General features: G+C 41.6%; 3 protein-coding genes across 31 annotated transcripts; 2 read left to right on the top strand and 1 right to left on the bottom strand.

Annotated features, from left to right (window-relative positions):
* The first annotated feature begins 77,092 nt into the window (after positions 1 to 77,092).
* Positions 77,093 to 115,289, top strand: NFE2L3 (nuclear factor, erythroid 2 like 3). Its single transcript, XM_032642412.1, has 5 exons — positions 77,093 to 77,219; positions 78,652 to 79,325; positions 101,911 to 102,078; positions 106,661 to 106,744; positions 107,429 to 115,289. Exons 2-5 carry the CDS (start codon positions 78,750 to 78,752, stop codon positions 108,677 to 108,679), a joined length of 2,079 nt encoding a protein of 692 aa, XP_032498303.1. The 5' UTR covers positions 77,093 to 77,219; positions 78,652 to 78,749; the 3' UTR covers positions 108,680 to 115,289.
* Positions 113,183 to 123,576, bottom strand: HNRNPA2B1 (heterogeneous nuclear ribonucleoprotein A2/B1). 27 transcript variants are annotated; one of them, XR_004351352.1, is made up of 13 exons: positions 123,355 to 123,567; positions 120,554 to 120,589; positions 120,346 to 120,456; positions 120,032 to 120,178; positions 119,504 to 119,714; positions 119,248 to 119,349; positions 119,093 to 119,173; positions 118,328 to 118,390; positions 116,923 to 117,042; positions 116,551 to 116,673; positions 115,796 to 115,878; positions 114,344 to 114,416; positions 113,185 to 113,725 (listed from the first exon to the last, which is right to left on the bottom strand). XR_004351352.1 is itself a non-coding variant. In XM_032642416.1 (12 exons), exons 1-11 carry the CDS (start codon positions 123,358 to 123,360, stop codon positions 115,817 to 115,819), a joined length of 1,062 nt encoding a protein of 353 aa, XP_032498307.1. In that variant the 5' UTR covers positions 123,361 to 123,574; the 3' UTR covers positions 113,339 to 113,725; positions 115,796 to 115,816. The 27 variants fall into 27 exon arrangements, 9 of the variants coding, with proteins under 9 accessions (XP_032498308.1, XP_032498305.1, XP_032498311.1 ...); XR_004351351.1 differs by having other exon boundaries at positions 113,339 to 113,725; positions 114,281 to 114,416; positions 123,355 to 123,571; XR_004351350.1 differs by having other exon boundaries at positions 113,383 to 113,725; positions 114,281 to 115,638; positions 123,355 to 123,574.
* A 695-nt stretch (positions 123,577 to 124,271) lies between these two features.
* Positions 124,272 to 135,056, top strand: CBX3 (chromobox 3). 3 transcript variants are annotated; one of them, XM_032643526.1, is made up of 6 exons: positions 124,272 to 124,350; positions 125,775 to 125,826; positions 128,737 to 128,879; positions 130,323 to 130,485; positions 133,168 to 133,262; positions 133,732 to 135,056. In XM_032643526.1, the coding sequence occupies exons 2-6, from the start codon at positions 125,803 to 125,805 to the stop codon at positions 133,856 to 133,858; spliced, it is 552 nt and encodes a 183-aa protein (XP_032499417.1). In that variant the 5' UTR covers positions 124,272 to 124,350; positions 125,775 to 125,802; the 3' UTR covers positions 133,859 to 135,056. The 3 variants fall into 3 exon arrangements, with proteins under 3 accessions (XP_032499417.1, XP_032499415.1, XP_032499416.1); XM_032643524.1 differs by lacking the exon at positions 124,272 to 124,350 and adding an exon at positions 124,470 to 124,599; XM_032643525.1 differs by lacking the exon at positions 124,272 to 124,350 and adding an exon at positions 124,504 to 124,603.
* The last annotated feature ends 9,123 nt before the right edge of the window (positions 135,057 to 144,179 follow it).

The following is a 144,179-nucleotide window of genomic DNA, read 5'->3' as shown; positions in this document are numbered from 1 at the left end:
GTTTGTTACTCTGGATCGAGTGCCGACTAAATTGTCACAGAATTTTTGCTTTCCGTGGTTGAGATTGTTTTGCTTTCTTTTGATTTAGTTTTAATTCTTCTCAAGGAAATGGTAACATACATAAGAGTAAAGAAAGCATTATTAAATATCCCTACCTACCCATCATGGAGTTTCAATAATTACTGACTCAGGGCTACTTTTGTTTCATCTGTAATCAGACATCATATCATTTCACCCACAAATTTTAACTAAATACTTATGTGCATGTCTCTAAAATACTTAAGTACACATTTCTAAAAATAAACTTTAAAACACCCACAAATCCAAAACCATTATCAGCACTGAAACATTAACAATAATTATTTAATTTCATCAAATATCCACTCAGTGTTCATTTTTCCCAGTTGTCTCCTAAATGCTTTTTACAGTTTGTTCGAACTGTCCAAATAAGATCCATATGTTGCAGTTGGTTGCCATGGCTCTTGTGTCTTCTTTAGTCTATAGGTCCCTGTCTCCCCACTTTAATTTTCCTGGCCATTCACTTATTGAAGACACAAAGTCATTTGTCCTAGAGTTTCCCACATTCTGAGTTTTGCGCTCTGTGCCCTATTATTTTCTGAGAAGTGGTGGTTAGATCGAGCCTGATTAGATTCAGATTTGATTTTTTGACAAGACCACTTTATTAGACGTGTCATGTACTTCCATCAGAATCGTCATGGTATCTGGTTGTCTTTTTCTGTGATGTTAGTGGTCACTGATGATCGATGGTCTCTTTTAAAAATAGGGTGTTTAGAGAAAAGCACTGAACCAAAACATTCAGAAGGTTTTGTTTAAAAAAACAAACCAATAAAAATAATTTTACTCTGTGCCAGGCACTGAGTTTTGCAGCACACAGTGCCTCATTTAATCACTGGGACACCCCTATGAGGTGATGCTGGGGGAGGATTTGAACCCAGTCAGTCTTCCTCCAAAGCCCATTCTCTTAGCTGCCACAGAAACAGATCACCTTGCGGGTCCCATGGGCTACAAAAGGAGAAGCCCTTGCACCTTAGGTAGTATAAATAATTAAAAGAAGTGGGGGTAAACTACAACCAAAAAATGGTTGAATCTTTAAAAATACAGTATACATTTGTTCTTTTAAAGATAGATCATAGCACCAAGTAACTTTATTAACTGGCAAACACAATCATTGAAGGGGCATATCATCTGATAGTAGATGAGAGTTCAGCTAGAGTCACAGTGTCATCGTGGTACAGACACAAAGGAGGCAGAGGGGTTTTGGACAGCCTTCCTTGAATAGGGCTGAAATAGCAGTTTGTCACCAAAATGACTAGATGCTATGATGTGCTGTTCAAAGTCAGCTCCACCCTTTACACAAATCAACTTAGAGTTATGTTACCCACTCTCAGTGTGCAAGTGTTGCCAAAATTAGAGTCATTTCATTAATCTCCCATGTCAGGGAGAGGTGGCTATATATCACTCCAGGTTACATTGACAGGAAGACAATAACATTACATTTCCACCGTGCATCAAATAGCATTTCTCTCAATTCATTTGCTACCAGAGTCTCTATAAAAATGCCTTATAACTAAGGTATGTCTATCTTTTAGTCTTCAATAAGACTGGCTTCCAGATAAACATTTTATTTTTTAACATAAAGGAAGAAAAGTATGGAAGCTTCGCTTCAGATGACATCTGTAAACAAATAAAAAGATTAATATTTTTTTTTAAGTGCTTGTCTCATTCCCACCAGGGAGAAGAGAAGGAAAGAGTGGGGGAAAGGAAGGAAGGAAGAGAGGAAGGTGAGGGAGGGAGGAAGTCTTAAACTTAACAGTATTTAGGATGCTGGCTTTTTTTTTTTACAGTATTTAGGAAATGTAGATAGGTGTCAAAAACAAAGCTAGGTAACAAGATAAAAAGTGAAGCTTTATCATTTTAATTTATTTTTGAAAATAAAATGACCAAGCAAATTCAAAATTCCTTCTTCCTACGTCTTCGTTTGTCACAGCTCACTTTAAATCAGCAGTGCACTTGTTTAGGATTCTAATTCGAGACCCTGGGTAACTTACAAGCTCTAACGGAGTGCCCCCAAGTTCCCGAATAGCGGTTATTAACAAGCAACTGTCATGGTAGAGATTTCTGTAAACTATTCTCTGAAACAGTATTCCTTCCCAGTTATTCTTAAAAGCAATTTAAAATCAATTATGTTTGATAGAAGAAGGATTGTTTTCTAATAGAGTAAGGCATTATTAAAAATAGGAACGGGATCTCAAAGAATGCATTGTAAAATAAAAATGGGATGCAAGAGATCAGCCTCATGGGCTTGTGCTATCACCATTTTACTGTTGTTTCTACAGCCCATAAGTCTTTACATTACCCAGATCCACCTATTTGGTTCTTTCATCTCACATAACTCATTATGCTACCAGGTGTTTCTGTAACAATTTATTAAATGTTACTCCTTGCCAGCAGTTCTGCTGCTCTGTGAGCCAGCTTTTGTGTCTTAACCCCAAGAACCATTTCATGTCACAAGATTGTGAACATACACTTCGATAACATTAAATGTCTCTTAACTGTGCGCTGAAGATACCATTCAGAGAGTAAAGGGCTCGCGAACAACACAACGGCCAAGAAAACAAAGCCGGGCTGGTTCAGACCGCGGGGCGCAGACCAGTCGCTGCAGACAAAGGAGGGCCGACGCTCCCCCTGGCGCATGCGTTGTGCCAGCAGGATCAGGTGGCGCCCGGCAATGAAGTTGAAACAGCACCGCCAGGCTGCAGTCCGCCAGACCTGGGTACAAATGCTGCTCTGCTACTCACTAGCTGTGTGGTTTGGGGCAAGTGACGTAATCGCTCTTAGCCTCAGGTGCCACCTGGTAAAGTTATTGTGAGGACTAAAGAGAAATACGTGTATAGCTTCTTGTTATGTGGTAGATGCCCAATAAATGGTATTCGTTATTACCGCACACCTTCATAGCTCTAATCATCATCCCAGATATGTAAGGGACATCACCATGCAACATTGCTGTCTGTAGACTGATCGTGTAGAAAACTATATTGAAAGATAAATTTAAATAATACCCATCCCTCTTTCAGAAATTCTTTTAGAATTTGGAACGTCTGAAAATGGAGTCGTGTAAGTGGGTTGTCCGCCCTTGTGTTTTATCTTGCCTGTGTATTCACTGCTCTCTTCCTCTATTCAAACAAGAACAGAAATTCAAATCTGTGGGTGTACTAAAAGAGCACAGGTCTTTAAAAAGCAGCATGGGTGAGTGGAGCAAACTGTTCAGCTGCAAAAAAATTCTCTATATAGAGCTCTGAACTCGGAGCCGCCCAAAATTTCATTCTAACCTTAACATTCTGAATTCATCCATCCTAAATCAACACTTCAGAGGCTGACACAGAAGCCAAATATAGTACTTCCCACATGCCATCCGCTTTGGAATGTTGTTCAAATATTGATGAGTTTCGAACTCAGTGTGTCAGTATAAAGATATTATAGGCTACATCCGAAAGCCAGACTTGATGGGTGTGGAGGGAGGAAGGGTCAAAGACAGATATTTTCTATACACATTTCCTTTCTGAAGCTATATGGAAATGTCAAGTAATATCACAGATCAACTATTCATTTTACTTTTTTTCCTCCCCAGGAAAGGATATTTCTGGGACTGTAAAAGTCTGTCTGCACACTGACCTACCCTGAAGACAGCAAAAAATATCTAAGAAAATTAAAATATAACAGTGCATTCCAGGTCCAAAAATACACACAGACATTTAGCTAGCCACAAAAAAGAAAGAAAAAAAAAAAAAAAAAACAGCCTATTGCAAAGAAAGGTATTTTCCTGGGAAAATTCTGCCTCTGTGAGGATAATGGTCAGGCATTTTTTCCCTATCTTGCTATTCCTTAAACATGGGCCTGCCAAATACTGTCCTTCCCCTGCTGCAGTTACTAACACACACACACACACACACACACACACACACACACACACACACACACACACACACAAAGCGCCCTGGACAGGTCTAGTCTTAGCTGGACCCATAACAAAAGGAGTCATGTATCCTACCGCCTTCCCAGGAAGGCTAATGACAAGAACCTGTATTTATGCTTGGTGAGGTTGGCATCCAGGCATGGATGGTCTGGTAGGCTCAGAAACATATTTGTAATTAACACAAGATTAAGTGTCAGTAGTTTATATTTGGAGAGGAGGTGGGTAGGAGGGAGAAAACAACCACAAGATGTAGGAAAGTTCAGGAAATGTAAAACAACCCAGGAAGCACGTGCCCCTTTCAGAAGACGGGCATTGTCCTCCTCTGCTGTGTCCAGGGTTTCAGACAGCCTCCACCGCATACAGTACTTGAGAACCACCAGATGGAACTAAAAGAACAGTGGAGCTGTTGCAGCATTTTCCTGTGGGCTGCATGGATGCCGAGGTAAGTGCCTGGAGTGGTTGTTACCTCTGGAAAATCTGCCTGAGTGGGCCCAGGAAGTCACCACCTCCTACCTCTAGCCCTCAGCTCATCAGTCCTTAATTGTTAGTTCTGTACCAAGTTGTCCTCTTCAGTCTGTCTGGTAAAGAGCCCCTGAGGTTTCTCACAGCACCCCTCCAGTAGCTCATCACTTACCCACATCCAAGCTTAGTCCAGGGACCTTAAGGAAGCCCTAGGTTCTCTGGTCAGGACCAGCCTCACCTATGGGTCTGTCCAGGTATGATTTTAAGGTAATATGAGTAGTTTCCTCCCCGACTTTCAGTGCACCTCACTCATCTGCCCCAGATAAATGCTTCATAAAGTTGTATCTTTGAATCACCCTGTCCAGAAGCTGCCTTTAAGATGAAAATACATTAAGTCCAATTTTTAAAAAGCATTTTAGCTATGTCAGTTCTCTGAGTAAATGGGAGGCTGGGGGAGAGGGAGGAAGGAAAACTGCCTACGGAGGCGTGAGCTAAGTGGGGCACCCAAGAGAGGCTCTGGGCAACCCAGGAGAGCGGGGAGCTCGAAGCTGAAAGAATGGGTTCGGGTGACAGGTGATGAAAAGGAACTGCAAGTGTGAGAATTAGGGCAGACGGGGGAGGCCACATTTCTCCCGCCTCTTCATTTGAGGCCCTAGCTAAAGTCCAGAAGGCTCTGGAATAGGTTGAGCAAGCCTCTTATAGAGATTCTCCCACAACTGGTCTGTTTTCAATGATCTAAAACAGGGGTTGGTAAACTATGGCCCACAGGCCAAATCTGGTTCAACACCTGTTTTGCCCCTGTGAGCTAAGAATGTTTTTTTTTTTCATTTTTGAATGATGGGGGATAAAATCAAAAGAAGAATAATGCTTCATGACACATAAAAATTATATGAATTTCAGACTTCACTACGCATAAAGTTTTATTGGAATACAGACACTCTCATTTGTTTACATATTTTCCATTCTCAAAACCTAATATATTTACTATCTAGCCCTTTACAGAAAAGGGTTTTGGATCCCTGATCTAGATCATGGTTAAGGGCATGAGCTCTGTGGCCAGTGGTCCAGGTGGATTCACTGACACTGAGTAAATTCTCAGGCAAGTCATTTACTTTCCTTTTCTGAAAACTGGGGACCAATTCTTGGAGAGTGAGGGTAAGAACCAAACTAAGTGCTTAGCCCAGAGTCTGGTGTATGGTAAGCATTCAATAAATGTTAGCTACTTTTGTTTTAATGTGATTAGACACTGGCACGTAATAGTATTCCTCCACGCCTCCCTGTCCTCCATTCCAGGTTTAGAATACATCTTGTTCTTGAACAGGGTTCTGGAAAGTCATTCAATTCGGTATAGCCGCCACTACCAAAAGATTTCAGGAAAAGCAATTGCATAACAGTAGTTGACAGTCATTTTGCACCAACAACTAACCCCTAGAAATTCAACCTTCTACTTATTTCCCATTACTTAAGTAAAAGCAAATAAATCATCTTATAATCACTTTAACAGAAAAAGTTAGTTAATTAAGGCAGAAAAGTGATATGACGCACAAATAATTCTAACAAAGTTACACCGACTCGGGCAACGTGAGCTGAAATGAATCACTGCTTAAAGAGCTCTCTCATCTTGGCAGAAGCAACCAGCTGGAAGTTAGGCACCTTGGGGTAGAAGCTCATTGCTTCAATTCAAGAATTTCCAGTTTTTTAAGATGCTCATTGGTGTCTCCTGAGGCATATGTGAAGGATTAAAAAACAAACGTTGGAAGGAAAAAAGCTGAGAGTACTTGAGGGTAAAAAGGGAAACAGGAGACTTATTGAGGGGGCGAAATGAAGAGAGGGTCAGCCCCTGATGCAGGCGGATGGGTTACACTGCCCTCTGCCAGATGCTGACCTCGTAAGAACCACCAAACACTGCAGTGGAGGTGGAATGGCCTTAACTTTCCAGACTTCTAGGCTTTGGGTTAAAATAGGAGAGCGTGGAACAGAATTCTAAAGACCTGGGTCAGTTAACCATTTCGTGAATTCTAACAAGAAATGTGCCAGGCCGTCTGCTGAGTATTTTGTATGCATTACCATATTTACATGCAATCCATTTAGGTAGGCTGCCTTGGCTACATTTTACAGATGAAGAAAATGAGGATTAGGAAAATCAAACAACTTTCTAAGAGTCACACCCCTAAGCAGCAAAACCGGAAATTTTTTAATTTAAATTTTTTGACTTAGCAGTACATGCGTGTGTAACTATAAGGTATATAGTGAAAAATAAGCAAATAAATCTTTCTTCCCTCCCCCAATGGAGGAAACTGCTACTACTTAGTTTCTTTTGGATTCATCCAAAGAAATTTCATACATTAACAAACGTGTGCGCACATGATCTTTCACTCATACAGGGTAGAAGAGTAAACACACTGCCCTATAGCTGTTTCTCCCCCTCAACCCTGAATAATATTTTTTAGAGAACTTTCTGTGTCCGTGTATGTAGAGCTGAAACTTGAACCACACTACCCAGCGCCCAAATATGTGCTGATGACCATTTGCCAGATTGCCTCTGGGCACCAGTGAGGAGGTAAGCTGAAGGCGTGGGTGCCAACCTCAGTGTCTGGGCTTGTAGGGGGAAATTCTCATTGAGCATTTGCTGTTTCGAGGGTGCGGCAGTAAATCCAAAAAAAAAAAAAAAAAAAAGCAAGACCTAGTCTTTTTGTCCATTCATTTGAAGTTAAGAAGCATGTATCTGCTATCAGTCATGCAATCTGGGAGTTACCCAGCACAGACGGCACGGGAAAAATCTGGGAAGGTGAGAACCATTCAGAAAGAAAGGGAGGAAATGCAGGAGGGAAAGGGAATGGCATGAGGAAAGGCAAGGCTGGTGGCTGGGAGGCGGGTTTGAAGGCCCACGGGGAAGGTAGAGCCAGGGCAGGTGGAACCAGCTTTTTGGCCGTGGTGTGACCACACACTGTTGCTTGTGGGATGTACTGGTAGTGCTTTGTTATTAATAGCGGAAGGAGTCTCAGCTTTGTCTCCCCTTAAAATACTAAGCCGGCTTCCAACTGCAGTGATTTTATAAGGAGGTTTATACCCCGCTCCCAGTTCAGGGAGAAATCATTTGAGAAGCTTTTCCACTACTCTTCCTAAGGCTGAGAGCCCCACCTTGCCCCAGATATTCTGAAGGTGTATTGGGGGAGCAGCATACTGATATTCCACATCTAGCTCGGAGAGGCCTACCCCAGTGCTGCCCTGCTTCACTAGAAGTGTGGTGAGAGCTTTCTTGAGTGCAAGCGAGAAACTGCATCGTCTGTGATCCATAGACGGTTTGGGGAGATTGTGGACCCCGAAATCATTTGCAAATAATGAAGGTTAGAGCTACAGCTTCCATCAGATTTTTGACAGAGACTCTAGATCTGCCTGGATTTTGCACCTAAAGACTCTTTTTGATGAAATAGAATAGAAAATATCAAAGGGCAGAGATATGATGGATGTATTTGTTTGTTCACTGGGCATATTTATACAGGTGTGAGTTTCCACAAAAAATGGGTTTCTCATACTGAGTCATGGTCTAAAAAGTTTGAAATCCAGAATCTGCTCTAGAATATGCTACTTTCCAGAATACAGCAACCTATTCCTGAAAAATCCAAGCAACCGGACCATGCCCAGGTATGCAGACCTCACATTCAAAGGAAGTTAAACCTCTTTAGGAGAGCCACACATCATGAAGGCCAAGAATAGAAGGAAAAGCCACGATTGGTGACTTAAGAGCCCTGAGGGAGTGCGTGGGGACGCCATGCTTCCGGACTGGGTGACAGAGAGTTGGCATCTAACAAGGCAGCATTGGTAGTTCAGGCCATCCAACAAGACAGAAATAAATGGGGCCCCTATCCACATCTAGCTTATGTGCAGCTCTAGTTGATTTGAAGTTGACACAGGTGGGCCGGCCTCCCTGGGCCTCCAGCTCTAACGTGCAGAGGAACCACCTGCATTATTGTCAAGCGTGGATTCCCGAGCCCTATCCGGAAATTCTGACTCAGGGAGGGGAGAGAGGGAGATGATAATAGTTCACATCCCACCCACACCTGGAAACCACTGGAAAAACAAAACATTCCATTTCCATGACGACAGGGCAACTTCCATCTGTCGCTACGTGTGCATTAAGCAACAGTAAGGAACTAGGAGGGCGCTGGGCACGGATAGTTTTTTAAAAATATATCTTAGAGCCTTGGGTTAAGGAGCATGTAAATGAACTCGTGTGTGTGTGTTTGTGTGTGAGGGCCACTGTCTGCCTAACTAATATGTGTCTGAAACCATAGTTGGTTCTTCTGACAGATGAAGTGCGTGTGTGTACATGTGTGTAATTTAATTAGGAAAGGCAGGGAAATGGGGGAATTGGAAGAGGGAGATGCCAGATGGATAAAGGCACACACGTCCCTTCCTCTCCGAAAGGCAGGGAAATGGGGGAATTGGGAGAGGGAGATGCCAGATGGATAAAGGCACACACGTCCCTTCCTCTCCGAAAGGCAGGGAAATGGGGGAATTGGGAGAGGGAGATGCCAGATGGATAAAGGCACACACGTCCCTTCCTCTCCGAAAGACAGGGAAATGGGGGAATTGGGAGAGGGAGATGCCAGATGGATAAAGGCACACACGTCCCTTCCTCTCCGAAAGGCAGGGAAATGGGGGAATTGGAAGAGGGAGATGCCAGATGGATAAAGGCACACACGTCCCTTCCTCTCCGAAAGGCAGGGAAATGGGGGAATTGGGAGAGGGAGATGCCAGATGGATAAAGGCACACACGTCCCTTCCTCTCCGAAAGGCAGGGAAATGGGGGAATTGGAAGAGGGAGATGCCAGATGGATAAAGGCACACACGTCCCTTCCTCTCCGAAAGGCAGGGAAATGGGGGAATTGGGAGAGGGAGATGCCAGATGGATAAAGGCACACACGTCCCTTCCTCTCCGAAAGGCAGGGAAATGGGGGAATTGGGAGAGGGAGATGCCAGATGGATAAAGGCACACACGTCCCTTCCTCTCCGAAAGGCAGGGAAATGGGGGAATTGGGAGAGGGAGATGCCAGATGGATAAAGGCACACACGTCCCTTCCTCTCCGAAAGGCAGGGAAATGGGGGAATTGGAAGAGGGAGATGCCAGATGGATAAAGGCACACACGTCCCTTCCTCTCCGAAAGGCAGGGAAATGGGGGAATTGGGAGAGGGAGATGACAGATGGATAAAGGCACACACGTCCCTTCCTCTCCGAAAGGCAGGGAAATGGGGGAATTGGAAGACGGAGATGCCAGATGGATAAAGGCACACACGTCCCTTCCTCTCCGAAAGGCAGGGAAATGGGGGAATTGGAAGAGGGAGATGCCAGATGGATAAAGGCACACACGTCCCTTCCTCTCCGAAAGGCAGGGAAATGGGGGAATTGGAAGAGGGAGATGCCAGATGGATAAAGGCACACACGTCCCTTCCTCTCCGAAAGGCAGGGAAATGGGGGAATTGGAAGAGGGAGATGCCAGATGGATAAAGGCACACACGTCCCTTCCTCTCCGAAAGGCAGGGAAATGGGGGAATTGGAAGAGGGAGATGCCAGATGGATAAAGGCACACACGTCCCTTCCTCTCCGAAAGGCAGGGAAATGGGGGAATTGGAAGAGGGAGATGCCAGATGGATAAAGGCACACACGTCCCTTCCTCTCCAAAAGGCAGGGAAATGGGGGAATTGGGAGAGGGAGATGCCAGATGGATAAAGGCACACACGTCCCTTCCTCTCCGAAAGGCAGGGAAATGGGGGAATTGGGAGAGGGAGATGCCAGATGGATAAAGGCACACACGTCCCTTCCTCTCCTATGACATTTCTGGAGCAAGATTAGATTTCCTCTATTCTTCTACAATTAAAAAAGGACAGTGGCAGCTTCCCTGGGGGCACAGTGGTTGAGAGTCCGCCTGCCGATGCAGGGGACACAGGTCCGTGCCCCGGTCCGGGAAGATCCCACATGCCGCGGAATGGCTGGGCCCGTGAGCCATGGCCACTGAGCCTGCACGTCCGGATCCTCTGCTCCACAATGGGAGAGGCCACAGCAGTGAGAGGCCCGTGTACCACACGCACAAAAAAAGGATAGTGATGTGAATGAGGTCAGGGAGTTCCTCAGAGGCCCTTTCTTAAATAGTAGCAGGTGGAGTAACAGTCACAGAGCAAGATAGTGGAGTGTCAGATCAGGACAAGGAGATCACATATCCAGGGCTGACATGAACAAGAGCAGAGAGCCGGCCACTATCTGCCTGAAAATATGTGACTTAAACTATAGTTGGTTCTTTTGACGTATCACAAAATAGAGAAACAAACTTTAGGGTTCATTGTACAGTAGAGGAACTAAAGTTCAGCTATGGTAAATTATTTGTTCAAAGCCATATGTGTGGAGCCAAGACTTGAACTCAAATCCTCTTTGATGAAGATATTTGACCTACACTGTTAATTACAAGTGTGAATGGCAGGCTGGCCACATATGTAAAAATAAACAAAGCTAAGACCAGCACTTACAGTACAGTGCATACCTGGAGCATGGTAGGCACTCAATTATTTGTCAAATAAATTACTGTCTTCTTTAAAAGATACACAGTGTTGGGTCAGATGGCTGTGAAGGGCCCAAGTGTAGCACCTGATGGCTTCTTAGTGAAACATGGCTGGTAATCAAACAAGCTGTATTGATCCCTTATTTATGTGCTCAGAACAATAATAATAAAGCTAACACTTATTGAACACTTTCAAGGTGCTGGACACTTGCTTTACATATATTAACTTAATCATTATAACAAGTCGATGAGGCAGGAACTGTCCTTATCACCATTTTACAGAGGAGGAAACTGAGACCCAGAGAGGTGAAATAACACAGGCCCTTTCTTCACAGAACTTGTAATAAAATTTTGAGAACAAGTAAATTCTAACTTATGGCTCTTGGGTGGGATTTCTTAGTGCAATAGGAATTAAGGATTATTAGGATAATAGGAGTTAGCCCTTCAGAAAAATCATTATAAGCTGCAGAACTAGAGAAAAGCTCATGGTGGGAGTGAGATTATTTGCATCCTAAAATACAGGCAAGACTAAGAGGTAGGAGAGGGAAGCATAAGGGATAAGGGAAACAGCATAAAGGAAGGCACAGGGGCCAGGATGCAGAGGGGATGGTCAGGGAGCCTTCCTGCCTGGGATGGAGTCTGTACATCAGGGTTTAGTGAGGAGTTAGTTTGGATAATAGTTGGTGGAGTCAGGTTATAGAGGACTTACACCAGGCAAGAGAGTTTGGCTGATTATTTAAGAAGCATGTCTGTCTTCTTGAGTAGGAAATAGCCCAGCAAGGGCTATAGAGGACATTAGTTTGGCAACATCCTATAAGAAGAATGAAAGAGGGACTTCTCAGGTGGTGCAGTGGTTAAGAATCTACCTGCCAATGCAGGGGACACGGATTCGAGCCCTGGTCTGGGAAGATCCCACGTGCCACGGAGCAACTAAGCCCATGCGCCACAACTACTGAGCCTGAGCTCTAGAGCCCACGAGCCACAACTACTGAAGCCCGCGTGCCTAGAGCCCATGCTCCACAACGAGAGAAGCCACCACAATAAGACTGCGCACTGCAACGAAGAGTAGCTCCCGCTCGCTGCAACTAGAGAAAGCCCGCGTGCATCAACGAAGACCCAATACCGCCAAAAATAAAAACAATAAATAAATGTATTTAAAAAAAAAGAAGAATGGAAGAGGGCAGCAGCTTGAATGCCAGCAGATCAATATGGCAGCAGCAGCATTAAGCCAGGCCTGGAGGCAGTAGAAATGGAGAAAAGACACATATGTGAGACTGTGTATTAAAAAGTGAGTAACCACGCTGAGTTTACCTGTCAACCAGGCCCTGTGCTAAGAACCTGAGAGCGCATCTTGTGGCATCAGCACAGCAACCCTGACAGCAGGGGTATTATTGTCCCCATTTTGAAGAAGAGAAAACCAAGGTCCTGACTCCGGAGCTTGTGCTCATAGTGACGTGAACAGGCTCTGGCAACGAATAGATGCCTCAGCTTCTTAGCAGGAATGACTGCTTTGAATGGCTTCAAATCCAGCTGAGGGCAGGCAGGCAGTTGGAGGTGATGGATCCCGTTTGGGGTTAGTTGGGTGTGAGCTTACAGTGCATTTGTGCAGAGAGTTTAAAATACTAGATGAAGAACAGAGCTCATCTCTGAACATTGAGTCCAGCTTAAAGATGGTGACTGTGCCTAGGACGGCCCTGGGAGCCTTACTTGACCATGCTTAACCTTTGCATCCAAAAATCTCATTTGATCTATATGACAGTCCTAGAAGTGAGTATTGCTTAGTCCCTGTGAACGGTAACACACTGCAACTTAAGAAGCTAGCCGGTAGAGAAGCTGGGTTAGACCCCAGTCAAACACTTCCTATTCCAGAAGCTGCACACATCAGGACATACGCTGGCTGGACTGGAAATGGGCGATCCTTTCTCTGCTCCCTCAGGGACTTTTCACTGCAGGCTGCGGATTAAAAGGAGTCAGAAAACAGAGTAGACAAAAACACACCTTTTCTGGAAGAATTCTGGCTTTCTGATCCGGGTGTAGTCAAGAGAAAGCCTTACTAAAGCAGCATAGCGCAGAAAACCGTATGTGTAAATTTTCTTCCCTTTTATTGAACATTCTCATTCCATGATTAAACAACAGCTCTTTTAAAATGTAGACAGCATAAACTGTGACAGATTTGTCCCTGTCTTGTAAGTATTACCCCTTCAGGAGCCTTTGGGTCAGTCATCTGGAAAAGTAAGTTTGCCAATCCACCAGCAGATGTCTCTGTTTTTCCTAAATGAATAGCGCTCGCCCCGTTCTCAGCCACTACATTTCAGATCCAATTAAAGAAAACCCTTTCTCAACTTGTCCCCAGAGATCCCAACATGCTTTTGTCTAAAAGCAAAGAATTTCCTTCCTCCTTAATTTTTAAATGAGAAATACAATGAGTTAGTGTCTATATCTCCAAAAAAATCAGCATTCAAGTCTCATTTGCCCATATCTAGTAAATCTTATAAAACCAAGCTTATACTAAAGAATATGCTATCCTCAACTTTAGTCCTTACTATAAATCCTACTCATTGGCAATTTTTGCTACAATTGGCAGAAGTAGCTTAAGGAACGTAGATTCATCCCAAGGATAAAAGTGAAATTCTGGGCTCTCAAAAGTTTCTGAATGGACCAACTTTTGTTAATAATTTAAAAAGCCCAGCTTGAGAAGAGATGGAACACCCTCTTTAGAAAGTCCCTATAGTAGAAGAGCTGCCAAAAAAGAATTTAACCTTATGATGGAAGTAATTTTTCATTTAAAATATTCCCAAAGTGCAATTCAGAGGTTCTGTTACTTCCTTCCTGCTATGCCTTTTCCCCTCAAGAATTCTGAATTTTAAAATTAAATGAAAATAATAATATTTGCTGAGGCTTTTCTCCCTAAACAAATTGGGGTCGCATCTTTAATATATCCACATGGGCTTTGAGAAATGGCTTCCCCTTGTCAAAGCAGGCCAGTCCTGCTGGAACTCTTTTCGGTAAGCATGACCCTCACGAGACAAGGAAACCTTCTCAACCAGAACCTCTGAATGTCAAGTGCCAAATACTCAAAACCTGCCCCAGGCAAACTGTTCCTGGCAAGATTCAGGTTTCTATGGTGACACATTCTTACATCCTGACCACTAAGGCAAACTCATCAATTCCTATTTCATCACTTAAAAACACACGTCCACATAAAAAGGGGCTCATTAGGAAGAGACTGATCCTAATGGAAATAAAGCCTCAAGAACTTCCGATAATTATTCATATCTCACAGTTCCACTTAAAATTCTAATTCAGTTCAATGAGTCAACTTATGTTGAAAAACATATTTTCAAATGAAAGGCACATCAGCCCAAACACAGCTCTGTCTTTTTCCAGCAGAATCCTGGCCTGAGCCTCTCATTACTTACCTCTCCGGGATGTAAAAGAGAGTCATCCTTGGATGCAGCATTGATCCAATTATCCTATGCTAAGCATATCTAAATTTCACTTTTTCACAATGTATCATTCTCCTTTGTATTCAAAGGAGACATAGAATACCCTCATTCTGGCTCAAACTGTACTAAATGAGTGACCAGAATTCACTGCCATGTTGGATGACAGGGCCAGCTGTGCATTAGATATTTCCTTTCACTGGAAATAACAATGAGAATGTGTCAATCAGCTGGTATTATGCCACCAATGGCATCTCACTATCACCTCCCCTTTTTTATTTTTAGCTGTTATGTGACAGGTGAATACCATCCGTCTATTTCAAATGCTGCTCCCCTTATTGAAGCTTTTAGGGGAATTTAGAGCTGGTAAAAGGTGCTAGCAATAGAGAGGGTCACAGCTCACATGGCAGAGCTGGTCACAAAGTCAGGACAGGCCTAAGAAGACTTGGGGGGAATGGAATGGAAGGCCTTCTAGCTCTGTAGCTGTTATATAAAAGGAACACATTTCTCCATAGCAATCTCCACTCATGGCCAAAGGGCGAAGGGGCTGGAGACCTAGCAGGGAGGAGCCCAGGGGAAGGATATGAAGTTGTGTTCCCGGTAGCCAGGCAGGCCCCCTTAGAACCTGACTCTATTAATACTTGTAGCAGCGTGGCCTTCAGCAAGGCACTTAAACGCTTGGACCTCAGTTTATTCATTTGTTAAATGGGAATAACAAAATCCATCTTGCAGGTATAACTGATACTTTTCTGCAAACAGTAAATGGATACATTTTTCAGTAAACGTTTTAATGAAGTATAACATATATTGCTACATAGAAAAGTTGCACAGATCATAAACTCAGTGGATTTTTTTTTAACACACCCAGGTTAAAGAAAAAACATAGCCTGCACCTCCCTCCTTCCCAAGAATAACCATTTTTTAAATTTAATTTTTAAATTTTTTATACAATTTTAAAGATTACTTTCCCAATACAGTTATTACAAAATATTGGCTCTATTCCCCATGTTGTACAATACATCCCTGAGCCTATCTGACACCCGATAGCTTGTACCTTCCACTCCCCCACCCCTATATTGCCCCTCCCCCCCCACCACACTGGTAACTACTAGTTTGTTCTCTATATTTGTGAGACTGCTTTTTTATTTTATTCACCAATTTGTTGTATTTTTTAGATTCCACATATAAGTGATAGCATACAGTATTTTTTCTCTCTGACTTATTTCACTTAACATAATGCCCTCAAAGTCCATCCATGTTGCTGCAAATGGCAAAAATTTCATTCTTTTTCATGGCTGAGTGGTATTCCATTGCATATACATACTACATCTTCTTCATCTGTTCATCTGTTGATGGACACTTCGGTTACTTCCATGTTTTGGCTATTATAAAGAATGGTGTTATGAACCCTGGGGCACGTGTATCTTTTTGAATTATGTTTTTGATTTTTTCAGATGTATTCCCAGGAGTGGGATTGCTGGGTCGTATGGTAGCTCTATTTTTAGTTTTTTGAGGAACCTCCACACTGTTTTCCACAGTGGCTGCACCAACTTACACTCCCATCAACAGTGCACAAGGGGAATAACCACTATCTTGAAAAATAACACCATACACTAGTTTTGCCCGATTTGAACTTTATGTAAATGGAATCATACATGATGTATCCCTTGTATCTGGCTTTTTGCACTCAGCATGACATTACCTGAGAAACAGCCATGTTGCTGTGACAAGCATAGGCTGTTCCTCCTCACTGTTGCATACTGTTCCATTGTATGAATAGACCACAGCTGTTCAAATCATATTCCCTTGCAGTCTGCTTCCTCCAAGGCCAAGCCAGGTGGTGTGTTTGTTTTTTTTTTAATAACAGCTTTATGAAGGTATAATTTACATACCGTATAGTTCATCTGTCTAAAGTGGCTTTGAATATGTTCACAGTTGTTCAACAATCATCACAATTTTAGAACATTTTCATCACCTCAAAAAGAAACCTAACCCTAACGCTAGCAGTCTCTGACCACCTTACCCCCCCCCCGCTACCCATCCCAGCCCTCAGCAATCACTAACCTACTTTCTGTCTCCATAGATTTGCCTTTTCTGGATATTTCACCATGGCTTTATACTGCGGCAAACATGGCAGGGACTGCCTAGAACACAGAGGCAAGGGAGCACCTTGGAATTTTAAATCTTGTCTTATTTTCATGTTCATGAAATAAGACAATGTTCATGAAAGCCAGATATAGTTGAGAGATGAAAATTTCTAAACTCCTTTAGCTCCTGTTTAATATACCAAGAAGGATTAAAGGGGTGACAGAGGAGGGAAGAGAGGCAATCCATTCTATGTCCCAACCTTCCCCCCTCTCTGGGCTCAAGTTCCAAAGGGCGGAGGGGTCTCTGTGAAAGGGGACATTGAAGGGGAGGGGGGCGTCGCATGGCATCCTCCCCCTCCCTGCTAATGGACCACCAGGCCACCTTCCTAACGCGTGTGCACATCAAAGTAAGTTCATGCTGCAGCAGGGTTAGCCCGACCTTTGCTTCCGCAGCTGCCCTGTTACCCTGGAGTTCAGACAGTATCCAGAGGTTCTCAAATGTCCTTGCAGTGCGTGTGGAGGATGCAGGAGGGAGCCGAGGGACTGGCTTAGGACCTTGGCATTTGTGGCCCCCGTGGTAGGAGTGAGGGGATGCTATACCTGTGGGTCAGAGGGTAGATTCTAGAGCTGTTCCAAATGGGAGTCACAGCCCAAATTTCAGTGGGATCCATACTACTCCCTAAAAGAGACAGGGTCTGCTCTGCAGAGACAGTCACCATGCCGTGAAGGAGGTACAGTTCAAGCAGTGGGTACCAGCAGGTTAAGCAGTGGGTACCAGCAGAATGGGGAATGGGACTGGACCAACCAAACATCACTGGACACCCAAGCGTCAACACCAGGCCACAGCCCCTTGCCCCCTCTCACGCCATGAGGTTTCGTAAGCCATCTGTCCCCAACAGAGATGGCATCTTGGAGAGTTGTTGAGGTGATATAGAACTCTGACCATTTTATCTAATAGATAATGGTATTTATTAAAAAAAAATATATATATTCACTTATTGAATTGGACTCAGGTTAGACTTAAATATAGGAGTTTTCATATACTTGGTAGAATGGGGATAATAATATATTAGTTATAAAGAAAGATACTACGTTTTCTTGCATATATGAGTGTAATAGTGTGAAGTCTGCAACCTTGATGTAAAAGATGTTTTTGGAATTAAAGTGTTGAAAATGCCGAACACGTAAGTACTCAGTAAAAAGTAGATATCACTATTAGTATAATTTCACCGTCCTCATCATTACCACAATAACTCACATAACCCAAAGCAATTCGATTCTCTTGGGCATATTAGAATACCATCTCCCAACATGTTTTTTTAAGAGTTTGTGTTTGTTCCCCTTCAAGGAGCAATTAATGATGGCTGTGTTAACCCTACAACCTTACCAGGCTCCACCTTTACCCACAGCCCTTCTTCCTTTGCCTTCCACACCTCTAACTCCTCAGTCCAAAGCATCTTGGCTTTCTTCTGGGGAATGTGGTAGTCTACAGCTAGGGCACTTCACTCAGTTAAAGAAAGAAACCAGAGGGCTCCAAGAAAGGGGAGCTAGAGAGAGATGTTCCTTTAAGGTATGTGTGTGTCTGTGTGTGTCTTTACCAAGGCTTCCAAAACGTCAGCAAGTGCAGAAAAAATGATGTTAAATTACTTTTAAGCATTAATGATAGCTGAAACCCAGAAAATCTTTAATCATCTGCAACTACATTGAGCTTAATGTATATATTTGCTTAAATAAATCATTGCACACATTACCTGGATTATCATGCCCTCCTTTCCACTCCGTCATTGAGCATCATAAATTTGTAATCCTTCTCTTTTTTTAATTGCAATATAGTTGATTTACAATGTTGTGTCAGTTTCTGGTGTACAGCAAAGTGATTCAGTTATACAAATATATACATATTCTTTTTTATATTATTTTCCATTATGGTTTATTATAGGATATTGAATATAGTTCCTGAGCTATTCAGTAGGACCTTGTTGTTTATCTAGTTTACCTATAGTAGTTTGTATCTGCTGATCCCAAACTCCTAATTTATCCCTCCCCCACCCCCTTACCTCTTTGGTAACCATAAATTTGTTTTCCATGTCTGTGCAAACTCTTTCTCTTTTGCCTGATCTTTGAAGGTTACCAAATTTCTATTCCCCTTCCCCCCTTACCACCACATTTGCTGGGATGCAATATAATTCACTTTGGCAGATCCAAAATCATCTATTCCCTATATCCCTCTTAAAGACACTTCCACTTCCTGTGCCTAGGGTTGCCATATGCTCAGGATTTTCCAGTACAATCCCAGTGTGGAATCTCTCTTCCATCAGTCTCGTGAATTCACTCATATTTTCCATACTACCCCAATTTGGGGTTCTGAAAACATGGTCCATACTCATTCCAAAAGAGGCCAGAGCAATTTTCCCATACAAAGAAAAGGGATGGATCTACAGAACCTCATCACAGTTCCCTGCCATTCCCTAGGGTGGATGTTGAAAAGCCCACTTTGTGAACCCAGCTAGTCAGAAAATCAAACCAAGAAACCAGAGTATTTAATTTACTGAGGTGTGAACTGGAGCATAATGAGTTACTTGGTGCTTTTCGGTTACCCACAGACAGAGCCGGACTCAGCAGACAAGGCATCATCCCTCGCTAGTAGCTCCTCTGTGAGCAATGGAATATTGCACCAGCTGACTTTTCTTTTCCATCAAATGGGGCCAACACGGCTGTTATAAGACATAATTGCTATTTACAGAGAACCTCAGCATCTTCGATGAAAGGTGTCAGAGCTGGGTAAAGCTTGTCCAAGACGAGCTACCGCTTTGATTAGTGGAGCCCAAGGAGGAAAACTGTACCCCATGTCATCTGAGAATTATCCTGCCTGCTGGGAGAAGCAAGGTTTCACTTTACAGAGGACTTGCAGGGATTTTTTTGTTCTCATTTGAATAGTGTTTACAATCCTTGAATTTCACTCCAGGCCTGAGGTTAGAGGAAATCCTCCAACACAAAGGGAAATCCAACTCATTAGAACCATAAGGCATTCAAATCATTCTTTCCATGTAGCCAAGCACAGAGTAAGTGCTCAGTAAATATTTACTACATGGCCCAATAAATTACTTTCTTTACTCAAATCTGTCCTAACATCCATGAAACAGGTCCCGAGAACCAGCTTGGCCTGACAGTTTCAAATCACAAAAAGATGAAGAATCCTACGAAATTACATGATTATTTTGAGTTATAGAAAATGTTCATGCTCCATTAAGAATAACTTAGAGAGCCACACATGTATTCCTTCAGGCTGAAGACGGTGTGCAAACAACAACAAGCTGATACGTGGTTCAGATTATATTATTTGTGTCTAGAGACGCTAAGTCATGGGACGGATGTTTAAACAAATCCATCCAAACTTACACATCCTCATGAATGCAAACCTGAGGAGTCTACCCTCTTCTTCCAACAACACCATTGCTCAAAGCATTTAAAAGTTCCTCTTTAGAAACTTTATATGGAGCCTGAGGCCTAGTCTTTTTAATATCTGTTACTGTGACAAATCTTCATATTTGGAGGGTAAATTTGATTCTTTTAGACAGGTAAAAGGCATTAGGAACGGATGGGTGATTGAGTATTCTAGGTTTAAAGCCAAAAGGAGGATGTGATTACCATGTAATGAGACAATTTTCTTATGTAGCTGATAAACTGGCCCTAAAAGCAAATCACAAGGAGCAGGTCCAGAAGTGGTTTCTGAGGGTTGATTTAGTCAGTCTGCTGACTTCCAGAGAGGGGACAAAACCATAGCAAAGAACACATCATAAGTGTCATTACACCGAATACCCATGTGTTAGGATTTATCATTTACCATGAGCTTCAGCATAACAGACCCTCCTTCACCCTTCTTAACTCCCCCTGTCCCAGGTCTCAGTACAGGTCCGTGATGTGTACAGCCTCGAAAAGCATCTAGGAAGTATAATATTGATACCATTTTTTGTAACATTCTACAATTAGTAAAGTATATTTTTAAATACTTAACAATGAAAATGTATCAATAGTCCTCAATTTTGGTAAATCCCTCTAGCAGTTAAGCAAGTCCCCCCAAATCCACAAGAGCCTCAAGGTAAAGTATGTAATTTAGAGGTAAAGGTGGCAACTCAGTAGCAGGAACAGGGATGTGATCTTTCAACTAGGTTATGTAGGCGTGAGTGAAACCTCCTTATCCCACACAAATGCTAAGCCAACAGAAGAAAAGGGGAAAACAGGAAGTTAAAATACCACAAGAAATGTAAAACCCTAATTCCAAATTATCTTTGTTACTATCATTAGAGTCATCATTTCTTTTTTTTTTTTTTTTTTAATATTTATTTATTTGGCTGCAGCAGGTCTTACCTGCTGCACGGGGGATCTTTCAGTTGCGGCATGCGGGATCTAGTTCCCTGACCATGGATGGAACCCAGGCCCCCTGCATTGGGAGCTTGAAGTCTTAACCACTGGACCACCAGGGAAGTCCCGAGTCATCATTTCTTAACAGTTCTTACCTCCCATCCTTTTCACCCAGACATAACTGTGGCATCAAATATCTACAACCTACAAGATACCTGTGAGCAACCAGAAGAACTTCTAGGCCACCAACACTCCCCGAGGACAATTTTGGAAACTATTGGAGGTGAGAATTTAAGTAGTGTTTTCTGGTGGCACCAGGTAGAGTGGTGCACATGGGAAAGTCTATGGCACTGGGTTAGTATTACCTTGAAGAGACAAGTCATTCCCCAGTGGTTGTCAAAATACATACCAAAGATCAAAATAATAGCTCTCTTCGTGCATATAGCCGTTTGCACGTGGAATTTAAATGGCACCCATTCCTTTTCCATGAGTGATAGGACATAAGTGTCTCCTACTGTGACTAACTGTCCCTGTTTGCCTGAAACTGTTCTGGTTTTAGCACTGGAAGTCTCACATCCCAAGAAATCCCTCAATTCCAGGCAAATTAGAGCAAATCATTGATCACAGGAAATAGGTGCCCATCTGAGACCATAAGATATATTACAGCTGCCCATGAGGAATTGAAGGCAGTTCTCCTGACATCATCTGTCAGGTCATCTTGTCTATTTGTCTGGTGCTCACCTCCAAAAACTAATCTTCCCAAGCTTGTGACCTAGCAGGTTAAGAGAAGAAAATGAAGGCAAGTTCTAGGCCCCAACTTCACCGTGATGCCTGGGCCATACCGCACTTGCCACCCTGGGCCTCAGGGCCATCAAGTATAAGTAAGGAACTTACACATCATAGTTTTCAAACACCAGACAATAATTTGATTTTCATGGGTCATGAAATCGATTTATTGGATTACGAACAGCATTTTTTTTTCTTTTCTGGAACTATTATTTTTTTAACTTTATCGAAGTATAGTTGATTTACAAGTTGTGTTAATTTCTTCTGTACAGCAAAGTGACTCAGTTATACATATATGTATTCTTTTTCATATTCTTTTCCATTATGGCTTGTCACAGGATATTGAATATAGTTCCCTGTGCTATACCGTAGGACCTTGTTGTTTATCTATCCTGTATGTAATAGTTTGCCTCTAGTAATCCCAAACTCCCATTGCTTCCCTCCCTCACCCCCCTCCCCCTTGGCAACCGCAAGTCTGTCCTCTATGTCTGTGAGTCTGTTTTTGTTTCATAGATATGTTGATTTGTATCATATTTTAGATTCCACATATAAGTGATATCATATGGTATTTATCTTTCTCTTTCTGACTTATTCACTTAGTATGATAATCTCTGGGTCCATCCATGTTGCTGCAAATGGCATTATTTCATTCTTTTTGATAGCTGTGTAATATTCCATTGTATATATGTACTACATCTTCTTTACCCATTCATCTGTCAATGGACAGATTGTTTCCATGTCTTGGCTATTATAAATACTGCTGCTATAAACCTAGGGGTGCATGTATCTTTCTGAATTATACTTTTGTCTGGGTATATGCCCAGGAGTGGGATTGCTGGATCATATGGCAACTTTATTTTTAGTTTTTTTGAGGAACCTCCATACTGTTGTCCATAGTGGCTGCACTAATTTACATTCCCACCAGCAGTGTAAGAGGGTTCCCTTTTCTCCACACCTTCTCCAGCATTTACTTGTAGACTTTTTAATGATGGCCAGTCTGACCAGTGTGAGGTGGTACCTCACTGTAGTTTTGATTTGCATTTCTCTAATAATTAACGATGTTGAACGTCTTTTGAACATCTTTTCATGTGCCTCATGGCCATCTGTATGTCTTCTTTGGAGAAACGTCTATTTAGGTCTTCTGCCCATTTTTCGATTGAGTTGTTTGTTTTTTTATTGTTGAGTTGTATGAACTGTTTGTATATTTTGTAAATTAAGCCCTTGTCCATCACATCATTTGCAAATATTTTCTCCCATTCTGTAGATTGTCTTTTCATTTTATGGTTTATGGCTTCCTTTGCTGTGCAAAAGCTTGTAAGTTTGATTAGGTCCCATTTGTTTATTTTTTGTTTTTATTTCTGTTGCCTTGGGAGACTGACCTAAGAAAACATCAGTACGATTTATGTCAGAGAATGTTTTACCTGTGATCTCTTCTAGGAGTTTTATGGTATGAACAGCACTTTTAATTTTTTTTAATAAAACGGAACAAAACAAGTATTGGGTTGGCCAAAAAGTTCATTCGGGTTTTTCCGTAAGATGTTACAGAAAAACACGAACAAACTTTTTGGGCAACCCAATAGAAACTACTAGAGGACATTGCACATGGCAAGGAAGTGTTGTTTGTAAAGCATGTTTCAATTATATATGTCCATGTCTACCAGGTCTCAATGTCGAATTTGTTGCTTGATGTGGGTTGCAGGCAAACATTTAAAGCCAACAGATTAGATCATCTCTAACTTTCCTGCTGGCTCTAGAATTTTGCAGTCCTACAGAAGTCATTTTTTTTAATGTGTGTACATATTTTCTTGGATCTCATTTTCTTTTTTTTTTCACAATTCATTTTTTTAATCTTATTTTACAACCTACTTTTAAAATTTTACTTATTTTTATTTTTGGCTGCATTGGGTCTTCGTTGCTGCTCGTGGGCTTTCTCTAGTTGTGGCGAGCGGGGGCTACTCTTCGTTGTGGTGCATGGGCTTCTCATTGCGGCAGCTCCTCTTGTTGCAGAGCGTGGGCTCTAGGTGCGCAGGCTTCAGTAGTTGTGGCTCGCGGGCTTAGTTGCTCTGCGGCATGTGGAATCTTCCCAGACCAGGGCTTGAACCCATGTCCCCTGAATTGGCAGGCGGATCCTTAACCACTGCGCCACCAGGGAAGCCCCAGAAGTCAGTTTTGTAAGTGGTTTTTCTCTTTTATTATTGTAAAAGATCCTAGAATAAATGCTATTGTTGCCCTATTCATAGCACCCAGCACGGGGCCTTACAGTTAGTTCACTCCCAATAAATGTTTCTTATATTCCAGCACACTCAACAAGAACACACTCCAACATGAACTTTGGCTCTAGCTTTCATCTCCAACAGAAGCGGAAGTCCCAGAGCTGGGTGATTGTACCAACCAGCAGGAAAATAGCCTCTTGAATATCATTGCCTTTCAGCTTGAGAGAATTCAGAGAGCTCCATAAATGCCAAACCATGCTGGCAGCAGCCTCTGCAGATGCAGACTTTGACACTGAGATACAGTCCTGGTTTCGGGAACAATCTGGTTTTGGGAACAATCTGGTTCAATTTCTGGAGGGATGAGCACTCTAGCAAGGGAAGTGGGGGGGAAATAGGGAACAGATACATTCTAGAATCAAAAACAGGTACGCACTAACTATACATCAGCAATCACTTCTAGGAGCATGAAACATGACAGGTACCTGCAAACTGCTAAGGAAAAGAACAAGTACTTAATTTTATGGATTGTCACTTTGCAATAGCACGATATAGAAAGCATGAAAGTTAGCAATTTTTACATCAGAAATCACAATTAGGGAACCATTTTGTTTTCTAGTCTCCCCTACAAAAAAAAATTTAAAAAAAAAAGCTGTGCCAGAATTTTTACATAATATGGGCTTCAAGTAAAATTTTCGGCCTCCTGAAAGAAAAATGTCATTTCCTTTTATTTATTTATTTTTTTGCGGTACACGGGCCTCTCACTGTTGTGGCCTCCCCTGTTGTGGAGCACAGGCTCCGGACGCGCAGGCTCAGCGGCCATGGCTCACGGGCCCAGCTGCTCCATGGCATGTGGGATCTTCCCGGACCGGGGCACGAACCCGTGTCCCCTGCATTGACAGGTGGACTCTCAACCACTGTGCTGCCAGGGAAGCCCTGTCATTTCCTTTTAAATCACATTTCTTTCCTCAGTTAATTCTGATGTTAGATGAAAAGATGGAAATAGAGAAGTTCCAGTCTTTAAAAAATTAGGAAGTGATATTTCTTTTCTAAAAAGCAAGAATGGATCAGAAATTAAAACTTAACATTTTACTCTGAAGTCTAAACATAGGCTACATCAGGAGCACGGCTGGTCATGGGATAGGCTCCTCAAATCAGGCACCTGAGACCCTGGGGCCATGCCCCACATGGGTGAGGGCAGTCCATCTGAGTAAGAGCAATAAAGTAATACGGAGTGTGCCGACCGAGGTTGGGGGGTCGTCCGTGCAGGTAGGGAGGGACCCGCAGTATAGACACAGGTGAGATGCACTGCCTCAGGGTGGCAGGCAGGTGGGCTGAGCTAGTCAGGACTTGTGGTCCTGTCCACAACAAGGCATGTGGACAGGACACACATGCCCAGGGTCCCAGGAAAGGCAGCCAGATCTCAGGATATTTGGAATTGCCACAGCTGAGAACTAGCCACTCTTCTTTCTACTCTCTGTCCTTTTGATTATATTCCTCAAATCTAGGCATAAATTAATCAACTTCAAAATTAATCCAACAAATCTACAAAACTGGCACCGAAGTTCCTCATGGTCTGTGATGACACTAGACTCCAAATTCCCAAGAACCAGCTCATCTCTCTCAGCAGCACACACCTCCAGCCCAAGCAGAATGGTGTCCTTGAGTCACTTATCCAATGGGCCGTGGCTGAAGAGGGAACGGAACCCGTGGGACTGGCATGGCTCCTTGGCCAGCGGGGCTCAGGACAGGCAAGTTCCCCAAACCTGAGAGACCCCTGCTGCTTCAGGAAATTCGGTCCCAGAGGAACAGAGACAAATAGCAGCACAGATTCTGGCCCAGGGGAACAATACAGGTAGCCAGTGAATAAAACCAGGGCACAAGAGGGAGGCTTAATTACAGGAAAAAGACAGCAGTAGCGCAGTGTGGGGTGTACAGTGAGGGGAGGACTGGGGACAGGGTTGAACAATCGCCTCTTGCAGAGACACGGCCCCAGAGCCCTGCGCGGGGTAGCCAATCAATAAAGATTGGCTGGCTGTTTAATTAACTCAGGAGCTTATTTAGCTAAACCAGGTCTGCCTGTGCCTTCAAGGAAATGGCCCTCCCGCATTAGAATCACGTGGGAGCCTGTTTAAAATGCAGATACCAGGCTTCAGAAGAGCCAGAAGGAATCCTGAGCTCTAAGGTTGAGCCCAGGAATCACCCTTTGGGCTGCACTGCTGTGGATGTGGGCCATCTTGATCTACTTCAGAAACTGTTGCACCCTGGATCCTGTTTTGCAGGGAACGTCCGGTTAAAATGAATTCTTCTCCAGTTGAACAAAATAGAGGCACTGACAGTCTTCATATACAGGTATCTGGTGTGGTTTGTCCGCTGTTCAACTGAGAGGTGGTCTATGGGTGGAGATTCTCTCGCTCCCTGCCTGTACCCTGGACGGGTTTTCCCAGACTCTGTCTTACACACGGGCCCCAGTTGCAGGGCTAGCACTCCCAGTTTCGGCCGTAATCCCATCGGCAGGATCTCAGCCCCACCTTCTACCTGTGGTGACTGTTAATTAGGTCATCCTTTCCAGACCTGACATCCTGGGCCCAACCAGCCCAGCTCCTACTTGTTCCCTGAAGATGCCCCGAGCCAGAGTGCCAGAAGTGAGCCCTGTGGGTCCACCAATCTCTTAAGTCCCAGCATCTTACCCACCTTGCCATATCGACCCAGACCACGGAAATGGCTACTGTCTTCATTTCCCTTACTAGTTTCTTTTCCTCAATCAGACCAATATTTATCGAGTACTTGCTGTATACCAGGCACTGAGTAACCGAAGTGAGAAAGTCCTTGGACTCCCAAGACTTCAGTTCTCCAAATGAGTCTTGGTTGTGGTGGTTTTTTTCAATTTTCTGTTTTCATTTTGATCATCTTTTTTTTAATTGATATTCTGCCATATAGAGTTTATATTCATAAATTATTCTCATCAAGTGAACGCCAAATGATACCATGTTATGATGAACAATGAAGGATCCAAAGTAACTTGAATAATCTAAGTGGTCAGAATGCCAAGTGTTTTGGTGTAAACTGAAAGAGAGCCTGTAGTAGTGAGAGCCACATTCTCATTCTGTCCATAGAGTCTGTTTTGCACCTACGAGCTTGTAAAAGTTCATTTATTGTGAATGTAGCAGTAAATGAACAATGAAGAACTTTTCTGGTCCTCACTGTGGCAATAATGCAATTAGACATTCACTTAATGCAGATCTCCAGGATGTGGCAGTGCTAACCTTACCTATGAATGAATGAGATGATTCCGCAGAGTCATGAAGTGGCATTTCATTAAAATTGGCATTTCAGGAATGCTCAAAGGGTAGACTTTTAATTAACTATGAGGTCTGATTATTCTGCACTAGCAAATAAGGCCTGGTTAACTGGCATTCTCTGCTTTAGCCTTGAACCCAAAGGCCAAAATAAATACAGAACTGGACCTCAGACCACATGTTCCTACTGTTAAACCCAGCACATCCAGTTAGTTTCAGAACAATAGCAGCATCTTTTATGTTAAACGACCATGGCTTACTTGGATAATATTGGTTTTGCAGATGTGCTTGTGCTTCACTCATACACGGGCTCCTCTTTTGTGATAATATAATAGCTAGTACTATGGAGAGCTTACTGCAGGCCAGGCACTGTGCTGAGCACTTTACATGGATTAGCTCGTTTAAGCCTCACAACAACTCTGAGATGGGTCCTATTACCACATTTTACCCATAAGTCAACTGAGGCACAGAGAGATTGACTTGCCTAAGGTTACCGCCAAGGAAATGGTGGCTCTTGGATTTGAATCGAAGTGGGTCTGGCTCCAGAGCCTGTGTTCTTAACCACAGCAGTGTACTGTTTTACAGTTTTATCATAGAGGGACTAGCATGGCATGGAACATACAGTTGACCCTTGAACAAGGTTGGGGTTAGGGGCGCCAACCCCCTGCAGAGTCGAAAATCCACTTATAACTTTATAGTCAGCCCTCTGTAGATTCAACCAACCTCTGATTGTACTGAATAATAATACTGAAGTGGGTATTTATTGAAAAATATCTGCATAGTGGGCCAGCACAGTTCAAACCCGTGTTGTTCAAGGATCACCCATATATATTACATACATAAATAGAAATATGGAATTATGTAAACACTATGTGCAAAAGTTTACATAGCTTCATATTTTTACATACTTAGTAGTTGCAATAAAAACCATTTAATCCAATACTCAACTTCTAAGAGTTTCTTTTTTTATTGAGGAATAATTGACATTTAACATTATATCACTTTCAGGTGTACAACATAATGATTTGTTATTTTTATATATTGCAAAATGATCACCACAGTAAGTCTAGTTAACATAGAATTTCCTCTTGATTGGCAAAAAAACAAACAAAAAAAAAGGTCTGTAGTCTATCCAAGTGAAAGAAATCCTGGTCTAGTGGTTTCTGCTCAGGGTAACTGGCACCCAGCCTAAATCTCAGTGGTGACTTTGCATGAGGAAGGGGCTCTGATACCCAGCTTAGCTCTGCAAGTCCCCCTGTTCCCCACATGTCCCTCTCCTCACACTCCGGCCCCCAGTCCTCCCCAGGGAGGTCCTGCTGTGCACAGACCCCTGAACTCATCTACTTCACCAAGGTCCCTAACATTCCCAGTGCCTCGACTCCTGTGAAGGATTCTGCTCTTAGGTCAGATCTCCTGGTGTAGATGGAAGCCGGAGTCACAGCTGACTTGGCAGTCTTTGAACCCAGTGTGTTGCTCAGCCCAGCCCTGCCCCAACCACTTCTGCAGTGCCGGTGAGTCCCCCCACTGTCCCCCACAGCTGACCCCTGACTGTGGGTTGTCTAGCAGGATCAGCTTCCTCACCCTCCTTCTCTCCTTCCTGCCACATTCACAATGCTGCAGTCCAGGTGCTTCTCCTCTGGCTCAGTCAAAGCCTCAACCGCATCTGCTGTTGCACCCCCGAAGTCTCCAGTTCACCAGGCCACTCTTACAAAAGTGAATTACGCTATTAGAACTGACTTTTAAGGGAGTCAGGAAGAGGCAAGCGATAAAAGCTTCTGTTCTGCCGAAGGGCCCATGAATTACCATCCTCCCTCTTTGCAATACAGAAGATATGAAGCATAATTACAAGTTAATGAAACTGACTTTTGCATGTGACCTGGGAATTATGAAATTACAGAGATGAAAGTGTCCTCAAAGTTAGATCATTCGGTTACAAGTTACATACTTGTTTACAAATGCAAGCACTTTTACTAGCAGCCATCATTTCAAACTTAAACCTTGGTGATCTTCATGCACTTGGGTAGAGTCCTATTCACTGTCCAGTCCCCAACTTCCTGAGTGACGAGAGGTGGGCACAGTAACAGCCAAGTGCCATCCTGGTCCCTGGGGCACAGCTGTGGGACTGAGCTCTTGAAGTCAGCAGTCCTTGTGATGGTCCAGTGGTCCGCCTTCCTGATGGTGACACAAAAGGCAGGCCTGTTTGGAAGTGTGTTCCAGAGCCATTCCTGCAGCCTGGAGCCTGCTGCTCTAGGCTTTCATTGATTTTTATGTTCCTAATTCCATGCATCAAATTCCTTTTCTGCGTCAAATATGCAGAGTGGTTCTTGTTTCCTGACAAGAGCTCTGCCTGATACACTTGCATTGATTCATGTAACAACGCATTGAGGAAAGTACTATTATCCCCTGCTTACCACCTGAGGAAACTGAGGCATAAGGAGGTTCATTAGCTTAGAAAGTGGCAGAGCTGGGTTTCTCACTCAACCTAGCTCCACAAACCATACTCTGAAGGCTACACTGCTTCCTCCATATAGTAGTGGGAATTAATGGTGCATCACTGGACTTGAATTGATTTCCTGACCTGATGCCGTTTTCACTCATGATCCAAACTCCCAGAAGAGTCTGATTGGCCCACTTGGGTCTCAGATCCTGCCTCCCTACCACCCTTGATTGACATTGGGCAGTGGAGGAGGGTAGATCCCCCCAAAAGCGAGTCTGGTGGTGAGACAGATCACCTGCAAGTGATAAATGAGCAGCAGGACCAGTCATGCTGGTATAAACTATAACCATGGTGGCAGCCTTGGAAGCTCCAAAGGGGAATCCCTCCTTAATGGGATTTCATGCTCAGAGTTGTGCCCAGCCTTGCTGTGCCAGAAACTCAATTCGTTTGCTCGGAAATGCCAATAAGAAGTCCTCCCTGACTTGCTGTCTTAAATGTCTTAGCTATGTGTGACCTTGAGCCTGGGCACTTCCCTTCTCTGTATTGGGCATTAAAAGGAAACAAGAAAATATATTTCCTCTTTTCATATCAGGATTTCAAGAACAATTTATTTTGCCACCTTTTTTTAATTTTTAAATAAAATATACTGATGTAATATGAATGTTAAAAAGATGTTTGAGGAAAACCCATCACTTTACCAAATTGCTCTACCAAAGCTACTTTATCAAATTATTCCTCCTTTTATTTTTGCAAAGTAAAAATCATATTGTATATGTGATCTGTTTGTCTGCTCTCTTCACTTATCATTATGGCAGGCATTTTCCCGTTTCAAGTTTCATAATCATAATTTTTGCAAAAGCGTATGTCATCATATTGTTGGCCCTAACTTAGTAATTCATTTTCCTTTTGTTAATTCAGGTTGCAAGAGCCCCTGTTAGCACAAAACCAAAGAAGCTTCCATTTCCTATTAAGAATGGAATTGGGAATTCTATTTGGAGGACATTTACTATAAAAGCTCTACGTGACTCCCCGAGAGTGAGGCCAACTCAGCTGGAATAAGTACCCACTGCAGAGGGCTTAGGGGCTTGTGGAAAATTCCAGAAGCTGGAGCTCCATCCTAGAACTGGGACTAAGGTAAGAGGAGAGAGGTGCCCACCTCACGTGCAAAAACAAAACAAAACAACAACCAAAAAGCACAAAAACAAAAACCTCTACATGACACATTTGACCCATAATGAGTTATGATTAATATTGCTTATCCTTCGCCTTTTAGTTATTAGCATTTAAACCTTTTACATGAACAAAAATTTTTTTCTTTTTTTTTTTTTTTGGCCACACTGCATGGCTTGCAGGATCTTAGTTCCCCAACCAGGGATTGAACCCCGGCCTGTGTCAGTGAAAGCAGCAAGTCCTAACCACTGGACTACCAGGGAACTCCCTTTTTTCTTTTAAAATAACTTTAATCATTACTTTTTTGTTATTGTTTTTTTTCATTGAAAAAGGAATAATGCTTGTTTTTTTTTAAAAAAATTGAAACACAGCATATTATCTCAGATCCCCAAACACATATCCTTCATCAAAAGCAGACATTTCTAATAGTTCCTTCCAAGTCCTTCCAGAATTTTCCTTTGTATATACATGCATATTGATACGTGCATGTCCCTTTTTCTTGTTTACACGAATGAGGACACACACTATATTGTGCTTGCCGCTTTTACTTGATTTCAGACGGCAGATTGATCCATCTTGGCATATATAATCTACTTCATTATTTTTTTAAGAGGTAAATCATTTTCCACTATGTGAAAGTGGTATAATATATTTAACCATTTCCCCACTGAGAGACATTTTCACAGTTTCTAGATTTTTGTTTTTGTGCTGTATGACAAGTAATGTTGTCACCGTAACATTTTTTTGACAGATTCAGGGCAATCAGAAGTCTTAGATTTCCTGGGCAATCTTATTTTAATATAAAAAAATTATTTTTAATAAATAATTTATATAGATTCCTGAAAGGCATTTGATAAAACTTAACATTTTATGTCCAATTTTTAAAATTCTCAGTAAAGAAAATAAAGTTTCAGAATTTTCTTATTTACTAAGGAAATAATAGAAGTTTTCCCATTAGAGTCAGGAAAAAGACAAAGACACCCACTCTCCCCATTATGGTTTAGTATTGCTCTAGAATTAGTAGTCATTGAAAAAGAAAGAAATAGAGGTACTAAAACTGGAAATAGGGCTACCCTGGTGATGCAGTGGTTGGGAGTCCACCTGCCGATGCAGGGGACACGGGTTCGTGCCCCGGTCTGGGAAGATCCCACATGCTGCGAAGCGGCTAGGCCCATGAGCCATGGCCGCTGAGCCTGCGCGTCCGGAGTCTGTGCTCCGCAACGGGAGAGGCCACAACAGTGAGAGGCCCGCGTACCAAAAAAAAAAAAAAAAAAAAAAAAAACTGTAAATAAGGAGGTAAAATTATCCTTATCTGGAATGATGAACTATATAACTGGAAAAACACAGAAACAGAAAATCAACAGAAAAACTATTACAGACAAAAGAGCATTCAGTAAGGTGACTCTCATATGCTCTCGGTGACTGGTAAACTGGCACAACCCCCGGAGGCGAGGGGGCGGCAGTTTGGACCATTTCTAGTAGATACATTTATTTTCATGAAATCCTTGATCTATAAATAGATGGATGAGCTTTGTTCTGTAAAGAAAAGCCTATTGATTGACAGGAGGGGGAAAGAAACAATACTGTAGTTTTTTTTAGTGTTTTTGTTGTCACTGTTGTGCTTGCTCTTGTTGTGTTTGTTTTTTTTAAGTGTATAATTCAGGAGTTTTTATTCACAAGGTTGTTCAGACATCACCACTATCTAATTCCAGCATATTTCTTTTTTTTTTTTTATACAGCAGGTTCTTATTAGTCATCGATTTTATACACATAAGTGTATACATGTCAATCTAATCTCCCAATTCATCACACCACCACCACCACCACCCCCGCTGCTTCCCCCGCTTGGTGTCCATACGTTTGTTCTCTACATCTGTGTCTCAATTTCTGCCCTGCAAACTGGTTCGTCTGTACCATTTTTCTAGGATCCACCTATATGCGTTAATATACGATATTTGTTTTTCTCTTTCTGACTTACTTCGCTATGTATGACAGTCTCTAGATCCATCCGTGTCTCTACAAATGACCCAATTTCATTCCTTTTTATGGCTGAGTAATACTCCATTGTATGTAGGTACCACATCTTCTTTATCCATTTGTCTGTCAATGGGCATTTAGGTTGCTTCCATGTGCTGGCTATTGTAAATAGAGCTGCAGTGAACATTGGGGTGCATGTGTCTTTTTGAATTATGGTTTTCTCTGGGTATATGCCCAGTAATGGGATTGCTGGGTCATATGGTAATTCTATTTTCATTTTTAAGGAACATCCATACTGTTTTCCATAGTGGCTATATCAATTTACATTCCCACCAACAGTGCAAGAGGGTTCCCTTTTATCCATACCCTCTCCAGCATTTATTGTTTGTAGATTTTCTGATGATGCCCATTCTAACTGGTGAGAGGTAATACCTCATTGTAGTTTTGATTTGCATTTCTCTAATAATTAGTGATGTTGAGCAGCTTTTCATGTGCTTCTTGCCCATCTGTTTATCTTCTTTGGAGAAAAGTCTATTTAGGTCTTCTGCCCATTTCTGGATTGGGTTGTTTGTTTTTTTAATATTGAGCTGCATGAGCTGTTTATATATTTTGCAGATGAATCCTTTGTCCGTTGATTCGTTTGCAAATATTTTCTCCCATTCTGAGGGCTTTCTTTTCATCTTGTTAATGGTTTCCTTTGCTGTGCAAAAGCTTTGAAGTTTCATTAGGTCCCATTTGTTTATTTTTGGTTTTATTTCCATTACTCCAGGAGGTGGGTTAAAAAAGATCTTGCTGTGATTTATGTCAAAGAGTGTTCCTCCTACGTTTTCCTCTAAGAGTTTTATGGTGTCCGGTCTTACATTTAGGTCTCTAATCCATTTTGAGTTTCTTTTTTTGTATGGTGTTAGGGAGTGTTCTAATTTCATTCTTCTACATGTAGCTGTCCAGTTTTCCCAGCACCATTTATTGAAGAGACTGTCTTTTCTCCATTGTATATCATTGCCTCCTTTGTCATAGATTAGTTGACCATAGGTTCGTGGGTTTATCTCTGGGCTTTCTATCTTGTTCCATTGATCTATATTTCTGTTTTTGTGCCAGTACCATATTGTCTTGATTACTGTAGCTTTGTACTATAGTCTAAAGTCAGGGAATCTGATTCCTCCAGCTCTGTTTTTTTCCCTCAAAACTGCTTTGGATATTTGGGGTCTTTTGTGTCTCCATACAATTTTAAGATTTTTTGTGGGCTTCCCTGTTGAAGTGGCTGAGAGTCCACCTGCTGATGCAGGGGACACAGGTTCATGCCCTGGTCTGGGAAGATCCCACATACCACGGAGCAGCTAGGCCCGTGAGCCATGGCCGATGAGCCTGCGCGTCCGGAGCCTGTGCTCCACAATGCGAGAGGCCACGACAGTGAGAGGCCCGCGTACCGCAAAAAAAAAAAAAATTTTTTTTGTTCTACTTCTGTAAAAAATGCCATTGGTAATTTGATAGGGATTGCATTGAATCTGTAGATTGCTTTGTGTAGTATAGTCATTTTCACAATATTGATTCTTCCAATCCAAGAACGTGGTATATCTCTCCATCTGTTGGTATCATCTTTAATTTCTTTCATCAGTGTCTTATAGTTTTCTGCATACAGGTCTTTTGTCTCCCTAGGAAGGTTTATTCCTAGGCATTTTATTCTTTTTGTTGCAATAGTAAATGGGAGTGTTTCCTTAATTTCTCTTGCAGATTTTTCATCGTTAATATATACGAATGCAAGAGATTTCTGTGCATTAATTTTGTGTCCTACAACTTTACCAAATTCATTGATTAGCTCTAGTAGTTTTCTGGTGGCACCTTTAGGATTCTCGATATATAGTATCATGTCATCTGCAAGCAGTGACAGTTTTACTTCTTCTTTTCCAATTTGTATTCCTTTTATTTCTTTTTCTTCTCTGAGTGCCATGGCTGGGACTTCCAAAACTCTGTTGTATAATAGCGGTGTGAGTGGACATCCTTGTCTTGTTCCTGATCTTGGAGGAAATGCTTTCAGTTTTTCACCATTGATAATGATGTTTGCTGTGGGTTTGTCATATATGGACTTTATTATGTTGAGGTAGGTTCCCTCCATGCCCACCTTATGGAGAGTTTTTATCATAAATGGGCGTTGAATTTTGTCAAAAGCTTTTTCTGCATCTGTTGAGATGATCATATGGTTTTTATTCTTCAGTTTGTTAATATGGTGTATCACATTGATTAATTTGCATATATTGAAGAATCCTTGCATCCCTGGGATAAATCCCACTTGATCATGGTGTATGATCCTTGTAATGTGTTGTTGGATTCTGTTTGCTAGTATTTTGTTGAGGACTTTTGCATCTATATTCATCAGTGATATTGGTCTGTAATTTTCTTTTTTTGTAGTATCTTTGTCTGGTTTTGGTATCAGGGTGATGGTGGCCTCATAAGATGAGTTTGGATGTGTTCCTTCCTCTGCAATTTTTTGGAGGAGTTTGAGAAGGATGGGTGTTAGCTCTTCTCTAAATGTTTGATAGAATTCACCTGTGAAGCCATCTGGTCCTGGACTTTTGTTTCTTGAAAGATTTTTAATCACAGTTTCAATTTCATTACTTGTGATTGGTCTGTTCATATTTTCTATTTCTTCCTGGTTCAGTCTTGGAAGGTTATACCTTTCTATGAATTCTTCCATTTCTTCCAGGTTGTCCATTTTATTGGCATAGAGCTGCTTGTAGTAGTCTCTTAGGATGCTTTGTATTTCTGCAGTGTCTGTTGTAACGTCTCCTTTTTCATTTCTAATTTTATTGATTTGAGTCCTCTCCCTCTTTTTATTGATGAGTCTGGCTAATGCTTTATCAATTTTGTTTATCTTCTCAAAGAAACAGCTTTTAGTTTTATTGATCTTTGCTATCATTTTCTTTGTTTCTATTTCATTTATTTCTGCTCTGATCTTTATGATTTCTTTCCTTCTGCTAACTTTGGGGTTTTGTTTGTTCTTCTTTCTCTAGTTCCTTCAGGTGCAAGGGTAGATTGTTTATTTGAGAATTTTCTTGTTTCCTGAGGTAGGCTTGTATAGCTATAAACTTCCCTCGTAGAATTGCTTTTGCTGCATCCCATAGGTTTTGGATCGTCATGTTTTCATTGTCATTTGTATCTAGGTATTTTGTTATTTCCTCTTTGATTTCTTCAGTGATCTCTTCGTTAATTAGTAACGTATTGTTTAGCCTCCATGTGTTCATGTTTTTTACGTTTCTTTCCCTGTAATTGATTTCTAATCTCATAGCGTTGTGGTCAGAAAAGATACTTGATATGATTTCAACTTTCTTAAATTTACTGAGGCTTGATTTGTGACCCAAGATGTGATCTATCCTGGAGAATGTTCCATGCGCATGTGAGAAGAAAGTGTAATCTGCTGTTTTTGGATAGAATGTCCTATAAATATCAATTAAATCTATCTATCTATCTATCTTAAATCTATCTATTGTCTCCTTTAAACCTTGTGTATCGTTATTAATTTTCTGTTTGGATGATCTGTCCATTGGTGTAAGTGAGGTGTTAAAGTCCCCCACTATTATTATGTTACTGTCGATTTCCTCTTTTATAGCTGTTAGCAGTTGCCTTATGTATTGAGGTGCTCCTATGTTGGGTGCATATATATTTATAATTGTTATATCTTCTTCTTGGATTAATCCCTTGCTCATTATGTAGTGTCCTTCCTTGTCTCTTGTAACATTCTTTATTTTAAAGTCTATTTTATCTGATATGAGTATTGCTACTCCAGCTTTCTTTTGATTTCCATTTGCATGGAATATCTTTTTCCATCCACTCACTTTCCGTCTGTATGTGTCCCTAGTTCTGAAGTGGGTCTCTTGTAGACAGCATTTATATGGGTCTTGTTTTTGTATCCATTCAGCAAGCCTGTGTCTTTTGGTTGGAGCACTTAATCCATTCACGTTTAAGGTTATTATCGATATGTATGTTCCTATGACAATTTTCTTAATGTTTTGGGTTTGTTTTTGTAGGTCCTTTTCTTCTCTTGTGTTTCCCACTTAGAGAAGTTCCTTTAGCATTTGTTGTAGAGCTGGTTTGGTGGTGCTGGATTCTCTTAGCTTTTGCTTGTCTGTAAAGCTTTTGATTTCTCCATCAAATCTGAATGAGATCCTTGCTGGGTAGAATAATCTTTGTTGTTGGTTCTTCCCTTTCATCACTTTAAGTATATCATGCCACTCCCTTCTGGCTTGTAGAGTTTCTGCTGAGAAATCAGCTGTTAACCTTATGGGAGTTCCCTTGTATGTTATTTGTCATTTTTCCCTTGCTGCTTTCAATAATTTTTCTTTGTCTTTAATTTTTGCCAATTTGATTACTATGTGTCTTGGCGTGTTTCTCCTTGGGTTTATCCTATATGGGACTCTCTGCACTTCCTGGACTTGGGTGGCTATTTCCTTTCCCATGTTAGGGAAGTTTTCGACTATAATCTCTTCAAATGTTTTCTTGGGTCCTTTCTCTCTCTCTTCTCCTTCTGGGACCCCTATAATTTGAATGTTGTTTTGTTTAATGTTGTCCCAGGGGTCTCTTAGGCTGTCTTCATTTCTTTGCATTCTTTTTTCTTTATTCTTTTCTGCAGCAGTGAATTCTACCATTCTGTCTTCCAAGTCACTTATCTGTTCTTCTGCCTCAGTTATTCTGCTATTGATTCCTTCTAGTTCATTTTTCATTTCAGTTATTGTATTGTTCATCTCTGTTTGTTCTTTAATTCTTGTAGGTCTTTGTTAAACATTTCTTGCATCTTCTCGATCTTTGCCTCCATTCTTTTTCTGAGGTCCTGGATCATCTTCACTATCATTATTCTGAATTCTTTTTCTGGAAGCTTGCCTATCTCCACTTCGTTTAGTTGTTTTTCTGGGGTTTTATCTTGTTCTTTCATCTGGTACATAGCCCTCTGCCTTTTCATCTTGTCTATCTTTCTGTGAATGTGGTTTTTGTTCCACAGGCTGCAGGATCGTAGCTCTTCTTGCTTCTGCTGTCTGCCCTCTGGTGGATGAGTGTCTCCAAGAGGCTTGTGCAGGTTTCCTGATGGAAGAGACTGGTTGTGGGTAGAGCTGGCCTTTGCTCTGGTGGGCAGAGCTCAGTAAAACTTTAATCCACTTGTCTGCTGATGGGTGGGGCTGGGTTCCCTCCCTGTTGGTTGTTTGGCCTGAGGCAGCCCAACACTGGAGCCTGCCCAGGGCTCTTTGGTGTGGCTAATGGCGGACTCTGGGAGGGCTCACACCAAGGAGTATTTCCCAGAACTTCTGCTGCCAGTGTCCTTGTCCTCTGGGTGAGACAGAGCCACCCCCTGCCTCTGCAGAAGACCCTCCAACACCAGCAGGTAGTTCTGGTTCAGTCTCCTGCGGGGTCACTGCTCCTTTCCCTGGGTCCCGCTGCACACACTACTTTGTGTGTGCCCTCCAAGAGTGGAGTCTCTGTTTCCCCCAGTCCTGTTGAAGTCCTGCAATCAAATCCCACTAGCCTTCAAGTTCTGACTCTGTAGGAATTCCTCCTCCCGTTGCTGGACACCCAGGTTTGGAAGCCTGACGTGGGGCTCAGAACCTTCACTCCAGTGGGTGGACTTCTGTGGTATAAGTGTTCTCCAGATTGTGAGTCACCCACCCAGCAGTTATGGGATTTGATTTTACTGTGATTGCACCCCTCTTACCATCTCATCGTGGCTTCTCCTTTGTCTTTGGATATGGGGTATCTTTTTTGGTGAGTTCCTGTGTCGCCCTGTCGATGATTGTTCAGCAGTTAGTTGTGATTCTGGTGTTCTTGCAAGAGGGAGTGAGAGCACATCCTTCTACTCCGCCATCTTGAACCAATCTCTTCTTGTCATGTTTTAATGTTTGTTTTTTTTTTTTTGGCTGTGTTGGGTGTTCATTGCTGCGCATGGGCTTTCTCTAGTTGTGGCGAGCAGGGGCTACTCTTCGTTGCAGTGTGCGGGCTTCCCACTGTGGTGGCTTCTCTTGTTGTGGAGCACGAGCTCTAGGTGTGCAGGCTTCAGTAGTTGTGGCACATGGGCTCAGTAGTTGTGGCTCCCAGACTCTAGAGCGCAGGCTCAGTAGTTGTGGCTCACGGGTTTAGTTGCTCCACAGCATGTGGGATCTTACCGGACGAGGGGTCGAACCTGTGTCCCCTGCATTGGCAGGTGGATTCTTAACCACTGCACCACCAGGGAAGCCCCTTTTTTTTTAATTGAGATATAATTGAGTGTTTTAGTCTTGAGAGCTTTGAAATGGTCTGACTGTGTCTCTACTCATCGAGTGACTTTACAGGTCAGTATTCTTCAAGTCCTGTGTCCAGGTACCAATTCACATCACTGAACATGGTGAATTCCCCTGGCACATAACCTGGGACCCACCTAGCTTTCCTGAGGATCTTTAGGGATCCAGTCTAATGGAGCAACACTGACCCAAAGAGCTTAATCCAGCAGGAGGGAGAGAGAGAGCCCATGAGGTGGCTGTTCCACTTGTTTGGGCTGCCTCCTCACCCACACTGACTACTGCCAGTGACAACACGGTTCCACTCTGAACCTCATTCACCTCCTTTATCCTCCTCCTCTGAAGTTCACTTCTAATATACTGAGGGGTGCTTGAGTAATTCCAGTGAACAGGAAAATGCAAAGAAATAAGGACATGTGTGCTACCAGCAGAAAATTCTACATTTAAAGTCAGTAACATTTTAACCTTAAAATTACTCAAGACTAAACTGTATTGATCAATTCCCAAACCCTAGTCCATCAAGAGGGGCTCAGCTACTGCCCCTGAATCACTGGGGAGCATCTTTAAATGGAAGAATGTCCCAGCCACACCCCCAGAAATTCTGATTCACTGGCTCTGGGGTGAGACCTGGGAATCTCTATTTTTAAGATATTCCCCAAGGGACTTCCATGGTGGCGCAGTGGTTAAGAATCCGCCTGCCAATGCAGGGGACACGGGTTCGATCCCTGGTCCAGGAAGATCCCACATGCCGCAGAGCAACTAAGCCCGTGCACCACAACTACTGAGCCTGCGCTCTAGAGCCTGTGAGCCACAACTACTGAGCCTGCGAGCCACAACTACCGAAGCCTGCACACCTAGAGCCCATGCTCTGCAACAAGAGAAGCCACCGCAGTGAGAAGCCTGCACACCACAATGAAGAGTAGCCTCCGCTCACCGCAACTAGAGAAAACCCGCACGCAGCAACAAAGACCCAACGCAGCCAAAAATCAAAAGAATAGTTATAAGATACTCCCCAAGAGGGACTTCCCTGGTAGTCCAGTGACTAAGACTCCACACTCCCAATGCAGGGGGCCCAGGTTCCATCCCTGGTCAGGGAACTAGATCCCATATGCTGCAACTAAGAATTCGCCTGCCACAAGTAAAGATCCTGCATGCAGCAATGAAGATCCCATGTGCCGCAACTAAGACCTGGCACAGCCAAATAAATACATAAAAATGAATATTAAAGAAAAAAATATATTCCTCAAGATAATTCTGATGGGCAGCCAGGCTTGGCAAACACAGGCATAAATTATTCAGTTATACCCAGATTATTGTGAACCATGTAACAGTCTAATAAATTTGGATGTGACCCTTTGGGCGAAAAAAAAGTCCCGGGAAAAATTGCCATCATAAAAGAATTAAATTAATCCTCAAGAGTGAGTAAATTAATCCCAGTAAACACATTACAGTCACTGACTGCATTAAGTAAAAATTTTGTCTGCCTAATCAATAATGAAATAAGCAGAGAGAGGACATTTTAAAGCCTGCAGGAGACATTATAATTCAAACAGTAGCCTAGATCTGATAAATATTTTATAGACAGTCAATTTTATTTCATTCTACTTGAGAAATGCATAAGGGCCTACGTTCCTATTTGGCAACATCAGGTTTTTTTAATTGAATTGGAAGCATACAAGGTTGGTTAAACTGATGTGAATTTCTCCCTCAAGGTGAGTGTTAGCAACCTCTTAACTAAAAACACCAGGGCACGTTTTCTCCCCGGGGTAGGCCACTTCATGTGGTCTTCCGGCTCTGGCTCCCATGCGCAGTTCTGCGAATCTCTTTTGCTGAGTCTTGGTCCTGTGAAACGTCCGGCTCTCCAGAGAAGGCCACGTCTGTAGATCTCGGGTGCAGGCAGGAGAGAGTTCAGGTCCTTCTCAGTTTCCTCCTGCAGAAAACCTTGCAAAACCTCAGGTTCTTCTCTTTCATCAACTCATCAAGACCACCACAAAAACTATCTGCAGACAGTAGGTGAGTTTATGAAAATGCATCCGTGCAGTGTGGATGATTCTCATGGTTTTTTTTTTCTCCTATCCTAAATTGAGTAAGATTTTTTGTAAAGGATAAAATCAAGTCAGCCTAGAAAACCTGGATTTGACAAGCTTATGGAGAGATTCATACAAACAAGGAATCTAGACTGAAAATTACGGGTTTGGGCATCTCAGAAAATTTCGGGACAGGGCAGACCAACTTCACGCGAAAATGTACTAAAGAAACTGGGAGCTGTCCAGAGAAACTGGTTGTCAGAGTTAAGGCCAAGATTTTTCTTAAGCGAAACAGCGACTTTAAAACGTTTTCCCCATTTCCCTGACCCATTTCACCACGGGCTCTACGCTGGGTTTTTCATTTGGCGTCAAGATGTAGTGAGAACCTCCGCGGGATTTAACTGGCATGCCACAGCCGGCCTCTAGAGGGCGCAGTACATTAAAGACCTTGGGCTTCCCGGGAAGAAAGGGAAGGGTGTTGGGGATCAAAGATCAAGCCCCCAGACCCGAGGTTCGGCCCCTGAAAGCCACTCTTTTGAAGAGTGTCTCCAGAAGAGAGAAAACCAAGGTACAGGAAATTTGAAATCTGTGTGCTTTATTTCAAGACAAAAGAGAAAGAGAAAGACACCTGCACGGGGTGTGTCCTGCCGCTGCCCCCAGCCCAGACCCTTGGAACAGTGATCACGTTCAGTGCAGACTGTCCACTGCTGGCTGAGAACACTGTTGCTTGAAAAGAGTGTCCTTCTATTTTGGGGTGGAAAGAGAAGGGTCTCTGAGCAGGCTGTATCTCGGAGTGGAGCCACAGAGGGGCAGTGACACCGACATGACAGCTGACTGCCCCAGGAATTGTGCTCGGGACGCGCAGCTGACGATTAGGCAGGGGAAGGGGGAATGGAAAAGAAAGAGCAATTCTTGAGACTCTTCTAAAGAAGAATTTGCAATCAAAGACAAAAAAAGGGAAAAGTTTAAGATGCTAAATCTACAAGGTTTTTCAAAGAGTATCCTCAAGCATCAGAGTCTTCTCTGGAGCTTGTTAAAAATATGGAGCCCAGGGAACACCTACTGAGCCTTGGGAATGGCCAGGGAGTCTAAATTATTTTTTACAGCCCGAGAAGTTTATTAGAAATGTTTTTATTCAGTTATTAAGTGTTTATAGATTGTGGCACAAATGGACCTACCACCTGCTGATCCTCTTCCCTGTTTTTTTAATTGAATTATAGTAGATTTATAATATTGTGTTAGTTTCAGATATACAGCAAAGTGATTCAGTTATTTTTTCTGATTATATTCCATTATAGGTTATTACAGGATATTGAACTTCCCTGTGCTATACAGTAAATCCTTGTTGCTTTTCTATTTTATATATAATAGTGTGTATCTGTTAATCCCATACTCCTTATTTATCCCTCCCCCACCTTCCCTCTCCCCTTTGGTAACCATAAGTTTGTTTTCTATGTCTATGAGTCTGTTTCTGTTTTGTATATAAATTCATTTGTATTATTTTTTAGATTCCACATATAAGTGATATATTATTTGTCTTTCTCTGACCTACTTAGTATGGTATTCTCTAGGTCCATCCATGTTGCTGCAAATGGCAATATTTCATTCTTTTTATGGCTGAGTAATAGTCCATATATACATATATATATATATACCACATCTTCCTAAAGCAACCATCTGTTGATAGACACTAGTTTGTTTCCATGTCATGGCTATTGTAAATAGTGCTACTGTGAACACTGGGGTGCACGTATCTTTTCAAATTAGAGTTTTTGTTTTTTCCAGATATATACCCAGGAGTAGGATTGCTGGATCATATGGTAGGTCTATTTTTGTTTTTTTAAAGAACCTCCATGCTGTTTTTCATAGTGGCTGCATCAATTTACATTCTCACCAATGGTATATGAGGGTTCCCTTTTCTCCACATCCTCTCCAGCGTTTATTATCTGTAGACTTTTTGATGAAAGCCTTTCTGACCGGTGTGGGTGATACCTCACGGTGGTTTTGATTTGTATTCCTCTGATGATTAGCAATGTTGAGCATCTATTCATGTGCCTATTGGCCTTCTGTATGTCTTTGGAAAAATGTCTATTTAAGTCTTCTGCCCATTTTTCAATTGGGTTGTTTGCTTTTTTTGATTTTGAGTTGTATGAGCTGTCTACATATGTTGGATATTAACCCCTTGTCAGCATATTGTTTGCAAATATTTTCTCCTATTCTGTAGGTTGTCTTTTTGTTTTTGGATGGTTTCCTTTGCTATGCAAAAGCTTTTAACTTTGATTAGGTTCCATTTATTTATTTTTGCTTTTATTTCTTTTGCCTTGGGTGACTGATCTAAGAAAATATTGCTACAATTTATGTCAGAGAATGTTTTGCCTGTGTTCTCTTCTAGGAGTTTTATAGTGTCATGTCTTATATTTAGGTCTTTAAGCCATTTTGAGTTTATTCTTGAATGTGGTGTGAGGGAATGTTCTAATTTCCTTGATTTACATGTGGCTGTCCAGCTTTCCCAACATCACTTACTGAAGAGACTGTCTTTCCCATCGTATACTCTTGCCTCCTTTGTCATAGATTAATTGATCCTAGATGTGTGGGTTTATTTGGGGCTCTCTATTCCATTGATCCATATGTCTGTTTTTGTGCCAATATCACACTGTTTTGATTACTGTATCTTTGTAGTATAGTCCAAAGTCTGGAAGAGTTATACCTCCAGCTTTGTTCTTTTTCCTCAGGATTGCTTTGGCAATTTTAGGTCTTTTGTGGTCTTTGTGATTTTTCTTGTTTCTTGAGGAAGGTCTGTATCACTATGAACTTCCCTCTTAGAACTGCTTTTGCTGCAAAACATAGATTTTTTATTTTCTGATTTCTTTGGTTTTACTGCTGACCTGTTGGTTTCTTTTAGTAACATGTTGTTTAGTCTCCACATGTTCGTTTTTTTCTCATTTTTCTTTCTGTGGTTGATTTCCAGTTTCATTCCATTGTGGTCAGAAAAGAAGCTTGAAATAATTTCTGCCCTCTTAAATCTGTTGAGGCTTATTTTGTGACCTAGTATGTGGTCTATCCTAGATAATGTTCCATGAGCAATTGAAAAGAATGTGCATTCTGTGTTTTTTGAATGTAGTGTCTTGTAGATATCAATTAATTCCAACTGGTTTATTGTATCTTTTAGGACCTCTGTTGCCTTGTTGATTTTCTGTATGGATGATCTGTCCATTGATGTTAGTGAGGTGTTAAAGTCTCCTATTGTTATTGTATCATTGTCAATTTCTGCCTTTACATCTGTTAGTATTCGTTTTATATATTTAGGTGCTCCTATATTGGGTGCATATATGTTAACGAGTGTAATATCCTCTTCTAGTATTGATCGCTTTATCATTATATAATGCCTTCTTTGTCTTTCTTTATGGCCTTTGTTTTATAGTCTATTTTTGTCTGATATGAGTTTTGCTACTCCCACTTTCTTGTCATTTCTATTTGCATGAAATATATTTTTCTATGCCCTTACTTTCAGTCTGTGTGTAACTTTTGCCCTGAAGTGAGTCTCTTATAGGCAGCACATTGTAGGTTCTTGTTTTTGTATCCAATCTGCCACTCTGTGTCTTTTGATTGGAGCATTTAGTCCATTGACATTTAAAGTAATTATTGATAGGTATATACTTACTGCCATTTTAATCCTTGTTTTCCAGTTGTTTTTGTAGTTCTTCTTTTTTCATTTCTTCTTCTTTTTGTTTTTCTTTTTGTGATTTGATGATTTTCTTTTGTATACTTGAGTTCCTTTCTTTTTTGGTTTTTGTGAAGCTATTGTATGTTTTTCATTTGTGTTTACCATAGATTTCAAGTATGTTGACCCATAACTATATCTTCTTGCTTTAAACGAATAGTCATTTAAGTTCAGACACATTCTAAAAGATCTACATTTTATACTCCCCTCTCCTACATTTTGTGATTTTGACATCCTATTTTACATTTTCATGCTTATCCTTTTACTGTTTATTGTGGTTATAACCTCTTTTATAATTTTAATTATTTTTTAATCTTGGTACTGGCTTATTTAAGTGATCTTCAATCCTTTCATATATTGCCTTTTCTATTGTGATTTTCCCTTTCTTATAGAGTCTTGCTTCTTTCCTTTTCTTTTTTTTTAGGACTGATTTGTAGGTTTAATGAGATTATATCAACATACTTTATAATCTACAAAGCATAAATTTATATGACAGCTACTTTGTATTGAGCATCCTCAAATTCTACTACCCTACAATTCTAGGAATAGTAGTGGAAGCTTTACATATATAATTAATAGTATCTCTTAATCCTCAACACAGCCCCTCACTGTTGTTATGATTATATTCAATATATAAATCAGTTAATAATCAGCTCAGAGAGGTTGGCTGGATTGGTTTGCTAAGGTCAAACAAATAGAAAGGGGAAGAGAGTCAGGATTCAACTTAATATTACTTCCAAATAGAGGCCTTCCTTTCCTTTTAGCATAGAGCTAGGAAAACATCTTATGTACTTAAGAATAGCGGGTGTGATTAAGAAAAAGGGGAAATGGGGTTGGTGGAGGGTGGGTGGGGCTTGGGGGAAGAACCACTGAATAACCTGCCCCTAGAGCAAAGCTAACAAAGAAAACACCCTGATAAAACTTGTGCCTGCGTTTTACAACAGACCACCTGAAAATCCCTGGACTTCATAATACATTGTTTTTTTATGTATGAAATATAAGGTGCAAAGTAAAAAATAGATGTTTCTGAAGCTAGAAGAGCCATCCCAGCCAGATCCCAACTTAGTTATCACACACACACACAAGTCAAAAATGACATGAAACAGGAAAAACCGGACTTCCTTTGCTTTCAGAAAAGCCAAGAAGCAAAGAAAATTCTTTTTAGAAATTCAGAAAAAAATTTTTTTTCATAGTAGCTAATATGCCTTTCTTAGGCATTAAGACACATTTCTGTTCATAACCTTGATATACCCATATTCTTACTCTTTATGAAAATCAAGTCTCCCAGTAAAAATGGTATTTTACCACACTAATCTTTAAATTGCATCACTGAAAATGTAATACACACCAATTTCTAACCTCTTGGAACATTCTGCAAAATGGATTTTAGTCACTGGAATGAATAATTGCTCAGAAAAGCAGCACTGCCTCAACTGTGGTACGATTTGGTAGGTAATATTCTTGTTTTCCAGTAAAAAGGAGATCTCGTAAGCAGAAACACTGGACTCCTTGTGGTTCCATTGATCAAGAGAACGTTTCTGAGCAGCTTCTAAGCAAATATTTCTTAACAGGTTGATCACAGATCTGGGGTCTTCACTCCTCATAATGACACTGCCAGATACAATCACGTTAGCTCCTGCCTCTGCACATTTATGGATGGTGTCAGGACCTACTCCACCATCAACCTCAATGTCCAAAGACGGGAACCGGGTCCTCAACCAGTGAACCTTTGGCATCATATCTTCCGTGAATTTCTGCCCTCCAAACCCAGCTTCCACAGTCATAACCAAGGCCATATCTATCTGATGAGCCCATGGTGCCAAATACTCAACTGTAGTTCCTGGTTTGATAGCAAGGCCAACCTTCATTCCATTCTCCCGAATGTCTTTGATCAAAGCCCCCGGGTTCTCAGTAGCCTCGAGATGAAAAGTATATTGATTGGCTCCTGCTATAGCCATTGGTTTTACCCACTGTTCCGGCCTGGACACCATCATGTGCATGTCAAAGAAAGGGTCCTGGGCTTCCCTGGTGGCGCAGTGGTTGAGAGTCCGCCTGCCGATGCAGGGGACACGGGTTCGTGCCCCGGTCCGGGAAGATCCCACATGCCGCGGAGCAGCTGGGCCCGTGAGCCATGGCCACTGAGCCTGCGCGTCCGGAGCCTGTGCTGCGCAACGGGAGGGGCCACAACAATGAGAGGTCCACGTACCGCAAAAAAAAAAAAAAAAGGAAGAAAGAAAGGGTCCTGGCCTAGCTGCTTTCGGAGGCTTTCTACCACAGGGTGACCAAAGGTGATGTTGGGAACAAAATGCATCCAGGTACAGATAATCGGCCCCTAAACTGGCCAGGTCGCTGTTGAGGATGGACAGGCCAATCTTGCAGCCGGATGCCCTTCTTTCCTATTTAGAGAAGACCCTTCAATACTTCTTTTAGTGTAAATTTAGTATTGCTGAATTCTTTTAGTGTTTGCTTGTCTGAGAAACTCTTTACCTCTCCTATTCTAAGTGCTAATCTTGATGGGTAGAATATCCTAGGTTGCAGGCTTTTTGAATATATCCTGCCACTCTCTTCTGGCCTGCAAAGTTTCTGCAGAGAAATCAACAGATAGCCTTATGGGGGTTCACTTGTAACTGACTCTTTGTTTTTCTCTTGCTGTCTTTAGAATCCTCTCTTTAACATTTGCCATTTTAATTATAATGTGTCTTGGTCTTTTTGGGTTCATCTTGTTTGGGACTCTCTGTGCTTCCTGTACCTGGATATCCATTTCCTTCTTTAGGTTTGAGGAGTTTTCAGCCATAATTTCTTCAAATACATTTTTTGATCCCCTTCCCTCTCTCTTCTCCTTCTGGAACCCCTATTATGCATAGGTTGACATGTTTTATATTATCCCATAGATCTTATATGTTGCTTTCTTTCTTTTTTTTTTTTTTTCATTTGTCTTTCTGTCTGCTGTTCTGATTGGGTGATTTGCATTATCCTGTCTTCCAGATCACATATTCATTCTTCTGTGTCATTTAGTCTGCTATTCATTGCTTCTAGATTGGTTTTTATCTCAGCAATGGAATTGTCTATTTTTTATTGGTTCATGTTTATAGTTTCTAGTTCCTGTTACAGTGATCTGTGTTTCTATTGATCTTTCTTAGTTTGGTTAGCATTTTTATTACCACCTTTTTGAACTTGGGATCTAGTAGACAGATGAGCTCTGTTTCATAATTTGTTCTTTCAGAGGATTTCTCTTGTTCTTTTGATTGGGTGTAGTTCCTCTGCCTTTTCATTTTACTTAACTTTCTCTGTCTCTATGAATTTAAGAGAAACAGTTATCTGCTGTGGTCTTGAAAGGGTGTTTTTATGTGAGAACATCCCTGTGTAGACTACGTATGTCCCGTGTTTTCATGCAAGGGCTGGTTTCGGTATGGACACCAGTCACGTCTTTCCTTAGGGTGTGCTGGCTGTTATCCCCTGGACAGGGGGTGTGGTAGGTGTTGTAGTATCTAGAGCCTGTGCAGGATATGAGATGGGGCTTCCTCTCTTGCCACCCTGGCAGGAGTGGGGTCTGCCCCCCACCCGAGTTGTTGGATTAGAAGCCCTCAGGGTTGGGTTCAGTAGGATCCATTGCTCGTGAGTGTGAGCCCTGCCTCAAAGGAGGTGATGCTGAAGCAAGTGAGGTCCTATGCACTGCCTACACAGGCAGCTTCAGTTCTGCTCAGAAGCTGCCCAACCCTTTCTCTGTTGTGTTTGTCCCAGATCTAGTGCAAGGCTCTGGTGTGGAGTAGCCTGGGGCTGGGGGTCGGGGCATAGTGGCTGCAGGAACTGAGGTGGCTGTGCTGCCCCCTGGGATCTGGGCTGCCTCTGTGGCAAACTTCTCCCAGGACGTGCCTGCCCCAGACCTAGCGCTAAGCTGTGGTGTGGAGTGGGCGGAGCCAGGGCTCTCCGGCTGGGAGAGAACCCATGCAGACTCCTGAGCACACTGACAATGGCCATCACTGCAGAGGGAGTCTAAATTTTTAACAGGCTCCTGGAGGGACTCTGATATACACTGCAGTTTGAGAACTATTGAATTGTACTTCTTCCAGAAAAACTCCTCACAAGCATCTGTATTTCCCTTCTTGCAAATATAACTCTTTGTCCCATCTGCTCTAAATGGCAAACAGTATGCACCGTTAGCTTGTAAAAATACTTCACAAAAAAAAAAAAAAAAAAAAATACTTTACATACGTCTTGGAAAATCTTTTAATCACTTTACTTTCTTTTCTCTGAGCACTTCTTTTTATCTTTGAGCTTTGGAGTGCCAAACTGAGGTCAGTCCTAAATACTTTTTTGACCAACATTAACATCAAAAGGACTTCACTGTAATCCAGCTCATCTAAGCCATTTTCACCATTTATCTTCAGCCCAGTATTACCAAGGAGCTGGTCAGTGGATTGAGAACAGTTTATCACACTGACAAAAGATCAGAGTTCACTGAGCCACCAGACATGTTTGGGGGCCACAGGCACTCAACTTCTCCTGCCTGTTCCCTGGAAAAGGTGGACATGAGGAATCCCTCTAAGTCTTTGGGCAGTGAGGGGGGTCCTGAGTGAGGGGGCACTTGCCCCTGACCTAGAGAAAAGCTTTCGCATCTCATGCCTTTTCCTCTGAAGTCTAGTCTGCCTGGAATGGCCATCCCCACTTGCCGTGCCCATAAACTCCTATCCACCCTTCAAGTCCCAGCTCAGAAATGTGTAGTGATAATAAAAACACTCATCATAAATCAGGTTTCCCTCTTCTATTCTGTCCTAGCATGCTATAATTTCCCTTTATAACACTCATCAAATCTGTAATGATATATTTGTGTGAATATTTTATAAGCATATGTGTATCCTGGTTGACCAAAAGCTACATGAGAGCAAAGACCATTTGCCTTCTCACACTTGTACTTATAGCCTATTACCATGCCTGACACATAGTAGGTACTTAGTTAATATTATTGGATGAATGAATTGATAGGTGTACATTTATTGAGTACTTCCACTGTGTCAGGCCCTGGGCTAAGTGCTCCTGATATATGGTTTGTTTTAATGTTCCCAGCAACCTTCTGAGGTAAGTATTATTATTACCTCTGTTGAATAGACAGGAAGTTGAGGCTCAACGATGTATTGAGAATTTTTCAGGGTCACACAGCTAATAAGTAGGAGCACTGGGATTTGATATTAAATTTGTGTACCTCTAGACCTCAGCTCATTTGAAATGGTCACCCCCCTGTTACCTTCTTGGACACCCAAATACTAGTTAGTTGTTTCTTTGCTGTTTTTTTCTCATATCATGTCAGCTATTCCTCTATTACCACATGTTACATCATCGGGATTTAAATATGTGTATCTTTGAGCTCCATGAGTGCATGGACTTTATTCAACTAGCAGGCCAATTCCAACCACCTCGTCCATAGCCAGGTGCAATTACAATGCCCGACAGTAAGTGCCCAGTTAACCCAGGATCAGTCTCTCTCAATACCTCATTGTCCCCTCCTGATAAAGAGAACAGATGCCATTAACATAGGTTGACAAAGTAACCAAATGAACAAACAGCTCAGAGGCAGACCAACCATATATGGAAACTTGACATATGAGATAGTGGCTATGGGAAAAGGATGGAGCCAGGACATTTGGTTATCCACATAAAAAGGAATGAAGGGCTCCCCTGGTGGCGCAGTGGTTAAGAATCCGCCTACCAATGCAGGGGACATGGGTTCGAGCCCTGGTCCGGGAAGATCACGCCGCGAAGCAGCTAAGCCTGTGCGCCACAACTACTGAGCCCACGAGCCACAACTACTGAAGCCCACATGCCTAGAGCCCGTGCTCCGCAACAAGAGAAACCACCACAATAAGAAGCCTGCACACCGCAATGAAGAGTAGCCCCTGCTCTCCGCAACTAGAGAAAGCCTGTGCACAGCAACAAAGACTCAATACAGCCAAAAAATAAATAAATTAATTTTAAAAAAGAGTAAAATTAGATTTCTATCATACATCATACACAACAATTAATTCTTTTTTTTTTTTTTTTTTTTTTGCGATACACGGGCCTCTCACTGTTGTGGCCCCTCCTGTTGCAGAGCACAGGCTCTGGACGCGCAGGCTCAGTGGCCATGGCTCATGGGCCCAGCTGCTCTGCGGCATGTGGGATCTTCCCGGACCGGGGCACGAACCCGTGTCCCCTGCATCGGCAGGCGGACTCTCAACCACTGCACCACCAGGGAAGCCCCCAAAATTAATTTTTAATGGATTAATGACTTCCATATGAAAAACAAAACTTACAAACATGTAAAATGAGTAATTGCAGTGGTAATTAGGGAAATAAAAATTAAGACCATGATAAAATAATCATTTTAAAACCACTAAATTTGCCAAAATTAAGAAATCTGATAATAGTGTTGGCAAAGATTTGGGTCACTGCTGGTAGGGGTGTGTGTGTGTGTATATATATATAATTTTAGAAAAAAGTTTGGCAATATCTAATAAATTGTTATAATTATACTATAGCATATGCAGTAAAAAAAAAAAAAATGATCATGTGCAGTTCCTGTGGAAAACAGCATAACAGTTCCTCAAAACATGGGATTACCATATGATCCAGCAATTCCACTTCTGGGTATACCCCACGGAAATGAAAGCAGGGACTTGAGCAAATATTTGTATAGCCATGTTCATAGCAGCATTATTCACAAGAGTCAAAGGTGGAAGCAGTCCAAGCATGCATCAATGGACGAACAGATGGACAAAATGCTGTGTGTATATATATATGTATATATACAATGGAATATTATTATCTCTTTTAAGGCCATTGGTTAACTGATACCAGCTAGTGCTGGACCTCCAGGATGGTGAAAGTTCTGGAAACTCTGAAAGAGAGGAAAGGCTGAATGAGATGGGATGCTGGTCTAGAAAATGCTCATGGGCTTTTTGGACAGTCTAGTTTAGAAGCACAGCTACACAAGCGTCGCTTGGCTGAAGCACTGCTCTCTTCTCTGCAGGAAGTGCACTCTCTTTGATTAAGTGAGCCACCTCACGAAGGAGCCAGATCCACAGGATCAGCCTGAAAAAGGAAAAGCCAAGCTGGAAGACACATGAGACCTAACTTCAGGTATTAGAAAACCTGTCTTATAGACATGCATTCACTGTGGGCCATTCAGAGAGGAAGCTGGGTATTTAGAGGCCACAGGGAAACCGTGTAAGCTTAGATCTGGGCAAGCATCCACGAGGTAGGCTGCCTGTGAGGTCCTGGGCAAGGTCAACCATATGGGCTGTCAGAGGTTCCAGGACTGGAGGCTGGGGAAAAGAGAGAAGATGACAGCTAAGGTCCTCTCTCACTCTGTGACGATAATTCAAATGCATCCAAATGTTAGCCACCTCACCCGCCAGTAAAAATGCTCAGTCCTAGAACCACTCAGTCGACATTTATTTTGAGTTGAATTTTCTAATTGTTCCATAACCCATTCTGATCTTACCATGAACCATCTTAGCCCTTTGAACATAATCTGTGCTCCTTGGAGAATTAAAACTGCTGCCAAGGCTTAGGTTTTACTACTTATAAAGTAAGCCATGCATTTCACTAATAAAAAGCTGCTTAAAGCAGATGCATATATTTTTTTTTTATATGTTCCAGAAAGGTTTTCTTTTTCTTTTCAAGGTTTTCTCCCACATGCATTTATAAAGCACTACCATATTCTGCCAACAAAAGTTCTGGAAGCTCACAAGATACTGAACTTAAAGATTTATATAAACAGCCACAGGCAGGTCTTTTGTGTGTGTGTGTGGTACGCGGGCCTCTTCACTGTTGTGGCCTCTCCCGTCGCGGAGCACAGGCTCCAGACGCGCAGGCTCAGCGGCCATGGCTCACGGGCCCAGCCGCTCCGCGGCATGTGGGATCTTCCCGGACCAGGGCACGAACCCGTGTCCCCTGCATCAGCAGGCGGACTCTCAACCACTGCGCCACCAGGGAAGCCCCAGGCAGGTCTGTTTTGATACTGTCCAAGACACAGTAATGAAGAGGGGATCACAAATAAGTCAGCTAAGTACAGTCACTTTAAAACCACGGATGGAAACGAGAGGCCACTGCAAGGTTTTGATCGATGCTGATGCCAACTTGAACACCGTGAGAAATGTGATGCCGATGTCTTTTCCATCTGGCAGTTTCTTTTCTTAGCAGTAATTAAATCAGTGAAAATTGAATATAGTCATGCGAGTTGCTCACATTTTTTTAGCAGCAATCATGAAACCCAAACCCCATTGATACACTTTGAAAATCTACAGCTGACGAATTTTTAAATGTCAGGTCCATGCTAGGTTATTTTGCAGGCTACTCCAGGGGAGCCAGGCATCAGCCCAAGTCTTCCCTGCAGGCAGGAGGAAGGCTTCCCCTCCAGAGCTGCAGGCAGAGCCCACTGGGCTCTGTGTCCCTTTCCTGGCACCATCTGGGTGGTGTCACCGTGAAATTTTCTGCGTGTGCTGCCAGCACTGGCATCCTGTCCAATCCTGGCCCAATACTTCAAGTGTGTATACGTATAGCTGATTCACTTCATCATACAGCAGAAACTAACACAACATTGTAAACCAATAATACTCCAATAAAGATGTTACAATTTAAAAAAAAAAGTACTTCAAGCGTGTGCTGAGTCAGAACAGGTGCAGGAATTAAGTAACCGCTTTGTACCCACGTTTACATATTGCAGCTTGTGAGCAAGTTGGCTCAGGTGTGCTTCCTCCTTTCTTTGGCCATTGGTTTCCCCTGCCCAGGATCAGTTGGCTGCCAGGCGTGACCTGAAGGGTTACTTCATCGCTGTCATTTGATGAGTTACTGACAGCATGTTTGAAGTTGTCCTTTCATTCTTGTGAGGCCACTTCTTTCTGTTGTGGAATCACTTCTCCCCTCAGAACATACAAACCTACACTACCTACACGTGTCCCTGAACCTGTGTCTGGAGACCCTCAGGAAAGGGGAGCAATCATGACTTTGGTCTTAAGAGCATCTCACTACCTTTCTCCTCACCCAGAGTGTGAATACAGGAAAAGAAGCAGAGGCCACCTTTAGAGACGGAGTAGGGAAAGTAAGGAGCTGACTCAGACTCACAAAGAACTTAGCAGTGAATAGTGCAGACGTTAGCACCTCGTGCTGAGTGGGCAGTGCCAAATATGGACCTACTTTTGAAAGTTAATAGTGATTATGAAATAGGGGCTGGCTCTCAGTGTGACACAGAGACTGAGGCTGCTGCTGACGAGGGAACATCAAAGCAATGTATGGGGAAACCTAGATGCCAGTGAGGTTTGCCCTTAACACACCAAGCTGCCGTGTGAACCCAAAACAGAAAGGTCTGAACCAAGGGCTGGGGTCCACCGAACTGGTCCAGAGGTGGTGCTGAGAGAAGACAGAGGGACACAAGTGGAGGTGAGACGTGGGAAGACCTAGATGCCCAACGTCCAGGATGCTTTCATGCCCAAACACAAGGCTGAGGACATGACCTAGAGAGGAAATGGCACAGGTAAGAAACAGAGGCAGGAGGGTGCTGGCAAAGTTAGAGAGTAAGGCGGTCGCATAGATATTCTTAGAAAACAATGTTTAAACAAAACCAAATGTATATTTCTGGACCCTGAAGTGGAAAGGAAGATCCTCCCAAAACAAAAATGGGAGTGGGTAAGATCAGGAGGCAAAAGGGCTGTTAAAAGCAGTGACTTGGTCTAGTTTTAGCTAGAGTATATAATTATATACTGAGATGAAACAGATCCCACATCACCATGGGGGGATGGAGCTGGAGCCCCCCACGGGGCTGGCTGTTGGGGGCCTGGTTCTGAAAGCTGGGCCAGTGAGCACGCAGAGCCCCCTGGAGCCGATGCCGACAGGCCAGGTAGCAGGGGACACGGGGACACGGAAGCCTCTGGACACTGACGTGTGGACAGTCAGCTCTACTTGCCTGGCAGTTTCTGGGCACTACCCCCTCCCCACCTTCACCAGGCTATTATCAAGAGAAAGGAAGGCTGTGTTCAGTGATCCTAGGGAAGGTTTTCCCTTTTCTCATGCAGAAAATAAAAAGGAAAAGCAAGCTGAGTCATCAGGAAAAAGAATTATAACCTGATACTAAGTTTAGTTGAAACTTTTGTGACTGTTCTAAAGAGAACAGATGAGAGACACATGGGAACCACTGGAGAAGGAGGCCAGGAGGGGAACTCAGGTAACCTGGGGACAGGGATGTGAACATGGCCATGACCCCCTTTCTCCTAGGGAGACAGGAGCAAACTGTGATCTGGGCCTATTGGCACGGAATGGGGCTCTGCAACCTTCCCTGTTCCAAAAACGGTGGGGTGTCTGGTGAGTTCAAGATCCAGCTCTCCCCTCCTTGGCTTGCCCACAGGCAGAGTCTCTTCCCTCTCTCCTTTGCTCCTGCCCACCTGCCCTGGAGCCCCCCTCCTCCCCACTGCTTACCCAGCACCCCAGCAGCTCTCAGTGCCCAGCAGCTCACAGATCTGTCCTCTAAGCCCACCATTTAATCATAACAGGTAAATCTCAACACTTCACTAAGTGCCAGGCAGGGTTCTAAGTGCTTTTGCATATCTTAACTCCTTTAATCTTCATAAACAACCCTATAAGGTAGGTCTTACTTTTATTCCTCCCTGGGAAGACAGGGGCACAGAGAGGTGGAGTGACTTGCCCAAGGTCACACAGCTAGTAAGCAGCAGAGCTAGGATTTGAACCCTGGAAGTCTGGCACCGACATCTGTGCTTTCAACCACTCCATTATTCTGCCTCTCAATGCCAGCCTGTCCTAGGATGCTGGATGTTAGGTTGTATAAGTTAATTTTTAGGTTAGGCCAGTGAGGCCTCCCGCAAGCATACTCGGCCCTGCTTAACTCCTGAGCCCATCAGGACCAAGGCAGATGACTTCCAGGGTCCTGGCACCCTGCCCAACTCTGGCCAGGCCCCTTCCCCTGTATCCCCAGCCAATCTCTGACCTGGAACCACGCTATACTCTGGCTGACCTTCATTACCGCCTCTACCTAGAAGCCCCAGTTACAGCACACACTTCACAGAGCTGGGTCCTCTCTCTAACAGTGAAATGGCCCAGGGTTTCCACTTTCCCCGCACTGGATTGCTCACTACTCTTCCTCCTACCAGCCTCCTCCCACTCCCCACAAGCCCCTGCTACCCTGCTGAGCCCACCTAAATGGTGAGGGCAGGCCCACCTTTGTGCCATGCTTCTGGCCTCAAAGGTGCAGATCACAGCATTTTGCATGGCTGCTTGACTGGTTAAAAACTTTTGAAAACAAACTAGTAAGTGAAATGCATTAAAGTGGCCACGGGAAAGGAGTTCTCTCAAATTCCTGACCTTAGAAAGTCAACCAAGGAGTCTGCTAGACCCTCTCTCCACGTGACCTCAGTGTTTAGCATTATCTAACCACGCTGACGTGTGGGTGGTGGGACAGAGCCCCCAGCAGTGTGACCCAGGGAAACATGAAGGGGGTCCTCGGCATGGTTTGGGGGCCGTGCAGAGTAAAGCAATGAAGAGCAGAGAGGAATGATAAGCAGCTCTGGCTTACACATCAGTATGGTGCTTCTCTAAGGTTTATCACAGGTGTCCATCAGACACTTAAGATTGAGGTGATGGGTGAAATTGATATTTGCTTATTTGACTCAAGCATTCATTCCCAAGGACATAATCTCAATTCAGAGTTTCCAGGTGAAGCTTTGCCAGAAATATTGCCAACTCTGCTGTCCAGGGATTTTGCAAGAATATGGTTAACTTATGGCCACTAAGTGATAATAGAAGATTCTGGGGACTGTCAGGTCAGTTACAAACAGCTAAGAAACACATAGGTATAAATTAATTAGTAGTATTTTAAGTAACCTAGACACTAAAACAATATTCTCCAAAGCATGTTCCAATGGATAATTAGAATAAGTATAGAGAAAAAAATATTCATAGTCAAATAAACTTGGGAAATACAGAGTTAAAGCTAAACAGGCTTTTTGACTACACAGCTTCCCAGGGGCCTTAGCATGTGAGTGAGCACTGCAGTCTGCAGCAAGGGCATCCATCATATGCAGCTTTTCTCACACTTTTTGGTCACCAGCCCCCCTGCCCCCCATTTTCTTCCCCTCATAGGAATGCATGAACTTGGTTGCCCAGAACAGTGCTGCTTTAATGTTAACTGAAAGTAAAATGGTTAGACCACCTCGACCTCTATGAGAAGTGTGCTGTTGGAACCCTATTGGAACAGGCAGTGGTCATCAATAGTGGCTAAAATCAATAGATGAAAGGCCCACAGGGAACATTATCATATATGGATCAGGCTGAGGCCAACTGAACCCACCAATGAGTCCTAACACCACAAAAAGAGACGCACTCCTAGGGATTAAAACAGGTTTTCCAGCAAAATGGTACATGTATGTTCACAGCATCACTATTCACAGAAGTCAAAAGGTGGAAACAACCCAAATGTCTATCAACTGAGGAATAAATAAAATTCCACACAATGGAATATTATTTAGCCATAAAAAGGAATGCAGGGGACTTCCCTGGTGGCGCAGTGGTTAGGAATCTGCCTGCCAATGCAAGGGACACGGGTTCAAGCCCTGGTCCAGGAAGATCCCACATGCCACAGAGCAACTAGGCCCGTGTGCCACAACTACTGAGCTTGTGCTCTAGAGCCCGTGAGCCGCAACTGCTGAGCCCATGTGCCACAGCTACTGGAGCCCGTGCTCCGCAACAAGAGAAGCCACCGCAATGAGAAGTCCACGCACCATAACAAGGAGGAGCCTGCGCTCACCGCAACTAGAGAAAGCCCACGCGCAGCAACAAAGACCCAACACAGCCAAAAATTAATTAATTAATTATTTATTTATTTTCAAAAAGGAATGTAGTACTGACACGTGCTAAAAACATGCATGAGCCTTGGAAACATTATACTAAGTGAAAGAAGCCAGATACAAAAGGCCACGTATTACATGATTCCATTTATATGAAAAATTCAGAGAGACAAAAAGATTCATGGCTGCCAGAGGCTGGGGAGAGGGAGATGGGGAATGACTACTTAATGGGTACAGAGCTTCTTTTTGAGGTGACGGAAAAGTTCCAGAATTAGATAGTGGTGGTAGTTGCACAACATGGTGAATGTACTAAATACCACTGAACTGTACACTTCAATGTGGCTAAGAGGGTAAATTTGATGTTAGGTGTATTTTACCAAATATAAGAGATAGAGAAAGCGAGGCAGGACATAACTCCTGATGGGGTGTAACAGGAAGTTCACAGCACCTCCCATGAGGTAGTCTTGCCAAAAAATCCAACTTGGTTATGCCTCTAGAGCCAACTACCAGTTTACAGGAAAAACAAGGGGAAAGAGGAACATATTCACAACTCCGTGGGGAGGAATTCAGCAAAATCCAAAATGAGGGACAACTAAGGAACAAAAGACCAAGTTTCTTCACAAATAAATGACAGGAAAACAAACAGGAAGGACGAATAGTCAGATTTTAAAAGATTTACAAGACCTAACACCCAAATGCAACGTGCATGTCTGGATCTCAATTTAAACAAATCAACTATTTTTAAAAAGCATTAATGGGATAACCAGGAAAATCTGATGACTGACTGGATTTTTTATGATCTTAAGGAATTACCATTAAATTTGTAGGTGTGATAAGGGTCTTATGGTAAAGCAAAACAGAAAGATTTTATTTTCAGAGCTATGTACTGAGGCATTCACAGATGAAAAGATATGTCTGGGATTTGCTGTAAAGTAATTCAGTGTGAGGAGGGGGAGGAAAATAGTAATACAGAAGAAACAACATTAGCCATTAATTGATAATTGCTTGAAACTGGGTATTCTATCTAATTTTGTATTGAGTTTGAAAATGTCCACGATAAGAAGTTTTTTAGAAAATAAACTGCCAAGGAGACTTCCCTGGTGGCGCAGTGGTTAAGAATCTGCCTGCCCACACAAAGTAGTGTGCGCATCGGGACCGAGGGGAAGGAGCAGTGAACCCAGGGGAGACTGAACCAGACCTACCTGCTAGTGTTGGAGGGTCTTCTGCAGAGGCAGGGGGTGGCTGTGCCTCACCGTGGGGACAAGGACACTGGCAGCAGAAGTTCTGGGAAGTACTCCTTGGCGGGAGCCCTCCCAGAGTACGCCATTAGCCCCACCAAAGAGCCCATGTAGGCTCCAGTGTTGGGTTGCCCCAGGCCAAACAACCAACAGGGAGGGAACCGAGCCCCACCCATCAGTAGTCAAGCAGATTAAAGTTTTACTGAGCTCTGCCCACTGGAGCAACAGCCAGCTCTACCCACCACCAGTCTCTCCCATCAGGAAACCTGCACAAGCCTCTTGGAGACACTCATCCACCAGAGGGAAGAGAGCAGAAGCAAGAAGAACTACAATCCTGCAGCCTGTGGAACAAAAACCACATTCACAGAAAGATAGACAAGATGAAAAGGCAGAGGGCTATGTACCAGATGAAGGAACAAGATAAAACCCCAGAAAAAAAACTAAATGAAGTGGAGATAGGCAAGCTTCCAGAAAAAGAATTCAGAATAATGATAGTGAAGATGATCCAGGACCTCAGAAAAAGAATGGAGGCAAAGATCGAGAAGGTGCAAGAAATGTTTAACAAAGACCTACAAGAATTAAAGAACAAACAGAGATGAACAATACAATAACTGAAATGAAAAATGCACTAGAAGGAATCAATAGCAGAATAACTGAGGCAGAAGAACAGATAAGTGACCTGCAAGACAAAATGGTGGAATTCACTGCTGTGGAACAGACTAAAGAAAAAAGAATGCAAAGAAATGAAGACAGCCTAAGAGACCTCTGGGACAACATTAAACGCAACAACATTCGCATTACAGGGGTCCCAGAAGGACAAGAGAGAGAGAAAGGACCCAAGAAAACATTTAAAGAGATTATAGTCGAAAACTTCCCTAATTTGTGAAAGGAAATAGCCACCCAAGTCCAGGAAGCGCAGAGAGTCCCATACAGGATAAACCCAAGGAGAAATATGCCGAGACACACAGTAATCAAATTGGCAAAAATTAAAGACAAAGAAAAATTATTGAAAGCAGCAAGGGAAAAACGACAAATAACATACAAGGGAACTCTCATAAGGTTAACAGCTGATTTCTCAGCAGAAACTCTACAAGCCAGAAGGGAGTGGCATGATATACTTAAAGTGATGAAAGGGAAGAACCTACAACCAACATTACTCTACCCAGCAAGGATCTCATTCAGATTCGATGGAGGAATCAAAAGCTTTACAGACAAGCAAAAGCTAAGAGAAGCCAGCACCACCAAACCAGCTCTACAACAAATGCTAAAGGAACTTCTCTAAGTGGGAAACACAAGAGAAGTAAAGGACCTACAAAACCAAACCCAAAACAATTAAGAAAATGGTCATAGGAACATACATATTGATAATTACCTTAAATGTGAATGGATTAAATGCTACAAACAAAAGACACAGGCTTGCTGAATGGATACAAAAACAAGACCTATATATATACTGTCTGCAAGAGACCCACTTCAGACCTAGGGACACATTCAGATGGAAAGTGAGGGGATGGAAAAAGATATTCCATGCAAATGGAAATCAAAAGAAAGCTGGAGTAGCAATACTCATATGAGATAAAGTAGACTTTAAAATAAAGAATGTTACAAGAGACAAGGAAGGACACTACATAATGATCAAGGGATCAATCCAAGAAGAAGATATAACAATTATAAATATATATGCACCCAACATAGGAGCACCTCAATACATAAGGCAACTGCTAACAGCTGTTAAAGAGGAAATCGACAGTAACACAATAATAGTGGGGGACTTTAACACCTCACTTACACCAATGGACAGATCATCCAAACAGAAAACTAATAACGATACACAAGCTTTAAAGGAGACAATAGGCCAGATAGATTTAATTGATATTTATAGGACATTCCATCCAAAAACAGCAGATTACACTTTCTTCTCAAGTGCGCATGGAACATTCTCCAGGATGGATCACATCTTGGGTCACAAATCAAGCCTTAGTAAATCTGAGAAAATTGAAATCATATCAAGCATCTTTTCTGACAACAATGCTATGAGATTAGAAATGAATTACAGGGGAAAAAATGTAAAAAACACAAACACATGGAGGCTAAACACTACATTACTAAATAACCAAGAGATCACTGAAGAAATCAAAGAGGAAATAAAAAAATACCTAGAGACAAATGACAACACACGACAATCCAATACCTGTGGGATGCAGTGAAAGCAGTTCTACGAGCGAAGTATATAGCTATACAAGCCTACCTCAAGAAACAAAAATCTCATGTAAATAATCTAACCTTACAACTAAAGGAGCTAGAGAAAGAAGAACAAACAAAACCCAAAGTTAGCAGAAGGAAAGAAATCATAAAGATCAGAGCAGAAATAAATGAAATACAAACAAAGAAAACAATAGCAAAGATCAATAAAACTAAAAGCTGATTCTTTAAGATAAACAAAATTGATAAAACATTAGCCAGACTCATCAAGAAAAAGAGGGAGAGGACTCAAATCAATAAAATTAGAAATGAAAAAGGAGAAGTTACAACAGACACTGCAGAAATACAAAGCATCCTAAGAGACTACTACAAGCAACTCTATGCCAATAAAATGGAAGAACTGGACAAATTCTTAGAAAGGTATAACCTTCCAAGACTGAACCAGGATGAAATAGAAAATATGAACAGACCAATCACAAGTAATGAAATTGAAACTGTGATTAAAAATCTTCCAACAAACAAAAGTCCAGGACCAGATGGCTTTACAGGTGAATTCTATCAAACATTTAGAAAAGAGCTAACACCCATCCCTTTCAAACTCCTCCAAAAAATTGCAGAGGAAGGAACACTCTCAAACTCATTCTATGAGGCCACCATCACCCTGATACAAAAACCAGACAAAGATACTACAAAAAAAGAAAATTACAGACCAATATCACTGATAAATATAGATGCAAAATCCTCAACAAAATACTAGCAAACAGAATCCAACAACACATTACAAGGATCATACACCATGATCAAGTGGGATTTATCCCAGGGATGCAAGGATTCTTCAATATATGGAAATCAATCAATGTGATACACCATATTAACAAATTGAAAAATAAAAACCATATGATCATCTCAATAGATGCAGAAAAAGCTTTTGACAAAATTCAACGCTCATTTATGACAAAAACTCTCCAGAAGGTGGGCATAGAGGGAACCTACATCAACATAATAAAGTCCATATACGACAAACCCACAGCAAACATCATTCTCAATGGTGAAAAACAGAAAGCATTTCCTCTAAGATCAGGAACAAGACAACGATGTCCCCACTATTATTCAACATAGTTTTGGAAGTCCTAGCAAACAGCAATCAGAGAAGAAAAAGAAATAAAAGGAATACAAGTTGGAAAAGAAGAAGTAAAACTGTCACTGTTTGCAGATGACATGATACTATACATCAAGAATCCTAAAGATGCCACCAGAAAACTACTAGAGCTAATCAATGAATTTGGTAAAGTTGTAGGATAGAAAATTAATGCACAGAAATATCTTGCATTCCTATACACTAATGAAAAATCTGAAAGAGAAATTAAGGAAACATTCCCATTTACCATTGCAACAAAAGAATAAAATACCTAGGAATAAACCTACCTAGGGATACAAAAAACCTGTATGCAGAAAACTATAAGACACTGATGAAAGAAATTAAAGATGATACCAACAGATGGAGAGATATACCATGTTTTTGGATTGGAAGAATGAATATTGTGAAAATGACTTTACTATCCAAAGCAATCTACAGATTCAATGCAATCCCTATCAAATTACCAATGGCATTTTTTACAGAAGTAGAACAAAAAAACTTAAAATTTGTATGGAGACACAAAAGACCCTAAATAGCCAAAGCAGTCTTGAGGGAAAAAAAACAGAGCTGGAGGAATCAGACTCCCTGACTTCAGACTGTAGTACAAAGCTACAGTATTCAAGACAATATGGTATTGGCACAAAAACGGAAACATAGATCAATGGAACAAGATAGAAAGCCCAGAGGTAAAACCACATACCTATGGTCAAGTAATCTATGACAAAGGAGGCAAGGATATACAATGGAGAAAAGACAGTCTCTTCAATAAGTGGTGCTGGGAAAACTGGACAGCTACATGTAGAAGAATGAAATTAGAACACTCCCTAACACCATACACAAAAAGAAACTCAAAATGGATTAGAGACCTAAATGTAAGACCGGACACTATAAGACTCTTAGAGGAAAACATAGGAAGAATACTCTGACATAAATCACAGCAAGATCTTTTTTGATCCACCTCCTAGAGTAATGGAAATAAAAACAAAAATAAACAAATGGGACCTAATGAAACTTCAAAGCTTTTGCACAGCAAAGCAAACCATAAACAAGACGAAAAGACAACCTTCAGAATGGGAGAAAATATTTGCAAATGAATCAATGGACAAAGGATTAATCTCCAAAGTATATAAACAGCTCATGCAGCTCAATATTCAAAAAACAAACAACCCAATCCAAAAATGGGCAGAAGACCTAAATAGACATTTCTCCAAAGAAGACATACAGATGGCCAAGAAGCACATGAAAAGCTGCTCAACATCACTGATTATTAGAGAAATGCAAATCAAAACTACAATGAGGTATCATCTCACACCAGTCAGAATGGGCGAATGGGCTTCATCAGAAAATCTATAAACAACAAATGCTGGAGAGGGTGTGGAGAAAAGGGAACCCTCTTGCACTGTTTTTGAGAATGTAAACTGATACAGCCACTATGGAGAACAGTATGGAGGCTCCTTAAAAAACTATAGAATTACCATATGATCCAGCAATCCCACTACTGGGCATATACCCAGAGAATACCACAATTCAAAAAGACACATGCACCCCAGTGTTCATTGCAGCACTATTTACAATAGCCAGGTCATGGAGGCAACCTAAATGCCCATTGACAAACGAATGGATAAAGAAGATGTGGTACATATATACAATGGAATATTACTAGCCATAAAAAGGAACGAAATTGGGTCATTTGTTGAGACGTGGATGGATCTAGAGACTGTCATACAGAGTGAAGTAAGTCAGAAAGAGAAAAACAAATATCGTATATTAACGCATATATGTGCAACCTAGAAAAATGGTACAGATGAACCGGTTTGCAGGGCAGAAATAGAGACACAGATGTAGAGAGCAAACGTATGGACACCAAGGGGGGAAAGCAGCGGGGGTGGGGGGGGTGGGGGGATGAATTGGGAGATTGGGATTGACATGTATACACTGATGTGTGTAAAATGGATGACTAATAACAACCTGCTGTATAAAAAAAAAAAGGTACTAATAGGGAAGGACTCTAAGACACATCAATAAGTAAGAAAAATAAGGTGTAGAACGGAGAGTTATAATATGCTGCATTTGCATAAAAATAAGAATGATTTTTCTGCTTTTTGAAAAAAAAAAAAAGTGAATTCGCCTGCCAATGCAGGGGACACGGGTTCAATCCCTGGTCTGGGAAGATCCCACATGCCGCGGAACAACTAAGCCCGTGCGCCACAACCACTGAGCCTGCGCTCTAGAGCCCACGAGCCACAACTACTGAGCCCACCTGCCACAACTACTGAAGCCCACACCCCTAGAGCCCATGCTCCGCAAGAAGAGAAGCCACTGCAATGAGAAGCCCACAACTGCCACGAAGAGTGGCCCCCACTCACTGCCAACTAGAGAAAGCCCATGCACAGCAACAAAGACCCAATGCAACCAAAAATAAATAAATAAATTTTAAAAAAGAAAGAAAGAAAATAAATTGCCAAGCAGCAGATGAAAAGAACCTAGTCTTGGACATGAGGTAATTTTCTAATCATCAATCCTCTTTGTAAATGTAGGATGTTAAAATTGGACCTAAAGTTTGTAAGATCAGGATTTTTCAATATTAATGAGGTTTTTTCTTCCAGTTTTATTGAGATATAAGTGACATATAGCACTTATACAGATAAGCTTAAGATACATAGCATAATGATTTGATTACTTACATGGTGAAGTGATTGTCACAATATGTTTAGTAAACATCTCACATGGATACAAAATTAAAGAAATAGAAAAAAACTTTTTCCTTGTGATGAGAACTCGTAGGCTTTACTCTCTTAACAATTTTCATCTGTAACACACAGCAGTGCTCATTATGTTGATCATGTGGTACATTACATCCCTAGTGCTTATTTATCTTATAACTGGAAGTTTGTACCTTTTGACCATCTTCCTCCAATTTCTCCTCCCCTCACCCCTGGCCACTGGTAACCACAAATCTGATCTGTCAGATCAGGACTTCTATCCTTTGTGCCATATTTTAGGCTAAAAATTATCATTCTCAGAATGGAGGTTAGTTACCTTTAGAGTCAAGAAAAGTAAAAACAAAAGCTAGAATTTTCAGTACTTACTGTGCACAGTGTTTGAAGTGTCTTACATGTATTAATTTCTTGTTCACAATCTTCTGCTGGCTTCCCATCCCACTCAGAGTAAAATGCAGAATCTTCACCATGCTATCATGTCCAGCGTGAGCTGGCACCGGGTACTGCTCTCCCTTCCTCCGCATGGCCTCCCCTTATTCCTTGAACACAGTTGGTGCTCTTCTGCCTCAGGGCCTTCGAACTTGCTATTCTCACTAACTGGGCTATGCTTTTCCCCACTGAACTGCCTGGTGCTCTCCCTCACCTCCTGCAGGTCAGACTTTCCATGTCTCCCTCCTTATGTAACATGGTTGTGTGCACCGCACACCCACCATCACTCTCCTCCCCTTCAACACTTTTTCCCTGCTTTATTTATTTATTTTTCTTAGCATGTATCACCCTCTGATAAATTATTTATTGTCTGTCTGCCCCCAGTGGATTACAGACTCTATTAAACCTGGGGCTTTGTTTTATTCACAGAAATATGTTCTCAGAACAATGCCTGACGCATAGTAATGTTCACTAAGTATGTATTGAATTAATGCATAAATTTAGTCCATATAAATTAAAGACCTAAATGTAAGGCCAGAAACTATCAAACTCTTAGAGGAAAACATAGGCAGAACACTCTATGACATAAATCACAGCAAGATCCTTTCTGACCCACCTCCTAGAGTAATGGAAATAAAAACAAAAATAAACAAATGGGACCTAATGAGACTTCAAAGCTTTTGCACAGCAAAGGAAACCATAAACAAGAGCAAAAGACAACCCTCAGAATGGGAGAAAATATTTGCAAATGAAGCAACTGACAAAGGATTAATCTCCAAAATTTACAAGCAGCTCATGCAGCTCAATAACAAAAAAACAAACAACCCAATCCAAAACTGGGCAGAAGACCTAAATAGACATTTCTCCAAAGAAGATATACAGAATGCCAACAAACACATGAAAGAATGCTCAACATCATTAATCATTAGAGAAATGCAAATCAAAACTACAATGAGATATCATCTCACACCAGTCAGAATGGCCATCATCAAAAAATCTAGAAACAATAAATGCTGGAAAGGGTGTGGAGAAAAGGGAACACTCTTGCACTGTTGGGGGGAATGTGAATTGGTTCAGCCACTATGGAGAACAGTATGGAGGTTCCTTAAAAAACTACAAATAGAATTACCATATGACCCAGCAATCCCACTACTGGGCATATACCCTGAGAAAACCAAAATTCAAAGGGTCATGTACCAAAATGTTCATTGCAGCTCTATTTACAATAGCCCGGAGATGGAAACAACCTAAGTGCCCATCATCGGATGAATGGATAAAGAAGATGTGGCACATATATACAATGGAATATTACTCAGCCATAAAAAGAAATGAAATTGAGCTATTTGTAATGAGATGGATAGACCTAGAGTCTGTCATACAGAGTGAAGTAAGTCAGAAAGAAAAAGACAAATACCGTATGCTAACACATATATATGGAATTTAAGAAAAAAAAATGTCATGAAGAACCTAGGGGTAAGACAGGAATAAAGACGCAGACCTACTGGAGAACGGACTTGAGGATATGGAGAGGGGGAAGGGTGAGCTTTGACAGGGCGAGAGAGAGTTATGGACATATACACACTAACAAACGTAGTAAGGTAGATAGCTAGTGGGAAGCAGCTGCATGGCACAGGGATATTAGCTCGGTGCTTTGTGACAGCCTGGAGGGGTGGGATAGGGAGAGTGGGAGGGAGGGAGACGCAAGAGGGAAGACATATGGGAACATATGTATATGTATAACGGATTCACTTTGTTATAAAGCAGAAACTAACATACCATTGTAAAGCAATTATACCCCAATAAAGATGTTAAAAAAAAAAAAAAGCCATTAGAGAAACATACCCATGTATCTTTGGGGGCTGAAATATGTTTCCATAGTGGCCAAGACCCTCTGGTTTAGCTGGATCTAGTTAACCTGGGCCAAGATGCAGAGCAGTGTGGGAAGATCTGCCCTCCTGGTTCATTCCAGCCTACAGCAGGGACAGCTAGAGGAGGTGGCCTACAGCCCTCTTGAGGCTGGGATGACTGCTCTCTTCCTGAGACGAATGAGATTAGGTGAAGGTCCCACTGAGGGCTGGCAGCATCTGCTGGAAATAAACTTGGAAGAAGTGACATAGCTGGATAAAGTGGGGAATCATAAGAATGTTATGGAATGTTCGAGGTTCCCAAATGAATGTGTTCTCAGGGGAGAGCTGGACACTACACAGATGGACTGAAATTCTAAGTGGCAAACATCCCACTGAGCAGTGCTCTGGAGGAGGACTGGGCCCTGAAAGCCGTCAAATGTATTTTGAAGAATTTCACTCCAACCTGAGATGATCTCTTCAATTATTCTTCAGGTTGCTGTTCAAAGGAATCTGGGTTTTCTCCAAAGGAAGCCAGGTGACCAGGTTTCCTTTGGAACCCGAGTCAGGCAACTAACCATACTTCAGAAGCTGGACTCTGTGTCTTATGCCTCCACCCTAAAACTGCAACAGAACTGAGCTTCCATATATCGTAGAACAAAGTAGGGAGCTTATCTGCTTAAGAAACAGCATGGTTGAAATAATGAGACTCTGAGAAGGAAGCTGTGTCTCATCTTACCAGCTGCTTACTTCCTGAAAAGCTGTACAAGAAAATAACATGTTCATGACCGGAACGTTTAAGTCAGCTAGGTGATCGTGCTGATTAAAAGATTCCTATGGGAAATATTTTGGTAAAGTAAATAATCCTTATAGATTCAAAACTGAAACACATTTCTAAACTTCCCGTTTTCACACAGCAAAGTCTCTCTTTATCAGCCTGTTTCACCTCTGAAAGCCACCTCGCTGAATTTCAGTATCAGTTATGCCAAATAACCATCTCTTGGCTGTGAAAGGATTTTCCTGCAGCCTCTCAAAGACAAGGACAGATGGCGTTCCATTGGGGGTAGTCCCAGCTCTTTGTTTTAGCAAATATTGACACTTCTGTAGGAAACAGATCCAGATACTGTTTCTTCCTAACTCATTCTGGCAGTCCTGAAGGTTTGGAGATATTTAGTGCAACGGAATTGGGAAAGTGCACTTCCCACTGAATTAAGAAAGACATACATCAGGGTGAGTCATGTTCATGGTTAATTGATGCTTGTAAGAGTCACAAAGTAGTAAATAACACACTGTGATCACAAAGCACTTTCAGACAGAAATAAGACAGAAAGGGAGAAAGGAGACAACTGAAGGAAAATGCACTCCAAAAAAATTCCAGTTACTGTATGAAACTCTTTTTTTTAAGATCCTTTCTAATCTAGATGTTAGTAACAGCAAGGTTATGATAGTTTTATTCAGAAAATTAGGGAATATTTACTGTAACTCAAAATTAGGATATATTGATGAAAAGGACTGAAAGTCATCATACATGGTCCTTTTGGGAGAGTAATTGGCAGACTATATCTAACTCCTCTAAAAGTTTATATTCTTTCACTCAAAAATTTAGGGGAATTCGTGCTATAGAAATAACCAGATATGTGCCCAAAATTATGTCTAAAAGAAGTTTATTGTAAAATTGTTTATAATAGTGAAAATATATGACAACAACCTAAACATTTATCAGTAGTAAACTCTTTAACTAAATCAAGGCACATCTGTGTTCTGGGATATTTTGCAGCTTATAAAGATGACAGTGTGGAACTATATTTGCTTATAGTGGTTTTTAAAAAGCAGTTACAAAAACAATTTGTTACAAAAACAAATTATTTTTATAAAAATTGTTATATAACTTACATATAGTATTATATAAATTATAAAAATTATTTTTATAAAAATAATATAAATACAGGTGTGCATACTATGTTGGGTGGGGAAATTCTAGGTGATTTCAAGTTCCTATTTCCTTTCTCTCTTATCTGTTGGTGTTGTTTTACAAGGAGCACATATTACTTTTATCATCAGGAGGAAAACTGAAAGTTATTTCAAGTTTGTAGGAAGGAAGTCACAGATAAGTTTTTATCAGCTTCTCTTACAAAAGCCTGATGCAGTGTTTTGCTGGGGCCTCCCAGCAGGAGAGAGGTGGGGGACAGGACAAGAGTCAGTGCAGATGGAGCCTTGAAGGTAAGACACAAGGATGAGGCCCAAGGTTCAGGTGGTTTCCAAGACGAGCCACCCACCCATCTGCCCTTCCCTGAACAGGCCTCCTGAGTGCTAATGTCGTAACTCCTGTTTCAGCGACGCTCCTTCCTCTATCCTGCCTCTGAGGTTGCCATGAACGTGACAGTACCCAGAGTATCCCAGTCTTTACGCAGGGATAAAAATCGTTCTTCTATAATAACAAGAACAAAACAAAAAGAGAAGGAAAATTGTAAAATTATGTGTATTACATTCCTAGAAATGCCATAACAAATGACCACACAAAAACTTGGTGGCTTAAAACAACAGAAATGTGTTCTTTCACAGTTCCAGGGACCCGGAAGTCTGAAATCAAGCCGCGGGCAGGCTGTGCTGCCTCTGAAGGCTCAAGGGGAGAATCCTTCCTGGCTTCTTCCAGCTTCTGGTGGCTTGTTCAGCATTAACTCCAATCTCTGCCTCTGTCTTCGCATCACCTCCTTCTCTATAGGTGCGTGTGTCCTTGTCTGTCTCTTAAAAGGACACTCACGTTGGATTCAGGGCTCATCCTAATTCAGTATGATGTCACCTCAATCCTTACCTTAGTTACATCTGCAAAGACCCTATTTCCAAAAAAGGTCACAGTCTGAGGTTTTGTGTGGTGACATGAAATCAGGGGGGTCTATCCAACCTACTACAATATCATAGACAACATTTGGTCAGCAAGCAGAAACTATGACTAGTATATACCTTTTTAAAAGGTGGGCGAAGGCAGGCAGAGGTTGGCAGGGGCTCAGAAGCAGATCTAGATGGCCCAGGAAGCCCTGCCTTCTGTTCTTGTATCAATAGTTTGGCAATCAAAAGGCTGCTGCTGAGTTAAGATCAGATAGAGATTCCAGAATTCAGGAAGATAAAACTAGGAATTAGAGAAAACCAGCAGGGACAAAGAAACAGTTAGGAGGAATTGGTTAATGATGTGAATTAGTAAAGAGAACGTTATAGCTGCTATCAAAAAATACAAATATGCTTAAGGGAGACGATTAAGCAAATGAGAGAGTTCAGGTGCTAAACTAAACCTCTGTTAGATAATTTTTAAAAACCATCAACCTTATTAAACAATGATCAGGGTCACTGGCCTCAAAACGAGTTTCTTATAGCAAAGGAGCAATACATCAGTCCTCTGTAAACTGCACTTACATTCATTCTCAGTGGTGGTTGCTTGGGTTTTCTACTTTGTGAATGATCAGTGACTTTCCCCACAACCTAACTTATGTGCTGCTTCCCTATCATCAAATAGTGTAAAGTTGGAGAGTGAAGATCAATTGGAGTGTTAGACTTTCAGAATGTCATCATCAGACGGGGCATGTGCAAAAAAAATAAGGAAGATGCATCACAAAGATGCAAACTTGTCAGAGAGAGATGCCTTTCAGATTCTTCTAGTTGGAGATGGTTAAGAGTGGAGTGTATTGTCTTTTGCTTTCTTTTCTAAAGTTGTGTGGTGGTGCTTTAGGTCTGATAGCCTCGTAGTTAAGTGAGAACACAGACCTGGTAGTAATTTTTTTTTTCAGGTTTTAAAACTTTTTATTTTCATATTTTAAAAAATTGTGCATTCCAATGATTAAAATCATTTCAACAACAACGACAACAAATGGCACTCTGATTAAACTGCATTTTACAGCCCGCAGGACACTGTGGACCAGCTTGCTCTTTACTCTAGATTTCACTGTCGTCCCACCCAGCCTCCTCCTTCACCAACATGCAAGTTCTTTTCCTTCCCTGCCAGCCAGACAGGCAGGCGGACGGGAGAGGCAGGCGCGGCCTTTGTTGTTAGTAGTTCTCCAGTCTTTGATGTGAAAAGGGGCAGCACAGTCATTTAAACTTGATCCAACCTATTTGCATCTTACCAAGTTAAACAGCTGAAAGAAGTAAAATAAGGAGGCAATGCTCGTGGAATGTACAGTGCATATTGGCGGCGCACGCCTCATTTACCACTCACCTGCTTGCTTCTCCTGTTCAATCGTTTCTTTTGAAGGCAGTGGATTTTTCTCTTGCGTTTCTGTTTTCTTCAACTTCGACTTATTGAATTTCTCAGTCTCACCCATATCGGGTTTGTCAGACAGGGTTGCAGAGGAAGCAGATTGAGTTGCGAGCGAGCTAAAGTCCGGTCTGCGCGGTGGTCACCGCCGAGTGCCTGAAGTTAGTAGTAATCTAACATCGTCATCAGTGGTCACCAAGATTTTCAGGGACTCTCAAGGTGAGAAGGGAACTTAGAACCTGTCCAGTTCAAGTTCTGACTGTGCAGGTGAGAGGTGCAGCGTCCAGAGACATAGGTGCCCTTCCCAAAATGACTTGCTTGGGCCAAACTGGGATTAGACTGGGGAATCCCAAGCTCTCGCCACATATGTACCATCGGCTTTGACCATTCTCATCAGGCGTCATTTCTGTTTTCTTTTTAATTTAATTTTATTGAAGTATAGTTGATTTACAATGTTGTGTTAATTTCTGCTGTACGGCAAAGTGATTCATACATATATATATATTCTTTTTCATATTCTTTTCCATGATGGTTTGTCACAGGATATTGAATGTAGTTCCCTGTGCTATACAGTAGGACCTTGTTGTTTATCCATTCTATATATAATATTGATAGTTTGCATCTGCTAACCCCAAACCCCCTCCCCCTTGGCAACCAAAAGTCTGTTCTCTATGTCTGTGAGTCTGTTTCTGTTTCGTAGATAAGTTCATTTGTGTCATATTTTAGGTTCCACATATAAGCGATCTCATATGATATTTGTCTTTCTCTGTCTGACTTACTTCACTTAGTATGATAATCTCTAGGTCCATCCGTGCTGTTTCAGTCAGCATTTCTTAAACACTCAGACTGTCAGTGTAAAGTGCTGCTCTGCCTTGAACAAGCCATTCTAGTTTTGCATTTGTGTGCTAATTGCCTATGAGCGGCTAAAATAATATTTTTAGTCAAAAAGAGCTAGATACCCAGTAGTGCTGAGTAAATGGTTTCTGAATGAATAGAATGCAAAATAAGACCAAGGGACAGATGTGGCAAAGACAGGTATCCACCCTTTCCCTTTGGTCTTGGGAGGACAGTTAGGCCCACCTCCTGAGCCTCCATTGCACTTAGGTGAGGCCACATGGCCAAGTTCTGACCAATGGCATGTGAGTGGAAGTCATGGGGGCCACTTCTGGGTCTGGCCCGTAAAATCCTCCTCTGCTTGCTCTTTACTCTCTTTATCCATATGCCAGCTGAATGGAGAGGATGCTGAGGACCCAGAGGAGGACAGAGCCACATAAGAAGAGGGCCTGTGTCCTCAAATGACCCCAAAGAGCACAGACTCCCCTTATCCTAAACCCTCTTCTGGACTGTGAAATAAGAAAGTAAACTTTCATTGGGTTAAGCCACTGAGTCTGGGAGTTGTTTATTATAGTGGTTCGCCACACTGACTAGGTCTGTGGTTCAACAGAACAGGCCCACGATAGCTTAGGGGTCCAGCATTCTGGATGTGATAGACAGGACGAGGGTTGGCAATGGCAGTTCCCGTTTGCTCCCAAATGTCTCTACTGCAGACTTGTAGATTTCTCATTCCCTGCCGACCGGCCTCACTCCAATGTCCCCTAGACCTCTCTTCCTAATTTCCTTTCTGTCCCTGCAATCCCCTTACATACACACACACACACACACACACACACACACACAGAGCAACTGCAGACTTTGGAACCTTGACCTGAATGTAAGAATTCACACCACAGAGACTAGGTGGCGGGCAGCAAAGCTGTTTAGCTTGTGAGTTCCCTGGCACGGGCCTGGCCTTAAACATACTTCTCACATGAGGAGTCTTATGCCCCCAGATCAGTGGCATGCATTTCACCCTGTGCACATCCTGCTTCCCTAATAAGGCTGTAAGCTCTTGTCTTACATGTCTTTGTATCCCAATGACTGTCACCAAATGGGGGCCTGCTTTGTCACTGATGGTAATTGAGGCTGACGTGGATCCATAGGAGTCAAAACTGTGCAGGGATCACCAAACCACACAGGCTGCTCTAAATACAGAGGTGGTTATTTTTGTGTAAAAGATCAAGAAGGTGGAACATCGTACAGAGAGACAAAACCAATACTTCATTTCCCCTGAAACTCTGCAGAGAAGATAAACTGCGAGCAGATTTTACACTTTCAAAAGCTGTGGGAAGAATGCAGTGATTGAGGAAGGGCATTCTCTCCTGCAGGAGCAGGAGGTTGAGTCATGAATAAACAAGCCAGACAGCACAGAGGAGGTGTGAACTGCAGTGGAAAGTGGAGAGATTGTGCATTTGAATTGTGACTCTGCCATTTACCAGCGGCATGTCTGTGGGCACAGGGTATCAGGACGCTGAACCTCAGTGTCCTTATCTAGATAATACAAAATGGAGGTAATACCTACTTCATAGAGTTGCTGTGACTAGTAAATGAGATTGTGCCTGGAAAGGTCTCAGCACAGAGCAGGGTTCAGTACGTCGCAGCTCCTCCAATGAATGCCATGTGTGAACACACAGATGGTGAGCATCACCATCCCGAAGTCCAGAGCAACTTTCAGAAGATTATAGACTGATAAGAGAATGAGGATAAACTCTTCCTCTTCACGAAGTATCAGTTGATTCATCATCACCAAGACTGTTAGATATTAGATTGCAAATTAGGCCATTCATGAACCTATTTTGCAGAAGCCTTTGGCAAAATGTCTCAACAGTTGCAGAGTCATTTAAATTCTAGTGACTGTGCCTGTTTTGAAACTAGCTATGCTTAACTCTTCCTCCTAGATAATATGACTTATATCTTAATTTATGTCTTAGGTTTTTAATATGGTATTAATCCTGGAATTTTTTTTTTTTTGCTTAACCCTGGAATTTCTACCACGAATTTAAATTTCTTGTAGCTAATATTAGCAGAAACTTTCTAAAAGAAGGATGCCAATGTTCGGACCTGTTTTCTTTCTTGCTTATTATTTTTTTGTGTGTGTGTGGTACGCGGGCCTCTCACTGTTGTGGCCTCTCCCGCTGCGGAGCACAGGCTCCGCACGTGCAGGCTCAGCGGCCATGGCTCACGGGCCCAGCCGCTCCGCGTCATGTGGGATCTTCCCGGACCGGGGCACGAACCCGTGTCCCCCGCATCAGCAGGCGGACTCTCAACCACTGCGCCACCAGGGCAGCCCTCTTATTTATTTTGGATAGATAAAAGCAACTGCCATGGGAGAAGATGCTGATGCTTGTGGTCACCTCACACCAGCTGACAGTGATATCTTTCATGCCAAGTTACAATCTTATATTTATAGGCATAAGCCAGATTATTGCATGAAGGACCCAGAATATACTACTGTAATGTTCATGGAGAATATCTCTAATCATACTACACAACTGCAGTTGCATTTTTAGTTTTTCCTTCCACTTGTCTGATGTCCGCTTCTGACACAGGTTGTTAGTTAACTAGGCTGTGTAACAAATTAACTCCACAACTTAGTGGCTTGAAACATTTATTATCTTAGAGTCATTTCTGGGTCAGGAATCCATGTGCAGCTTAGATACATCCTTTGGCTTGGGTCTTTCACAAGGCTGCGATCAAGGAGTTGGCTAGGGCTACCATCATCTCAAACCTCAACCAGGGAAGGATCTGCTTTAAGCTCGCTCAAATGGCTGTGGCAGGCCTCAGGTTCTCACTGGCTGTTGGCTGAAGACACCAGTGCCTTGCCACATGAGCTTCTATATAGGGATCCTCACAACATGGCAGCCCTCTCCGAGAGGGAGAGAGCAAGAGATGGAGAGAGAAGGTAGTGCTGTCTGAATGCTTTTATCCCCCCAAAATTCATGTGTTGACACCTAACCTCCAAGGTGATGGTATTACAAGGTGGGGCCCTTGGAAGGTGATTAGGTGATGAGTACAGAGCCATCATGAATGGGATAAGTGCCCTTAAGAAAGCAGCTGAGAAATCTCCCTTGCCCCTTCCTCTCTGTGAGGATACAATCAGAAGCCAGCAGTCTACAACCCAGACAAGGGCTCTCACCAGAACCTAGCCATGCCGGCACCCTGACCTTGTACTTCCAGGCTTCAGAACTATAAGCAAATTTCTGCTGTTTATAAGCCACCCAGTTCTATGGTATTTTGTTATAGCAGCCCGACGAGGATAGTAAGCAAGACAGAAGACGCTGAGTCTTTTTGTAACTAATCTTGGAAATGACATCCCATCACTTTTGCCATATTCTGTTTGTTAGAAGCAAGTCACCAGGTTCAGCCCACACTCGAGGAAAGGGGAGGACTAGACGTCATCTTGGAACCTGCCTACCTCCCAAGAATGCATTAAGTGCTTCTCAAACTAATCCCGGTGAAGGACCAGCTTTTTTCCCCCAATTTGTTATAGGTCAGTACTTCTGTACAATTAAAAAAAAATTCATTTCTAGAAAAATTAAGTAACAAAAGTATACAAAAGCAAACCCACTGATCATGGCTTGGTTGTTACAACAATGTCAAATTACTATAAACATTTCTAAACACTCTCAATTCTATTACTCTCCTCATCTGGACCAGAAACAGTTTGTGGACTGATCCCAGTTTTGGACTATCCTTTGAGTAGCACTGATTTAAGGATTTTAATAAACATAGATGACTTTTCAAGACTTTTACAAGGCAATGGTGGAGGTATTCTAGAAAAAAAAAAACGAAAAAGAAACCCCAACCAAACAAAAAAACCCATTCTCACTCCACTCTCTCTGCCTTCCTAAAAATGGGAACTTTTGTTATGTTGAAGGTCAAAGGTGTGTAGGACTGATTACGAGTCTCCTGTTTCATATTTGGCCTCAGGGTCCTTTCTGTGCCCCCCCTTCTCCCCAGTCCATAATCCACACATTTGAATTGAGCAGTCTGACAGATACTGTGATTATCAGCTCACATTTTAAAGGTGGAGGGTCAACCTCTATCGCCAACCACATTAGGAAGGAAGTTTGAAGGTCCTTCCTGTTCCTAGTCTATTAGGATCCCTCAAAACGCATCTCAAGTGTAAATGCCTCAATTCAACTGAAAAAAATGTCTTGAGCTCCGACTGCATGTGAGGTTCTAGGAGATACCACCTTAAAGAAGGTACCATCTCTGTTCTCACCTGGGTTATGGCACTTCCTGTATAGTCATCTATATCTCCAAAATATTTAGGCATTTGAGAACATTCTTTCCGTCCCTAATGAAATCATGTCCTATCCTTCACAGTGTCAGGCAGCTCAGTGGGTCCTCAGTAAAAACTGAGGTAAATATCTGAATTCAGCAGACGTTAACCGAGCCCAGAACCTGAATCCCTGTCCAGGGACTAAATGCTGTGAACAGGGCTACTGTACCAAATCTCACTAACCCTGCGAGTGTCTCTCTTCCAGCCTCTTCACCACCCCATAACCCCACCCCCAAGGCTTAAAGCGGAAGTGACTTTGAAGAAGTCTGCTTCAGCTCCCCTGGTTCTCACGGGGCAAACTGACATCTCTTGTGAAGTTCTCATTACAGTAGGCCCAAGACAGAGGAGAAAACCAGGTGGAGGAAGGGGCCTTTAAAAACAAGTCTTGGGGCTTCCCTGGTGGCGCGGTGGTTGGAAGTCCGCAAGCCGATGCAGGGGGTACGGGTTCGTGCCCCGGGAAGATCCCACATGCCGCGGAGCGTCTGGGCCCGTGAGCCATGGCTGCTGGGCCTGCGCGTCTGGAGCCTGTACTCCGCAGCGGGAGAGGCCACAACAGCGAGAGGCCCGCGTACCGCAAAAAAAACCAAAAAACAAGTCTTGCTCAACTTCTTACACAACTGCCAACCCTCAGGTAGGCATCACCACCTTCTCCCTCTCTGCCCGCCCCCCCCCCCCCCCCCCCGCCCCGGAAGGAAATGGGAGTTAGTAAAACCTACAATGGCAAGGCCCAGTGCTGGGTACCACGCGGGCACAAAGGTGAGCCAAACAGGTTTTTTTGCCCTCAAGAATTCATAATGGGCAAATCAGAACAATTTCAACTACAACGCAAAGTGAAAAGCGCCAGGTGTTGCAATGTTGGCATATGGAGAAATCACCGTGGAAGAACAGATGGGGGAAGAGAATCACAAATGGTGAAAATTCAGAGGATGTATCTTTGGGTTAAGCCTTGGAGGATAGGTAGTACAAATAATGGGTAACATTCAGAGACTGCTTCCTACCTACCAGGTACTGTGGTTGGTGGTATACATACAGCTCATTTGGGGCTCACAACAGGTGTGCTGAGGGGATGCTCTTATTAGTCCCATTTCACAGTGAGGAAACTGAGGCACAGAGAGTGACCAATTTGTCCAAGTTTCCAGGCTAGTAAGAAATGGAGGGGGCTTTGAAGTCATGCACGATAACTCTAGCGCTGGTGCTCTTAACCGTCACTTCAGGAGCAAAGGAGACCATGAGGGAAGGCATAGCCTCATGCAGGGGTAGCCCAGGACACAGGGAGGAGTCTGTGAGGCTGGAGCACAGGGTCGGGAATGGGGGGAGGGAATGGAGAGCAGTGCTGTTTGATCCTTACGGTAGCAGTGGAATCTATATGTCAAACTCTGGGCTTTACATTTAATATTTCCTCTGACTTCACCACATCCCTATCGGACAGGTACTACTATCCCCATTTTACAGATAAGAGAACTGAGGCACAGAGAAGTAATTTATTCAAGGTCACACGACTGGGAGTGGCGCTGGGATGTGAACCCACTGTGCCAGCTCAGTGTTCTCGTGTGGGTGGAAGCCCTTTGCGTGCTGCCCAGTGCCTCGACTCCCCCCCCTCGGCCCCCCCCAAGTCTACACATCCGGTCCATTCCCACCCACCTTTACCCCGGACCCCCTACTCCCACCCCGCGCATTCAGCCACAACCGCCCAGCCCACGGCCACAGGGTTGGGGGCCACTTGGCGCCCAGAACAACTTCTCCTCCCAGAAAGCTTTGCGTTCCCCCCGAATAAAGAGCCTTTGAGCCCGGGAGCCCCGCCCCACGCAGGCCTGGGGCGGCAGTGGGCGTGTCCCCGGTGGCGGCGCCCGTGGCCCGGGGCGGGGCCTGGTTGTAGCGCGCGGCTGCGGGGCAGCGGGGCGGCTAAGCTGGCTAGCTCTGCGCGTAGCTGGCTCCTCCTCCTCCGCCTTTCCCGAGCCGCAGGCACCTGGGCGGCTGCGGTTGGACTGTTTTTGTGCCCGGCTCCGGGGGCCCGCGACGGCTGCTGCACGCCCGGGTCCATTGTTTCTGTCTCTTCCGGGCAGGTGCCGGCGGCGCGCAGGGGCCGCACGTGCCCAAGCGGCGGCCGGCGCGCAGGGACCCGCGGGCGCCGGCAGGGGCGTCCCCTGGCGCGCGGCGGGGGATGAAGTACCTGAAGCCGTGGTGGTCGGACGGTGGCAGCCTCCTGCACCTCACCATCCTGCTGAGCTTGGCGGGGCTTCGCCTGGACCTGGACCTGGACCTCTACCTGCTGCTCCCGCCGCGGACCCTGCTCGAAGATGAGCTTCTGCTCTCGGGCGGCCCGACGAGCCCTGCCTACGCGCTCAGCCCCTTCCCGGCCTCGGGAAGGTGGGGGCGCGCCGAGCTCCTGCACCCTAAGGGCCGGGAGCGGGACCCCGTGGCGCCGCCGGAGGGCCAGCTGCTCCGGGAGGTGCGCGCGCTGGGGGTCCCCTTCATTCCCTGCACCCGAGTGGACGCGTGGCTGGTGCACAGCGTGGCTGCTGGGGACGCCGACGGGGCCCACGCGCTGCTCGGCGCCGCCGCCGCCTCTTCGGCCGGAGGAGTGGGCGCCGGCGTGAACGGCGTTAGCCAGGCTGCGCCGGGTAGCGGCGGGAATCCCAGAGCGGCTCCGAGTAGCCCCTTGGCCGCCGGGGACGAGGAGAAGGCTCCCGCGGAACCGACGTATCAAGTGTCGGACGCCGGCGGACACGCGAGCGAGGTAACAGGAGAGCGGGACGCGAGCGGGGTGATGGGGGACCTGGCCGGGAGCCCTGGAGGGTAGCGAGGGACCTGGGCGGGGGCAACTCTGCGTTCTTCCACCCTCCGCCCCCGGGGGGTTGCGGGTTTGCGGACGACTGTGCGCCTCCCTTTTTTGTGAATCCGAACGAAGCCTCTTAGTGCTGTCGCTGTGGCTCTTAGGCTTTTGGGAATGAAGTGCATGAAATCATCCGTTAGGTTTTAGAGAACACCTTTCGTGTGTTTGACGGTGATCAAGGGTAGTTCGGGGGTGGGGAGGGGAGAGGAGACGGTATGCTGGAAAATTTCTGGCCCACTCTCTTCGTTCGGTACCTCGTGTAAGCTGAGATGTCTTTTTCTGGAACCGAAGGAGGCCTTGGCCCCCGGGAGGATGCACGTTTCTCTTAAGAACCATGCACCCGGCCCAATACGGTGGCCCCCTCTGGATTTTAACCCATTGCAGTTTGTTTTTTGATGCGTCCCTGGATTAAGCAGCTGTGGTGAGTGTCAGCTCCGAGGCTAGCACACAAACGTACCTAACCATCCCCCACACCTAACAATCCTCCAGCCCCCGGAACTCGTGTAACCCCTTTTTAGCATAAAGAAAACAGGTACCCTGACAGTCACCTAGTGACTAACAAGTCCCCTTTGGTTTGTAGGTTCAAACCATTCAGTGTAACTTTCTTTTAAAACAAAGTTCACCGAGATCTGTTGACTGAAGCATCTGGTGCTCCCAATGGCAAGTTGGAGTCGCACAGCGATTTCCACAAAATGGCCTTATCCAAAGTTCCCTCAAAGGGGCCTTTTTCATTCTCTCTTGGCCCAAACCTTAGTGTTAACAATCGGTAGTGATCAACAAGGGTTCCTTGGACGTTGTTTTTTGTGGACTGCAATCTTATGCAAAATGGGAATTGGGGCCAGACTGGTTTGTTTGCTGCTCTTCAGAATTGCCCTGTTTGTGTAGGCAGTTGCCAGACGAGCTTCTCCACCCTCTCCTGGAGGGGTCATTGTGCCGAAGTGCTGGGTGATTCAGTGTTATGCAGATCTGATTCCTTCCTCTTCCTGGGGCCGGAACTAATGGCGAGGGGGTTGGTGAGAGTCTCGGTGGGCTCCTGTCTGTTCAGAACACCAGGAGGGAAAGATTCTTTCAGCTCACTTGTCCAGTCTCTCTCTACCCTGTGGGGTGGTCTCACCTGAATCCCCTGCCCCTGCAGGAGTGGTACGCACTGCACTGCTACCTTTCCCGATCCTGCAACATACATGGATGAAAGCCAGTGCGGGCTGCCGGCGCAGGTGGCACCCTGCCCTTATCACTGCTGAATGCCAGCCGGCCTGCAAAATGTGCAGTGAGGGAGATGAGGCTGTTCGCTCTTCAAGGACTTCCCTCCCCGGCCCAGCCTGGTTGATACCTAGTTAGAGCAGCAAGCCTGCCTTGGGGGAAGCTCTGAGGACCTAGGCCCAGCCAGACCTTGGATGCCCTGAGCCCAGATTTCCTAGGGGAGAGGGTGAGGTTCACGCTGGGCCATTCTTCTGGTGTTGCCTTCCCCAGCTGGCATGTGTGGACCTGCTGGACCGTGGTAGCTGCTGGGATGACCTGATTTTGTTCATTCTGACGATGATCAGCTGTCGAGCACCTTACAGTTTTCACAGCCAATTCACGTTTATTGGTAACACGTTTTACATGCCCGTATGAGGTCCACAGGCCAGGCATCCTTATATCCAATTCGTATTTACGGAAAACAGAGGCCCACCGAGGCTGGGGGGCTTGGCTAAACCAACACAGTTAATGAGTGCCAGAAGTGGGTCTAGACCCTGAGCTTCCTGGCTCCCGGGCTGGCACATTGAGCATCTACGCTGTACTCAGGTCTTCTGTGCAAGCTTGCAGCTGGAATGGGGCAATGCGCCCCACTCCTGATCCCAGCACCACTGCTCTCCAATGCTGGATTGACTTTGAAAAGCAGATTGCACCATCCATAATGCCAAAGTTACAATTTGAAACCGTGACTCTGGAGAAAATGAGCTGAAAAAAACAGCACTGGTTTTTGCAGTCAGCAAAGCTGCATGTTGGGGCGTCACATAATAATCTGCCCTCGTTATAGGTTACTTTAATCTCCCCAAGTCTCGGTGTTTCATCTGTTGAGTGGGAAAGTAATGCTTACCCTCAAGGGTGTTGTGCCAGTTAAGTAGGAAAAGCACGTGTGAAGTGCCAGCCCAGTGCCTGGGATGTAATTGTTGTTCTCTTCTTTTGTTCCCATCCTCAACACACCCTCCTTAACCTGTCCCCACTCACATTATTCCCTTTTGTCTTGTTTGTCTCTATGTCTGGCTTGGTTGTTTGTTTGTTAGTTAAGGGGGTGGGGTGTGTTGGAGCCAGACTGCCTGGTTTGGGATCCCAGCTCTACCACGCATTGCTGTGTGACCTCGGGCCATTTCTTAACCAGTCTGTGCTTCATTCGCACCTGCACAATGGGAATAATAATGGTGCCTACCACAGGGGGTTGTTGTGAGAATTAAACAATTCATTCCATGCAACAGGCTTAGAACTGTGCCTGTCCCATCTTAAATGCTCAATAAATGTTAACTTCGAAGAGTGAGTGCTGTGCCCCATAGGAACATCATAGGTTTGTTTTGTTTTAAAATAGATAATTCTGGTGGCTTACGTTTGAGCTGTAGGAGATTCCAGTTTTATAGTGTAACTTTCCATAATTTTTGTACATGTGCAAAAATATTTTGGAGTAGGGGATTTTCCAAGTATCAAAAGAAGTACTGCTTTGGTGTCACTTCTTAGTGGGGCTAGTCATTAGCTGCAAACAGTACGTGGAATTCCCCAGGGTAGACAAGCTTCCCTTCTTAACCACAGCCATTCACTCCCAACCCGTGAAGCGCATGTTCTTCAAAGTCATGCATGGGTTAAACAAAGAAATGAACAGTTGTTGCAGAATCGTGTGTGAGCGTATATGAAGATGGGGTGACTGCTAAAAGCCAGTATCCGTATTTCAGAGAACTGTTGCCACTTTACAACTGAGAGGGGTTGTGGTCATCTTGATGTGGTTTCATGCCCTGGGACAGACCGGGGACCCTCTGCTGGGAGAGGGCTACAGCAGGACCTCAGATTTACTGTCCTTTGGACTTGGTTTCTTCAGGTCACAGGAAGAATCTGATACAGTCAATATTTGCTTCTAAAAGTAAAGGGAAGGGAAAGAAGGTCCTTGATGATAAAGTAAAAGTTGGTTTTTGTTTCAAAATCAAAGATAGTCCCTGATGCCCGGGCAATTGGAGATAGATGAAATATCAAACACTTGCCAGTTTTCAGCTCACAGCCATGGTACAGAGATAGTCTTATATGTAATTACATCCGTCGCAGTACAAGGTTTCACAGTAGACTTTGTTTTACTTACTAAAATATGCAGTGAAGATGCACCTATGGTCGTCTTATTGGAAAGGATGGCATGGGTCACTGCATTAGTGTCCTAGGACTGCTGCGACAAAGTACCACGAACCAGGTGGCTTAAACAACAAGAAATATATTGCCTCACGGTTCTGGGGGCAAAAAGTTGGAGATAAGGTCTCAGCAGGGTTCCTTCGCTCCTAGCTTCTGGTAGTTTGCTGGCAATCTTTGGCAACCCTTGGTTTCTACTGCATCACCCCAGTCTCTGCCTTCTGCACATGGCATTGTCCCTGTACACATGTCTGTAGCCAGATTTCCCTCTTTATAGGACACCAGTCATATAGGATTAGGGGCCCACCCTACTCATCCTAACTAATCACGTCAGCAACGACCCAGTTTCCAAATAAGGTCACATTCTGGGGCACTGAGGGCTATGACTTCAACATATGAATTTCAAGGGACTCAAGCCAATCTGTTACGCAGTCACCATCTCTCTTTCCTGGCACCTCTTGGGGTGTTCGGCTTGCTTATCAAGTATATACTCCAGTTGTTGAAAATGAAGTCAGCCGTCCTGGAAGCAGCTAGGCTATGTGTAGTGGCATTTGCAGAAGGACTTGGTATAAGTTCATGAGGAAGTCGGGGTTTTTTGCTGGCTTGATGTGCCACAACCCCCAGCAACCTTACTCCAGACTTCTTCCCAGTCAGCCCCCTTCACCCGAAGTAGTAGGTTACGGAGAGGTCATCTCTGCGGTGTATGAGTCTCCTCTTTGCTCCCCCTGCTTCTCAGCTCAACTCAGAATCTGCACCGGCGAGCAGACCCCGGCAGGCTGTTCTAGTGGTCAGTGTGCCGGGCCTGGAGTTAGACCAGCGTGGGTAGCTGTAGGTCTCAGCTCACCGCTGACTCGTTATATGACCCAGAGCACAGTTGTTGACCTCCCCGTGCCTTGGTTCTCATATCTGTAAAATGGGATGGTAAGAGTACCTTCAGGAGCTGTCGTGAGGGTTAAAAGAGATCACGCAGGTTCAGCAGGGTTGGTACGTGGTAAGCCCTCAATAATGTCAGCAGCTGCTGTTAATTCAGCGGGGCCTCTCTAATGCCCTTTCCCAACTTATTCCTGTGCGTTCCGTTGCCACGTGCAGGTTTCCAAAGCACGCCTTGGTCCTTACCATTTTCATCTGGGGAGCTTCCCACTAGGTCCCCGTTACCTACCAATTTGATATTTTGTCATTCAAGGCTCCCCGTTTGGCCAGTGTGGCTCCCCTAGCTGAGCTCATCTCCCTCTGATCCTCCACCTATAGCCTACTTTCCCGCTCTAACTTTCTCCCCTTTTCCCCAGACAGGAGTGCTTTCCTGCCATTTACTTTGTTGCCTTTGCCCAGAATGCCTCCTTTCATTCCTCTCAAGTCTTTTACTGTTAAATTCTGACTTCTCTCCACTATCACCTCATCTACAAGCACTTCCTGTTCTTTCCTTTGAGCCCTATTGCACTTTGTGACATTTCTTCTGTGGGACTTGCATCCTCTACTTTGAACCGCAGTGTCTTGATGTGGAAACTGGATCTTTGCTTTTAACCTGCAAATGGCACCCAGGGACAGGGTTGGGAGCACAGGCCAGTTCAGCCAGCGTCTGTTGAGCGCCCCTCATCCATCCTCCACGTTGGCTCTGCAGAACTTCCAAGATGCTGTGAGCTTGAATATGTCTTGGGACCTTCACGGCCAGAGTCCCAACCAGAAAGTAGGTCATATCCGAAATCCTGATGGGCCATCTGACCACTTAATGCCAATTTGAGTGGATGGGGCAGTGGCAAGCAGACTTGCAGGTTGGCATCATAATTAATCAGGTGGCGAAACTCAGGATTGCCTAAAGTGATATAGCAAGTTAGTGACCGTGCCCAGAATACACAAGTCACTGTTCTTAAGCACTGAGTAAACCATGCCTCCCTCCCACCCACTACAAAACTTAAAACGTAAAAACAAGCTTCTCCCATTTGTGGCAGCCTTTCGATATGAATAATTTATTCTCAAAATCTAGTTAAGGATCTGCATTAATATTCAAATACACTTCTGGAGAGCTGGAGCAGACTGAGCCTCAGGTACATAGCTGGGTGGTTTTTGGTTGAGTTGCAGGTGGTGGTTGGCAGAGTATGGGCAGTGGCTAGAAGCAAGGCACGGCCTTTTGAGATTGGGCGGACCCGGGTTCCCATTGGCATCAGCCAGCATTCTCTAGAGAACACAGCCAGTATGAGGTGTGTGTGTATGTGTGTGTGTGTGTGTGTGTGTGTGTGTGTGTGTGTTTAAGAGACTTATTTCAAGGAATTGGCTAGCGTGTTTGTGGAGGCTGGGCACATCCAGACTCTAGGGCAGCTGGAAACCACCAGCAGGAGGTAATGCTGCAGGCTTGAGGCAGAATTTCTTCCTTGGGGAAACCTCACTTTTGCCCTTAAAGGCTTTCTTTCAACTGATTGGATGAGATAAGGCCCACTCAGATTACAGAAGTTAATCTCTTTTACTGAAAGTCACCTGGTTGGTTGCAGCTGTTAGCCACATCTACAAAATACCTTCACAGCAACACCTAGGTTAGTGTTCGATTGACTTCTAGGTACGAAAGCCTGGCCACGCTGACACCTAAAACTCGTCGTCACCCCATCCCAGCTCTGTCTCTTCCTGGGCAACCTCCATGAGCCGTGGTATCCAAATTGTAAAAGGAGAATATTAACCTCTTTCTGGGAGAGTTTGAGGATTAAATAATGCTGTATGTTAAAGGACTAGGACCATTCCTGGCATGTTAATAAATATTCAACTGATGATTTGCTCTCAGTGCCCCGAGCTGGGGGTTGAATCCCCAGGAAAGTCCTGTCTTCCAGAGGACATAACGGAAGACTGCTAGGTCATGAAGGAGGCCTTGGGCGTGTTGGGGAGGCAGAAGCCTGAAGGCTCATCTGAAGGAAGAGCTTCTCAGCCTTTCTTTAGAGCTGAGTTTCTCATCCCAGTGACTGTATCAATTACTGGGGTTGCTTGTTACAATGTAGATTTCAGGGCCCACCCCTGACTGGCTGAATCAGAGCCTCTCAGGTGGGACCTGGGTTGGGTTCTGCAGTTTAGAAGACCTCCAGGTGATACTTTTGCTGCCCAAGCTTGACCTCAGCCACGGTGTTCCTCCCCCAGGACCTTTGACTACCCGGCAACGTGTGAATGGAGGGGGTGCCTGGCTGAAAACTGCCTTTCTGTGAATTGAAGGCCCAGAAGAGCTCATGGACTGGGCCAGAGTTACCTGCTTCGGCAGCAGGACCTGGGCTAGTGCCCTGGTTTGCCAGCTGTTGTTTTCTTTTATTATTTTTTTAACATCTTTATTGGAGTATAATTGCTTTACAGTGTTGCGTTAGTTTCTGCTGTACAACAAAGTGAATCAGCTATATGTATACGGATATCCCCATATCCCCTCCCTCTTGCGTCTCCCTCCCACCTTCCCTATCCCACCCCTCTAGATAGTCACAAAGCACCGAGCTTAACTCCCTGTGCCATGCAGCTGCTTCCCACTAGCTATCTATTTTACATTTGGTAGTGCATATATGTCACTACTACTCTCTCACTGCGTCCCAGCTTACCCTTCCCCATCCCCGTGTCCTCAAGTCCATTCTCTGTGTCTGTGTCTTTATTCCTGTCCTGCCCCTAGATTCTTCAGAACCTTTTTTTTGTTTTTAGATTCCATATATGTGTGTTAGCATATGGTATTTGTTTTTCTCTTTCTGACTTCACTCTGTACGACAGTCTCTAGATTCATCCAGGTCTCTACAAATGACCCAATTTCATTCCTTTTTATGGCTGAGTAATATTCCACTGCATATATGTACCACATCTTCTTTATCCATTCATCTGTCGATGGGCATTTAGGTTGCTTCTGTGACCTGGCTATTGTAAATAGAGCTGCAATGAACATTGTGGTACATGACTCTTTTTGAATTATGGTTTTCTCTGGGTATATGCCCAATAGTGGGATTGCTGGGTCATATGGTAATTCTATTTTTAGTTTTTTAAGGAACCTCCATACTGTTCTCCATAGTGGCTGTATCAATTTACATTCCCCCTAACAGTGCAAGAGGGTTCCCTTTTCTCCACACCCTCTCCAGCATTTGTTGTTTGTAGATTTCTGATGATGCCCATTCTAACTGGTGTGAGGTGATACCTCATTGTAGTTTTGATTTGCATTTCTCTAATAATTAGTGATGTTGAGCAGCTTTTCATGTGCTTCTTGGCCATCTGTATGTCTTCTTTGGAGGAATGTCTATTTCGGTCTTCTGCCCATTTTTGGATTGGGTTGTTTGGTTTTTTAATATTGAGCTGCATGAGCTGTTTATATATTTTGGAGATTAATCCTTTGTCCATTTATTCCTTTGCAAATATTTTCTCCCATTCTGACGCTTTTCTTTTCATCTTGTTAATGGTTTCCTTTGCTGTGCAAAAACTTTTAAGTTTCATTAGGTCCCATTTGTTTATTTTGTTTTTATTTCCATTTCTCTAGGAGGTGGGTCAAAAAGGATCTTGCTGTGATTTATGTCACAGAGTGTTCTGCCTATGTTTTCCTCTAAGTTTTATAGTGTCTGGCCTCACATTTAGGTCTTTAATCCATTTTGAGTTTCTTTTTGTGTATGGTATTAGGGAGTGTTCTAATTTCATTCTTTTACATGTAGCTGTCCAGTTCTCCCACCACCACTTACTGAAGAGGCTGTCTTTTCTCCATTGTATACTCTTGCCTCCTTTATCAAAGATAAGGTGACTGTATGTGCATGGGTTTATCTCTGGGCTTTCTATCCTGTTCCATTGATCTATATTTCTTTTTTTGTGCCAGTACCATACTGTCTTGATTACTGTAGCTTTATAGTATAGTCTGAAGTCAGGGAGTCTGATTCCTCCAGCTCCGTTTTTCTTTTTCAACATAGTTTTGTCTGTTTGGGGTCTTTTGTGTTCGCATACAAATTGTGAAATTTTTTTGTTGTAGTTCTGTGAAAAATGCCATTCGTAGTTTGATACGGATTGCACTGAATTTGTAGATTGCTTTGGGTAGTATAGTCATTTTCACAATGTTGATTCTTCTAATCCAAGAACATAGTATATCTCTCCATCTGTTTGTATCATCTTTAATTTCTTTCATCAGTTTCTTATAGTTTTCTGCATACAGGTCTTTTGTCTCCTTAGGTAGGTTTATTCCTAGGCATTTTATTCTTTTTGTTGCAGTTGGTAAATGGGAGTGTTTCCTTAATTTCTCTTTCAGATTTTTCATCATTAGTGTATAGGAATGCAAGAGATTTCTGTGCATTAATTTTGTATCCTGCTACTCTACCAAATTCATTGATTGGCTCTTTTAGTTTTCTGGTAGCTTCTTTAGGATTCTCTATGTATAGTGTGTCACTGCAAACAGTGACAGTTTTACTTCTTCTTTTCCGATTTGGATTCCTTTTACTTCTTTTTCTTCTCTGATTTCTGTGGCTAAAACTTCCAAAGCTATGTTGAGTAACAGTGGTGAGAGTGGGCAACCTTATCTTGTTCCTGATCTTAGAGGAAATGGTTTCAGTCTTTCACCACTGAGAATGATGTTTGCTGTGGGTTTCTCATATATGACCTTTATTATGTTGAGGAAAGTTCCCTCTATGCCTACTTTCTGGTGAGTTTTTAATCATAACTGGGTGTTGAATTTTGTCAAAAGCTTCTTCAGCACCTATTGAGATTATCATCAGTTTTTATCCTTCAGTTTGTTAATATGGTGTATCACATTGATTGATTTGTGTATATTGAAGAATCCTTGCATTCCTGGGATCAACCCCACTTGATCATGGTGTATGATCCTTTTAATGTGCTGTTGGATTCTGTTTGCTAGTGTTTTGTTGAGGATTTTTGCATCTATGTTCATCAGTCATATTGGCCTGTAGAGTTCTTTCTTTGTGACATCCTTGTCTGGTTTTGGTATCAGGGTGATGGTGGCCTCGTAGAATGAGTTTGGGAGTGTTCCTCCCTCTGCTATATTTTGGAAGAGTTTGAGAAGGATAGGTGTTAGCTCTTCTCTAAATGTTTGATAGAATTCGCCTGTGAAGCCATCTGGTCCTGGGCTTTTGTTTGTTGGAAGATTTTTAATCACAGTTTCAATTTCAGTGCTTGTGATTGGTCTGTTGATATTTTCTATTTCTTCCTGGTTCAGTCTCAGAGGTTGTGCTTTTCTAAGAATTTGTCCATTTCTTCCAGGTTGTCCGTTTTATTGGCATACAGCTGCTTGTAGTAATTTCTCATGATCCTTTGTATTTCTGCAGTGTCGGTTGTTACTTTTTTTTCATTTCTAATTCCATTGATTTGAGTCTTCTCCCTTTTTTTCTTGATGAGTCTGGCTGATGGTTTATCCGTTTTGTTTATCTTCTCAAAGAACCAGCGTTTAGTTTTATTGATCTTTGCTATTGTTTCTTTCATTTCTTTTTCATTTATTTCTGATCTGATCTTTATGATTTCTTTCCTTCAGCTAACTTTGGGGGGTTTTTTGTTCTTCTTTCTCTAATTGCTTTAGGTTTACGGTTAGGTTGTTTATTTGTGATTTTTCTTGTTTCTTGAGGTAGGATTGTATTGCTTTAAACTTCCCTCTTAGAACTGCCATTGCTGCATCCCATAGGTTTTGGGTTGTCATGTTTTCATTGTCATTTGTTTCTAGGTATATTTTGATTTCCTCTTTGATTTCTTCAGTGATCTCTTGGTTATTTAGTAGCGTATTGTTTAGCCTCCATGTGTTTGTATTTTGTGTGTGTGTGTGTGTTTGTATTTTTTTACAGTTTTTTTCCTGTAATTGATATCTGGTCTCATAGCATTGTGGTCGGAAAAGATACTTGATACGGTTTCAGTTTTCTTAAATTTACTAAGGCTTGATTTGTGACCCAAGATATGGTCTGTCCTGGAGAATGTTCCATGAGCACTTGAGAAGAAAGTGTATTCTGTTGTTTTTGGATGGCATGTCTTATAAATATCAATTAAGTCCATCTTGTTTAATGTGTCATTTAAAGCTAGTGTTTGCGTATTTATTTTCATTTTGGGCGATCTGTCCATTGGTGAAAGTAGGGTGTTAAAGTCTCCTACTATGATTGTGTTACTGTCGATTTCCCCTTTTATGGCTATTAGCATTTGCCTTATGTATTGAGGTGCTCCTATGTTGGGTGCATATATATTTACAGTTGTCATATCTTCTTCTTGGATTGATCCCTTGATCATTATGTAGTGTCCTTCTTTGTCTCTTGTAATAGTCTTTATTTTAAAGTCTATTTTATCTGATATGAGAATTGCGACTCCAGCTTTCTTTTGAGTTCCATTTGCATGGAATATCTTTTTCCATCCCCTCACTTTCAGTCTGTATGTGTCCCTAGGTCTGAAGTGGGTCTCTTGTAGACAGCATATGTACAGGTCTTGTTTTTGTATCCATTCAGCCATTCTTTGTCTTTTTGTTGGAGCATTTAATCCATTTACATTTAGGGTAGTTATCGATATGTATATTCCTATTACATTTTCTTAATTGTTTTGGGTTTGTTATTGTAAGTGTTTTCCTTCTCTTTTGTTTCCTGCCTAGAGAAGTTCCTTAGCATTTGCTGTAAAGCTGGTTTGTTGGTGCTGAATTCTCTTAACTTTTGCTTAACTGTAAATGTTTTGATTTCTCCGTGCAATCTAAATGAGATCCTTGCTGGGTAGAGTAATCTTGGTTGTAGCTTTTTGCCTTTCATCACTTTAGATATGGTCTGCCACTCCCTTCTGGCTTGCAGAGATTCTGCTGAAAAGTCAGCTGTTAACCTTATGGGGATTCCCTTGTATGTAATTTGTTGCTTTTGCCTCGCTGATTTCAATATTTTTTCTTTGTATTTAATTTTTGATGGTTTGATTAATATGTGTCTCAGTGTGTTTCTCTTTGGGTTTATCCTGTATGGTATTCTCTGTGCTTCCTGGACTTGATTGACTATTTCCTCTTCCATGTTAAGGAAGTTTTCAACTATAATCTCTTTAAATATTTTCTCAGACCCTTTCTTTTTCTCTTCTTCTTCTGGGACCCCTATAATTCGAATGTTGGTGCGTTTAATGTTGTCCCAGAGGTCTCTGAGACTGTCCTCAATTATTTTCATTCTTTTCTCTTTATTCTGCTCCCTGTCAGTTATTTCCACCATTTTATCTTCCAGCTCACTTATCCGTTCTTCTGCCTCAGTTATTCTGTTATTGATTCCTTCTAGAGTATTTTTAATTTCAGTAATTCTGTTGTTCATCAGTGTTTGTTTGCTCTTTAGTTCTTCTAGATCCTTGTTAAATGTTTCTTGTATTTTCTCCATTCTGTTTCCGAGATTTTGTTTGTTTGTTTGTTTGTTTTGTGGTATGCGGGGCTCCTCACTGTTGTGGCCTCTCCCATTGTGGAGCACAGTCTCCGGATGCACAGGCTCAGCGGCCATGGCTCATGGTCCTAGCCACTCCGCGGCATGTGGGATCTTCCCGGACCGGGGCACGAACCCATGTCCCCTGCACCGGCAGGCGGACTCTCAACCACTCCGCCACCAGGGAAGCCCTGTTTCTGAGATTTTGGATCATCTTTACTATCATTACTCTGAATTCTTTTTCAGGTAGGTTGCCTATTTGTCTTCATTTATTTCGTCTTATAGGGGTTTACCTTGCTGTTTCATCTGTGACAAATTTTTTTGTTATTTCTTTTTTTTTTGATGGTGGTGCTGTATTCCTGTCTTACTGGTTGTTTGGCCTGAGACCTCCAGCACTGGAGTTTGTAGGCAGTTGGACAGAGCCTGGTCTTGGTGCTGAGATGAGGACCTCCGGGAGGCCTCACTCCGACTGATATTCCCTGGGGTCTGAGGTTCTCTGTTAGTCCAGCGGTTTGGACTCGGAGCTCCCACCACAGGAGCTCGGGCCCGACCTCCGGCCTGGGAGCCAAGATCCCGCAAGCGCACAGTCCAGCAGCAGCTCCAGCCTCCTCGCTCAGTCTCTCACTGTGGGACGCCAGCTGTTGTTTTAAAGTTAAAGCCAGATCTCTCTAGTTCCTTGCTGGGGTTGGGGAACTAGCTTGCCCCCGAAACTAATTATGAATGCAGAACTAACTTGCAAATAAGTGCAGTTTAAAATTAACTCGTGCTTAAGTTCTAGAACAGGTAATGCTAAGGTAAAAATGTAAGAATAGCAGAGAACTTTCTGGGGAGGTAGAAATGTTCTACCTCACAGTTGAGGTGGGAGTTAAATGGGTGCCTCCATTTGTCAGAATTGTACAGCTAAAGTTTATGCATTTCTGGCCGGTGTAAATCCTGCCTAAAAACTGAAAGAATAATTGAGTGATGGGGAGGGGGTGGCAGTATTAGTGATATAAGAATGGCAGGTAATTGTTGCCACTGGGTGTGATGGGCACCTGGGGGGCTTACTGTATTCTGCTTTCTGTTTATTTTATGTGCTTGAAATTTTCTATTATAAAGAAAATACAAAAACATCATGCATTTTGAAAGCCAGTAGGCCTGTCCTGCCTGCTGGAGTAATCTAGCCTTAAATGAACCATAAGTGAATCTCTCTTGCTCCCCTGCCCCACCCTCTCCCGGTCCCTCAGCCTGCACCAGGGGTGACTTGCAGGAGAAGCAGCTCCTTTTAAAAGCAAAGCCTGCAGGTTGGCGTTCATGCCCTTGTGTCCTAGGTGTTGAGGCTCCTGTTTAGAAACTGGTTATTTTCATACCCAGCTTCTCCTGGTGGGCAGTCACATTGCATGGCTGTTTCGACCACGTGGAGGACGCCTGCCCGTTTTCTAGCTGCCTCCCTGTCTTCTCCAGGGGCCTTCAGAAGTGAGTTTAGTCTATATCACATGTTATGGTGGAAAGTTTCCAGCACATATAATAAGGGGAGAGAGTGGAGATTGGATAATGGAGTCCCGTCCCTGTCACCAGCTTAACAGTCTTAGGTCATCTGTCACTCCCCCTGGCCCTCCCCTTATTATTTTGAAACAAGTCCCAGACATCATTTTCTTGTGATTCTTGTACCAGCTCTTTGCAGGCACTTAGCCAAGAGAAGAGGAAAGCCTGGTTTTGTTCCTCTCTCACTCTTCCCACAACCTTCATCAACTCCCAAAATCTTCTACAAATATTTTAGTGTACATCCCTAAAATATAAGGACTCTTCCAAACATCACCACAATGCCATTACCACATCTAAAAAAGACAACAAAAAATTGTTATCACCAAATATCCAGTCGGTGTTTAACCCCAATTATCTCATGATACGTTTTTTCTCAGTTGGTTTGTTGGACTCGCAGTCCAAGTAAGATCAGCGCCTTGCACTGTTGCTAGCTGTTCTGCCTGATACGGTGCTATTCAGACAGAGAGGAACTTGCTTTATTTGGGCGGCATGAGCTCTTCCCACCTCTGCTGTTCTCAACTATGTGAAGCAAGTGGGAGCCAGCATGGGTGGTTGTGCAGTTGGCATCCCCACCAAAGGCACGCTTCACCCCAGTGGCTCAAATGAAGAGTCTTCAGTGAATGACTCCTCACAGGAGCGGACCGGGATGTTGGGACACCCGGTGACTACCGGAGCCCAGCATACGGGGAGGAATGCCTGGGCTTCTCCCCCCCTCTCCCCAGCCCCCTCCAGTGTCCTGCTGCAGCCTCCCATTGGTGAAACTTGCTGGGAGCCCCGGAGTTTGCAGGGGTCAGCTTCTGGGGTACATGCGGGGACCTGGAGGGGCAAACAAGAATCAGTGCAGTGTCCAAGCGCTGGCTATCAAGTAAAAGCACCTGCAGCCAAACCCTGGTCCTGTCACTTACTAGCTCTGTGACTTAAAGCAAGTTGCTTAACCTCCCTGGACCTCAGTTTCCTCCTTTGTAAGAGGAGATAACAACAGTACCTACCTTACAGGGATGCCAAGCAACTTAAGTGAGATCATGTATGTGTTGCCTGGCCCACAGTGAGTGCTCAGTAAGTGTGAGCTCTAATTATTATAAACTGCTGCTAGATACCACCCGGGCCAGACAGGTCACAGTCTCTCTTTACCTGGCTCCTTGCTTCTCTCTAGACCTGATGACTCCAGCTTGCCTCCAGCCTAGAGATGGGCCTGAGAATTCTTTGGCCTTCACCCCTGTCCCTCTGATGTCATCCTTCTCATAGGCCCTGCACTGTTGTTTGTCTTTGAAGGTCCATCCAGCCCTGAAGGTCACAGCAGGTCTCAGTCCTTCCTACCCCAGATGACTAAATGAAAGGCCCAGCTAAGCCAGCTGGGACTGTTCACAAAGAGTGTTTTCAGGGTCAAATTCTCCATCATACCATTCAGGTCCCAATACAGTAGAGTAAGTACAGACTCAGAAATCATGTTGCCAGTTATCAGGAGCTTCAGAGACTTAGCAAAGAGAGCAGAAAAGCCCAGCTTTGCTTCTTTCTTTCTTCCCCTTCCCACTACCTTCATTGTCTCAGAAAACCTTCATGCCAGGCTCAGCTCTGCTCCCTGTGTTGGTGGCAAAGGTGAGTTCACAGCTGCAGGACAGGTGTCAGAAGTTTACAGCCCTGGTTACCAGGGGCGAAGGGTGGGGGGAGGCATAGTTAGGGAGTTTGGGATTGACATGTGCACCCTGCTATATTTTAAATAGATGACCAACGAGGACCTACTGTATAGCACAGGGAGCTCTGCTTAATATTCTGTAGTAACCTAAGTGGGAAAATAATTTGAAAAAGAATAGATACATGTATATGTATAACTGAATCACTCTGCTGTACGCCTGAAATGAATACAACGTTGTTAATCAACTATAATATATTGGGTTGGCCAAAAAGTTCGTTTGGTTAATGAATATGTTCGATAAAGTTCTTGGTGAAAATGAAGTGTGTTTTATTTTTACCTAAAACCAAATGAACTTTTTGGCCAACCCAATAAAATAAAAAAATTTTAAAGCTGTTTACAGCCCAGTAGGAAAGAAGAGACCCAAATAATTTTAATTTTACGTAGAGCAGAAGAAATGTCATAGGAGAAACCCTAGAAGCCATGGGATTTTAGAGACAGAAGAACCCAGTTTTAGCTAAGGGGCCCAAACTGAGAAGGTTCTGTATCCATGCAGAGGATGGGGTGGGTCAGCTCCCAACAGCCAGGGCTGTGGTGGGCAGGGCCTGCCTTACCAGCAGCTGCCGGTTCAGTACAAGTCCCTGGGTGTTTAGTTGTGATGAAACACCCCAGCTCACAAGTTTATGATGGCTTCCTGTGGTGAGCGTGGAAACTTTCTTCTTCTCCTTTTTTTTTTTAATTGAGTCCCAGCCCCACGAGAGTAAAAATCACCTACCTACACACAAATAAAAAGTAACCTAATAATGGGTTTAGCTAACCCATTCTTTAAGGGCAGGGGCCATAAATCTCCAGTATATACAACAGTGCTTATAAAACACGTGTACCGTCTATTTCAGTTCCATGTCATTGAGTTGAGGAAGACAGGAAAAGAAGAGAGCAAAGAGGTAGTAATTACTGGCTACTAAGGGCTGGACTCACTTTCTGTTGGGGTTTCGATTGAGTTGTCACCAGTTATTAATTGCAACTCTTCAGAATGAAAAAGCAGTAGAAAGGAGTAGTGATTAATGTCTGTACAGCATCTTAAAATGTATAAAATGCTTTTTCTCAACTAATTCCTTAAAATGTGAATTAGAAATATTACCCTTTCACATCACAGACACGGAAACTGAGGGTCAGAACGGGTCAAGGTCACATAGCTGGTATGAGTAGGATGGGCCTCTTTTACTCAGCCTGTTTTGGACCTGAGCCTTCCTAGCCGCAAGGCTTTCGTGGGGCCTTGCAGACTGTGCAAATTATACTATAAGTGCAATAGGCCGTTTTCACTTTCTAAATAGAAATATTATAATGTTGGACCTTCCACCCCTCCCTGCCTTGAGATCCTGGTGTCTGCACCCCTCTCCCCCCTGCAGATTACTGACTGTCACAAATTGGGTTCTCTGAGAAGGGGACTCTGAGCCCAAGTTTAGTGCGCAGGATGTTTCTAAGGGAATACCTTTGGGATTTACAGCTGCGGAAGGAAGTATAAGAAAGCACATTGGACAGAGGCAGAAGTGAAGCTGTGGAGCAGGCTGACAAAGCCAGGAGCTCTGGGGCTAAAGTGGCATATCACAGTTATCCCGTGATGGGCCGAGGTGGCCAGGCCTTTGGGCCCTCCCTGCTCAGTCCTTGGATGTGGGTGCCTTGGGAAGTGTGTGGCCCTGGGTGAGGTGGCCCTGGGTAGGCGAGGCATTCCGTAAAGGCCCAGCTTAGGGCTGTCGTCTGGGTTGCACAGCACCATGTGCGTTACGCTGACCTGGGGAAATTCTCGTCCGTCACTTCTTACTACACCTGTTGCTGTTGGCTTTATAGTAGGCTGTCAGTAAATGATTGTTGAATGAATAAGTGAAGGACTAGCTAAAAAAAATACTCACTGAATAACTAAGGCTGTGCAAGTTAAAGTATCTGTCTTCCCCAGGGCTTTGGCATTCAGTCAGTGCTTTTTATTCTTCCACCAAGATTCTTGACAGTCACGCGGTCTTCTTCCCCTGTGCCCTCGTAGATAGGGTGGCCATTGGGACAGTCTTGATTTATGCCTGTTGTCCAGCTTAATTGTTAATAGCACCCTCTTACCTTCTCAGAAATGGACTGGTTTGGGTGATATATCATATAGCCACTTATTCACGGACGCTTGGAGTGTCAGAAAGGGCCCTCTTCTGAAACCAGGCTTTCAGCACTGGGGTGACTCGCCCCAGCTCTCACGCTGCCTCTTCTGCCCCTTGCTGTGTGGCTGCAGAGGAAGCTCAGATTCCTGCTCTGACTGTGACTTTCCTCCCTTGGCCCTTTTGCTCCTCATGCCTCCATCCTTAGGCGTACTCAGGCATTCTCTCCCCTATTGTCTTCATAGTCACCACTTGTTTCATATGTGCATCGATCGGAGACTGAATGGGAGAAGGTGAGTAAAAATTTTATGCTACTACTGATCAAGACTAAGACCCAGATAGGAAAATGGAAAAGACCACAAATAGTTCACAGAAAAGGAAATAAAAATGCTTTCAAACTTGTGAAAGATGTTCAACCTCATTCATAATAAGAGAAATAGACATTAAAACTACAGCGAGATGCCAGTTTTCATCTATCACACTGGCACTTTTGTTAGTAGGATTATTGTAAGTTACCACAAACGTTCCATCAAATGAAAAATACAAGTTATCTGTTGACCTAGCATACATTCTAGGAATTTATTCTACTTGCACATGAGTGCAAATAAGTGTGTGTGAGGATATTTTAGTATCTTTTTTTTTTTTAAGAAATGACTGGAAACATCTAAATATCCATCATTAAGAAACCAATCAAATACGTTATGGTAACAGGAATGTATTCATTTCTCTCCTCTGTACACAGCTCTTTCTCTTTTTTTAGATCTCAGCTAAAATATCACCTCCCCTGAGAGGCTTTCCCTAACCAGTCTTTTATTATTATTTTTATTTATTTTTATTTTTTTTCCTAACCAGTCTTTTAAAGGAGGGCCCCCTCTTCTCTCTTTCACTTGCCATAACTTGCAAATTTTCTTAGTTCACTTGTATTTTGAGCTCCCTCTCCCTTTAGAATGTAAGCTCTGAAGGGGCAGTCTAGAATTCTTTTTTCACTATTGTATCCCCAGCATCTATCAATAGCATAGTATTGGGTTGGCCAAAAAATTTATTTGGATTTTTCCATAACATCTTACGAAAAACCCGAACAAACTTTTTGGCCAACCCAATATTTGGCACTTAATATGTATTGATTGAATGAACGACTTTAAAAAAGACTTGAATCTCAAATAAAACTGCATGTTATCCTTATTGGTGAAACATTAAAATAAAAATAAAGAATGTCAGGTGTGATCATGTGATTTAGTGTGTATTTGGTCCTCATCTCCCCCTCAGTCCCCATTTGGCAGAGCTATCAAAGACCTTGGAATTTCCTAAGCATTAAGAGCAATGGGAGCAACTTTTGTTACAGTATTTGGTCTTTCAGTCCTCAGTTCCTGAAATAGCTCCAGAGCCATAAAAGTGAAAGGAGTGTCTTCCTCTTCATAACATGCCCCTTCTAACCACACCTGACTTATGTTAATGAGGTGACTTTTGGAGAGCCCCCTAAGGATGGGGGCTGGTTGCCAGGGGAACCAACCAAGTGATGAGAGGGTTGGAATTTTAAACCCCATCTCCCAGACCTCTGGGGAAGCAACTGAAGACTGAGTTAAGTCACTAATAGCCAATCATTTGATCAACCATGCCTGTGTAATGAAGCCTCCATAAAAAACCAGAAGGGAAAAAAAAAAAAACAAAACCAGAAGGGTGGGGTTTGGAGATCTTTCAGGTTGGGGAACACGTGGAGGTGCTGGAAGAGTGGTGCAAGGCATGGAGGCTCTGTGCCCCTTCCCACAATCCTTGCTCTTAGGCATCTGTTTGTTCCTGAGTTTTGTCCTTTTGTAATAAGATGGTAATCTAGTAAGTAAACTGTTTTCCTGAGATCTGTGGGCCACTCTAGCAAATTAAACTGGAGGAGGAGGGATTGTGGGGACCTTTTATTTATAGGCACTTGGTGGGAGGCACAGGTGACAACCTGGACTTGGAATTAACCTCTGAAGGGGGAGGTGGCGTCTTTGAGACCGAGCCCTTAAGCTATGGGATCTGATATTATCCCCAATTAGATGGTGTCAGAACTGAGTTAAATTATAGGACACCCAGCTGATGTCACAGAATTGCTAGGTGTATGGAAGACCCACACATCCGGTGTCAGAAGTGAAGTAGTGAAGTAGTAGACTATTGAGAATAGAGGGGCGAAGAGTGTTCTCTTTTACGTCAGGTATCACCATTGTTATTGAAGAGTATTCTGGAAGCATGATCAAAGCAACTAGACAAGAAAATGAAATAAATTTAAATGTTGGGAAGGAAGAGGTGAAAATAATTAGTAAAGCAGTTGATATGACTATATATACTTTGGGGGAAAAATAAAGATGAACAGAAATTATAATGGAAGAATAGTTTTCCTGAGTCTACCTTTTGCTGTTGCCCTGGCCAAAGTGATTTTGCTATGTAGGGATTTTTGGGATAGCTTTAATCAGATATAATTTCAAACTTTAAAGTCGTAAGAATAGTATATATCCCTTACTTAGATTTACCTATTGTTTACATTTTGCCCCGTTTGAGTTACCTATTTATAATTACATCTCTATACACATATAATTATTTCATTCTGAAACATTTAAGGATGAATTGAAGCTATTGTGTATAGTATTTCCTACAAAATGATTTTTTCTATAACCAATTAATCAAAATCAGGAAAATTTAACATAAGCTTAAGACTATAATCTGTTGTCCATATTCAGATTTTATCTATTGCCCCAGTAACGTCCTGTGTAAACTACTTTTTCTCCTGGGTCTGCATCTAACCCAAGATCACACATTGCATTTAGTTCTCAAATCTCGTAAGTTATCTTTAATCTGGAAAAGGTATTTCAGTTCTTGACCTTTAAGTTTTGGAAGAGCATCAATCAGTTATTTTGTAAAGTGGCTCCCAATTTTGATTTATCTGATGTTTCCTCGTTACACTGAGATGCTGAATACCACAGACGTGGTATTGTATCCTTCATATCGTATCAGGAGGCATCTTGGTTTATCACCGTATTGTGATGATAGATTTGACCACTTGGTTTAGATGGTGTTTGCCAGGTTTCTCCTAAAGTGTTATCTTTTTCTTTGTGTTTAAAAAGTAATCTGTGGAGTGACGCTTTGAGACTGTTGATCTTATTTTCATCAAATTTTTATTCCCTAATTTTAGCGTTCATTTATGATTTTTTTTTTATTTTTTGGCTGCGTTGGGCCTTTGTTGCTGCACGCCGGCTTTTCTCTCTAGCTGTAGTGAGCGGGGGCTGCTACTGTTCATTGTGGTGCGTGGGCTTCTTATTTTGCAGTGGCTTCTCTTGTGGAGCATGGGCTCTAGGCATGTTGGCTTCAGCAGTTGTGGTGCATGGGCACACTTGCGGCGTGCAGGCTTTATAGGGTGTGCGGGCTTCAGTAGTTGTGGCTCACGGGCTCTAGAGCGCAGGCTCAGTAGTTGTGGCACACAGTCTTAGTTGTTCCGTGGCATGTGGGATCTTTCTGGACCAGGGCTTGAACCTGTGTCCCCTGCATTGGCAGGCGGATTCTTTACCACTGTGCCACCAGGCAAGTCCTTTAACCTATTTTCTGCTTCTTGCCATGTGATTTGTAGTCGTACAGAATTTCTCTACCTTCCGTTCTCCTCTTCCCGAGTTTTTAGGCAGGCCCATCTTACATACTTTTGTTACCAAACTCTCATACACTCTAAAAGTTTGATCAGTTTCCTTATGGGCTTGATCTAGTTGTGTATTAGCCACCTGTTCCCTCTGTTATTGTTTATTTATATATTGTTAAAGATAACATTCTTATGTTTGCAAGTTCATGTGTGTCTCCACATGTGTTAACTCAAATATTACAGATTAAGGGGACCCTGCTTCATGGCTCTAAAATAGATCATGTGAATTAGAGATAAGAAGCTCCAGTGCCCACCAACAGCAAATTTATTTGTAAACAAAGTTAGCTGCCTCAGGAATCTAGAATTTTGAGTTAGATTTTCTTAAGGTTCAACAAAAGAAACCTTCCCTTGGCAAAAGACTGAGGTTAAAGAGTGATGACCAGTCTACCTTTTCCTTTCTTCCCTGAATTTAGATAGGAATCAGTGTTTTAATTGCAGGAAAGAGCAAGACTATGGTATCTCACCCATCAGAAATCAGATCCCTACCAAAGTCTTAGGGTGTTGTGTTTGGGAGTTCATCTATTCAACAGCTATTACTAAGGGTCTACTGTGTGCCAGGCTCAGGGGTAGGCAGTGGGCATACAGCAGGAACCAAGCAGAGTCCCTGCCCGCAGGGAATCTGCATACTAGTCGGATAGACAACAAACAAATAAATATATCAGCTGGTGCTAAATGCTATCGGAAAAAAAATAAAGCAAGATAAAAGAGACAGATGACTCTTAGAGGATTTTGCTCTCCGGAGGAGCAGAAAAATGGGATGGGATCTAAAGAGTAATGTGGGACCAAGGGAGGGACTTTTCAAGATGGGAGGTGTTATTGTGTGTTAGTAGGCTGATGGGAATCAGCTGATAGACAAGAAACAACTTGACGCAGAAAAGAGGACAGGGTAGCAGAAGCAATGTTCTTGAGCACACGAGCTCCTTGTGATCAAGTACTTGAACGGAGAGATCATTTGAGGCAGGAAGACTAGCATCCAGTGTCAAGAGGGAGGCTGAGTTTGTTGTATAGTTTGGTACAGTGAACAGAGAAGCAAGTAAAACCAAGTGGGCCACCAGCACATCAACTTCCTTTTCTGTTCTTGCATTGATTTCTCTCCTTGTTTCTGGCATCTGTGGATTTCCATTTCTTTGACCTTCACTTTTTTTTTGTTAAGATGAACACTAATGTGGTTTAGAGTGGGGGGCAGTGGTGCTGTCCTTGAGTTATTAGTCCAGTGTGTTTTGTTGCTGGAAGAAATTAAAAATAGATCCTTTGAAAGGATTTAAGAGGCCTTGATGTTATGTTACAGGGGAAACATTATACAGAGAACTTTTAATATAATTGAAAGTATCAGAATATACAGTATATGCTAAATAATAACTATTTGAATGTTCAGAAAAATTCTCTTGCCTTTTGTCTCCTCAAAGGTGGAAGGACTCATCTGCGTAAATAGGTATAGTTGAAAATATCAGAGATGCTAGTTTAAGCTTTATTGTTAACTTTATTTTTTCAAAATAAAAATATATTTACCTTTTTCCTGATTGTAAAAGAAATACATGTTTGTTGTAAAATATTCAAACAGTACAGAAATGTATAAAGTGAAGTCAGCTCTTCTAACCCACCCTGAAGTCCAGGGGCTTTATAAAGGCATATAATTTTAATTACCCAGATCAGAACAGCCTGTCTCACAGTGAGTTCTTAAAAAGGACAGGACACAAAACTGACCTTTGTTTCAGAATTAAATGTTTGATAACGTAGCTTTTGACTTGTGCGTTTTCCTGATCACTGAGCAGTTAAGTACACAACGGTTTTAAAGATTTGACTTAATTGATGAAACGCGGATTTGTACTTAGCACATTTTGGGGTCCTTTTATAGGAGAATGAGGTACTAAGAGCTGTGGATCACAGGTCCCAGCATGAGGAAAATGAGCAAAGAGCATCAACCCAGAGGGAGAAATCACTACAGCAGAAGAATGAAGATGAAAATAAAGTAGCAGATAAACCTGCCTGGGAAGCAGAAAAGACCTCTGAACCTAGAAACGAGGTAAGCAAGTTAGAATATCCTGGCCGTACCATTTTGGCTTTAAGGTAGATTTTACGGCTTTTGATAGTTTGTGTTGAGAATGAATTTTGTATATGTATGCCTTACCGTTAAGTAAATCTGATATATGAAAATACATGTTTTTATAAAACTGTGGATGTGGTTATTTGGTTGACAAAGGAATCAGTCCACAGAACATTACATCTGGTTAAACTCACAGACACCCATCCAGAAACTTGCTAGCAGGTTTTGTTGTGTTTGCAAGGGATAAAGAGATGGCTGGCATCCTGAACCCAGGAATCTTCAACCAGCCAACCATTTGCAGAAGCAGCCAGGTTGGCCCCTGCAGGCATTATCACCCTCAGTCAGCTGGGACTCGGGCGCAAGTCCTCACTCAGTCTCCTGGTATGCCATGCTGAAGGGGCAGTCCAGGAGCCCACTTTGCATCTTTGACCAGGCCGAGTAGGATAACCTCCTTGGCTCCTTTCTATAACCACACTCACCAGCAGTGAAAAGGGTGTGTAGAAAGATGAACTCCAGAAGCTAGGCTGAAGGGATGGATTCTTCCTGTAGCCTGTGCTTTCTCCCTTCTTTCACTTGGAACATAATTCTGCTCAGCCCTGCTGAGGTCATAGCCCACAAGCCTGGCAAACAAATGCTCCAGACGGGTCTGGAGGTTCCACAGACCTTTAGCCACTTGACACTTACCCGGGCACCCTTGCAGGTCTTGCCCTGATGGGTCTCTCAGCCCTGAACTGCCCCAGGTGGCATTTGGGCCATGCCTTGGCCCTTCTCAGACAGCCCACCATCATTGTAGCCTTACCTATGTAACATCACACCGAACATCACGATTGACAGTGGAGTTAGAAAACAGCTCTGCTCCCTTTGCCCACCCACCACGCCCCCCACCCCCTACCCCCTCCAGCCTGTTCTAAGCTGTTCTAGGGACAGACCCTGTGACTTCTAGATAATAAGACAAAAATTTCTCTCCGGTCATCCCAGTGCAGCAGTTGATAAATATAACCAGTGTTAAAAACTGAACTGAAATTTAGTTTTTCCCCACCTATCCCTGCTGCAGCCTCAAAGCCTGGCTGAGTGGAAAGGGGTGTGTGTGGCCAGCTTCTCTTCTTCCCCAGTTCTTCCTCCCTTGCTTGTACAGCCAGCCGTCTTGGAGCTGAAGGTGTGATGGGTGGTAGGAGCTTAGGAAAGGTGTTCCTTGACTGGTGCCAGCCTGAAACTGTTTTCCCTGGACTGTAGGATGTTATTTAGAACTGCTTCTCTGTTGGATGGGCTCTTTCACATCACAGGTTCTTTGGAGAGACCCCACCGCCCAGCTGGGAGTCCTTCACCTGCTCTTCTCTTCACAAGGACACATGCACCCCCACCTCCAGGTGGCCTCTCAACCACGTGCTGGCCCTGGAAACCTGCACCTCACCACCTTTATCAGTCCAATCACTTCTCTAACAAGCCCTTGCTTGGCCTCTTGCCCTCATTTTTCAGGCAAGCTCTGGCTGCATATCTGCTGTGTTCCCTAAACACACCATGTTTCTATGTGGTTTCTAAGTCCCTTTTTGCTAGTCTCACAGTGGGGAGCTCACCCCAAGGAACCCTCCCATTTTCACTTTACCTCTCAGGCTGTTCAACACTTTTATGACCTACAGTTGAGGATCCCATTGCAGCCTGGCATTTCACTGTGAAATGCAGGTGTTTCCATCTGCCTCTGCTCTTACCCACTGTTGTTCTCCCCAGGCCTTGTGTTTTCCTTGTAATTCATGTACCTTCCTGTGGCTTTACCACCTGCTTATACACACACATCAGTGCCAGTGAACACTGAAAGAACCATATTTGTTTTGAAGGAGACATTTCAGCTCACTTTCCTGAATGCCTCCCAAGTTTTTTTGAGGCAAAAGATGTTTTTACGAGTCTCTTTACCACTTCACTGTGTATAGATTTATGCTCTTGGTTATGTCTTTGCAATTACACCCCTTCACCAGACTTCCCAGAAAAGTAGCAACTGTGTTCTCTAGAATTACCTATAGTAACTAAGGTAGTTACTATCACTGCTAGATAACAGGCACTCGTTAAATAATAATGAAGAGATAGATGAAGTAGGGAGCTTTCCTCAGAATTTAAAATTTGACTTGAGACAAACATCAATTTGAACAAAACCTTCTAGAAACACATCACTTAGAACATGACATGACAATTATATACATTTCTTGTAGAAGCGTCTAACAACGCGTCTGCTCTCGTACTGAGATATGTTACTTAGGAGGGAGTTGTCTGTGACCAAAGTGAATCACTAGCATTTGAAAATACCTAGGATGACTGACATAATTCACTCTTTAACAGTAAGTTCTTTCTAGCCCCACTGCAAGCCTGGACTTGGCTAACTGTTAATGAAGTAAAATACACAGTATATATAGGAATATATACTGCTCTGAAGGTACTTTCCTCTCACTAAAGACAAGTTGAATTTATATATTGCTTTATCTTTTAAAAGGTATAAACTCCTAGTGATCTCTGTTCAAAATGCAGTGAATTCTTGAGGAAAAATAGAACTGTTTGTATTTTATGTGAAGATTTAGGAAGGAGGATGACTGCAAACAGAATGCTGTCCATAGTTAAAGCCCTCAAGTAGAAGGCATCAGCCCGTGAGATTCTGAAGAGAAGTGAATGAGATTTTTTTTAAGAGGTAAAGGCAGTTAAACTTAAGGGAAACACAAAGAAAGAAGGAAGCCCCCCCCCCCCCATGGACTAGCAGTTACCTGAAGCCACCACAGCCAATACCACCCTCAAGAGCAGAAAGGGGAGAAATACAGCTCGATGAGGTGTCTAAGGGACTCTGTCACACCTTGCACCCTCCCATCTCTTGCCTCTGTCTCCTGTGGATCACCCAGGGGGCTAGCTCCTCAGACCTCTATCTCCAGGGGCACTGAAGAGGAAAACAGGTATCTAATGAAACACATCTTTGACTAAGGATCAGTCCATAATTCATTTTAAGCAGAATGATCTTCATACATCATATTTGTATGTTCTACATATTAAGGGTTTCTTTTCTATGAAGTGTTATTTATTTACCTCCAGTTAAGGATTGTTTTTGCAGGAATGCAGATTTGTGCTGATGTTGTTACTCATTCTCACACACTTGTGACCATCAGGCAGATTTTGGTCAATGGCTGGCCAGGACTGATGAATCAGGTTTATGAAATTTCTTAACTAGGAATCATTTTAAATAATCCAACTGGTGAAGAAGTCTGCTACCCACTAAGAATGTAAGAATGTGTCGTTTGCCGGTTAAAGAAGAACAAGAAATCTTATTAACCAGTTTACCTTAAGTAAGTCCTATAGCATCCATAGAAATAGAAGCCTTGAAAACATGGCTTCATAGAACCCAAGGTATTTTACAGAGAAAGAAACCCCTAAAGTAAAAAGTTGGGGATGGCAGTTACACACAGCACGAGTCAGGAATATGAACTTGCTAACATGTAAAGACATCCCTTTGACACATCAGATGCACAAATCCTGGATAAGACAGAATGCATAATATCTTCACATGTATAAGTGAACTCAAAAGCAAGACACAGAACTCTACAGATACAAGCAGCAAAGAGGGATCTCAAAATCCAGAATTTAAGACAATCAGGCACCAAGGCTGAAGAGTCCCCAAGAAGAACTGGTCCTTGCAGAGAAAAGTATAAAACCTGGATCATAAACCCTTGGTATGTGTCACTGCTATAGAAACTGTTCTCAACAAAGACGAGCTCACCTTTACATATAAAAAGAAAAAAGTGATAGAATACAAAAACCTAAATTATTTCTAATAGGAGTCCCAGGAGAGGCAGGGAAGTATGAAGGAGAAGCAGTATTCAGAGAGTTTATGGCAGAATATATCCAAAATTAAAATGATCTTATGTCTCAGAGGAATACAGAGTCCCAAGCAGAGTAAGTTAAATCCCAGACATATCACAGTGAAATGGCAGGGCAACAAAGACTAAGAAAAAAAATCTTTAAAACTACCCAAGAGAAAAAAAGATTAGCTGTTATAAAATGACAGACCGATAGCATATCAGTAGTAATAAATGCCATAAGACAGGGCTGAAGGAAAACATTAAGCTTGAGAGATAAACTATCACTTAAGACTAAAGAGTTCCTGGAGCCACTCCAGAGAACTATCAAAGTAATTATTTCAACAAACTTAAACCCTTCAACAAACTTAAACCCTTAAGGCAGGAGACATAGCAATAACAAGAAGTTGACAGAACTTTGGTAACTCTAAATATCTTGTTATCAATTTGGAAAGTTGGGTGGAGAGGGACACATAAGGTGGAACTAAGAATATAAGCTAAAGACATAAGATGAAGAACGGTTAGGGCAGGAATAGAGGAGTCATCAAGTTAAAGGTTGTTTACAGCAGGATGTTAAAATACTAAGTACTAAAAAAGGAATAGAACGTAAAAATTTCAAACTAGAGATAAAAATCCAGCATGGATGTTAACACCTGGTTACCCTTTCCAGATTAAGCCTAAAAGCCCCAGTCAACCACTTCAGTTGTTTAAGTGAATGATGCACCTTCTTTTTCTAGATACATCGAAATGGAACAGACACATTTTTCTCTCTGGAAGACTTATTTCAGTTGCTTTCATCACAGCCTGAAAATCCACTGGAGGTAATGGGAATCTTGGCTTTTATCCTTGCAGGAAAAATATCTGCAGTGATCTCTCTGTGAATAAACACAACCTTATTACCTAGGATACATAGCAGTTTAAACTAATACTTAGATAACGGTTTCTAGTGCATTATTTAAGCACAGACTTAAGATTTACTTCTTATAGAAACACTTCTTTGGAGAATTAGCCAAATATGTATAGTTCCCCCTTCCAAATAATCATAAAGATATAAAATCAAATTCATAAAATCCATATTGAATCAAAACGGCAGTACACAACTTGACAAACTAAGGCACACCTTAGTTTTTCTGGCATTACACTTTATGCTGGTCCAATTTGCTTTTAGATACCTCTCTCCCTGCAGTTAAGACTGTTTCACTAGTAAGATATTAGAATTTTTGAATAACAAGACCTGCTTTCACACTAACATAAATCTTTCTAATTTCCCATGATGTTCAAAAAACAGATCTTTCCTGACATAGCATATTCTCACCTGGGCTCACATCATGTATTCTATTGCCTGCATTATTTAACTAAGGGAAGTTATTCGTAGCCAACAGCATATCCTTACTTACATAGAGGAATTAACACAAGAGAAGAACAAGTACTGTATTAGGTACTATAACTGCTATTAAAATAGTTTTACATTATTTATAGTGCTCTTTTTTCCTTTCCTTTTTCAGGGCATCTCACTGGGAGACAGTGCTCTCCCAGGAAGTATCAATGATGGCATGAATTCTCCTACACATGCAAATTATAACCAGGCTGTAAGTCACGATGTAAATCTCCATGAGGCCATGTTGTTGTGTCCTGACAATACATTTAGAAGGGATCCAGTAGCAAGGACTTCACAGCCACAAGAACTATTTCTGCAGTTAAATTCTCCTCTTACCAATCCTGAACAGACCCTTGCTGGAACTAATTTGCCAGGATTTCTTCCATTTGACAATCAGATGAGGGACCTAACAAACCAAGACCTTCTGTATGACCTTGATGTAAACGTATTTGATGAGATAAATTTAATGTCTTTGGCCACAGAAGAAGGTTTTGATCCAATGGAAGTTTCTCAGCTTTTTGAAGAACCAGATTCTGATTCTGGGCTTTCCTTAAACTCAAGCCACAATAGCACCTCTGTCACCAAGTCTAACTCCTCACGCTCTGTATGTGAAGGTGCTTCACGTTCTAGTAGTGAATCTCTTTCCCACCGTGACTTAGAAGGGGCTGTAGGAGGCTACTACCCAGAGCCCACTAAACTTTGTCACATGGATCACAGAAGTGATTCTCATTTTCATGGGGACTTTGCATTTCAACCCGTATTACATAACCACACTTACCACTTACAGCCAAGTGCACTAGAATCCACTTATGAATCTTTTTCGTGGCCTGGGAAGTCACAGAAAATAAGGCGTGGGTACCTCAATGACACAGACAGAAACTTAAGCCGTGATGAACGGCGTGCTAAAGCTCTGCACATCCCTTTTTCTGTGGATGAAATTGTCCAGATGCCTGTAGATTCTTTCAACAGCATGCTAAGCAGGTACTACCTGACAGATTTTCAAGTGTCGCTCATCCGTGATATTAGACGAAGAGGGAAGAATAAAGTTGCTGCTCAGAACTGCCGTAGGCGCAAACTGGATGTAATTTTGAATCTGGAAGATGACATATGTAACTTGCAAGCAAAGAAGGAAACCCTTAAGAGAGAGCGATCCCAGTGTCACAAAGCTATAAATATAATGAAACAGAAACTGCACGATCTCTATCACGATGTTTTTAGTAGGTTAAGAGATGATGAAGGTAGGCCAGTCAATCCAAACCAGTATGCTCTTCAGTGCAGCCGTGATGGAAGTGTTTTGATTGTACCCAAGGAATTGGTGACCCCAGGCCAAAAAAAGGAAAACCAAAAAGGAAAACGAAAAAGTGAGAGAAGAAATTGAAGATGGATTCCATCCATATGCAAAAGTCGTAATGTTCAGAAACTGATCAAAACCCATTGAATCTGCTTTGAAGTTTAGCTCAAGTGTTATCTACTGCTACTTGAATCACTCAATTAAGGCTACATTTTGAAGCTTATATGGACCAGTTTAGGACTTCAATATCAGACTTGGGGGCCTGTTTCATGAACTAATGTAGAAATAGGGTGACGTGAAAACTTGGTAACTTTCACTAGCCATTTCTTAGTAAGATGGTCCCTTCAAAGAGAGCAAACACATTTCAAAACATGTTTTTATGATTTAAAATATTTTCATTTAGAGTTTTCAAGAACTGTTTTAACTTAATAGATGAAAACTTATGTAGCTTTTTCTGTGGAAATAAATTTTGTATTTGATTTTATAAAGTACTAACTTTCCCCTTTTATACAGAAATCCTAAGCAAACTTCTCTTCCAAAATACCCACATTTAAAAACACAGGTGAATATCTAGCAAATCGGGCAGCAGTGTTGAATTTTAAAAACTACACAAATTGATCAGACTCAAGTCAAACCGAATATAGTCAACACTGAACTGACAAGCGAAATCCCCCCCCCCCCCCTTAGACCTAACTCACAAAACATGACATGAAATAGACCAAGCTCTACACCAGGATGCCCAAACAAAACAAACTGGAGCTTTAAAATATTACTGCATTAGGCTTTAACACCTGAAGACAAAGTGCCTCCCATAACTAGAGTTGCCTGCATATACAGAAATAGGACTAATTCCCTGGCAGTAAAAGCCAGCCTGTAGGGATAGCTCCACATCTGGAACACTGACAGCTCACACCAAAAAAAAAACCCTAACTTGCTTAAATATGGAAAGATTTAATCAAGCATGTACAGGAGGCCCTACAAGAACGCAGGCCACCACTAAGGGATGATAAGCACAGACTTTAAAGAAATGAAAATACTGAAGCAAAATGAAAGATATTCAAAGAGGCAAAAAGACAGCCATTTGATAAAAAGGACAATAGGAATGGCACTTGAAATGAAACCTCAAGAATTTTCTGAAGACAACTGCCCTGTCAAGGTTTGAGAACATTAACATGAACAGTCTAATATCAAAATTAGAATCAAGGTTGTCAGATGTTTTCTGCGGTTATAATTGCCCAAAAACATAAATGTCACAAGTCAAAGTTATTTTGGGTTCCAGAAATGCAGGGTGTGGGTTTTTATAGTAAACCTTTATACTTTAAGTTGGAGCTAGGAATTTGTTCCAAGCACCACGTAGTAGCAAAATGCTTCTAGATGCAAGTTTCGCTCTTCTGACCAGTTTTGTGCAATAACCACTTTTTCAATGGTGACAGGCTGGCTTTTTGCAAGGGAGCCCACCTCAGATGTCTTAGCTTCTTAAATACAGAGCTTCAAGGCACATTCTTTCAAGTCTACATACAATGTAAAATGCCACAGCCAATTATAAGTTTTGAAACTGCAGGTATCCCAGTTTGCTCAATTTCAGTGCTTGCTCTTTTCAGGCTCAGCATTCTCCCCAATCAAGAACATCAAATGGGCAAAATATCAAGAACATCAAATGGGCAAAAAAGAGGCACACAGCAGAGACAGCTGGGATTCAAAACATTCACAGCAACTGAAAATTTGAGATCCATGAGGTATTTGGTGCACTGTGACCAAAGGTCAACGAATGCAGCTTTCACCAGCCAGTTTCATCTCATTTGCCATAGGCTAGTTTCTGGACAGTCCCTTTGAACAAATATCACACTGCTTTCCATTACTGATGTCAGCAGTGAAAATTTCACACCACTATTTTAGCCTAAGCCCCCTACTTACAGATTAAGATACACCAAGATTGAATATTCTGCTAGTTCAGTCGTCTTAAAAAAAAAAAAAAAAAAAGCCAGGTTTTATCAGTTGAAAGGAATAGGTGGAGTGTTGAGAAAATTTGATTCTCAAGCTTTTATAAACAGATCAAAATATCAAGTTCTAATGGAAGCCATATGCATTTTAACTTTACTGATTGTTGAACAGCTGTTAGCTATCTGACCTATCTGACCCATTCCTTAAGTAGTGAAATCACTCTTCAGCTAATCTGAACAAGACATGGATAAACAGTGAAGACTTACTTGAATTGAGAAACAGTTCCATCAGTCAAGGTTGGGGGATGATAAACTTAAGTTCCCAAGTGTCTCCAAGTATTTGTTTGGGGGTTTAAATACAGACTGTAGCCGCAAAAGGACCCATAGAACTAGGTAAGATCAGCAGTGTTTACACCTGTAAATCTGGTAGTCTGTATAACTGGCCTTCGGCCTCTTTGAAGCATGTTTTTTGCTAGGCATCATTTTCCCTCCTGATTTCAGTGGACTGGCCCAAACTTACATTTTTTACTACTCCCAACATAAAAGCAGTCTTACCTTCCTTACCTATAGAAAATACTTTTATTCCTGAAATCATCCCTTTGTCATAGAATTACATCAGTTGAGAATTAAAAGTGAAATCTGGTTCCGACAGGCGCTCAGCATCGCATTTGTCCTTTTCCTATTAAAACCTTATTTACTTTTCGTAGCTAACAACAGGCCATGATGAAATCCTCACAGGGAAATTAGAACTATTGCGTGTAATCTTCAAGCAACGTGTGCTCAACATGATTTGGATATCTGGGTTCCATTTCTAGGCTGGCTCCAGTTCAGCACTGACCTTTAGAATACAGGAGCAGTTAAGAAGTCAGCCCAGCTGCCAGAACAACAAAGTGAACAAAGTCATCCTATGGAGTACATATTAGTGCTTAATAATTTAAATATTTTTCACTTAAATAGTTTAGTTGCAGTAATAGCAGAGCAGCATTAGAATCATTGGGTAGGGGGACTTCCCTGGTGGCGCAGTGGTTGAGAGTCCGCCTGCCGACGCAGGGTACACGGGTTCGTGCCCCAGTCCGGGAAGATCCCACATGCCACGAAGCGGCTAGGCCCGTGAGCCATGGCCGCTGAGCCTGCGCATCCGGAGCCTGTGCTCCGCAACGGGAGAGGCCACAACAGTGAGAGGCCCGCGTACGGCAAAAAAAAAAAAAAAAAAAAATCATTGGGTATACCACCTGAGAATATTTGTTCCAAACTTTAGACTGATTTAAAATATAACTAAGCCACAATGTACACATGCACTTTGGGTATACTGAGATTAGTGATGTTTTCTACCTTCTGCAAAGGCACCACATATCCACACGTTTGAACTAGTAATTGTCATTACTAAGGAACCAAGACACAATTCTTTTAAAGCCTCCCTTAATTGCCTCAGTACTTTTAAATATTAAGAATCACTTCAGACCAACTTAAACGTACTCATGCACTTAATCGCAATACTGAAAACCACACAGAAGATCCAATTTCAAAAGCTTTTACCAAAGAGGAAAACACTCCAGGTATGGGAGCCATCCCCCAAGATGGCTCCCAAATACCGTGCTTTTTGGTCGTCATATGAGTAAAAAAACCCTCCCCTCCCACACTGTGATCACAACTTACAAAAACACTGGTTGTATTTTGAGGATTCTTTTGTTGTTTCACTATGGGTAAAGGAAATAGCCAGTACCAACCTTCAGTCCTGTCAGCAGGCCATTTTGGATTCAAATATTCCAGCCCAAGTCATGTTTTCCCTGACTTACACACAACCCTAAGCTTCAGCTAGAAATCGCACAGCTAAGCTGTTTCCAAATTGCTGACCTACAAAAACAGTGAGGTGAAAATTTAAGTTCTCTAAAATATTTCCTTTTAGAACAAAACCGTCCTTAAATCTCAATTTCTAAAAGAAAATTAGCAGCTCAACAACATATACACACACAAAATACTCAACATTACCTATTGCATGTTTCAATAAACTAGGTCATTTCGCCCCGTTAATACATAATACAGATGTCTTCCCCTATTTGTGCTAGTGTTAAATGCTGGGTATTTTAGGGTTGTATTATACCAACTTGATTTATCTTCAAAAGTTAACTTCTTTGAAGAGCTAGACATTTTTAAGACATTAAGAATTATTTTTTCCTAGTAAATCCACAGCCAAATGTAAACAAATTTATAGCTGACAATGGACGCAAAGCTCATCTTCCGTTAGCCATCATTAGTTTGACTTACCTGTAAGATACCTCATATCAAAACCAAGAGATAGTTAGAACAAGTCAACTTTACTTTGTCCCCTACTATTTTTCTGGTTTTTCATCATTTCAGGTGAACATCCAAGTAAGAAACTCACTGCTTGCTATTAAATTTTATCCACCATGTTTAACCCTTCAAGACAACCACCTGATACTAAGTGTATAACGAAACAGAGCTAATTCACATTTGAGAGAAACTAATGACAGATTTTTGTCTCAGTGCCTTTTGCATAGCCACTTAAACTTGGTTGGACCACTTTAGCTGGTTAGAATCTGTAATGACTTTTAAAACACCACCAGCAATGTTAAACATACAAGGCAAAGCCAGAAATCTGTAGCATTATTCAAACGCTGAATATACAGTGTATAAAGAATGGCATTTTATTAGGGACAGCCAATAATGTCCACAGTGCTTTTCTCGTTTGTCTATCCATATTGAAAGGAAAATGGCAATATGCATTGCTTTGTGAAACTGCTTTAGAAATCTAGTGGATGGCAATCCTTTAGACAACTTAATGTTCATAGAACAAGATTCACATTTTATGTGTAAACATTACACCAAGTATTTGAATACAAAAGTATTTATTTTAATAAACTTTATATTTAAAATAGAATTTTAATCTGTCTACTCACAAAACCTAATTCAAAACACGATACATTTCTCTCTCTAGCTGAACTGATGTTACTCTGTTACAAACAATACTCAATTTGTAATTGTTTTATATTAAGAACCTGTACTAAATGAAGTCTGTTATTTTATCAGAAAACATTTCCCTTTAATCTTAAAGAGTGCTTTTTAAAATGAAGGCACCAACAAGAACTACTTTCAGATGGTACAGAATTTCTTATTTCTTGAAGATTCTGTGGTTGAACACTTCTTCATTAGTTACCTGCAGCAAGACACCTTCCTGCCAAAGGAAAAAAAAAGTATCTGAAGAAGTTTATCATGTTTGTCCAAAGAACCTAAATAATTTCAGTGGTGGTCTTAGGATCAAAGAAGACTCACAGGTGCATACAGTAGAATATGCCCTGATTATCATATTCCTGAAAAGGCAATAAAGCCAGGCAATCAATCTCTGATGACATCTAAGAAATGAAACTTCAGCAGCCAACCTACATCTCTCCTATAGGTTAGGGATTGGGAAAGAATTACCACATTTAAACCTAAGTATTTAGAATTAGATACATACAAGATTTATAATGTAGACACTTTTATTCATAAATATAAGTTATCTGAAAGTAGATTTAACCATCTTGCCCTACCTTCTCCTTAGCCTGATCCTGATAAGCATGTAAAGCTAGAACCGTATCAAAATAACAGAAGAACAAAACGTCTTTATTTTTAATAAAAAAAAAAATCCCTAGTTCACTCAAAACGCTTGATCCAAGAAATGTGAATACACAAGGGTGTAACGATGGGAAATTTCATGATTCATTCAACTTGCAGCCTAACTTTTACCTACCATTTCACTACCAACACCACTGAAGGAACCAAGAAAAGCTTTATTAATGATCACTTGGCTTGCCTCAGCTGTTGAAATGAAGCACTTTACAGTCTTTGTGGCAGCAGAATATACGTGTCCATGGTTCATATCAATGCTAAAATTCCAGCAGGGAAAAAAATGATATGTTAAGCACCTGAATCTTCATAGAAGGGGAGGGGGGGTGGGAAAGAAGGAAAAAAAAGGGAAAAAAAAACAACCAAAATAATTTAAGTAAATGACAGATTGGAAAACAGGGTTTATAAAATTATTCTCTTGAGTTTATAAATTGTTAAACTCAATTTATAGCTATGTTAAACTACATGAGAACCACTATACTGAAAGACCATTAAAGAGTATTAGTTTATCTTTTGGGGAGGAAAATTAAGAAAGGAAAAGTAAATGAGATCTTACCTAAAGAAGTTTAACTGAAGCTTAGAACTATTTTGCTCTACACCCTCAGCTTTCGTTGGCATCCTTATAAACTACTGTAGTTAAAGCTTTGTAGAAACAGCACAGTTTCTTAAGACTGGCTGAACTTAGTAGCCGTCAAGAGTTCTCTTGTACTAGACCTGTATCCCTGAAGAGTACCTCGCTGGGGTTATTTCCTTTCCTTGCATTGAAGAAGCAGCATCTAAAAGATCTAAAAAGGTGTTTCTCCTTGCAGAGATATCCCTTAAGTTATCTAGATAATTTAATCCTGATGAATTGCAGACAACACACTTGTATCTGACCAGCATTTATCTTACACAAATATAACAACAGCTTTGCAATGGACCTTAATTATACTACCCACTCCTTAACTTATTTAAAATAAAAAGTCTATAATTACACAATTTCCTTTAGAATTATTTTATTAAATCATAAATGTACAACAGCTTCTTAACTCTACACACGCACTTAAATTTTTTTTAAAGGAAAAACGTTATGTCTTATTACACCATGATCCTGGCTAATAGCTTTTCAAAACTTTGAGAAAAATCTTAAAAAAGGTTTCACATGTCACCTGAAACTTACAAATTTAACATTATCAAAGAAGGAATGCTTCTACACTCTTACAAAGACCACTAGAAAGAAACAACAATTAAAAAGCTAAGAAACTGTCTCAAAGGCATTTTTTTTTTTTTTTTTACAATCCTTCCTCCACAGTAAGGTAATGTTATTAAATAATCCAATCCATTCACAAAATGGCTCTCTGCATCTGCTCTGGTGTCTTCTGCCATATCACTGCATATTTATGCATGACTGAGATAAGAGTTTCCTTAACATTGTTATTTCGATAACCTGAAGCTGTTCTGTTACCTCTGGGCTCTCATCCTCTCCTATTTATACAGTGAAGCCTGTTTCAACAGAAGTAAAGAGTAAAAAAAAAATAGGTTATGAAATTATCCATCTAACCAGATTTTAAGGAAAGATAACATGATCCTAAAAAGCTTTTAACTCCTGGCAGCTAGGTCTCCCAAGACATTAATAACGTGAAACTTAAAAGCTACTTACCCATGGTAAATAGGAAGAAGCTCAATATCGGCTTCTCCCTCCATAACCCCCACTTCCTCCACTGCCTCCTGGACCATAGTTTCCTAGAATTATTAGAACAAGAGAAAGCAAACTTATTTTGATTTCCCAAGTTCTAGAGTTGATTTTATTTTACAGCCATACACTCCCTAAAACATGCAGATCAGAGACCATACTTGTTTCTAGTTAGCCTCATTAACTCAAGATTAAATTATCCAGATTCACAGATTTTTCAATTTTTTCCTTTAAACTTGAAAACATTTTACTACTGCTTCTCCTTTAGAGGGCTCTCTTCCATGATCATTTAAAAGATTTTTTAAGAAAGTATACCCAGCATAAGAAACATAAGGAATCTATTTCTGTCCCACTAACAACTCTCAACGATGATTTGAACGAAAAGTTCAGATTTACTAAATTAGCTTTCTAAGAGTCATACAAAATTTACACCACTTGCAATATGCTCAGCAATTTTATCTGGCTTTTTCTTAATCAGCCAAAGCCACTGAAAACATCTAATCCACTTCACTAACCCCAAAATATTTTATATCACTGAACATCCCACCACAACAATCCCCCCAGTGATGTTACATTTTTATTTTCCCAAAAATTTACTCTCAATAACACTGTATTTGATGGGAAGTGTTACCCAAGCATAAATAAACTTGAAAGTTATCTTTCTTCAAAGTCATGGAACACTTAATATTTTCATCACAAATTTGAAAAATCTAATAAATTACCTCCACCATATGGTCCTCCCATGTTTCTGCTACCACCAAAGTTTCCACTCTTCATTGGACCGTAGTTAGAAGGTTGCTGGTTATAATTTCCAAAATCATTATAATTTCCACTTCCATAATTTCCTGTAAAAAAATTTGGAAATTTCTGTACAATAAACCCATAACACAACCAAATATTAAACCAGTGGTACATGCTAAGTACTTAAAATTCCCACAGAAACAAATCAGAATAAATGCAAAACACCTATCTACAATTCTACATTTTTTTTTTAAAAGACAACCATCAACAACAATGAAATGAAAAATCTCACGTGTTGAAAATCATTAATTCCAATCCAAATTCCCACATAAAGATGCAGGTGAATTTATTACCTCCTCCATAGTTGTCATAACCACCTCCGTAGCCCCCACCCTGGTTGCCATATCCAGGTCCTCCACCACCATATCCTCCTCTTCCTCCTCCATAACCAGGGCTACCTCCAAAATTGCCACCTATTATAAAATAAGCCTTTAAGTAATTACTTAATATTTTCAATGCCATTTGAACACCCACTTCCAGCTTTCCAAAACACGTACTATTTAAGTAAGATATTCGTTCTACAAAATCTCTAAAATCCTCAAGGGCAGATTCTAATATCCATCCTTGGTAAACGGTTGGGGGTGGGGAGTGCCTACCCACTAACAACTGGATAAAACCTTTATAAACAAATACCTGTAAGGCCACAGGTCTCCCCTAAAACTAAAGACACATCATGGATTCTCTGGAAGGTATCCTGAAATCCTATTTATGTTTTGTGTAAGGTTGTAGGTGGGGTGGGGCAGACAAGATGTGCAGACTAATGGAACAAAGTAGAAGTACCACATCTTCCTGCTGGTCAAAAAGATTAAGTTCCCAACTCATGTTTCCCTGTGAATTACCATGTCTCTTAAATAAAATGCCCACCACCCTTCTCCTGAGTAGAAATGGGGGGGAGGACCAGAAATTAGCAAACTTGCGCATGTAATTAAACTTAAACTGGTATTCTCAGATTGCTTGCAGTAAGTACAAAAACTCATCTTTCTCAAACCAAATCAATATTTGGATTTCAAAGCAATATTGGAAATAGTGAGATTTATGTGACTCCTAAGTCATGCCTAATGAAGTCAAAACCAGAAATAGGGCCTATTATTTAGATCAGTTTTAAATGTCTTGTTCCTTTCTATTAAGACATTTGTCAGCAAGTATCACTCTTTTCTGTACTTCAACAAAACATATCACTTGATAAATTTAACAGTGGCTCACCACCTTAGCTAGACACAGGAGCACACTCGTGTATGTTTTGGAAAAGTTCCTTCGGGGACTTTTGGAACATTATCCTCCTGGACTCATCTTGGTAAGAGCTAAGACAACACAGGACTCTTATATACATTCCCCTTACATGTTGATCTTGCTCGTAACCACTTTTCTATACTTTTTCAGGAAAACAGTATGCAAAATATCACATCTATCTCCAATTCTCTTGCTTGAAAAACAACAAGACAGCTTTAAACAGCATTTTTAAATTCTCCTTTAAAATCTACCCAATTGATTTTGCAAAAATACAAACACCTACAACCATATTTTTCCTTTTATAATTTACAACAGGTAAGATGCAAATCAGAATAAAAATCCAAATAACTGAACCATTATCACCTAATCCCTTTACAAAAGGTAAAACATTAAGAAAAATTTCATGTATACACTCAAAAACGGACAACACAGTGTGATTAAACCTTAAGACGTGTAGAAGAAACTGACCTCCAGGTCCTCCTCCATACCCATTATAGCCATCCCCAAATCCACGACCACTTCCATATCCATCTGTTATGGGCAGGAAAAAAAAGATTATTTTCCTGTGGTTCATGCCACTCAATTCCTTACCCTCCCTTCCTCCACGTTATCTATTAGTATCTATGAATAAGAATTATTAGGAACCCATTCCCCTTAAGCTGTACACTGGTGTTACTGTATATTTTATGCTGTATTTTAGTGTTAAAAATACACTAAAGTATGTGATTCCATTTCATCATCAGGATAACTGCCTGATTTGGGGCTTGGACTTGGCAAACCTCCACTTAAGATATTCATTTATGAAAAGGAATGACAATGGACAGGGGCAGTATTTCCGTTGGCACCCCACTACTTTAATTCAGATTAACCTACATATAAAGCCCAAAGCAAAAAACAAAGACACAGACCTCTTCAAACCTACACATATAAGTCTCTACAGTATTTCCACCGACTATTCAGGAAGACCTCATAAATTTAAGATGGCTGCACTACCTTAACTTTTCCAGAAACTGAAAACCATAAAGGATCTATGCAATTATTTGCCCTTGACTATAACTACAGGACTTTTAAAATGTTACCTCTTGCCTAGCCAAATCAGAATATCCCATCAGGACAGAACCTACATTAGAACTTAAGAATAACTTTTTAAAAATTAGCCTGGATTTCCTAGATTCTAATTAAAACTCAGTTTTCAAGCACATTCACCCTTCTAAACATAGAAGGCGGACTTACCAGATCCTCCTCTGAAGTTACTTCCTGGTCCTGGTCCAAAATTTCCACCACCACCGCGAGAATCTCCAAAACCAAAGTTGCCTACAATAAATACCCTGGTTAGTAACAAACACTTATACAAATAAATCTTAAGAAAAAAATGGAATTGAAGTTACCTCCTCTTCCACTTCTAGAACTTTGGACTTCCTGCATTTCTTGTCTAGATAAAGCCTTCCTTACTTCTGCATTATGACCATTGATAGTATGGTATTTCTGCACTGGAATGAAAAGTTCAGAGTCCATTAAGTCAGCATCCTATATAATATTAGCCAAGTTACAAGTTAAACTTTACTTTAACAAAGTTTTAGGTGTTAACATACTCAAAACTTAAAATGTGAAAAAGCCACACCCCTAGCACTTATGGACACTTACACACAATCTTATCCACAGGATCATGGTCATCAAAAGTAACAAACCCAAAGCCTCTTTTCTTTCCAGACTGCCTATCGGTAATTATCTCAATGGTATCAATTTTTCCATATTCCTCAAAGTAATCTCTAAGATGATGTTCCTCAGTATCTTCTTTAATTCCACCTACAAACAGCTTCTTCACAGTTACATGAGCCCCTGGCTTTCCAGATTCCTGAAACAGAAAAAATCATCCTGACTGAAGAAACCACAAACATGAACGAAGGCACACTATCTGAATAACATACATGGCTTCTATCCTATGACCAAATACTAAGGCGCCTTATGAATAAGAACCTAATCTTTGAAATAACTTAAGTCTAGGAAATTATAAGTACAGAAACCCAACGAAGCTCTATTAAAGAAACAAAAACACTTTGAGCTAAATACAGATAACTTTGTTCTTTCAAAAATCACTTTCTAATCTTGAGCAAGAGCGAAATGGAATTTTCCTCAAAACTGTTTGAACAAACAAGTTATGTACTTGCTCACCTCTCTTGCAACAGCACGTTTTGGCTCAACCACTCTCCCATCAATTGAATGAGGTCTTGCAGCCATGGCAGCATCAACCTCAGCCATGGATGAAAAAGTTACAAAACCAAATCCTCTTGATCTTTTGCTTGCAGGATCCCTCATTACCTTTAAATCCAAAGGAGTGATGTTACCATTTAATCTCATCACTTACAGCATTTTAAAATAATGAATATGAATTTTAAAGTGATTTTCTCCATGATTCACTCATTTTAAACAGAGAAACCCAACACTTGAAGGACTACTATCCCTAAGCACTTCCACACTTAACGTACCACACAATCTGTAAGTTTTCCCCATTGCTCGTAGTAGTTCCTCAAACTTTCTTCTGTAGTTTCAAAGCTCAAGCCACCAATAAAGAGTTTACGGAATTGTTCCTTTTCTCTCTGCAAAGGAAAACATCATTTCAATTTTTATTTACATTTTCTCTTTGTATGCAGGAAATTAAATTCTTAAATATGAGGTGACCTGCTGGCAGAGTACCTTTTTCCTCTCCAAAGGAACAGTTTCTAAAGTTTTCTGGGGGGGAAAAAAAAAACTTACATCAAATTTAAACCATATGTTAAACTGCATTAGTTGTGTTACACCAAAAAAATTGCCTCAGCTGAATTACACAAGTTTCAAAATCATTAACGCTTGATCTAAATTTACTTCACATTAAATTATTTTAAACAAATCTAGCATAACTTAGTTTAAAAAAAACTTTCTGAAGAAAAAGGAGCAAATCTACTCCCTGGTGACTGAAAAGTTAAGATTCTTATCAAAACCTGCATTCAATCCTATAACCCAGAACAGAGAACTTTTAAATATTCCGTTTAAATATAAATTTTTAATATTAAAAACTGTTGCCTTTTTATAACCAAGAGTTGCCATTTATTTCAGGATTCAGTTATTTGAAAAGAGTTTCTCTTCATTGCTCCCTCTGGTGGTGATTCTAATGTAACGCAATTTTCAAAAACCTAGTATTGTTCTCTCCCCATATACCAACTCTCCATTACAGAAAATTTTAAGCGTTCAATGTATGTACCAAAATATCCATAAAATTTACCTCTCTTCTGACCAAGGCAGAATAACTTTCATAATTAACGGTGTCTAAAACTTAGTAAAGTTTTAACATAGCTAGTTTTTGACATGCAGACAACACAGAAACAATCTGAACCGTTACTGAGCTTAAAAGCAGAAACATAGTAAGACACTGTGATCATCTCACTTTTCAAAGCCATAAAAATATTTAAATGACCACTGTGACTATCCCGTAGCTACAAAGTACTACAATTTACACTTCACCATGTTGAACTTAGTGGTCTTCTGGCAAATTACACAGCATAAACAACTTTCACATGTGAAAAGAAAAAGAGCCTGGGCTGAAAACTCAATCCTTACACCAGCAAGCAAATAAGTTGCATTAACAGCTCTGTATTTGGGGCTATGAGTTAAAGCAGGCTGGGTCATTGTTTTCAGTTGACTAGGTTAAAAAACTAAGAATATTCAGAAACGAAAGTTAGTCACAATGTCCGTGACCAACTGTTATCAAACAGCATTACAACTTTCAACCCATAGTTCTATTAAGTTCCTCTCTCCATGCATGACATTCTCCCAACAGCTCAGAAAATACAGCGATAAGCAATTCAGTTTTTTCCCTGTATAGTTAACTTTTCAGGATTCTGAAAATTTTGAAAACAAATTATCAAACTAGCTCCTGAGACACTTAAAAAACAATTATAGAAGTTACTTAGCATACTGATATTTGAACTCTTAAGCAAATTTTATTTACTCCAAATATTGTCAGTTAATAGGCCTTTTAAAACCCAAATAAATTAAATAGATTAAAAAATACATCTACAACAACTTTTACAAATCACTAACAAAGGCAAAAACTCATTACTTACCTCATCTTCCAAACTTACCCGCTGTCCACTATCGATTACAAACAAAGTTATTTTATAAGCGTGCTTAGGGTCAAGGAAAATACCCAGGTAGACCCCCTTCGCTTGAGACCTTATGCTTATCAATGTAATCATCAACCATGATTGCAAACATAAACGAGAAAAGCAAGTGACAAAGTTCAAAAACATAGCGGCCCAGCCTAAAAGTGTTGTATATAGCAATACACGCATTGAAGGACTGAGCCATGTTTTAACCAGAGTACAACTATAAAGTCATTTTTATTTCATTTTCATCATGATTTCTAACTTACCACTAATAAATACCTGTGGTCTTGCCCAGTAAAGATTAAATTTCCCAGTAAAAATAATATTTAAAATACAAATACTACGTTTCAAAGAGAATCCTTCAGGAAAATAAAGGATTCTGAACCAAATACCGCCCCCCACAGACCTCCTTCCCCCACGGCCTCCCCACATAGTCGGTAGTAAGCTGATGGCTCTAAATCTGATTCTTCATTTCTGAAGTTTCCTACGATTCAACTGCCTTTTTAGTTACCGCAGACCCAGATAAAACAATTACTCAAATAAACAAGGGCTGGAAAACAAACTGTGGTCTTCATACTACCGCTCGCCTTAAACCGGGCCCGACACCCTACACGGCTTTACTTCCTAAGCCTTGCGAACCCGCCCTGGAGAACGCCGCCCCCTCCCCCGCCCTTCGGTGCGGCTCCTGAACGCAATGGCGCCATTTCATCGAGGGGAAGGGAGCGAGCCTCTAATGAGGTGCGCAAGACTTTAAAGACCCGAGCTCACAAGACACTAGGAGTCCACCTCGAAACGGCATGAAAACAGTCCGAGAAAAAAAAAATAGTTAACCAGTTCTATTCTTTGTTAAAAGAGTCAAACTAGCTGAACTTAGAGAGTTAAAAGGAAAACACTGCGAGGAAAGAGAGAAATGAAAATGGCGGCCGCCAAATCCGGTTCCCGGGAGGGGGGAGGGGAAGCTCCGCAGTCCCGCTCGCGAGGACCCGAGGCCCGCCGAAACGCTCAAGCGCGGACACGCCGGGGCCCCCAAACCAGCGTGCTGTAAAAAGGGAGTAGGAATTCCTGCCTCCGCGCCCCATTTTCACTAAAGTGGGGCTGCGTCCGCCATGTGGAAGCTCCCCATCCCCCACCCCCAGCAAAGGGAAATGGCGCCGGGAGACTGAGGGTGGGGAAAGCGCTGTACAATCAGGCCTCACTAACGACCCCTCTTCAAAAACATCCTGAGACCAGCCGCTTCTGAAGTGGCCCAGTTTCGCTGCCGCTCTCCCACGGAGGCGGATGGCCGACTTCCAATGAGGCGCCAACGGCCTCGCCATGCCCTTTCCAACAACTCATTGATTTCAAACCCGTTACCTCCATCGCGGACTCAGTCGCTTCAGCCCGATTTCCCGCAGCCGAGCGAGATGAGAGAGATCTCCGCGGACGAACACGAACCGGACTCGTCCTGGCGCTGTAGTGAGAACTGCCGCTGGTCGAGAAACAACACCGCTAGGAGCACCTCCACTCTGGACCCGGCGCTGCTGCTACTGCCGCTAGAGCCGCTGCCGCCGCTTTTCTAGAACCTTCCCCCCGACTAACGCGTCCTCCCCTACGTCAGGCCGTTGCGTAAACGCCCTAACCGCCGCCAATGGCGGGAACGCTCTACGACCTCCTTGCGCCAAGTACGTGCCCCTCCCCCTTGCGGCCAGTAGTGGTGCTTGACGTCAGTTGCGTAAAAGGGCTCTGTGAATTGTGGAAGGCTCGAGTTCTGCGTATTTGACTCTCGGAAGTGGGTCCAGCCCCCGCCTTAGCGCAGGGCAGGTGAGAAACGGTCGCGCATTTTGAAATTAACGCTGTTGGGAGGAGCTTAATCTTCAGCCCAGAGGTCCAGCCCCCTCAACCCCGGAGGTGGTCTTTATAGCAACGCTTTGATAATCTCCCCCCACCCCTGTCTTAAAAAAAACCTAGTAGCCTTCTCTACGGCTTTTTCCCTCCCCCACCCTTCCTCCTTTGCGCGGAGGACCGACTCGGCCCCTTCCGGAAACACCCGAAGCGACTTCTAGTCAAAAAATTACACTTCACGCTTCACCAACCCAACCCTGTCCAACGCTTTCGGGGTCGACCTCGCGGGTAGTCGAAAGGGGCGCTCGTTTTTATTTCCCGATTTCCCCCCCCCCACCTACCCCCAGCGTTCGGAGGCACCCAACCCCAGGGGCAAGGAAGTGGGCGGAGTCCTGTTTTGGCGCCAGCCACTACTGCTGCAAAGCAGAAAAAACCTCCGCCGAGACTTCGGTCACGGCCCTCAACACCCCCCAACCTTCACTCTCCCTCCCCTCCCTCCGGGGACCACCAGGCGCCACGCCACGAACGGTAAGCGCCACTGTCGCCGCCCCCTCCCCCTCTCCCTCCCGGGCTCGGGCTCCCGGCGGGCACTGCGCGGCGCGCGCCCACCCCGCCCCTCGCGGCCGCCGGGCGTGGGCGGTGCCACCTTCCCCTCCCCCCGGCGGCGGCCCCGCGCGCAGCTCCCCAGCCCCCTCCTTCGGATGTGGCTGGAGCTTGAGGCGCGCAGGGCCGGAGACGGTGCAGACCGGGGACCCGGAGCAGCTCGGTGGCGGTGAAGTCGGTGTGTTTCTTTTTCTCTAGCTTTCACTAGAGTGTTGCTTAAGATACCATATGCGCCCCAGAGGCCCCCAGTTCCCCCGCTTCCCATCCCTTCCCCGCCCGACCCTGAATCAGGAGCTGGTGGGAAGGAAAGGAGAAGCGAACAGAGCCCCCGCGGCGGGCCTGGCGCTGGGCCGGCGACTGTAGTTGGTTTAGGGGACGAGAGACTCCTCCCCAAGGTTGAAAGCTGTGGCGACAACTGCCTTATTTCTAGACAAAGCGCATTTCTTTCTCCCCTCCCCCATCCCGGATCAAGAAGAGGGGCTCTCCTTTCCCTCCCGGCCTCGGTCGGCGACTTGGGCCTCCAGGGAGGGCGGTGCATTCTCCCGTATCCGCGCAGCCCGATGTCCGGAGGCTGCGGCGGGCGCTCCGTTACGTGGCCGCCGCCTGGTCGGGGGAGGCGCGGGCCCCGTGGCGCAGTGCCCTTGAGCCCCCGCGCCACGGCCTTTGTTTCTCCCCGCGGATGCGCTGACCACGAGGCCCGCGCTCCCGAGGGGGGAGGGGGCGGGGCGGGGGCCGGGCGCTAAGGCCTTGTTAAGCCGAGTGGGGCAGGGGCTTGAGGGGAGCGGATGAAAATGCAGAAAAGAAGTGATTTGGTTTCAAAAGTGGCACGAAATGGGACTGGAATATCTCGGTGTGTTTTTCCTTTAATTTTTTAACTAGTGATTGGAAAGGGAGGGTTGCTAAGAAGAAACCAGGTTGGGATTACATTACATAGGCGACTCTTTGGACTGTTAAGTGTAGAGGAGAAATTCACAATAATTGGTTATTGTGATCGTTCGGGCAGTCGTTTGATTTTGAACCAAACTATTTGGCCATTTTTTTAAAAAATTCTGACTATGGTTATAAGTGGGATTTGGATTGGGAAAAAAAAATTGTCTATTTTTTATCTAAAGCTTTCTCGGGTACTAACGTGCCCGGTAAGCTTATCTAGGTACACTTAGTTACAACACTGATATACTCTTAGGCATGTATCACTAGTTTGTGCAGAATCTCAAAACTGCTTCTCTGTGGATTTGTATACATGTTTGATAACGTGAGTTACCTAGGTGGGGGTTGGAATCCAAACAAAGCTTATGTTTAGCTACTTTTTTGTGTCTTGCAAACTTTTTAACTGTCATGCATTTTTCTAGTAATAGCTCTTCAAGTCTGCAATAAAAAATGGCGTCCAATAAAACTACATTGGTAAGTTAATGACAACCTAAAATATTTAAGGATCTAACACAAACTTTTTCTTCAAAAATTATAACTTTGCATCTCTGTGGTTGAGAAATTTACATCCATATAATAGTTTCCAGTCCCTTCTCTCCCTGCTGTTATTATGGGGAGAGTTAGGAGCAAAAAGGAAATTACTACATTGAGATATTTATTGACTTGGTTTAATAGTGTCTTGATTCGTTTAGGGAAACCTAATCTTGGGAGAGTAGCATGAAATAAATTTTTACCAAGTATTCTTATCTTGAAATAAAGATACAAAAAGTTATGTGACCTGGAAGAATGTTATAAGCATACACAGACAAAGCAATAAAGCCCTTGTTGATTGGCATACTATTCTCGAAATCACTCTCCTGAATTCTAGGGAAAGCAGGTATTTTCAGCATTGCCCTGTTTAAAGAATGGTTACCTTGTACACTTAGATGGAGACAAAAGTCATTGAATGTTTCGAATTGTTTTGGTCACTGTCATATTTCAAACTTGCTTATTCTAAAATACAGAAGGGTCTTAAATTTAAATCATTGCAGTGTGGTTTTTTTTAATACACAACATGAAAAAACATCACACATACGTCCAGGAAAGAGGAAACTAGATCTGCATCTTTTGAGCAATTAAGCTTTTTCTCTCCAGCAGTTTTCTTAAACCCACAGTTTGCATTCTTAGGCTTCATTAAAACTTCTGTAAACCTGTAGACATGTATGTATTCAGCCATGTCAACTTTGGAGTTTTAACATAATCATTGGAATATTCACATAAAAATCACGAAATTCAAAGTTATGGTTCCCACGGTATTTAATTCTAACACACTGCATTAATAACAATTGCAAGTATATAAAGGTGAGTGTAAACATCTAAGTAAAGCAAAATGGTTTTGGTTTGTGTTTTCTCCCCTTGAGTTTTGCAATATAAAGGGCACATTGGTGATTTTTAATTTGTTTCATCATTAGATTGCACTTCAAAGTCAAACATCCTGAGAAACATTTAAATATAAAGCCTGTCTGGTGGCATAATTTATTCCCATCAAAGCCATCAATGGAAAAAGCACAAAGCATAATCTGTGCTTCCTCAGGATTGAACTGTCCTTCAAATTTCATAATCAGTAAACCAAAATGTAGATAATTAAATTGGCTTTACAATCACCAGTATCAGAAGTATTGGATGGGAAACGAAATAGCTGTCCCTGAGACTATGAGGATGAGTATAGATACAGAAAGCAAATAGATGCTTCTATTAAAATTAAATTGCTTTGCATACAGTTTGATAGTCTTCAGAATCTACCTAACTTTGCATTTTAAAATAATTTTATTAGTGTTGTGAGATAATGTGTGCTGTAATTTAAATGGGAAAGTGGGTGGATTTTCCTTTATAAAGAAAAGGATGAGCATTTGAAACTAGTTTATGGGTGCCATAGTAGTAAATACTTTATTTCTTTGACCAAATTTTTTTTAGCTTTCATTTTCTGTGTTTGTTTTTATTTTCCTGTTTACTCTGTTAGCCTCTTAATTTCATGGACATACTTTTTTTGTTTTTCATTTAGGATCAGTGTCTGATAAGCTTTGGTCTATACCAGTTTTTCTTCACTCTTTCCACTACCACCATCATTACCTTCCTTGTACTGTATGGAGGCAGAAGGCTATTTGACTGGGTGCAGTAGTACCCAAGTATCTTGACTAATGCAAGTTATAAGACCTGGCATGGGGAATGGTATCCAACAAAATCAGGTGTTTGCTGCATTATTTAAGTTTCCGAGGATTTTTATTTCTTACATGTGTGTGTACACCTCTAAATGATTACGTATTTTTAAATGTCCTTTGCAGTCTTGAGGCATAGCTGTTAATTTTTCTGCTTACATGCTTTAGGAGGGCTGACTTTAGTGACTGAGCAATTTTTTTTTTAATAGCACCTGTTTTAAGGTAAAATGATTCCAAGATGAACATAACGTGAGATTTCCCCCCTTAGTCTCTTAATAACCATTTCTGGGTTTTTTTGAAAGTTTATCCATTTTCAATAACAAATCTGTTCCGAGTTATTGGTCTGTTGAGCTTGGTCTCCTGCTTCTCTCAAAGAGTGTTATACCAAAAAAAATAAAATAAAATCTAACCTAAAAACTTGTAAGTTAGTTTCATTGGCTACCACTTTAGAGTCTTTCTCTTGAGAAGCCAAGAAAAGGATTTTTTCACATTAGATAATTAAAATGATCCAGCATTTTGGCCTCTTAAAGTGACAGCATTATAGGTTTGTTCCGAGTGGTCAGTGACATTATGTACAGAGATTATGGGGAAATGATCTTGTCCTTTTTAACCTATTTATGGTCTCATTGGTTGACCCTGCAATTGATACCAGGGTTCTGAACCATGTTTTTGTTCTGCAGTTATCTTTTCTCTTAAATTGTCAAGGCTTTTAACATCAGTGTTTCAATTGGGAAAGGGGGTCTTAGTGTTTGGGGGCTGTAGTTTTAATGGGTCTATGGTTCACTAATAAGACCTGTCACTACTAGTTATTCTCCTTTGTATCATTCTCTAGTAGTTGTTTGTTGCTGTCCTGTGGTTAAAATGAGTGAAAACTTTACTAAAATTGGTCTTGTAGACTACATAGAAATAAGACCAGGAAAAGATAAAACAGTGCTTTCAAAGAATGTTTTTGATTGTATTATTTCACTGAAGGGTGATGGGTGATAGTTTTGAGTTAAACCCACAGAATCAAGAATTCCTTTATTTTATTATCTGTTAACTTTTACCTTTTCAGAAGGTATCTGCTCTGGGATATAGAAGTGGAAATTTAGGTGTCAAATGCAATGGTAATATAAGTACTCTAGCCTTTAAAATGTACTAAAAAAAATCAAAAAAGGACATTTCTTAAATCTGTCTTGTTTTGTTTTAGCAAAAAATGGGAAAGAAACAGAATGGAAAAAGTAAAAAAGTCGAAGAGGCAGAACCTGAAGAATTTGTGGTAGAAAAAGTACTGGACCGACGTGTAGTGAATGGGAAGGTGGAGTATTTCCTGAAGTGGAAGGGATTTACAGAGTAAGAGATCTCAGTGCTTTTATTATTATATGTTTAACTGCACTTAAGTAACATTTAAAATTTGTTTTTAGTCTAAGATCTTTTTATCCATTTTCTGTAAGTTTCTTTAAATTTAAAAGCACCTTTAATCCAGGGTATCTTGTTTGAGGTATGTTTAAAAGGAGCCATCCATGTCTTTTGCCTGCAGAGGTAACCTAGCAGATTTGAGTCTAGTTGATTACCTTGGAGAGTCAGATTTATATAATATAGAGTACAGTTTGCTTTTTAATGTCTTTGGATACTGTACTACCAAGAATACCTAATGTACACGGTTTTCCTACAGAGGACATTAAAAAATAGTGAAGCTATGTAAGGTATACTAGTGGGTCTTAAACAGAAGTGCTCATCATAATTCAGGTCCTGCACTAGGTTTACTGTATCTTAATCTCTAAGAAGTAGAATCTGGGCATCAATAGACCAAGTTGTAATCAGAGGTTAAAAGTATCTTTCCTAGCATCTCTAAAATGATTAATTTCATTCTGCCTAGTTCTGTAAAGGCTTTCTGGATCAGAGCACACAAAGTTAGCAATCTTGTAACTAGTGGTGTAGGGTGATCTTACTTTCACACTTGGTAATTGATATTCATTTTCTTTCCAGCCCTTCTGAAAAACACATGGAAATGGTCATCTCTGCCGTATATCAGGGATTGGCAAACTTTAATAAGAGTCACATAGTAGATAATCTAGGCTTTGTGGGCTTCTGTCACAGCTATTCAATTCTGAGAATGTAGTACAAAAGCAGCAATAGGCAATACGTTAAACAGATGAACATGGCTGTGTTCTAATAATGCTTTTGTTTATGGGCCCCAAAATTCAATTCCATATGACTTTTATTGTGACATTTTTTCCCAACCAATTAAAAATGTAAAAAACAGTCTTAGTTTGCCAGCCATACAAAAGGCTGGATTTGACTTTGAGTTGCCAACCCCTGTTTTATATCACTTCCCAATTTGAGTACCCAGCAGAAATTGAAAATACTGTCTCACATTTGAGAGCGCCTCTGAATTGCTGTGTTTTAAAACACAGTATTGGAGGCCTCAACCCTAAGAACAATCTGATAAAGTAATTTGAGGTGGGAACCAGGAGTCCACCTTATTTAAAGACTCTTCCAGAGAAATTCTAAAGTGAGTTGTCCGCATAACTTGGAAAAATATTGGTTCCAGTTATTCTGCTAGAGTCAGGTTCAGTTAACCTTGGAGGTAATAACATTACCCACTTAGTACGAACTGTGAAAGTAGACACAAAAGGAAGTATAGATTTCCTCAAAAGAATGTGAGGGGAGGGGGGAAATGATTAATATCTGCAGTACAGAGGACTTTTTGTCAGGTATGTATTAAATGGATCTGGATGATGGTGATGAACCATGTTTAATTGAATGAATTTTTTTTTTTTTTAACTGACACAGTGCAGACAATACTTGGGAACCCGAAGAAAATTTAGATTGTCCAGAGTTGATTGAAGCATTTCTTAATTCTCAAAAAGCTGGTAAAGAAAAAGATGGAACAAAAAGAAAATCTTTATCTGACAGTGAATCTGATGATAGCAAATCAAAGAAGAAAAGAGATGCTGTACGTATAAAACATTGGCCAGCAAACTGGCTTTTTGTAAAAGGATGACTTGATTTTTTAAATGCTTTTTAAAACTCAAGTACTTTAAAAATATCATTAAAAGGCCTTTGTTAAATATTTAATATTTGGGACAGAAAGGATAGGCATGGTTTACCCTACATTGTGTAAATGTCTAGTAAGTGCTTACACCACTTAAAATTGTGCTAGTGTTACTTTGGATAGAGATGAATTTGACTTCAGATCAGACGATTTCCTCTGATCTAGACCAGTTGTCTTAAGTAAAAACAGTACAAGATTGATCATTGCAAATCCTTTACAGTACAGTGAAAACAATCTACATAGCACATTTTGATGATAGATCATTAGTGGCAGTGACTAAAACTTTGGCACATGATCCTTGTATTGCCAAACAGTACTTTGATTTTGAAGTATATAATCTTGGATAATAATTTTTTTTATTAATTTTTATTAGCATAAAATGAGATAATTGGTTCATTCACTGCATGTGTATTTTGAGCCAATCTTTTCTTCGTTGATTTCTTTGTGGCTTTGAGCAAATTACATAAATCCTTGCTTTTACCCTCAACTTTAAAACATACTTGTCCTGCCTCTTGGCCTAACACGGCAATTTGGGAAAAGGTCTTGGGTCTAAATTATATCTAGGCTTGGGGACTAAACATACAATACAGATTTATTGATAAGGACTTGGGATTTAAAATTTGATCATTTGGGGGCTTCCCTGGTGGCGCAGTGGTTGAGAGTCCGCCTGCTGATGCAGGGGACACGGGTTCGTGCCCTGGTCTGGGAAGATCCCACATGCCGCAGAGCGGCTGGGCCCGTGAGCCATGGCCACTGAGCCTGCGCGTCCGGAGCCTGTGCTCCGCAACAGGAGAGGCCACAACAGTGAGAGGCCCGCATATCGCAAACAAAAAAATTTTGATCGTTTGAACTAGATGCTAAGTACTTCGCTGTCCATTAACTTTTTTTTTTTTTTTTTTTTGGGCTGTGTTGGGTCTTCGTTGCTGCATGCGGGCTTTTCTCTAGTTGCGGCAAGTGGGGACTACTCTTCATTGCAGTGCGTGGGCTTCTCATTGCGGTGGCTTCTCTTGTTGCGGAGCACGGGCTCTAGGCGCGCAGGCTCAGTAGTTGTGGCACACGGGCTTAGTTGCTCTGAGGCATGTGGGATCTTCCTGGCCCAGGGCTCAAACCCATGTCCCCTGCATCGGCAGGTGGATTCTTAACCACTGTGCCACCAGGGAAGTCCCAGTCCAATAACTCTTAATGACAGTTCTGTCAAGATCATAGGTATTACCCGCATTTTTTACAGAAGGGGAACAGAGGTGGGCTACAAATTTGGTTCTGAACACTTTAGCAGCCAAGGCAAAAAGGTAACAATCTTAAGAATCAGTTGTAAGTAAATTGGAAGTCAACCAGATGCTCAACAGAAGCACTGTTTAATAACAATAGTCATCCTGTATTGAGCCCTCGTAATGTGCCAAGCAGTGTTCTAAATGACTTAATTTGCTTTTCATATACTTTAAAATTTCTATGAAACAGATAGTATTAATTGTATGTATTTTATAGAAAATGAACCTGAATCACAAAGAGGTTAACTTGCCCAAAGCCACACAGCGAGTGAAGGTTAGAGTCATCATTATAACCTAGGCAGTCTGACTCCAGAGCTCGAGATAATGATGTAAAAAGTCTCATGGGGAGAAAGGATTTGTTATGTAAGCACTTCTCTTTTTTGGTCTCAAGTCCCCTTTACACTCTAGAAAATTATTGAGGATCCCAAAAAACTTGTTTATATGGATTATAACTATCAGTACTAACTGCATTAGAAATTAAAGTAGAAACTTACACAGTTTTGTAAATTCAGTTAAGAAGGACGAAGATTATTACATGTTATTCATAACTTTTCATGAAAAATAACTTTAAATGAGAAGAGTGGCATTTTACATTTTTGCAGATCTTGTCAGTGTCTGTCTTAATAAGGCATTAGTCCTGTATTCGATTTGCTGTGCTATGTTGTTTGGTGGAGATATGCAAAGACAATCTAAAGTCACAGATACATGAAAAGAGGAGATCTTGCAGAGATAAACAGATACTCCAGAAGGTCTCAGGCATCCCCAGGAGTCCCTCAGGCCACAGTTTTGATTTATACTAAGTATTTTATAAGGTTTACTGTAATTCAGATTGATTACAATACTGATTAGTCTCATTTTAAAGTTTTTATTACTTTGCTATTTATAGTTTCTGTGTGCTTTAAAAAATAACATGGGTAATTTAGACGATTCCTAGAAGTAATTTGAAATACTGACTTTCAAGAATTTATAATTATTAATTGATTTAGAATTACCAGAAAAAAAGAGATTGGGGTTTTTTTCCCTCCCTTTTGGTGTCTTTGAATGAAGAAAGTTTTGTCTGTTTTCTTAATTTATGATTCAGAATATTTTAGACATCCAGATTTGTTTTTTCTGCTTGTAAGTTTAATGGAAATCAATACGTGTTTTAGTACTAAATATGGGCTCTTGCTCTGGTCATTTGTTTCACCATCAGAAGGTTTTTATTTAAAAGTTATATATCATGAAAACAAATTGGAAGTTAACATTGTTAGTTTGCTCTCTGAAAAAAATGTGTGGGAACATTTATGTAAATAATCATTTAACCTCTTTTAAACAGGCTGATAAACCAAGAGGTTTTGCCAGAGGTCTTGACCCAGAGCGAATAATTGGTGCCACAGACAGCAGTGGAGAATTAATGTTTCTCATGAAGTGGTAAGTTTCTCATGAAGTGGTAAGAATTAATGTTTCTCATGAAGTGGTAATTAATGTTTCTCATGAAGTGGTAACTTTAATTCTCAAGAATTAAAGTTTCTCATGAAGTGGTAAATTCATAAGTTTCTCATGAATTTCTGTTATATTTTACAGTAAGAATAGATAATGTTTTTTAAAAACTTGTGCATTTTTAGAAAACATATCTACCTAGGTTTTATAAATAGTTGACCATCATTAAGTAGAGAGTAATTATCTGCTAGAAGGATGATTCTAGTTACTTTGCTAAAGCAACAAGTGGCAAACTGTGGCCCGTTTTGGAAAATTAAGTTTTATTGGAACACAGCCACAAGTAACCACATAACCCTGAAGCAATACCTTTTGATTGAGTTATGATCCTTAAGTGAATGGTTATCAATTGACAAAAAACAGTTTAGACTTTTTAACTGAATATTTTTTTTCCTCACAACAGGAAAGATTCAGATGAGGCGGACTTGGTGCTGGCAAAAGAGGCAAATGTAAAGTGTCCTCAAATTGTAATTGCTTTTTATGAGGAGAGACTAACTTGGCATTCTTGTCCAGAAGATGAAGCTCAATAATTGTTTGCATTGCTTTTTATATATATTTATATATATATATAAAATCTGGTTCTTGGTTTTTTGATTTATTAGTGTGAAGAAATAACTACATTCTAATGAAAGTCAAGTTTGATATGTTCGTTTTGAAGTAGTATTGGGGAAGTTTGTTGGGTTTTGGGGGGTTTTTTGGGAGTTTTGTTTTTGGTTTTTTTGCATCTGTAGCACTGGTTACTTTGAACAAATAAAAGCTTTCTGTAGTTGCTTCCTTTAGCAGAAAAGAACATTTGATACCATGGTATATTATTTCCTCTCCATTAGAGAACAGCTTTTCTAAATGTTGGGGAAAATCTCCATAGTCATTACTCAGTCAGAATTTAGAATTTGCATTTAACTCATATATGCCTAAGGACCATTCTGGATTTTCTGTATGTGTATACATAAAATACATATGTAAATGGTTTGGGGTTTTTTTGGTTATTGTTTAAACACATTTACCAAAACAAAAACAGCCTTTCACAACCATGGATGAGCCCATGTTTCTGGGATTCTATCATTTTGAGCAATATAAGAAATCACTTCAACTTAAATTGAAAATTTAAGTCTTAACCTTTCAAATTAAATAATTTTGTAATTAATGAGACAAACAATTTAAATTGGATAATTTTTTAAAGCAGCCCTATCAGAATCTGCATCCATATCTACCATCATATAAATGCAGTTTTATATGTAAAACCTCCCTGAAAGGAAAATTTTATCTCTGTCAACCCAAATGAAAAAAATAGAAAAATTCTGGTATGTTTTTATTAGCCAAGCAAGACTTAGTTAAATGGACATTTAAAGCTTTCTTTTGGCAAACCACTCTAAGAAGTTGAAATCCGTGTGCTGTATTTAATGAAAGACTGTAATACATGCAATGTCTCAGACTTGTTAATGGAAACCTAATCAGATGGTTAGAGATGTTGGCAGTTTAGGATCTGCAGGAATAAATGAGTGAACAAAGTTTTCTAATCTAAACTTGACCTGCATGTTTTTTCAAACTTTACCCCAACCCATTCCTTACATGTAGGCTCAGTCTTCTCAGTATTTTGGGTTACTGGTTCAGCAGAAGCCAGGAAAAACAATAACTTTGTAGTAATCAGAATGTTATTCAACTGTATATTGTTTACTTTATTGTAAATACTGGTGAACAGTGGTCAATAAATAGTTTTATATTCCTTTATGTGATTGATTAGACTTTTTTTTTAATCTGATGACTTTATAGTGGGAGTAGAAACACATTCACTGTATTAACTTCATATTTGTAAATAGTGTGATATCACTAAGGCATTAAGAGTACCTGTTCTAGATCCTTTGAGTTTAGGAATTTCAAGTAGAATATGTATTAACACAAAAAGGTTTTCTTCTTAAAATGAGTTTCAGTGGACTTCCTGGTGGCTCAGTGGTTAAGAATCCACCTGCCAATGCAGGGGACACGGGTTTGGGCCCTGGTCCAGGAAGATCCCACATGCTGCGGAGCACATAAGCCTGTGTGCCTAGAGCCCGTGCTCCTCAACAAGAGAAGCCACTGCAATGAGAAGCCCACGCACTGCTACGAAGAGTAGCCCCTGTTCACCGCAACTAGAGAAAGCCCGTGTGCAGCAATGAAGACCCAACGCAGCCAAAAATAAATTTATTTAAAAAAATAAGTTTCAGGTGATGCCTAAGAGGAGCTTGTTTCATTAAAGTGAAATTTTGATACTCAGACTCTAGTTTGTTGAAGCTGCCATCTTAAAAAAAAAACAGGTATTCTGATAGGACTGATACTGTTGTGATACATTTCTTCTAATTTCCAAAATCTATACAGAAAAAAGGAAATCATCTATACTAAGCTGTTAATCAATTTTTTGTAGACCTAGCACTGCTCTCAACAGTGGGTTTGTAAATGATACAGAACCTTTTGTTCAGATCAGAAATTGATGACTGTACCTTGAATTTTAGAGCACTTCTGGAAACTGTTGTCCATGTATTTTAATACCCCTTATGTTGTATCTGTTTCTTACTGGTGCTATAAAAAGTTGTCACAAACTTGAATGGCTTAAAACAACAAATTTCTTTATTTCTGGAGTCCAAAATACAAAGTCAAGGTATTGGGGCTTCCCTGGCAGTCCAGTGGTTGACTCCACACTTCCACTGCAGGGGAGCACAGGTTTGGTCCCTGGTCGGGGAACTAAGATCCCGTACGCCATGCGGCATGGCCTAAAAATTTTAAAAAGTCAAGGTATTAGGGCTGCTTCCTAGAGGCCATCTATATTCCTTGGTTCCAGGCCCCTTCCATCTTCAGTATAGCACAGTCTCAACAAGTTACTTCACCTCTCTCTACCTTAGTTTCCTCATCTATAAAATAGAGGTAAATCAAGATGAAATATAAGCATATGACACTTAAAACAATGCCTTGTATGTGGTAATAACAATGTGTGTTACCTATTTTTAGTAGGGACACCGTAGGCTGTTGTATGGAGGTTCCCCAACTTAATCAGTTGCTGGGTATGAACACTTAGGTTGTTTTTAGTTTTTGCTGTTAATGTGGTGAACATCCATTTTGTGTCTTTTCAATTTCTTTCTCCAGTGGCATATAGTTTTCAGAGTACAGGTCTTTCATCTCCTTGGTTAGATTTATTACTAGGTATTTTTATTTTTTTGGCCATGCCACGGGGCATGTGGGATCTTAGTTCCAAGGATCTTAGATCAGGGATTGAACTGGTGCCCCTTGCGTTGCTAGCACAGACTTTTAACCACTGGACTCCAGGGAAGCAAGGTGGTGAACATTCTTTTACATAATACATAGTGAAAAGTAGATACAGATGGATTTCCAGAAATTAATGAAGTCAGTCTTGTACTGGTGTACGATTCTTCCATCAGTAGTCATTACCCCATATCCTTAGTTGTACTGCAGATTAATAATACTAAGACTGATTTTGTTGCCAATTCAATGGCATCTTGTTTTAATTTGCATGTCTGATATTTTTATTGAACATTCTTTTCATGCTTACTATTTGCATTTCCTCATCTATAAATGAATTGCCAATTTTACAGATTTTTTAATTTGTAGCAGTTCCTTATGTAATTATTAATTTTTTGTGTTGCAAATATTTTTTGCCAATGTTTCTCGACATGATTTATGATAACCATTTTGTTGTACCAAATTTTATGTGGTCAACCCTTGTCAGTCTTTATGTCTTCTGGATTTCATGTCTTGTTTCAAAATACCTCTCCCATTCTGAAGTTACATGGATAGTCTTTTAAAATTTCTTCTATTTTCATTTTCTTCATTTCATTTCATTTTTACAGTCAGGTCTTTAATCTGAGATTTTGTTGAATATGTTTGTGAAGGTTTCTGACTTTTGTTTCCCAAGATGGACATCAGTGCTTCTGAAGAAGTAGATGTGTAGGTAGCAGTTTCCCTAATCTCATGGATCAAAGATAATCATTATGCCACTACAAAAAGACTTGGCCAACATATAAAACTGAAGTTTTTCTTTTTCATAAAAGGCCTGAAATGTGTTCAAATACCTGGACAAATATTGGCATCGAGCAAAAGATAAAAATCTCTTAACATAAAGCTGAATAGGAATAGTATATTTGTATGTAACCTATATGATACATAGACCCTTTCATCTTTTGTTGAAAAAATGAATTTGTACCTTTAAGTATTCACTGATCAAGGAGAGCAATTTTAACAACTTAAAGCTCCAGTAGGTGATTTGGTATAATCAAGGAAATTGTAGTAGATGCCAATCTTCATAGCTTGGTTCTTCTTATGGATGTAGTAGCTCTTCTAAATGTGTTGCACTATTCAGATACATGACCATCATCAGCGTATCTGCTAATAGTGAATAAGGAGGGGGGATTTAGGGCTGTTGGGTTTTTTGGTGGGGTTTTATGTGTGTTTTAAGAATTTATGTTACGTTAAAAGATTTCTGCAGGCGATCATGTCACCTGGAAAATACAAAACTATGAAACTCTTCATTTGGAATCTTTATTTTCCCATTACAGCCCACGTTTTTACTGTAAAAGCAAACAGTATGAAAATTTCCATGACCACACATAAGAATTGTTTCATTCGTAGAATAAATAACAGTTGATGAATACTTTTTTATATTTTATCTCATTTATCCTCAAAATAGCCTTCTAGAGTAGGCATGATTGACCCCATTTTACAGGTGAGGAAACTAGGGCACAAAAAGGCTGAAGAAGGTCAAGGTCAGTTGTATGAACAAGAGCATTAACTATGGGAATAAAGAGAAGGGGACTCGTTTTGAGGATAGGGTTTTGTCCATAGTAAGTCCCAAATATGTGCTTGGAGAATAAAGTGGTTTTGGATATAAAATGAGGTGATGTGGAGGTCAGGAAGAAAGGGATCCAGAATGACTCCCAAGTATTCATTTTTTCTGGGATGGATGAAAATGTGATTTAGTGAGAAAGGGAACCTAGGAGAAACCTTGAAGGGGAGGATATTAAAGTGGCTTTGGACATATATTGAGGTATTCCTTTGATTAGTATATTACTTAGTATGCTTAGAACACATTACATAATTTGGCCAGAAGTAGGAGATACCCAACTCAAACCTGCTTTGATAAGGGAAATTACTGCTGGCCTAGAGACAAAATAACAGTGGTTCAGGACTTCCCTGGTAGCACAGTGTTAAGAATCCGCCTGCCAAGGCAGGGGACACAGGTTCGAGCCCTGGTCTGGGAAGATCCCACATGCCGCGGAGCAACTAAGCCCGTGCGCCACAACTACTGAAGTCTGCGTGCCTAGAGCCCGTGCTCCACAACAAGAGAAGCCACTGCAATGAGAAGCCCATGCACTGCAACGAAGAGTAGCCCCCGCTCGATACAACTAGAGAAAGCCTGCGCACAGCAATGAGGACACAATGCAGCCAAAAATAAATAAATTTATTTTAAAAATAATAATAATAACTGGTTCAGAGCATGGGCTCTGAAGTTTGACCCCATGGGTTTGCATCCCAGCTCAGCTATTTATTGTAGTTACTTAACCCCTATGCCTCAATATTCGCATCTATAAAACTAGGAGGATGATCTTGATGGTATTTATCTCATGGGCTTTTCAAGGTTAAATAAAAAACACCCAGAGCTGAATCTCCAGTACTTAATAAGGACCAGATAAATATTACCAATCTCCACTGTAAACCTCAGGATGACTGCAACCCTGGACTGGCACAACCCCAAGACTTGCCATCTCTGGTTATTGGCTCTCTTCTCTGGAACTGATCTCTGCAAATCAAAAACAGAAGTGCTGACAGCTCCCAGATCTCCAAATCTGCCTCTAAAGAAACGATGAGTTTTTCTTTCTCTGACGTCCAATTCAAAAATCCTTTAAGAGGTCTGTTAGGCTTGGGTCAGATGCTCTCCCTGGAACTATCAACTATAACCAAATGTGTGGAGAAATATAATTGGATCAATCACTGGAAGAGTGCTTTCCAGAAAAAAGGTGGATATTTTATATAAACAAAATGTATAACTAATGCAAAGGATTTCAGCCAATTTGAAAACACCTTCTTAAAATACCCTCTGTCCTTGCCTTTTAGAAAACTTCTAATGTGAATATTTTCAGTGTCTTAGAACACCCTGGAACTTCCTACCAACTCTACTTTTCAAATGAAGGTTGAAATCTGCCCTTTTACTTAAATTTAAGTATTGGGGGGAAAATTGACCTGAGAGAGTAGGACAAGAGCATTGATATTTAAAACTGCTCTTGTAGCTCTATGAGTGCATAGAGAATTTTCACTTTTTTTTTTTCCAGCTCTATTGAGAAGTACTTACCATACATTACTTGTTTAAGGCATACAGCATGAGGGTTTGATTTACATATATTGTGAAATCATTACCACATTAGGTTCAGCTAAAATCCATCTTCTCATACAGGCACAATAAAAAGAAAAGAAAGAAGAAAAAAATTTTTTCTCCTTGTGATGAGAATTTTTTAAGATTTATTCTCTTAGTAACTAACCTATATATCCTACAGCAGTGTTAGCTATAGCCATCATGTCGTACATTACATCCCTAGTACTTATTTATCTTATAACTGGAAGTTTGTACCTTCTGACCCCCTTCCTCCAATTCCCCCTCACCCACCCTCCACCTCTGGAAACCACAAGTCTGATTTCTTTTTCTGAGTTTTTTGTTTTTGTGTTTTAAGATTCCACATTTACGTAAGATCATACAGTATTTGTCTGTCTATCTGACATTTCACTTAGCATAATGCCTTCAGATCTATCCATATTGTTGCAAATGGTAGGACTTCCGCATTTTTTATGGCTAAATAACATTCCTGTGTGTGTGTACTGTAGATAGATATAGATATAACATATATATCACAACTTCTTTATCCATTCATCCATCAATGGACACAAACTGTTTCCATATCTTGGCTATTATAAATAATGCTGCTATGGGGATGCAGATTACTTTTTTTAATTTTATTTTATTTTATATATATATATTTTTGGCTGTGTTGGGTCTTCATTGCTGGGTGCGGGCTTTCTCTAGTTGCGGTGAGTGGGGGCTACTCTTCATTGTGGTGCGCGGGCTTCTCATTGTGGTGGCTTCTCGTGTTGCAGAGCACGGGCTCTAGGTGCAAGGGCTTCAGTAGTTGTGGCACACGGGCTTAGTTGCTCCACAGCATGTGGGATCTTCCCAGACCAGGGCTCAAACCCATGTCCCCTGCATTGGCAGGTGGATTCTTAACCACTGCACCACCAGGGAAGTCCCCCAGATTACTTTTTGAGTTAGTGTAGTGTTTTTGTTTCCTTTGGATATATTCCCAGAAGTGGAAGTGCTAGATCATATTGTAGTTCTATTTTTAATTTTTTGAGGATCCTTCATATTGTTTTCCATAGTGGCTGCACCTACTTACAATCTCACCAACAGTGCACATGGGTTCTCTTTTCTCCACATCTACAACAGTATTTTTGTTATCTCTTGTCTTTTTGATGATAGCCATTCTAACAGGTGTGAGGTGATAGGTCATTGTGGTTTTAATTTGCATTTCCCTAATGACTAGTGATATTAAACATCTTTTCATGTACCTGTTGGTCTTTCATATATCTTCTTTGGAGAAGTGTCTATTCAGGTCCTTTGCCCAGTTTTTAATTGGGTTATTTGTGGGGTTTTGCTATTGAGCTCTATGAGTTCTTTATATATTTTGGATATTAACCCCTTATCAGATATATAGTTTGCAAATATTTTTATTCATTCCATAGGTTGTCTCTTCACTTTGTTGATGGTTTCTTTTGCTGTGCAGAAAGGTTTTAGTTTTAGGTAATCTCACTTATTTTTTTATTTTGTTGCTTGTGCTTTAGATGTTATATCCAAAAAATCACTACAAACACCATGTCAAGGAGCTTTACTCCTATGTCTTCTTCCAGGAGTCTTACGGTTTCAGGTATTACAGGATGGATTGAGAGTTTGGGATCAGCAGATGCACGCTATTATATATAAAATGGATAAACGACAAGGTCCTACTGTATAGCTCAGTGAACTATATTCAATATCCTGTGATAAACCGTAATGGAAAAGAATATGAGAAAGAATATATATATGTATAACTGAATCACTTTGCTGTACAACAGAAATTAATGCAACATTGTAAATCAACTATACTTCATATAAATTATACTTAAATAAATTTTAAAAAATATTAATCCCTCTCATTCATGAACACAGGATACCTTTCCATTTCTTTGTGTTTTCTTCCATTTCTTTCATCAGTGTCCTTTAGTTTTCAGAGTAGAGATCTTTCACTTCCTTAGTTAAATTTATTCCTGTTATTTTATTGTTTTTGGTGCTACTGTAAATGGGATCGATTTCTTTCTTTTTCAGAAAATTCATTGTTAATGTATAGAAATGCTACTGATTTTTTATGTTAATTTTATATCCTGCAACTTTACTGAATTCATTGATTAAAGTTTTTTGGTCGAGTCTTTAAGATTTTCTATATATGAAAGCATGTCATCTGCAAATAGAGACAATTTTGGGCTTCCTTGGTGGTGCAGTGGTTAAGAATCCACCTGCCAATGCAGGAGACATGGGTTCGAGCCCTGGTCTGGGAAGATCCCACATGCCGCGGAGCAACTAAGCCCGTGCGCCACAACTACTGAGCCTGTGCTCTAGAGCCCGCGAGCCACAACTTCTGAGCCCACGTGCCACAACTACTGAAGCCCAGGTGCCTAGAGCTGGTGCTCTGCAACAAGAGAAGCCACCACAATAAGAAGCCCGTGCACTGCAATGAAGAGTAGCCCCCACTCGCCGCAACTAGAGAAAGCCCATGCGCAGCAACAAAGACCCAGTGCGGCCAAAAATGAATAAAGTAAATAAATTTATTTTAAAAAAAGAAAAACAGAGACAATTTTACTTCTTCCTCTCTAATTCTGATATCTTTCATTTCCTTTTTCTTACCTGATTGCTCTAACTAGGACTTCCAGTACTATATTGAATAGGAGTGGTGAGAGTGGGCACCCTTGTGTTGTTCCTGATCTTAGAGGAAACTCTTTCCACCTTGCACCATTGAGTATGATGTTAGCTGTAGGCTTGTCATATATGACCTTTATTATGTTGAGATATGTTCCTTCTATGCCTAATTTGTTAAGAGTTTTTATCATGAATGTATGTTGGATTTTTGTCAGATGTTTTTTCTGCATCAGTTGAGATGATCATATCATTCTTTTCTTTCACTCCATTACTGTGATGGATCACATTAATTAATTTGCATATGTTGAACCATCCTTGCATCCCAGGGATAAATCCCACTTGATCATGATGAATGATCCTTTTAAAATACTGCTGAAGTCAGCTTGCTAGTATTTTATTGAGAATTTTTGCATCAATATTCATCAGGCATATTGGCCTCCAGTTTTCTTTTCTAATAGTGTTATAGTGTTCTTTTCTGAGTTTGGTATCAGGATAATGCTGGTCTCATAAAATGAGTTTGGGAGTGCTTCCTCCCCTTAGGTTTTTTGGAGGAGTTTGAGAAGGACTGGTGTTAATTATTTGAATGGTTGGTAAAATTCACCAGTGAAGTCATCTGGTCCTGGGCTTTTCTTTGTTGAGAGATTTTTGATTACTGATTCAGTCTCCTTACTAGTAATTGGTCTTTTCAGAGTTTCTATTTCTTCCTGATTCAGTCTTGGTAGTCTTCCAGTCTTTTGGTGTATAGCTGTTTATGGTAGCCTCTTATGATCCTTTGAATTTTTGTGTTATCATTTGTAATGTCTCCTTTTTCATTTATACTTTTGTTGACTTGGGTTCTTTCTCTTTTTCCCTTGGCTAGTCTAGCTAAGGGTTTGTCAATAATGCTTATCTTTTCAAAGAAACAACTCTTAGCTTAGTTAATCTTTTTTACTGTTTTTCTGTTCTCTATTTTATTTATTTCTGCTCTAATCTTTATAATTTCATTTCTTCTACTAACTTTGGACTCAGTTTGTTCTTCTTTTTCTAGTTCTTTAAGGTGCAGAGTTGGCTTGTTTATTTGGGATCTTTTTTCCTGCTTAATGTAGGCATTTATTGCTATGAACTTCCCTCTTAGAACTGCTTTTGCTTCAACACATTTTGTTCTGATGTGCTGTTTCCATTTCTCTTTGTCTCAAACTTTTTATTTCCCCTTTAATTTCTTCTTTGATCCTTTGGTTGTTCAGAAGAGTGTTATTTAATTTCTAAGTATTTGTGAATTTTCTAGTTTACCTCTGTAGTTGATTTCTATTTTAATGCCATTGTGGTCAGAGAAGATACTTGGTATGATTTCAATCTTCTTGAATTTGCTACGTAAGACTTATTTTGTGGCCTAACATATGGTCTATCCTAGAAAATGTTTCACGTGCACTTGAGAAGAATGTGTAGTCTGCTGTTGTTCGATAAAACATTCTATATATGTCTGTTAGGTCCATTTGGTCTATAATGTTATTTGAATCCTCTGTTTCCTTATTGATACTCTGAATGAGCTATCCATTGTTGAGAGTGGGGATTAAAGTCCCCAATTATTATTGTATTACTGTTTATTTCTCCTGTTGGTTCTGTTAGTTTTTACATATATTTATGTGTTCCAACGTTGGGCACATAAATATTTACTATTGCTATATCTTCTTGATGGATTGACACCTTTATCATTATATAATGACCTTCTTTGTTTCTTTTTTACTATTTTTAAAGTCTGTTTTTTCTGATATAAGTATAGCTAACTGTGTTTTTTTGTCTGTTTTTTTTGTTACCATTTACTTGAAATGTGTTTTTGCATCCCTTCACTCCCAGACTACATGTGTCTTTAAGGCTAAAGTGAGTCTCTTATAGGC

This window comes from Phocoena sinus, chromosome 9 (genome assembly GCF_008692025.1).
Source record: "Phocoena sinus isolate mPhoSin1 chromosome 9, mPhoSin1.pri, whole genome shotgun sequence".
NCBI lineage: Eukaryota > Metazoa > Chordata > Mammalia > Artiodactyla > Phocoenidae > Phocoena > Phocoena sinus.
Note: the sequence above shows the minus strand (reverse complement) of the source record. Positions and strands in the feature narration are given on the sequence as shown.

What these genes read in the sequence shown, in the direction of transcription:
- NFE2L3 (XM_032642412.1), top strand. Translation starts at nt 78,750, where the DNA reads ATGAAGTACCTGAAGCCGTGGTGGTCGGACGGTGGCAGCCTCCTGCAC. An exon ending in CCGGCGGACACGCGAGCGAG is followed by an intron (nt 79,326 to 101,910) that starts GTAACAGGAGAG and finishes GTCCTTTTATAG; the next exon opens with GAGAATGAGGTACTAAGAGC. An exon ending in AGCCTGAAAATCCACTGGAG is followed by an intron (nt 106,745 to 107,428) that starts GTAATGGGAATC and finishes TTCCTTTTTCAG; the next exon opens with GGCATCTCACTGGGAGACAG.
- HNRNPA2B1 (XM_032642413.1), bottom strand. Translation starts at nt 120,643, where the DNA reads ATGCAGTTTAACATATGGTTTAAATTTGATGTAAGTTTTTTTTTTCCC. An exon ending in TAACTTCAGAGGAGGATCTG is followed by an intron (nt 118,391 to 119,092) that starts GTAAGTCCGCCT and finishes TGCCCATAACAG; the next exon opens with ATGGATATGGAAGTGGTCGT. An exon ending in GTATGGAGGAGGACCTGGAG is followed by an intron (nt 117,043 to 118,327) that starts GTCAGTTTCTTC and finishes ATTTTATAATAG; the next exon opens with GTGGCAATTTTGGAGGTAGC.
- CBX3 (XM_032643526.1), top strand. Translation starts at nt 125,803, where the DNA reads ATGGCGTCCAATAAAACTACATTG. An exon ending in AAGTGGAAGGGATTTACAGA is followed by an intron (nt 128,880 to 130,322) that starts GTAAGAGATCTC and finishes TAACTGACACAG; the next exon opens with TGCAGACAATACTTGGGAAC. An exon ending in TTAATGTTTCTCATGAAGTG is followed by an intron (nt 133,263 to 133,731) that starts GTAAGTTTCTCA and finishes TCCTCACAACAG; the next exon opens with GAAAGATTCAGATGAGGCGG.